At 45.6% G+C, this 126,505-nt stretch overlaps 1 protein-coding gene across 1 annotated transcript; it reads right to left on the reverse strand.

The window, feature by feature from the left end:
- Nucleotides 1–80,552: 80,552 nt before the first annotated feature.
- On the reverse strand, nucleotides 80,553–113,770 carry B3GNT2 (UDP-GlcNAc:betaGal beta-1,3-N-acetylglucosaminyltransferase 2). The gene is made up of 2 exons (XM_044289067.1): nucleotides 113,553–113,770; nucleotides 80,553–81,973 (listed from the first exon to the last, which is right to left on the reverse strand). The coding sequence occupies exon 2, from the start codon at nucleotides 81,962–81,964 to the stop codon at nucleotides 80,771–80,773; it is 1,194 nt and encodes a 397-aa protein (XP_044145002.1). The 5' UTR covers nucleotides 81,965–81,973; nucleotides 113,553–113,770; the 3' UTR covers nucleotides 80,553–80,770.
- Between the last annotated feature and the right edge of the window lie 12,735 nt (nucleotides 113,771–126,505).

Raw genomic sequence — 126,505 nt, forward strand, 5'->3', positions numbered from 1 at the left:
GGCATCTTGTGGCATGGTTGCTGTCTAGCTCAGCTTTTCAGGTTCTGACATGGTAATGGAGTCTATTAGAGAGTCCTATCTGAAATTGTCAGTGGAGAATATCAGTTTCTAACTTTTGTGATTATTTCTCATATTTTAGTGATAATATGGGAGGGATGTAACAAAGAGAGCAGAGAGGTTCAGTTGTGTAGAAGACTTCAGGGTGCCTGAGAAAGTTCAGCAAGTGCCAAAGATAATTCAGCTATGGGATTGGCTCACCAGCAGTGCAGAGCTTGCTCAGGAATGGCAGGAGGCAGGTGAGAGTTAATCTGCATGGACAGCGAGGTGAAGACTTTTGAGGGATGGCCTGGTGTCAAGAAGGGCAGCAAAGAAACCACTTCTCCTGAAACATCAAGGATAGATTGACATTCTGCAGGAAGCACAGGGATTGGAGTGTAGCAGACTTGGGTTATTTTTTCTTATGAAGAACCCTTCAGATTGTTTGGGACATCTGGCAAATGATTGTCTGCAGAAGAAAAGGTGAGCGCAACCATGAGCCCTGTGTCATGCCAACAGTAAATCATCCTGAGACCATACACGTTTGAGGTTGCACTCACACTGCCATGAATAAAGGATGGGCTTACAACATCCTCCAAGGGCAGCTTCCCCCAACCATCCACGAGCAATTTGGTGATGAACAATGCTTTTTCCAGCATTAAATGATAAATAAGTAGCCTGGTGAACAAAACATTGAAATTGAGGGTCCGTGGCCAGGAAACTTCCCAGATCTCAATCCCATTGAGAACCCGTGGCTGGTCCTCAAAAAGCGGGTGGACAAACAAAAACACAGAAATTGTGATAAACTCAAAACACTGGTTAGGCAAGAATGAGTTTCCATCAGTCAGGATTTGGCCCAGAAGCTGATATCCAGCATTCTATGGAGAATTGCCGAAGTCTTAAAAAAGAAGGGCCAACACTGGAAATATTGAGTCTTTACATAAACTTGATAAATTTGTCAATACAATTCACAAAAACATATTAAATGCTTATAATTGTAGTTCAGTTACCATAGAGACATCTGACAAAAAGATCTAAAAACACTGAAGCCCCAAACTTTGTGAAAATTCAAAACTTTTGGCCAAATTTGTCCATGGCATTATTATTAGGGTTGAGTGGATCGGGTTTGGATTGCTGTATCTGAACCCGATTCTTTTGAAAACTTTGTTAAGAATATGGGCTCCGTCCTACTCTAAAATGTGTTGCCTCTGCGGAGGTCTTTCCGAAGTTTCAGAAAGTATTGCGAGACTTACTTTGTCTCGCCTTTATGGCGTGTCACTTCGTTTGTTTATTCGCATAGATTACTGCATCAAAATATAAATATGATGCTGAACTGAGCTTCGTTAATGAGGGACAAAGCCAAGTTTTGTATTGCGACTGTATTTTGATACAGTAATTTATGCAAATAAACACGTGATAGACACGTGATAGAGGCAAGACAAAGTACGTTTTTACAATATTTGCTGAAATTTCAGAACGACCTACGCGGTGGCCATACATTTTACAGTAGGACAGTGCCGATATTCTTAATGAAGCTGGGGGGGGGCCTTGATCGGAGTAAGCCCCCCCCCCCTGCTCCTAGAGGCTAATTTGCATATTATAAAAGTAATTTTTCTCAATAACAGTGGCACGCAGTGAGATGGCACTAATATAGTTATGTTCAGCTGACATTAGTACATCACTTATGTCAGCCAGGTTAATAACCATTTAAAAAGAATTGGGTTCGCCCAACCCTAATTATTACCCATATTGCTGATGACAGACTCCCTTTAAAAAAGGACCTAGGTCCTCCTCTCCTGACATGTCTGTTTTCACAACTACTTTTATCCCTCTTGTTATAACAGTTCTGAAGCATTTATTCTTATGACTCTATGTTATGACATTCCTTTATTATTCCTGCTAGAAGTTATGAATGAATTGCTAGTGGTTTGCAATGAAGTTCCTGGTGGGTGTTACCAGTTGGGGGTGTGTCTCTGCACAGTTAGACATTATCCAATCAGTGCTGTCTGTGTCAAACTGTGCAGGGACACACCCCCAACTGGAAACATCCGTCTGGACCTTTACAGCAGACTGCTAGTAATTAATTCATAAGGTCTACCAGGAATAATAAAGAAATGGCAATCATAGAGTCTTAGGAATAGATTCTGCAGAATTGTTATTACATGGGGAATGTATGTAGTTACTAAAAGAGACATGTCAGGAGAGGGGACAGGCCCTCTTTAAGTTGAAATGCAATTATTCTGTATGACTGGAGTGTGGCCCATGGTACCTCAGTCCACTACTAACACTAATGTAATCCATTATGATTATCATAATCAGAGCGCTGTTACAGTTGAATTATTATATTAGCATAATTGGAAAGAATTTTTACTTCTCATTTAAAGTTTCGATAGGAACCGGTTGAGCAGGAATTGTACTTTATGTTAATTTAAGTATTTGTCTGAATTTGGAATCTTCACAAGAGAGATCTAATGGTTCAAGCATTTTGGGCGCACTGAACAATAAAAATGTATTTAATTAAAAAATGTGGTCCTTGTGCCAAAATCTTTAGTGTGAGAACAGCATCAGGAGTGTGTGTTTTGTTGTACGCCTTCTCTTCCAAATGGCTGCTCCATGCACAAGACCTGTCCACTGATCACTATACATGTAATCCCCTTTAAGAGGTAGTCTGAGATCATAAAAAATCTCAACTGAGCCCCCCAACTGGCTAAAATAAAAAAGTCCTGTTCTACTCCACTTTCTTCTGTGCCGTTCTCTGTGATGCTAGGCTGATCTTGTGGCACACAGAATGGCGCTGGAGAAAGAGTATAATATGATTTTTTATTTTAGTGAATTGGTGGTCTTGTTCAAGACAACCCCGTTAAGAGTGAAGTACTTAAATAAAAATAAGTATAGGTGACTTACTGGACGGTAGACATTCAGGTTACATGGCCCAAAAAGGTTGTGGTCCAGAGCAACAGAATAGCTTGGCCGTGTGGAGCAGGTTCATAAAATGTATCATCTTTAAGTATTAAAATGGTAATCTGACCACTGACACTATGGGTACATCCTCACTGAGCAAAAAAAAAAAATTCTTATTAAAGGGGTTATCCCAGGATTAATGTAAAAGATGAAAATCATATAGTTCATGACTATCTCTCTTAAAGGGAACCTGTCACCGGGATTTTGTGTATAGAGCTGAGGATATGGGTTGCAAGATGGCTGCTAGCACATCCGCAATACCCAGTCCCCATAGCTCTGTGTGCTTTTATTGTGTCAAAAAAACGATTTGATAAATATGCAAATTAACCTGAGATGAGTCCTGTATGTGAGATGAGTCAGGGACAGGACTCAGCTCAGGTTAATTTGCATATGTATCAAATCGTTTTTTTGACACAATAAAAGCACACAGAGCTATGGGGACTGGGTATTGCGGATGTGCTAGCGGCCATCTAGCAACCCATGTCCTCAGCTCTATACACAAAATCTCGTTGACAGGTTCCCTTTAAAGCTAGACTTATTTTAAGCTGGCAGCTCAGGGGTGTGGCCTTTCTCAGGGAGTGTGTCCTTTCTCAGGAGATGTGTCCTTTCTGCTCAAGATCTCTCCCTATCATAGCTCATGGCCATGTCCTTTTTCGGAGGGAGTATCCTTTCTGCTGCAGCTGTCCCCCTGTTACTGTCACAGCTTCTAACAATAGATAGCGCTGGTGAAAGTTGAAGGCTGGAACTGAGCATATGCGACCACCTCAGTGATGTTACTGAGCTGCATTGAGGAATAAGGAGAAGAACAAACAGCAGGTGGCGCTATACAGATACATTTTATTAGCTAAATCAGTGCCTACTAGTGTTGAGCGAGCATGATCGGCCGAATATTAGTTCGGCTCGAGCATCTCTATGCTCGGCGCATGGCGGTACTTGGACGAGTACTGCATGTGCTTGAACGCAATGCTCGAATCTCCTCCCCGCAGCGTGCAGGTAAGTACTGCCCTTACTGTAATGCCAGTAGCCATGTTAGCTACTGGCATTACAGTGATTGGCTGGCCGGAATGCGTCATCAGGCGCTATATAGCACCCAATGATGTGCGTTTGGCTCATTATAAGTCAGGGAGCACTGAGGATAGGAAGGGACAGCAGTGTAGGGATGTAAATTAATAAAAATTTTCTACAAAAACGTTATAGACCCAAAAGTCCTTGTAAGGACTATTGTGTGTGACAGCAGCAATATATGTTTGTAGTGCAACCTGCGCTAAATTTCTCAGTGTTAGGGAGACCTGTGCATAGGAAGGGACAGACAGTCTAGGGAGTGTAATAGGAAGATTTTTATACAAAAAACTTTTCAGAAACCCAAAAGTCCTTTTAAGGACTATTGTGTGTGACAGAGGCAATATATATTTTTAGTGCATCCTGCGCAAAATACCATGTAATAGGCTACTGCAGACAGTTCAATTATTTGCACAACATCTGCTGTTTAAAGTGTGCGCATCCCTAAAATATCAGTGACATCCAGTGCACTTTTTTTTCCGTAGATGGTGTCCACTGCGGACAATTAAATTATCCGCGCCACATCTCCTGTTTAAAGTATGCTCATCCCTAAAATATCAGTGACATCCAGTGCCCTTTTTCCATAGACGGTGTCCCCTGCATACAGTAAAATTATCTGCGCCACATCTCCTGTTTAAAGTGTGTGCATGCCTAAAATATCAGTGACATCTAGTGCACCTTTTCCATAGACACTGCAAACTGTGACATTACCTGTGGTACCTGTCCTGTATAACGTTTTCTCATCACAAATACCTTTGTAAAATATTTTGCACATACATTCCAAATCCTACGCTACTGTACGTGTGACATACTTTCAAGCATATAGGCCCTGGGCTTCCACAAAGTCCAGTCTCAGTAGCCAGGACTCTGGTCAATAGAATCCTCACCCTGATCCTCCTTCCTCCCACCATTTACAGTCTGGCCAAACAAGTGATCCCACACTTAGATATTCCGAGGACCTTCTTTTGATCGCCATTACTTGATTTGGCCCTCTTACCAAGCACGCTTGAAGAGGGACATGAGATCTCGTGCCCTGATTCCCAAACTCTTGAAAATCCACAGCCACAAGAACATGACAGGGAATGGTAATTAGTGTTTAATGAGGTGGATGATGATGAGACACAGTTGCCAATGAGTCAACCGCAATTACTGTCTCAAGAAGTTGATGAAGAGCATGAGACACAGTTGTCAATCACTAAGGTTGTGGTGAGGTCCACAAATCAGGAGGAGGATTAGAGTGAGGAAGTGGAAGAGGAGGTGGTGGACGATGAGGTCACTGATCCAACCTGGGGAGGTGGAAATCCGAGTGAAGACAGCAGTACAGAGAGGGAGGCCCGCAACTGTTCCACAGAGCAACCCCTTGCGGAAATCTCTCTTGGCAAGGGGTAGATGTTCCGCAGTATGGAGCTTATTTTAGGAAAGTGCGGACAACAAAATAATAGTAGTTTGCAACCTGTGCCATATGAAAATGAGCCGAGGCGTGAACACTAGCAACCTCACCACCACCAGCATGATTCACCACATGGCATCCAAGCACCGTAATAAGTGGGACGTACGCCTGGGTCCACAATCTGTGTCTGCAGGTCACACTATTGCCTCATCTTCCCCTGCGTTACGTGCTGGTGGCCAATACCCTGATGCATTCCGCCCTGTACCTGGACCTTCGCAAGCGCTATCAGCGACCACATCAACTTCCGTGTCCCAGCGCAGCGTACAAATACCCCAGGCATTTAAACGCAAGCGCAAATACCCAGCCACCCACCCACAGGCCATAGCACTAAATGCACAACTTTCCAAATTAATGGCCCTGGAAATGTTGCCATTTAGGCTTGTGGACACTGAGGCCTTCCGCAGCCTGATGTTGGCAGCTGTCCCTCGTTACGCAGTCCCCAGCCGCCACTAATTCTCACGGTGTGCTGTGCCCGCCTTACACCAACATGTGTCCCGTAACATCACACGGGGAAGGTCCACGTTACTGGGAAGGTCCACTTAACTACGGACACATGGACAAGTGCATAGCCAGGGATGCTACATTTCCCTGACGGCACACTGGGTGAACGTTGTGGAGGCTCAGGAGGTACCGACGTCAAGACATCCTCCCCATGCTGTTCCAGAACTATTTTGGTGGTGTTTCCATCAATTTCTGACATTTTCAATGAACCAGGCACCCTCCCCTCTTCAGAGCAGGGGGTACCTGTATTAATGTTCGGGTTCTCCCATTGACTTCCATTATACTCGGGTGCTTGGTCGAGCACCCGAACATCCCGATGTGTTCGGCCCGAGCACCAGAGCACCCCAGCACTAGTGCCTACACTTAATTTTCAATTACAGGCAATTACAGAAGTATTTATATCGACGACCCCTGTAAGAAGTTCAATAGGAGGTAAATATATATATATATCTTTAGTAATCCCAGACTAGTGGCCGCTAAAGACAGTCAGGATTTTATTATTTAACCCTTTAGTGATGAGCCTATTTTGGGTCTTAGGGAGCAAGAAATTTTCTTGTTCTATTTTTTCTTTGTCACATTTCAATAGCTGTAACTTTTTTATTTTTCTATTGATGTAAAAAAATCGGTGCTTGTTTTTTGTGGGACAAGTTGTAATGGCACCATTTTGGGGTACACATATCTTTTATTAACTCTTTCAGGAGTGGGGATGGGAAAAACAGCAATTCTGCCACTAATATTTTACATTATAAATTTTTTAGCTTTTCCCTGCATAAATAACATGTTAACTTTATTTTCTGGGTCAGCACGATTACTGGTATACCAAATACATATAGGGGGTCATTTACAAAATTATATACTCCAGTTTTCTGGCGTATATCTGTCGCAAATTGCGGCACAAATATGCAACTTTTCACACACTCATGCCAGGTCAGTGGGCATGGTGTGGGGGCCGGGAAGGGGGCAGTACAAGGGGGTTATCAAGACCGTCGTCTAAAACGCTGGTCTTAATGACCCCTATAGTTTACATTTTACTACTTTTTCAAAATATATATATTTTTTTTTAAATGTTTTTGCATGCTGCATCCCAAGACCCATAACTTTTTAAAATATTTTTTTCTACAGAGCTGTGTGATGGCTTAATATTTGCAGGATGATTTCTCGTTTTCATTGGACACTTTTGATTGCTTTATATTCTTTTTTTTTGTGGCAAAAGAGAAAATTCTGGCATTGCTGCATGTAGGTTGTTTGCAATTTTGTTTGCGAAAAAGGTGAGCGTTTGTAAATTGGAGATTTTTTTACTTAATAAAACTTAATATTTTTTTTAACCATTTACTAGTCCGACAAGCGACTTTAACAAGTGATCTTTTGATCGCTTCAAGGACTCATGTTTTGATCGCTTTAAGGGCTCATGCACAGAACTGTTGGCTGTTTTGCAGTCCACAAATTACAGATCCACAAAACAGCAAAACATAGATAGCAGCCACGTACATTCTGCATTTTGTGGATCGGAACGCCGGGCCCTAATAAAACAGTCCTATCCTTGTCTGTAATGGGGATAAGAATAGGACATTTTGTATAATTTTACGGGTGGCACAGAAGGGATGTGCGGATGTGGACAGCACAGTGTGTGCTGTCCAAATCTTTTGTGGCCCTATTGAAGTGAATGGATCAGCATTCGAAATGCATTCGTGTGAATGAGGCCTTATAATGTTTTATATTGTCAGTGCTAGACTGAAAAACACTATCAGGCTGCACCAGATGGGCATTCACTGCAAGCAAGCCTGGGGCAAAAACATCAGCGCCCCGTTATCTCATTTATGGGGCTGCTGATGCCTGACAGAGGGAGCTCCAACCACCTAAATCGCTTAGATGCTTCAGTCGCAATTGGCCAAAGCATCTAAGGCCCAGATCTATGCTTTTGCCGTTCCAGGCCATTAGACCAGGAGCTTGGCTCTCATCTGATAGCCGTGCTCCTGCTCTTTATGGAGACCTGTGCATCGTTTAGAGTAGGTGCCTATCCCAAGACTGCCATAAAGAGGCATATGGGTGGTCAATAATGGATTAAAGGGATTCACTTGGAATTTTATATTCATGGTCCACAATATCAGACCTCCCGGCACCCCACTGATCTGCTTTTCTACAGTGGCTCCAAAGCTACAAATAGACATGTGAAGGGGAACAGTTCTGCAATAACCAGCTCCATCTACTACTCAATGGATGGAGCCTTGTAGCTCTGGCTTTGACTCCCAGCGCTGGAGTTACAAGGTAACACTTGATTGGTTGGGGTCCTAGGTGTCGGACCCCCGCTGATCTGACATTGATGGCCTGTTCTGGGGATAGACCTTTTGTTATAAAAAATGGGGACAACCCCTTTAATCCCATTATGCTTCTTTTTTTTTCTAAAGCAATTTACGGACACATCTACTTACTATATCTTTGTGCAGACATGTTGTATACATTATTTAATCCACCAAGCATTGTGCTTACTCAGAGCTCTATTCATTAGAAGAGAAAGCACTGTAGGGCATGGTGAATAATCTCTACAGAATGCAGTACACGAGACATGTGGCTTAGTTTAACGGAAAAACACAATACCTGGAAGTGCTCTTATTGTTAACGGCTGGGCAGTGTGATAGCTAATTATCTAATAAAACAATTTGGGTTAGGGTTAGGGTTAAATAGGGCCACAATTCTGTGCATACCAGTTTTTAAAACAAAAAGCTTCATTTTTTTTATTCAGAGTTCAAAATCCCTTGCCTCTAGTCACCACTAGAGGGAGCTAAGGAACTTACCGTATACTGTTTATACATTAAACTCAATAATAGAATAGTATGCAACAAGCTCATGGGCTCCCTCTAGTGGTGTCTGCTACCAGAAATTTGGCATGTAGCAGGTATGCCATTATTTTTTCGGCAGAATTTTTTCCAGAATTCTGGTAAAATGTTGCTTGGTAAAGCTATTTCTATTTTTTTAAAGGGAACCTGTCATCTGGATTTTGGGTATAGAGCTATGGACATGGGTTGCTAGATGGCCACTAGCACATCCGCAATACCCAGTCCCCATAGCTCTGTGTGCTTTTATTGTGTAAAAAAAACGATTTGATACATATGCAAATTAACCTGAGATGAGTCAGAGCTTGAAAATATGACTTTTCTCTGGTCACACAAGATATGACTCTTTTATGTTAATTAGCACAAAAGGCGGGAAGTACAAAAATGCATATTACTTATTGAATTAGTCTGCAAATGAAATTAAAAGTGTAATTTATATGTTTAGGGTAACACAATGAACATTTAGATACACTCAGTGAGGGTAGCATAGTAGAGGTGACAGGTTCCCTTTAAAGGCAGAAATTCATTTTAAAAGAGTTTTTACAAGAGAGCAGAATTTGTTTAAAAAAAAGGAAGCATTATTCACCTCCCGTTTCTCCACTACTGGTCCAATCCCTGTTGCTCTCCACTTCCTGCTCCTGGCTTCAACCACAGGAAATGGCTGGAGATGCCGCCTCATATAAACAGTGGTGACGTGATTTCCTGTGCATCGAGACAGGAGCAGGAAGTGAAGAGCAGTTGGAACTAACAGCATCAGCAGGGATCGGTGAGATGAGTAAGGCTTCTTTTTAAAAAAAATAAAAAATTTGTTCTGCCACCATTTAAATTGTACTGAAACATTCATAAACAACTTTATTTAAACCTGTTTTGAAGGTGCTGAAAGTAATTTTTCAAATATGCTCTAATAGTTTTTTTCCTAGTGAAATAAGCACCTGAAATTCAGGTGCCTATTGCGCTTTAGAACCTATACTCCCATACAGTGCTGTGTGCTGGAGTATGCTGTACAATCAGGAGCTCCATAGCACATCGCCATCCTGGTTGTACTAGCGTTGCTGCGCTAAAACCTGGTGTGTTATATCAGGCTTTAGCAGAGCAAACACCAGCAGGTGAAGATGTCTTATCTGAGCTCCTGCCCTGCGCTCGTTCCTCTCTGCAAATAGCTTCTGCCGATGTGCAGACTATTACCAGAGCAAAGCGAGTGCAGGGCAGGAGCTCACATAAGACATTGCTCACCTGCTGGTGTCCTCCTTGAAGCCTGATACATCTATGCCAGGCTTTAGGGGAGCAGCTCTGGTACCAGAGGCGGACTGGGAACTTGCACCTGGAAATAATACAAAAAGTGGCCCTGTTTTGTAGTTGGGTCCAAATTGATGGAAGGCAGGGTCAGCAATACCATATAAAGCCCAAAATACATCCCTAAAAACCTCCAATGACCGGTCGTCTGGGTATCGGTCCACTAGGAAATTTCCCTGTTAGGTCTATGGCCAATCTGCCCCTGGCTGGTTCAACCAGGACGTGCTATGGAGCTCCTGATTGTACAGCACTCAGTGAGGCCGCTGGGGAGGCCATACTCCAGCACTCAGCACTGTATGGGAGTATAGGTTCTAAAGCTCATTAGGCACCTGAATTTCAGGTGCCTATTTCACTAGGGAAAAAATTACATTTAAAGCATAATGAGGTCTCGAGGCAGCGATAATGAGGGTGGGGGAGGGTATAGGGGTAGGTGAACAAATAGATTTTTTATGCTTATGTATACTATCCCTGTATATATGAAGGAATTGTGGCGTAAATTTTGCGGATAACTGTTGTATATATGTGAAACATTATGTCTTTGTTATAATTTTTATATTGTGAATATAAAAAATAATAATATTAAATTAAATAAATAAAAAAAGCATATTAGAAAAATTACTTTCAGCACATTTAGAACAAGTTTAAATAAGGCTACTTTCACACTTGTGTTCAGAGCGGATCCGTCTGGGGTCTGCCCAGACGGATCCGCTCATATAATGCAGACGATGGGATCCTGTCAAATTCAAACGAATCCGTCCCCATTGACTTACATTGTAAGTCTGGACGGATCCGTTTGCCTCCGCACGGCCAGACGGACACCCGAACGCTAGTGTGAAAGTAGCCTAAAGTCATTATGAATGTTTGGGAGCACTTAAAACATTTTTCCCCTTTAACCATTGTAACATAAAAAGTTATGTTATTTCCTATTATAATTTGTGTTTACATCCGCATTATTTTCTGCTGACAATGTGTGGTGATGATGAAGAGCTATACATTTGCAATAGAATTGTGGCAGTCTTCAGTATATCTACCGTATGTTGTCCTGCTCAAGCTCTGCAAACAAGAAAACTGCTGTACTGCGTGTCCACGGTCATGTATTTTGGCAATTTTTCATATAAAAAAAGGCAAGATTAAACAATGGTATCTTTCAGCATAATATAGAAAGACTATAAATTTATATACAGGAAGGCCAGTAATACTTTTCAATTTTTTTTTAAAATAAATCTTCTATTCAATAATGCAGCTACACAAAATTGAAAAGGATAACGTTCATGCACTATGACACATTTATCAACATTTTCAAAGCACTTACATTTTCATAATTTCCAGAAGAAAGAGGCACAGTACACTGTGCAGATGATTTAGACTTTCAACTTACATCAAATGTGTCTTTCGGCTATAATGAGAGCCCTTTTAGCATATATTTGGCTGGTTTATCTCACTATCTATTTCTTTGATTGCATAGAAAAAAAAAACATAATTGACTACGCTATACAATACAATGCTGTCTACTTTTATAAGGAGAATCAATGTGTGATGGGTGAGGAAAGCATCATACTGTAGACTTTTTCCCAGTGTAGTTCTGTATATACAACAGACAAGAGGAATATAGCTCGGGCGGTATGCTACTATTGCTAAATGTACTGTGACACAGTGAGAGGTTTTGTCTGGGAAAACAGGTATTTTCCTTCCAGCATGTGCTGCTGGGCTGATATACAGCCAGGTGAGGTCAAATACCGGACCGGATTTTAAGTGCCGGTCTGGGTTTTGACAGCACCTGGCTGTCCTTAAATAGGCAGCTGGGCTCAGTGTCTCTGTGTTGGGATCTGGGAGCCTTGTGTCTGGATGAAGGCTTGCTACCTATTTGGCGTGAAAACAGGTTGGTGCTGCTATGGTCAAGGACTCTTTGAGGCAGAATTGCCGCATGGTGTGAATTACCACCAACACCACAAGGTGACTTTTTGTTTGATTATTACCGCTTGTTTTGTCACTTTCCTAAAGTGTGAATAAAACACTGAACTGTTTGATCCAAAGAACTTGTTGTTGCCTCTATACTGCATCCGCTAATCCTGTCTACCGGAGTGAGTCCCCATAATTGGTGGAGGATGCGGGCAAGAGCAGTGAGGCTGATGTAAAGGCAATATTTCTGATTTATGCATTTTTCAGGCACGGTTGTATGTCGTACATTAAACCAGCTGTATTACAACCAGTGCTCCACGACAAAATGGAGGCTGTTGTGAAGGCCCTCATGGAGGCTAATCTGCAGCAGCGAGAGACAAAACTGCAGCAACGAGAGGCTAATAAGTAGCAGCAGGAGACTAACCAGTTGCTGCTACAACACATGATGGCTTAGCAGACAGCAAGAGCAACCCCGAGTGTCTACATTGCCCGGAAAGCAGTCCGTGCCGCAATTCCTAAGATGACCCCCGCAGACAGCATCGAAACCTACCTGGCGATGTAAGAGAAAGTGGCCATCAGGGAAAAGCTACCCCTGTGACCAGTGGGCTGAGGTCGTTGCCCGTTCCTGGCATCCGATTCCCAGTGGGTGTATTTCAACTTACTTGGACGATATTGTCATCCACAGTAGCGACTGGGAAAGTCACCTATCCAAAGTGCAGGCTGTAATGGACTCCCTTCGGAAAGCTGGCCTAACCGCTAACCCCAAAAAATTTGCGATAGGGTTAGAAGAGACTAAGTAACTGGGGTATGTCATTGGACGCGGAGTCATTAAACCCCAAGTGAACAAAATGGAGGCGATACGGAATTGGACCCGACCTGTCACCACTAGGCAAATAAAGTGATTCCTGGAAATGGTGGGCTATTACATGAGGTTTGTTCCCCACTTTGCTACTTTAGTCGCACCCTTGACAGGACTCTTGAAGGGACACAAGTCAATGATGGTTCGCTGGGATGATCGGGTGGAAGAGGCTTTCTCCACTTTAAAGTCGGCCCTGTGCGGGTCCCCGATTTTGGTGATGCCTGACTTCAAAAGGGCCTCGGTGCTGCACTGTCTCAGGAAGTCAACGGGGAGGAGCATCCCGTTGTCTTCTTCAGCCGTAAGCTTACCCCAGCTGAGACCCAGTATAGTATAGTGGAGAGAGAGTGCCTGGCTATCAAGTGTGCACTAGAATCTCTCCGCTATTATTTATTGGGGAGACAATTCTGTCTGGTGACTATATATATTTATTTCACCTTTATTTTATGAAAAAATCCCAAATTTACCAAAAAGTTCAAAAAATTAGCAATTTTCAAAATTTCTATTTCTCTGGTTTTAAAACAGAAAGTGATACCTCAAAAAATATGTATTTCTTAACAATCCCCATATGTCTACTTTATGTTGGCATCATTTTGTAAATGTCATTTTATTTTTTTAGGACGTTAAAAGGCTTAGACTTTTAGAAGCAATTCTTAAAATTTTTAAGAACATTTCCAAAACCCACTTTTTAAGGACCAGTTCAGGTCTGAAGTCACTTTGTGGGGCTTACATAGTGGAAATCCCCCATAAATGACCCCATTGAAGAAACTACACCCCTCAAGTTACTCAAAACTGATTTTTCAAACTTTGTTAACCCTTTAGGTGTTCCACAAGGATTAAAGGAAAATGGAGATGAAATTTCTAAATGGCAGATTTTACATTTTAATCCATTTTTTTCTTTAACACATCGACGGTTAACAGCCAAACAAAAATTAATATTTATTACCCTGATTCTGCAGTTTACAGAAACACCCCACATATGGTCATAAACTGATGTAAGGGCACACAGCAGGGCGCAGAAGAAAAGGAGCACCATATGGTTTTTGGAAGGCAGATTTTGCTGGACTGTTTTTTTAGAGGCCACGTCCCATTTGAAGCCCCCTGATGCACCCTTACAGTAAGAAGTCCCAAAAAGTGACCCCATTTTGGAAACTAGAGGATAGGTCCCAGTTTTATTGGTATCATTTTGGGGTACATATGATTTTTAATTGCTGTATATTATGAGGCAAGATAACCCAAAAATGGCTGTTTTGGCACTGTTTTTTTTTTTTTTACAAGATTCATCTGACAGTGTAGATCATGTGATATTTTGATAGAGCAGGTTGTTATGGATGCAATTATATCAAATATGTCTTCTTTCTTTGTTTGTTTCAGTTTTTGTGTCTCCATTTTCTGAACGCTTATTTTTTTAAGTTTTTCTGCCGATCATCTTGTGCAGGGGCTCGTTTTTTGCAGAAAGAGTTGCCATTTTTATTGGTACCATTTTTGGGTACATAGGATTTTTTGATCATTTATTATTACACTTTATTGGGCAAGGTGACCAAAAAATGTGTTGTTTTAGAACTATTTCTATTTATTTATTTATCTTTACAGCGTTCACCTGAGGGGTTAGGTCACGTGACATTTTATGGAGCAGATAGTTACAGACGTGGCAATACCTAATATGTATACTTTTTTTTATTTATTTAAGTTTTACATAATAATAGAATTTTTTAAACCCAAAAAATTATGTTTTAGTGTCTCCATAGTCTGAGAGCCATAGCTTTAGAATTTTTTGACCAATCGTCTTAGGTCGGGTCTCATTTTTTGCGGGATGAGGTGATGGTTAGATTGGTACTATTTTGAAGGGCATAGGTCTTTCTGATCGCTTGGTGTTCCATATTTATGTGATGTAAATTGCTTTTTTGGCACAGTTTTTTTTACAGTGTTCATCTGAGGGGTTAGGTCATGTGATATTTCTATAGAGCTGGTTGTTACGGACGCAGTGATACCTAATATGTATACTTTTTTAAATGTATTTCACTTTAACACAATAATAGCATATTTGAAACAAAAAAAAATATGTTTTAGTGTCTCCATGTTCTAAGAGCTATATTTTTTTTTATTTTTTTTTGCGATTTTCTTATGTAGGGGCTAATTTTTTGCGGGATGAGGTGACGGTTTTATTGGTAACATTTTTGGGACATACACCTTTCTGATCGCTTGGTGTTGCACTTTTTGTGATGTAAGGTTTTATTTTTTTTAATGGTGCTTATAGGACAGAGTAGATCATGTTATATATTTATAGAACCAGTCATTTTGGATGTGGTGATACCTAATATGTGTAGTTTATTTATTTTTTTCATTTTTTTAATCTCTTATAAATGAGCGGATATAGAAAAAGGCAATTTATTTTATTTTTAATTTACATTTTTATATTTTTTTGTACTTTTTTATTATATATATATATATTATATAGTACTATCAGTTTTACACTAATAGATGGCAACACTGGACGCCTTTGCAAGGTGTCCGTTTGCCATGGCGCTCATCGGCCCGCTGCCATTGCAGCACGGGAGCCCGATTGTTGAGAGAGGGAGCCCCCTCCCTCTGTTAACCCCTTGGATGCTGCTGACAGTGGCCTCTAAGGGGTTACAGCAGAGTGTCAGCATACAGCATACAGAGCCGCCGCCATCAGATACAGCATGACCATCGCACAAGGGGGCACAAATGAGGGCTGGGGAGGGGACACAGATGGCAGTGGACCTGGATGGGGCCAGGAAACCATGGATGGGGGCAGGCAGGCACAGTTGCCGGCACATACACAGTGCATGGCCGGCAAAGAGGCAGGGCGCACACATATTGGAGGCAGGGCGCACAGAATGGGGCACAGATCGGGGCAGGGAGCTCACATATTGGGGGCACAGATTAGGGGCACGGAGGATATGGTACCTGATTTCAGGCTCTGTGGCTGCTTTTAAAAACAATGACAGTGTCCCGATTAGTATCCTAGCTGAGCCTCATGTGCTCCCAACCTCAATACTTTTATCAGTCATTACTCCTCCACGGGATATGAGATTTATCAGCCTGTCTGCAAAAACCCTTCCTTATGTTTAGGGTTGCCAACCCGATTTTTTTTCTGGACAACTTATCCAAAAATCACGAAAATTCAAATTTTTTACAGGCACATTAAAAAACGAATGAACCACTAAAGAATATAAGTGACGGGTCTGTAGTTTAAGGGCTCTTTCACACTTGCGTTCTTTTCTTCCGGCATAGAGTTCCGTCGTCGGGGCTCTATGCCGGAAGAATCCTGATCAGTTTTATCCTAATGCATTCTGAATGGAGAGAAATCCGTTCAGGATGCATCAGGATGTCTTCAGTTCCGGACCGGAACGTTTTTTGGCCGGAGAAAATACCGCAGCATGCTGCGCTTTTTGCTCCGGCCAAAAATCCTGAAGACTTGCCGCAAGGCCAGATCCGGAATTAATGCCCATTGAAAGGCATTGATCCGGATCCGGCCTTAAGCTAAACGTCGTTTCGGCGCATTACCAGATCCGACGTTTAGCTTTTTCTGAATGGTTACCATGGCTGCCGGGACGCTAAAGTCCTGGCAGCCATGGTAAAGTGTAGTAGGGAGCGGGGGAGCAGTATACTTACCGTCCGTGCGGCTCCCGGGGCGCTCCAGAGTGACGTCAGGGCGCCCCACGCGCATGGATGACGTGATCACATGGACACTTCATCCATGCGCATGGGGCGCTCTGACGTCATTCTGGAGCGCCCCGGGAGCCGCACGGACTGTAAGTATACTGCTCCCCCGCTCCCCGCTACTACTATGGCAACCAGGACTTTAATAGCGTCCTGGCTGCCATAGTAACACTGAAAGGATTTTGAAGACGGATCCGTCTTCAAATGCTTTCAGTTCACTTGCGTTTTTCCGGATCCGGCGTGTAATTCCGGCAAGTGGAGTACACGCCGGATCCGGACAACGCAAGTGTGAAAGAGGCCTAAGACAGTGATATAAACACATTAGCAGCATTTACTGTGACCCGTAATTGATGATAATTAGAAATACAATAAGCCGTGCAACCTCCTTCAGCTTCATAAAAGAAAAATCACAGACAAGAGCTCTATTTTTATCGACTGTCCAGGAATTTGCAGGTGGTTGGCAACCCTGTAACTATTCTAAGTACACTGCAGTGGTAGAGGATTGAGGATTTTATACTGAAAAGGGCGAGTCGTGCTGCTCTCAGTCATGCAATTACTACAAGAGTAGGAGAAGTGTGTGTTTACAGACGGGCTTTCCTTCCCTCTTTCATACACAGTCTCTTCGCAACTCTGATCTGTGTAATATGATCTCTTAGTGAAAGCTTTGTTAACTTTAATTTGTAATATACGTTTTCAGTGACTGAACAGTTTTTGAGAGCATAATAGTCAGGCATAGGGAGAAAGAGGATCTGATAAGCGTAAGGCCTCTTTCCCACGGGTGTGTGTGCCCTGTGGTCGTGCTGCGGCCTGCAAAATGCGGGCCGCAATGCACAAGCACAGTCCATGAGGGCAGCCGCAGCGGATCGCGGACCCATTCACTTGAATGAGTCCGCGATCCGGGCGTTCCGCAAAAAGATAGGACATGTTCACTCTGAGGAATTTTACTTTTTTTAAAAAATTAGAGTGATATTCTTCTTTAAAATAGAATCAATAAAGGTATATGTTTTAATAAATAAAAATATAAGATAGCCAGTAGGTGATCCAAGTCACGCTTTGGTCTCCTTGACCTCTGAAACTTGCCTCACAGTATAATGACCCCACAGTGACCCTCCATTCAAAATAATGACCCCCAGTTGCCCCCACACTGGGGGTTATACTGTATGGAGTGGGCACGAGGGGTCATTATATTTAATAGGGGCTCTGGTGGTCATTATACTAAATGGAGGGTCAATGGGGATCATTATACTAAATGGGGGGCACTGGGAGTCATTATACTGTGTAAGGGGCCCTCACAGTGTGATGAATGACCCCCCAGTGGCCCCCTCACATACCTATCATTGCAGGGGAGCTGGTGGTCCTGTCCATCACTAACCGCAGCTCCCTGCGCTCCTTCTCTCAGGCGGCTGCTGCAGCAGTGAGCCAGGCCTGGAGGAGAGAAGGACATGTGCAGTGATGTAGCTAGAACTGACTGGGCCCCACAGCAAATTTTATTACGCCCCCCTCCCCCCCAATGTGTGTTCACATCACGTTTTTCCTCGGTTTGATGTATACAAATGTGCAGCGCTCCACGTTTTTGTATCCTGCAGAGTCAAGTAAAAAATGCATACGTTAACGTATATGTTTTTTCTACCATGGAACTGTATGGTGAACGGACGCCACTGTACGGCATCAGTCTGAGGCATCTGTTAATGTACGCATTTTTGGTATACATTAAATGGATGGCACAAATGGGATGTGAACCCAGCCCTAGTGTCAGAATAAGCCCCAGTACACAGCGGAGCAGCGTGGCGGAGAGGGGAGGCCGCCATGTACTGACAGAGCGCTACCTGGTCCTGGTGGTCAGGGATGAGGGCTATGCTTCCCAAGGATCATTTTCTACAGGGAAATACAGGGCACAGTATAATACACTAGAATCTATATAATATAGATATTAGCCCTACCCCCGAATAATAATACAATTAGGGGGTCATTTATTATATAGAAATACGTCTATATTAGGCGTATTTCTGACACAGATTGTGGCGCAAAGGTTCTTAACACCGCAATCTGTATCTTTTCCCGCTCATGCCAGGTCTAAAAAAAGTGGTGTGGGCATGGAAGGGGATACAGTTATGGCCGTGCAGTTATTGGATACCACCGCCATATAGTGATAACACCGCCATACAATGATAAAACCACCATACAGTGACCGGATAAAAGGGTATAAGAGGGCACAGTACAGGGAATGACTATGGGCACTGCACAGGGTGTGGTAAGAGGGCACAATGCAGGGTATAAAGGGGCACAGTACGGGGTGGGGGGCACAGTCACATGACCCTGTGACGTTAGAAGGTCCTTATGGTGAATGCTGTTCAGATGTCACCATAATGAGAGGCAGAGGAGTGAGACAGGGGCCTGGATGGACAGGAGGGGTGGACACAGCAAGTAGGTGGAAGGGGCTCTGCGGTGGATTCATACAACAAGTAGTGGCAGGAGGTCTGTGCAGGGCAGCAATAGGAGATAGGAGGGTGAAACAGGAGCTCTGGATACATGAGGGAGGAAAGGAGACAGCAGGGGCCCCATGAGGATGAGATAGGACAGGATATGTGGGGGGGGGGGCAGGTGTCATGGAGACAAACTGCTTAATGAAACAGTAAAACAACTAAATAGAATGAAGCAGCAGCAGATCGAAGAGTACCCCCCTTCTGTCCCACAGACAAGAGACAGTCACAGTGCAGACTCACTCACAGACTGTCTACACACTTCTCTGCTCCAGCTCCAGCCCTCCGGTCTCTCTCCTCAGGCAGCATGTCCTGTGTAGAGGGGGCGTGTTCTGAGTCTCTGCAGCTCAGAGGGCCCACCCGGGGGGTACTGCGTAAGTGAAATGACAGCAGTGAGAGCTTCCATCTGTATTGATGGAAGTGCTCATAGCAGCTCAGTGGGCCCCCCCAGGAGCATTGGGCCCCGGCACTTGCCCGGGGATGCCGGGTTATGACGCCGGCCCTGGGTATTGCACTCACATTTTTATTTTTTTTACTCTATATGACAGCGGTATTTGTGGCCTAAATGTGACACTCACTTATGCACGTCTTATCCCAGATGTGCAGAATATCAGAGGGTTTTTTCGCCCCAGTAACCAAAAAGCCGTATTTCTGGCCTAAATGTGACAGTCACTTATGCACGTCTAATCCCAGATGTGCAGTATATTAGAGGCTTTTTTCACCCCAGTCACCAAAAAGCCGTATTTCTGGTCTAAATGTGACAATCACTTATGCACGTGTAATCCCAGCTGTGCACTTTATTTAACAGATGCATTTTTTTAATCCCATTAAGCAAAAAGCTGTATTTCTGAACTTGCAGATATCCTGTGCTGGTGCACTATTGTTGCATAAAATGGCTGCCGATCAGGTATTGATATTGACTAACTGAAGGAAAAAAAGTTTGTTTTCAGCAGTAGTTGGCTCAGGGCAGGCTTAAAAAAATTGTGCACTGCACCCACAAAACACATTTGCTGTAGATCGCTGAGTACAAAAAAACTGTTCTTGATAAGATCGCTCCCTGATCTCTCCCTCACAGCAGCTGCAGCCTCTCCCTACACTGATCCGAGCAGAGTGACGGGCGGCGTTAAGTGACTCCAGCTTAAATAGAGGCTGGGTCACATGCTGCAGTTGGCCAATCACAGTCACGCCAATAGTAGGCATGGCTGTGATGGCCTTTTGGGGCAAGTAGTATGACGCTTGTTGATTGGCTGCTGTGCAGCCTTTCAAAAAGCGGCAAGAAAACGCCAAACGCCAAACCCCAACTTTTACGTAAATGTTCGGGTCCGGGTGCCGAAAAACCTGAAGTTTGGTACAAACCCGAACTTTACAGTTTGGGTTTGCTCAATGCTAATTATAAAGTGTAATATTTTTTCATTCACTATTGATTTAATGTGATTGATAGTAGTGCTGGGCGCAAATATTCGAATGACAAATATTAATCGCGAATATCAGCACTTCGAGAATTCGCAAAAATTTTGAATATAGTGATATATATTCGTATTTTCGAATATTCTAGATTTTTTATGATCCCTCCCTGCTTCATGCTTGTGGGCCAATGAGAAGGCTGTAAGTAATGTCTTTGTCCGAGCTTAGCAACATCCCTAGCAACCAATAGGAAAGTTGCCTACCCCTTACTATATAAGAAACCCCCCAGCAGCCATTTTCTACAGTTTTTTTTAAAGTTCTGAGAGAGAGAGAGAGCAGTGTAATTGCTGTGCTCTGTGCTTTCCACTCATTACATTAGATAGTTTTCGCAATCAAGAAAATAATAGTGAATTCTCGAATATATGACGAGTATTCTACAAAATATTAGTGAAATATTGCAAATTTGAATATTGCCCCTGCCGCTCATCACTAACTGATAGGTGCACGTTAAGGCCCCTTTCACACAGGCCAGCTTTCCGCGCGGGTGCAATGCGTGAGTTGAACGCATTGCACCCGCACTGAATCCGGACCCATTCATTTCTATGGGGCTGTGCACATGAGCGGTGATTTTCACTCATCATTTGTGCGTTGCGTGAAAATCGCAGCATGTTCTATTTTGTGCGTTTTTCACGCAATGCAGGCCCCATAGAAGCGAATGGGGCTGCGTGAAAATCGCAACCATCCGCAAGCAAGTTCGGATGCGGTACGATTTTCACGGACGGTTGCTAGGAGATGATCGGGTCATTATTATTTTCCCTTATAACATTCTGAATACAGAATGCTAAGTAAAATAGGGCTGGAGGGGTTAAAAAAAATATATATATTATTTAACTCACCTTAATCCACTTGTTCGCGCAGACGGCATCATCTGTGAGGAAAAGGACCTTTTATGACGTCACTATGCTCATCACATGGTCCATCACATGATCCATCACCTCACCGATGAACACAGAAGAGATGCCGGCTGCGCGAACAAGTTGATTAAGGTGAGTTAAATTATTTTTTATTTTATTTTAACCCCTCCAGCCCTATTTTACTTAGCATTCTGTATTCAGAATGCTATTATTTTCCCTTATAACCATGTTATAAGGGAAAATAACACAATCTACACAACCTTGAACCCAAACCTGAACTTCTGTGAAGAAGTTCGGGTCTGGGTACCACATTCAGTTTTTTATCACGCTCGTGCAAAACACATTGCACCAGCGTGATAAAAACTGAACAACGGAACCCAATCGCAGTCCAAACTGACTGCAATTGCGTACCTACTCGCACAAGTTTTTCCGCAACGCATCTGCAAGTGTGGTCAGCGGGAGCAGGCAGTTCCGAGAACAGCCACCAGGGGCCTTCATCGGCCTGTTCTTGGAACTGCCTGCTCCCGGTGACCGCATTTGTTTTCAGACCGGCTCACGGCACAGGTAAGGGCTTACTTGTGCCTCGCCAGACTTTTGAAAAAAGATGTGTGACAAAGTAATTAATCACAAATCTAATTTCTTTGTGAAATTCGGCGAAGCAGTCAAATCGAATTTTTCATAACTTTGTTCATCTCCACTCTTAGGCCTCATGCACATGACCGTGCCGTTTTTGCGGTCCGCAAACCGCGGATCCGCAAAAAAACGGAAGCCGCCATTGTAGAAATGCCTATTCTTGTCCGCAAAATGTACAAGAATAGGACATGCTATATTTTTTTTGCAGGGCCACGGAACGGAGCAACGGACAGCATGTCCGCATCTTTTGCGGCCCCATTGAAGTGAATGGGTCCGCACCCAAAAAATGCGGCTTGGATGCGGACCACAACAACGGTCGTGTGCATGAGGCCTTACTCATAGGTTTGCACAGTTTTCTGTACACGACCTGTTCATTCTGAAGTGCATCTGCTTGAATATGAGCTGTTTGAAATATATGATTGATACATCGTTATGGAAGATTGCGGGGAAATATTGCTTTTCAGGAAGGTCCTGCATGTAGGAAATTATACTTCAGACTGGTGGCACGGTAGGTATGTTTCATAAGGTTGGAAATCATTTGTACCATCCTGTGATGTTCTTTTTATAGGTAAAGAATGGGTATTTCCTTTATTCATAGTACTATTTATATCTATGATCAGTCATAATACCAAATTACAGAAAGCAAAAGGGACCTTCCCAGACGATAACGTAGCCTTCACCACTTCCTTACCTAAAAGACGACTATGACTGATTTCCCCTAGTTAGAGCGTGAAGGTGTGGTATGACTAATAAACTCTATAATCACCCTTCTGTTGCTAGATTGGGGTTTGTCAGCTAAACTGAATCTCTTTCCCAATTTGGTCAGGTAGGACATTACTCATTACTGACTTGCTCCGACTGTGGATCAAGAGACAGGAATTGGCCAAGGATGAATGCTACCACCGCTTCCTCCTCAAGAATAAGGCCCCTTACATACTGCGGTATTATAACCTGTGCGAGGTCACCCTTTATGAACCTCTGTATGCTCCAAATTCCTAAAGAGGTATATACGATTGTTTCTATTGTGTCCCATATAAATCCATTCTCCATCAGATAGACCTGATGGACTTAGGCCTCACCCAAAGGAGCATTGTCGGATGGCTCTACAGTAGGGAGCCATATGGGGTTCAGGGTGCCACCAGTGCATGAGACCTAAGTCTTTATGATTACCTTTTACCCCTTAGTCACCAGGCCTGAAAAGGCATTAAAGGGGTTCACCGGGAAACAACAAAAAAGAAAAAAAACACTGTAAATACTGGAAAAGAAAACACACCACCATAAAATGCTAAATGCATCAAATTATTTATTTTCATTTTCTCTAGGGGCAGAATTGAATTGACCAGTGTCACATTCCTAAACAAGGAACTGTCCTATACACACCGCAGGACGAGTTGCCTCAGAATACAGATTACGAGCCCCATGTATGCCCTGATCCCTCACCTGCCTGTCAGGTGTCACACAGAGAAGGTAGCCGGGCAAACATGGGTCCTGTGCTCTGTATTCTGACGGAACCCATCCTGTTGTGTGTTTGGGCGGGATTCTTTGTTAAGGAACGTGACAGCGCCCATTTTAATTTTCCCACTGATTGCTCCCTAGTAAAACAATCCATTATACACAATTAAAGGCATTTAAGACTCTATTTATATTTATGTGTTTTTCAGTATTTTCAGTGTTTTTCTTTTTTAAAGTATTAAAACATAAGAAAAACTATAAAAATGTGGTATTGCTATAATCATACTGACCTGCAGAATGAAGTTAAAGGGGTTGTGCAGGGGTTTTATATTGGTGACCTATAGTGTTGATCGAGCACCAAAGTGCTTGGGTGCTCGAGTAGAACACTTTGGGATGCTCGGGTGTTCTACAGAGCACCAGAGCACAATGGAAGTCAATGGGAGAATCAAAGCATTAAACCACGCACCCCCTGCTCTGAAGAGGGGAGGGTGTCTGTTTCACAGGAATAGGTCAGAAATTGATGGAAACACCACTGAAATGGTTCGGGAACAGCATGGGGAGGATGTCTGGATGCATCTTGGACTCCCAGGTCGCTGCTGGGAACGATGTTGTACGAGTAGTACGCCACTTTTACAGATTGACAATGATACGCACAAAACCGAAGATAAAATCGATTTTAGAGGAAAAATTGTTAGGAAACATGACCAGGTTATTGTCTATTCATTTCGGGGAGTATCACACTTACCTGAAACTCCCCCCAGACCACCACCCCTTTCCATCTTACCATCTTAGGAGTAATAACGACACAGAGACCGACCTTGGATTTAATGGCCACAGCAGCCGTTTATTCCTAAGTCTTAAATACATAACCATAAATAACGCATAAATTTTACATAGCATTAAATAACATTAAATAACAATAAATAACATTAGTTATCTTCCCCAATGACGAGGGAGGTCCTCGAAGCCCCAACTTTCTTAAACCGCACTTGCCCAGACTGGCACCACCGTCCTGCCTCCAGCCGTAAAACGCCAGCTCGGAGACCAATTCACGGACGCCTTCTCCACGAGCCAACTACACCAACCATGGGAGTCCAGCCCCCACCATTGAGGCCCTCCCCTCCTCCATAAACATCAGTGTCACCAACTTCGAGGACCTCCCCCCGCCCCGACTGCCGCGACATATAACGCAACACCTGAAGTCCTACTCCAACCATGAAGCCAACCCTCCCCCAGCATCGAAACGCTCATCAATAGCACCCCATCGACCCTCCCCGTACTCCACGCACCGTGTACTCAGAATGGGATAAGTCCTGAGTATGTAGTAACGCCAGACAAACAGTGAAAAACAGTATCCTCTACCTAAAAGGTTGTAACAATCTAGCTTCCCCCACGCCACCTACATCAAAAAAGGGCGGGTGGGCGGGAGTTCACTAAAACTGCAGGTACTGACCTACTCCTGACCTCTCCTTATATAAACTTTTCTCCCGCCTATTCCTAACTCCCCCCACTTCCTCCTCCACTGCCCTAACTTTTAAACCTTTTAACCCTACACTCACCAACCCACCCCTCTGTAGCCAAAACCCTGTCATGTCGGCCTCCCCTTAGCTGGTGGCCCAGTACGGCCTCCCTTGACCAGGTTATTGTCTATTCATTTCGGGGAGTATCACACTTACCTGAAACTCCCCCCAGACCACCACCCCTTTCCATCTTACCATCTTAGGAGTAATAACGACACAGAGACCGACCTTGGATTTAATGGCCACAGCAGCCGTTTATTCCTAAGTCTTAAATACATAACCATAAATAACGCATAAATTTTACATAGCATTAAATAACATTAAATAACAATAAATAACATTAGTTATCTTCCCCAATGACGAGGGAGGTCCTCGAAGCCCCAACTTTCTTAAACCGCACTTGCCCAGACTGGCACCACCGTCCTGCCTCCAGCCGTAAAACGCCAGCTCGGAGACCAATTCACGGACGCCTTCTCCACGAGCCAACTACACCAACCATGGGAGTCCAGCCCCCACCATTGAGGCCCTCCCCTCCTCCATAAACATCAGTGTCACCAACTTCGAGGACCTCCCCCCGCCAACGACGCGCAACCTGACCCCCACCTTAGGCTTGCGCGTCCCTCCACAATCTCAGCGCTCGCTCAACACCATCCTGCAACCCCAAAGACCACAGATCAATTCCAACGGCATTGAGATGAATGCCATCAGCCCTCCAAAAAGCTCCCTCCCCCCGCTCCAAATCAGGATGCCTAACTGCCACCGCCCCATTCCGGGCCACAAATTTACCTACCAGCCTGTTGACCTTGATCCGCGCCTTGTTAAGGCGCTCCACCGACCGCGCGCCACGCCACACCTTCCGCGGCACAATATCCGACCACACCGTGATAGTGCCAGGGAATAAGGACCATAGCCGAAGCAAATCAAACTTGATGTCCCGTATCAACTCCCGGACTGGTCTGGCTCCCAAGTCATTGCCTCCCACATGCAGAACCAACACATCCGGGGGCCTAGTCAACCTAACATACCGGTGCACCTCTCTCATCACACCACCCCACAACATGCCTCTTACCCCAAGCCACCGAACTTCAGCCACGTCCCTATGGAAACCCAGTTGTCGACCATCTGGGCGCACATCAGCCCGAAGGGCACCCCAAAAAACGTAAGAGTGGCCAAGCAACCACACTAACGCCGGATCACAACCTGCAAAACACAACCAGAAAAACAACATCAGTCAACACCAGCAATTAAATGCAACCTAACCGCACATAGGACCGGAAACGCACGGATTCCCAGCGACCTATTCTCTTAATGACTTCATCACTCAAACCTGCCCTCGCCGCCTCAGTCGCTGCCCCAATGCGAAACGAGTGACCCGTATAGTCATCAGCTGCCAAACCCAACTGGATTATGCAGCGTTTGAACACAGCCACAAACTGAAAACGTGACAAATATGATCCATCCTCATGAGTCAGCAGTGGGCCAACCTGGGCCATCTTCCCAACACTATACTCCCTCAAGCACCGGACAGGGCACATGGAACAACCAGGTACTTCAAACAACCGAACGAGACTACCCCTCCCTTCCCTATCCGTTTTTGACTTGCGAATCCCAATGACCACCCGGTCCTGGGACAAGACAACATCCTCCCACAATATTCCCCCGCCAATGACGCGCACACTCCTGCAAACAAGTTCACCCAACCGAAATGCCCCAAAAAAAGCAAGAGAAAAAGCAACCCGAAACAGCCGTACTTCCCAAGGTGAATGACAAACCAGCTCAAGTCGCCCCCCAATACGCAACAGGAGTTGAAAGGAAACCGGCCGCCGTCTGTCCGCTGCCCGCGCCCCGCGCCTCCAACCTTTCAACACCTGACGCACCAAAAAAGCCTTGGTCACATCCGGCCATTGTCGTAGCTTGAAACCAAATGCAACACCCGCCATCCATTTATTAAGACGCGCGACCGACCAGCCTGCCTCCCTAACATGCCCTAAAAACAGCAACAGCGGGACCTCTCCCTCATTCGCAGCGACACCCAAATCCGAGCACCACGACAGCCACTCCTGCCACGCCTTTCCGTACGCCACCCACGTTCCAGCACTCATAGAATCCTGCAGTAACTGACCTACGGCTCCTCCAACAACACCCACATGGATTCCGGACACCGCAAACCCTCGCGCTCCGCATCCGGCGCCAGCTGCCGAAACCGGTCCCACTGCGAACGAGAAAGGGCATCCGCAATACAGTTAGTAACTCCGGGAACATGCACTGCAACAATCCAAGCATTCAACCTCAGGCAAAGTAACACCAAGTGCTGCAACAAGCGAATCACAGGCGGAGAAGATGCTGTCATGCCATTAATGACATCCACAACCCCCAAGTTGTCGCAGTGAAAACGCAATTTTTTGTCCCGAAAAAGTTCCCCCCACAATACCACCGCAAGCACAATTGGGAATAGTTCCAAAAGCACCAGGTTCCTAACCCAACCCCGTTCCGTCCAAACAGCTGGCCACGTACCTGCGCACCACTGCCCATGACAATAGACCCCAAAACCGGATCCCCCCGCTGCGTCTGAAAAAAGGTCAAAATCAAAGTTTTCCACCACTTCACCCAGAACCAAAGACCTCCCATTAAAATGCCGTAAAAACTCCTCCCAAACCGCCAGATCCCCTCTTAGCTCCCTGCCTAAACGAATGAAATGATGCGGGGCCGTTACACCAGCCGTAGCCCCCGCCAACCGACGACAAAATATCCGTCCCATGGGTATGATTCTGCATGCAAAATTGAGTTTTCCCAACAGTGACTGTAAGTCTTTCAACCTAATTTTTGGGGACCGCCTAGCCTTGTCCACCGCCAACCGCAAATCCACTAACTTATCCTCTGGCAGACGACATTCCAACCTGTCCGTGTTAATCACTATACCCAGAAAACTCAATTCCGTGGTGGGGCCCACCGTTTTCTCTTCTGCTAGTGGCACCCCAAAAGAATGGAAAACTGCCCGTAACGTGTTCAATAACAGAGAACAAACCCTGGAGCCCGCCGGGCCCAGACAAAGGAAGTCATCCAAATAATGTATAATGGACGAACAACCTGACACATCCACAACCACCCACTCCAAAAAAGAGCTGAAGGACTCAAAATATGCACAGGACACCGAACAACCCATGGGCAAGCACCTATCCACAAAATACCCTCCCCCCCAAAAACACCCCAACAAATGTAAACTATCTGGGTGAACGGGCAAGAGGCGAAATGCTGCCTCGATGTCCGTCTTCGCCAATAACGCCCCCGCCCCTAACCGCCGAACCCAGGCCACGGCCGCGTCAAATGAAGTGTACACCACCGAACATAAGTCCGGATCAATACCATCATTGACGGACGCCCCCTTTGGGTAGGATAGGTGATGAATGAGTCGAAACGAGTTCGGCTCTTTTTTGGGAACTAGACCTAACGGTGAAACTCTCAAATTTGGAAAGGGGGGTTCCCCAAAAGGGGCCGTCCATGCGACCCAAAGCCACCTCCCTTTCCAATTTTCGAGCAACCACTTCAGGGTGTCGTAAAGCCGACCGTAAATTTTTTTGCACATAAACCGCCGGCAACGGCGCCGACGGAATACGAAAACCATCCGTAAACCCCACCCGTAAAAATTCCGCCACACTGTGATCCGGGTATCTACTTAGAAAAGGGGCCATCTTTGCTACCTGCACTGGAGTCCGGCCCTTTTCCACTGGCCTCTCCGCCCCTCTGCCTATTAGCCCTAAAACAACGGTTGAATCCGTGATTTCCGCCGCAGGATGAGCATTCATGTTTAAAACGGCATTTTGCCCCAAATTTACAGTTTCCTTCGTTAAAAAGGAAACACAATCCTTTTGCGGAAGCAACTGTAAATGCTGACTGTCCTGGCCCTCCGGCCTCACCCCGAAAGGACTGGGCCGGGCGCACCGGTGCCATCACCCGCATCCACAGACCAATATCCTTATGGTCCCACCTAATATTACTCCGCACCGCCATTCTCTGTCTGAACTGCTCATCGTAGCGCAGCCATCCCGTTCCGCTGTACACCCTAAACGCTTCCCCAATAGCATCCATGTAACAAAATAAAGCCGAACAACACTCCGGCTTCTTCTCACCAATAACGCAGGCCAGGATCGCAAACGCCTGAAGCCAGTTTGAAAAAGTACGCGGGATTAAACGGAACCGACGTTTCTCCTCATCCTCTTTTTTTTTTATCATCCTTCTTCCCCCTTTCCAAATTGAAACGCTCTAGGGGAAGTAGGGAAAAAATTTCCACATACTCCCCCTTCCAGATACGTTCACGCACGTCTTGTTTCAAATGAGCCCCTAAAGGCCCCTCAAAACAGACATATACTTCGCCACGTGCTGAATCGTCAACCTTAAGCCTATCGTCCTCACCGCCTGCCTGTACCGAGACGGACACCCCTTCACCAGACCTCCCGGCCTCCATAACTGAACCCGCGCCCACTCCACTAGCCTCACCACTAACCCCAGCCGCCGCACCAGCACCCACTGATACTGTCACAGGCAATCCGCCACTCCCCACAGACTCCCCACCAGGCAACGCACCCCCAGACACCCCACTGCTAGCAGGACCTGCCCCCCATGCTGTGACTGGTGATACCCCAGGCGCCCCAAAACCGGACACCCAACCCGCCAGGCTATAAAAAAGCTGTCCTAGATCCCTACCTAAATCCCCTTGTGAGCCCCCCACTGCCCTGGGGCCTAATCTAAAAAGGTCATGCACGCTCCCCGTGGCCTCACCTAGCTGCCGGGGGGCTGTGGACCCCGCAGCCGAAGTTCCTGGATCCAGAATGGCGCTCCTGAGTGGCGGTCTCTCTTCTTCCATCCCCTCTGGCGGCGAGGCTCCGGATCGGGCCCGCATCCCAGCCTGGTCCATGCTGGATGCGCACATGACGGCTGCGTCCCTCCTCGGCGATGTTTCCTGCGGCCCGTGCGCATCACCGACATCCATGCGCACCGCCGCAGTCAGATCGGGTCCCACTTTCGCGCCGAGCGGCCTCCCGAGGGGTGGGAGGAGCCGCCGCACCTGGTCCTGGATCCCTGAGAGCCGAGAGCAGAGGGGGAGTCCCCCTGCTCAATGGTAGGTCCCGCTGTGCACCTCGATTCCTCCCGCGCCGGGAGGGCCTGGCATTGGGCACTGCTGCAGCCCCCCGGCGCGGAGGGTCCCCGGAGGGGCTCCGCACTCTGCGCCTAGACCTGGGGGCCATGTCGGGGCTCAGGCGCGCCGGCGGCCGGACCCGCCGCGGCCGTCTAACCGGTGACGGTGAGCTGGTGTTACTCACCGCCGCCCCCTGCAAGACACCGGACAACTGCTCCTGCAGCCATTCCGGTCCACGTTCCTCAGCAGCCGAACGCAGCCGCTGGATCAGGTCCTCCACAGGCTCCATGTCGTGCGGGTCAGTTCACTAAAACTGCAGGTACTGACCTACTCCTGACCTCTCCTTATATAAACTTTTCTCCCGCCTATTCCTAACTCCCCCCACTTCCTCCTCCACTGCCCTAACTTTTAAACCTTTTAACCCTACACTCACCAACCCACCCCTCTGTAGCCAAAACCCTGTCATGTCGGCCTCCCCTTAGCTGGTGGCCCAGTACGGCCTCCCTTTCTTTCCTGTATATTTACTTGTATATAAAGTGCAGGTGCTGCCAAAAATTACAAGGAAGAGGCAACCTGTATATCACATAAAGGAGGACCTTTATGCGGTACAATTGTTCAGGTAGTGGGACTCCTACACTCATAAAGCCTATGCACTAAGTGAAAGGGCTGCCAAAAATTACAAGGAACCGGCACTACAATACACCCTTTGTTACACATAAAGGAGGGCATCATACACACCCTTAAAAAAATTATGATTGATGGCCTGCTGGTGGCCCTCAAAAACATTAGGAACAAGGGCCTGCTGGTGACCCTCTAAAACATTAGGGCGAGGGCGTGCTGCTGATCTGACCATCTAAAAAATTAGGGGTGAGGGTCTGCTGCTGAGCTGACCATCTAAAACATTAGGGCGAGGGCCTGCTGGTGACCCTCTAAAACATTTGGGCGAGGGCCTGCTGCTGATCTGACCATCTAAAAGATTAGGGGTGAGGGTCTGCTGCTGAGCTGACCCACTAAAACATTAGGAGCGAGGGCAGCCTAATAAGCCTGTTAATATGATGGAGGAGGAGGAGGAGGACGACGACGAGAAAAGGAAGATTGAACCATATACCCTTTTTTGTGGTGGAAGTGGTGCATGGGAATACAGTGTATTCCAGGGGCATCGCTAGGTCAAAGCATTCGGGGCTTGAGCCCCTGATGTTTTGTCCAGGGCCCCGAATATTACGGATGGTAGCTATACAACTGCCTCGCCTACCTAAGGACGGCAATACAGTTAAATTACTGTGGCCGCTTGCTTGTAAAACGGCGCAGGCGGTCGCCAAGCAACTGCCTGTGCCGGGTCTCAGGTGGCGTGATGATGTAATCGCTCATGCCTGCGCCAAGACACAGATGGCGCAGTGACTTCAACATACCTGTCTGGATCTAGAAGCCTGCAACTTGGACCTCCGGCGGTGGGAAGTCAGGTGAGTATTATTTTATATCTCGTCCACAGTGGGGGCTTTGTAAATGTTATGGGCACTAAATGTTGGCATTATACCTGCTGGAGCCACTGCGAGATTGGTTATAACTACAGGGGCCTTTGCAAGTACTGGGGACACTGAAGAGGTCATTTTACATTGGGGCACTATGTGGGGGCCATTATAACTGTTGGGGGGCACTATAAGTATTGCTGGAACTACAGGGGGCATTATACCTTCTGGGGCACTACAGGAGGGTATTATAACTATAGGGGAACCACAGGAGGGCCTAATAACTACTTTGGCCATATAGGAGGATATTATACCTCTTGGGTGCAGAACAGGAGAGACTTATTACTACTGGGGCACTACAGAAGGATATTATACCTATTTGGGGCACCACAGGAGGGCCTTATTACTACCGGGACACTACAGGAAAGTATTTTACCTATTGGGGGCACCACAGGAGGGCCTTATTACTACTGGTGCACTACAGAAGGATATTATACCTATTGGGGCACCACAGGAGGGCATTTTTATTACTGGGGCACTGCAGAAGAGCATTATTCCTATAGAGGCACCACAGGAGGGCCTTCTTACTGCTAGGGCAGTACAGGAGGGTATTATACCTATTGGCGGCACCACAGGAGGGCATTAAACTACTGGGGCACTACAGGGGAGCACTACAACTACAGGGGCACTAGAGGGGGCATTAGACAGTAACCACTAGGGGTCTTATAGAGCAGCGGTCTCCAACCGCCGGGCCGCAGCCCAGGACCGGGCCCTGGAAGATTGTTTGCCGGGCCGCGGAAATCAGGGCCGCCATTATGGAAGCGCTTCATTATTACTAGAGGACTAGGAAGCGGTGAAAGATCTGTACTCACCGCTTCCTGGTCCTCGGCTCGGCTGTCAGCTGTGCAGGATTGTGCACAGCGTGAGGGCGCACTGTGACCTCACACTGTGCGCCGCAATACACAGCCAGCAGCAGTATGAAGAGGAGCGGTGGCGTCCAGGAGCAGGAGAGGTAAGTGTTTTTTTTTTATTTGCGCCGGGGGCTGACATAAGGGCTGATGGCTGACATGAGGGCTGGGGGCTGACATAAGGGCTGGGGGTTGACATGGGTGGCTGATGGCCGACATGGGTGGCTGATGGTTGACATGGGTGGCTGATGGCTGACATGGTTGGCTGATGGCTGACATGGGTGGCTGATGGCTGACATGGGGGCTGATGGCTGACATGGGGGGCTGATGGCTGACATGAGGGGCTGATGGCTGATATGGTGGGCTGATGGCTGACATGATCTCCTCATATCCCTCTTCAAGCAGACTTGGCGAGAAGGTCAAATCAAGGAATGGCGAAGAAAAGAGCTCCTCGGAATATCCGAGTGTTGGATCACTTGTTTGTCAAGACTCTCCATGGTGGGAGGAAGGAGGATCAGGGTGAGGATTCTGTTGACTAGACTCTTGGCTACTGAGACTGGACTTTGTGGAAGACAGGTTGGTGCTTAACCGACTGGAAGCATTATCTACTGCAATCCAACCGACCACCTGGTCGCTCTGGTGTGACTTCGAGAGTGGTGTCCTGCGCCGCCCTGCAAACTTGGACATGAAGCTAGGTATCGTGGATGAGTGTGTTTCTTGTGCTCTGGCAGCAGGCACAGTTTCACTGCGCCCAGGGCCACAGCCTCTGCGTGCACCATCAGCAGCACGGCCACTTCTCCATTCCTTACTGCTCGCCTTGAGCATATTAAATGGTATATATGCTTGCAAGTATGTCACACTTACAAAAGCGCAGGTTTTGTAAGTGTATGCGCAAATAAATTACACTAAATGTCACAGATATTTAGGATGCGCAAACATTACACAGGAGATGTAGCACAGGTAATGTCACTGTCACCAGCGACGAAAAAATTACACTGAATGTCAAAGATATTTAGGATGCACAAATGTTATACAGGAGATGTAGCGCAGGTAATGTCACTGTCACCAGCGGCGAAAAAATTACATTGAATGTCACAGATATTTAGGATGCGCAAATGTTATACAGGAGATGTAGCGCAGGTAATGTCGCTGTCACCAGCGGCAAAAAAATTACATTGAATGTCACAGATATTTAGGATGCGCAAATGTTATACAGGAGATGTAGCGCAGGTAATGTCGCTGTCACCAGCGGCAAAAAAATTGAGCTGAATATTACAGATATTTTGGATGTGCAAACGTTACACAGGAGATGTAGCGCAGGTAATGTCGCTGTCACCGGTGGTGAAAAAATTACACTGAATGTCACAGATATTTAGGATGCACAAACGTTATACAGGAGATGTAGCACAGATAATGTCGCTGTCACCAGCGACGAAAAAATTACACTGAATGTCAAAGATATTTCGGATGCGCAAACGTTATACAGGAGATGTAGCGCAGGTTATGTCACTGTCACCAGCGGCGAAAAATTACACTGAATGTCACAGATATTTAGGATGCACAAACGTTATACAGGAGATGTAGCGCAGGTAATGTCGCTGTCACCAGCGGCGAAAAAATTACATTGAATGTCACAGATATTTAGGATGCGCAAACGTTATACAGGAGATGTAGCGCAGGTAATGTCGCTGTCACCAGCGGCAAAAAAATTTCACTGAATGTCACTGATATTTAGGATGCACAAACGTTACACAGCAGATGTAGTGCAGGTAATGTCGCTGTCACCAGCGGCAACATTTTTTTACTGAATGCGACAGATATTTAGGATACGCAAATGTTACACAGGAGATGTAGCGCAGGTAATGTCGTTGTCACCAGTGGCCAAACAATTGCGCTGAATGTCACAGGTATTTAGGATGTGCAAATGTAACACAACAGATGTAGCACAGGTTGTGTCACTGTCAGCAGCGGCCAAACAATTGCACGCAATTTATCGCAGGTTGCGCTAATAATATATATTGCAGCCAGATAAAACAATAGTTCTTAAAAGGACAAAAAAAATTTATTCCTGTCCCTACACTATCTGTCCCTTCTGCTGCAGCTCGCCCTGACTAAGACTGAGCCTAACCACGATGACGCGTTTCAGCCAGCCAATCACTGTAATGCCAGTAACCAACATGGCTACGGCATTACAGTGAGTGCCAGTACTCCCCCACACGTTTATTGGCTGCGTAGTGGTGTTCGGCCGAGCATCGCGATGCTCGAGTCAAAACGGTGTTCGGCCGAGCATGCTCACCCAACACTAGTGACCTATCATCAATATCTGATCTGCGGAGGTCTGACAACCGGAACCCCTGCCGATCAGCTGTTTGAAGAGGAGGCAGCACTCCATGCTTCCTAGTCATTACACTATTTTCGTCTCCTCTGGAGCGGTGGCATAGTGTAATTACAATTACTCACTCCATTCAAGTGAATTATCGTCATTACACTGCACTTCCAAGCACCACCTCCACTTCAAACTGCTGATCGGTGGGGGTGCCGAGCGTCAGACCTCCACCAATCAGATATTGATGACCTATCCTGAGGATAGGTCATCAATATAAATTGCTGCACAATGCTTTAACATGTTAGTTTTACTGTATACTGAACACTGTAAAAATAAAACCCATAAAACATTGATAGAACCAACTTCCCTAACATCATATGGAATATTTTATGGTGCCCTGGAGCGGACTGGCCATAGATCCTACAGGGAAAGGTCCCGGTGGGCTGATGTCCAGGGGAGTTGTGTGTGTGTTGGGGCGCCTAAGCCCTCCTTGCCACTCTCAGCTGAGTACATAACAACCTGATGCTCCTAGCATTAATTAATTCTGCAAAAGTCAGGTACAGTACTTCTGGGGAGATATTTTGTGCTTCTGGGACAGTATTTTGTGCTCTACTCTGGTATTTGGTTGGGGCACTATTGTGTGCTGCACTGCGGTATTTGATTCTGCTGGGGCATTATTGTGTGCTGCACTATTATATTGCTGACCCTGCCTACTTGAGCCGTCCCCACCTCCTGTCAATTTGGACCTGCTTACGACATGGGGCCACTTATAGTTTTTTCAGGGCTACTTTATGTTCCCAATCCGCTCCTGGTGGTACCATTAGAAAGTACAACTTGTCCCTCAAAAAAAGCCCAAATTTGGCTACGTGAACAGAAAAAAAAAAGTTATGGCTTCTGGAGGGCAGAACAAAGAAAAATAAAAAAAACTGCGTTGGGTAGGGTTTAAACAGAGATAACATACCAGCCCCGTTGGCTTCTCCCCCTCCTGGCTCAGCTGAAGTAATAGGTCCTTGACCCAAGCACTAGTACTGACCATTACAAAATTTATAACCTTTGCAAGATTACCAATACTGTATGTCCAGTTTAATACTTTACATAATTGTAGAAATAGAAATTTAAGACAGCACCGCCGGGGTAGAGGATTAAATCCCAGGTGCTTCTGTACTCGCAATCAGCAAGTTATAAAGACGTATAATGGTTTTGTCACAACCAGACAGCTGAGAAGCTCTGACAGAAGCCTTTCAGAACCTCCTCCTTGAGTTTTCTTTGTTGTGGTGTTCAGTTCCTCATCTCGTTAGCCTCTCTCAGCTGTCATGTAGTTGGACTGATTGCTTCCCTTTAAATTCCTCCCCATAATGCATTACTGGGCGGCTTATACTTCTTCCTGGAGTGTGTGTGCATGCTGATCCTATTTCCCAGTCTGCTACTAAGTTAAATGCTGTACATTTATTTGTTATTTTCTGTTTGCTGGATCCCAGGTGACCCTGACTCCCTCCGTGTCTGGTGTAGGGAGCTGGTGGTCGTGTCCCCTCACTATTGTAGGGTGTTCAGGTGTTAGATAGTCGAGGTACGTGGATATGCAACCATCCACCGTTGGGATTTTTGCATAGGCTGAGCAGCCAGGGAAAGTGCCAGGTCTTGTGCAGGGGTCTCCCTTTTGGTTCCTTAGCTTTGGATCCAGTGAGTCACATATGCATGTTGCATTGTCTTGTTTCCTGTACACCGTCCGTGACATTATATGCATGTTGCATTGTCTTGTTTCCTGTAGACCGTCCGTGACATTATAAGCCGCCAAAACCGTCTCAAGCATGGATCCGGTTTCACTTTTGGCTGAACGCTTCCAGGGTCTTTCATTGGAGGTAGCTGATCTCCGTAAGACTTTTTCTCAGCTTCAAGTGACCGGTTCAGCTTGCGTTCATGGAGTTTGTTCTGAGCCTAAGATCTCGCTCCCGGATACGTTCTCCGGGGGTAGTGAGAATTTTGTGCGTTTTAGAGAGGCTTGCAAACTCCATTTTCGCCTTCTTCCCCATTCCTCTGGTGATGAGGAGCGGAGGGTGGGGATCATTATATCGCTGCTCAGGGGTAACGCTCAGTCTTGTCCCTTTTCGCTGCCGGAGGGGGCACAGCCTCTCCGTTCAGTGGATGAATTCTTTTTAGCCCTGGGTCAGATATATGATGATTCGGATCGTATTGCTCTGGCTGAGTCTAGACTACATCTATTATGCCAGGGTAAACAATCCGCAGAGATATACTGCTCAGAATTTCGGAGATGGGCAGCTGATACTGGTTGGAATGATGCTGCACTCCGAAGTCAATTTTGCCATGGTCTTTCAGAGGGATTGAAAGATGCATTTGCCTTTCATGAGAGGCCTATTTCCTTGGACTCTGCTATGTCTCAGGCCGTTCGTATTGACAGGCGTCTTAGAGAGAGAGAGATATCTCCTTCCTGTCATACTCAGTCCCAGGACAGTGCAGCGGTCTCCTTCTGTGCGCAGGGGTCTCGGTCGCTGTCAGCCCCTTCTGAGCAGGAGCCCATGCAGCTGGGGTTGATTGCTTCTGACAATAGAAGATTCAGCTCGGGTTTGTTTTTGTTGTGGAGGTATAAATCATTTGGCAAATGTTTGTCCCTCTAGGAGATTCAGGCAGTTTTCTGGGAGTAATAAAGAAACAAACAGGAAAAAATCTTTTAAAAATGTTCCGTCTGTTACTATTGGCAGGGTTGAGGCGGAAATTGAAGGTTTTCAGTTTGCTTGTAGTTCCCGTTTTGTCCTGCTTGCTAGTGTGGCGCTAGAGAGCAAGAGCATTTTTTGTAAGATTTTTGTGGATAGTGGAGCAGCTGTCAATCTCATTGATAATCAATTTGCAATAACTCATGGTTTCCAGGTGCGCACCTTGGGAAAGGATATTCCTGTTTTTGCTATTGATTCCGCTCCACTTTCTCAGAAATCATTAAAGGGCATAGTTCACAATATCCGTTTAATTGTGAGTGATGCTCATGTTGAGGATGTGTCATGTTTCGTCCTTAGCTGTTTGCCTACTCCTCTAGTGTTGGGGCTACCCTGGCTCACTAAACATAACCCCACCATTGATTGGCAAGCGAGGCAAATAAATGGTTGGAATGACTTTTGCAGAGAGAATTGCCTCACGACATCTGTTTCTGAGGTTTCTACTAAGACTGTACTATCTGTTCTCTCAGAATTTTCGGATGTCTTCTCTGAGAGTGGAGTTCAGGATTTGCCCCCGCACAGGGAGTACGATTGCCCTATTAATCTCATCCCAGGCGCCAAGCTGCCTAAATCTCGTTTGTACAATCTTTCCCAACCTGAGAGGATTGCTATGCGTGCTTATATCTCTGAGAGTCTGAGAAAAGGACACATATGACCCTCGAAGTCACCTGTTGCCGCTGGTTTTTTCTTTGTTAAGAAAAAAGATGGTTCTTTAAGACCTTGTCTGGATTTCAGGGAGCTGAACAGTATCACTATTCGTGACCCTTATCCGCTTCCTCTGATCCCGGACCTGTTTAACCAGGTTGTTGGGGCTAAAGTCTTTTCCAAATTAGATCTAAGAGGGGCATACAACCTGGTCAGGGTCAGAGAAGGAGACGAATGGAATACGGCCTTCAATACCCCTGAGGGCCATTTTGAGAATTTGGTTATGCCTTTTGGTTTGATGAATGCCCCAGCCGTTTTTCAGCATTTCGTGAACAGCATTTTTTATCATTTGATGGGAAAATTTGTATTAGTTTTTTTCAACAATAGATTATTATTGAAAAGTATATTGTAAATGGCTCAGTTTACAAATTATGCATATCAAGCAAGAATAATTTTACATACAAAGAAATAATAAGACATACAGTATAAATAATAATGACATGGCAGACAAAATAATAATAATAATAACACAAAAATGATACAAAAGTAATAATACAAAAAAGGTACCAGTACTGTTTCCAAAATAAAGTGCTAACAGAGTATGCACCATATACCCTGGGGCAGAACCCTACATACTGCTCCCCTTACGCAATTCAGCTAGGAATCACACCCCAATTACAAGACATCCCATAAATTCACAACAGATAATGGGGAAGTGAAACCGCATGAGTGCTAGATAACCAAAGTAGCCATGAATTATGCGTTGCGATTCTAGTTTTCATAGATGAGGTGAAGGTGAATTCACACTGCATATGGTGATTAACCAACCCAATGACCTCCCCAATTGATAGGGACTTTAGACTCTTCCATTGGCGAGCAATTACCGTTCTTGCGGCTGAGAGAATCCTAGCTACTATGATCCTGCTTTCGATGGGCAAATCCCCTAGACCGATGCTGAGAATCGCCAACTCTGGGGTCAACATACCCTTAATTCCCGTGACTTCTTCTAATATTTTTGCCACTGAGGTCCAAAATTGAGTCAAGGCAGCACAACTCCACCACATATGATACGGCGTACCAATCTGTCCGCACCCCCTCCAACACAGAGGTGAGTATTCTGGGTTGGAATGAGCTATTCTATTGGGGGTGAGATACCACCTTAATTGAATTTTTCTACTCTGTTCAGCGTGATTTATGCATTTCGAGGACTTAATGGACCAAAAAAGCGCATCATTCCACATTTCTACCGTGAATTCCCTCCCCATTTCAGCCTCCCATCTAGACATGAAGGGTTTCTTATCCTCTCCCTCTGGAGACTGCATAAGCGAGTACCAAAAGGATAGGCTGGAATGGGGATGGACCTCCACACCTAGAAGCTTGATAAGAGGGTCTCGCACGCTTACCACCGAGTCTATGGTAAGTGATGAGAGAAAGTGGCGTATCTGAAGATATTGATAAAACGCGGAATTTGGTAGTTTAAAGTTATTGTGCAGGGACTCAAAGGAGTTTAGGACAGATTTTTTAAATATACACCCTAGCGTTTCTATTCCGCAATTCAGCCATCCTGTGACTTGAAGCGTGGGGATATGATATTCCACTACTGATAAGGGAAACTGCTTCTTCACAATAGGAAAGGGCGTTATATTCTTGAACATATGAGCCCAAGCAAATATGGTAGCTTGCATCGTATCCAGTGGCATGGAGAAAATAAAAGGCTTTAATAAGTATGCCGCCAACAGAGATTTCAAAGATCGCCTTTTAACATAAACCTCTTCTATTAATAGCCATTTATGTGACGAGGAAGGGGACCACCATTCCATAGACTGGTCCAGTAGATTGGCCATATAATACTTATGGAGGTCAGGAACCCCCAAGCCCCCCTTGCGAAGAGCTGGGTATAGCGATTGTTTACCAATTCTAGGGTGGGCACCCCCCCAAATGAACCCCAGCATGTCGTCCTGCAATTTCTTAATGTGAACTCTAGGGATTTTTAATGGTATACATCGGAATACGTATAAGATCTTAGGGAGTATCATCATCTTTACTATATTTATTCTAGCTATCCACGAAAGTAACACTTTGCTATATTTAGCGTAATCCTTTTGTAATTCCGCTCTAAGTAATTTATGATTAAGCGAGATCATGTCCGCTGTTGAGCTGGTTAGCTCCACTCCCAAATATCTTATCGATTCAGATGACCAATTAAAGGGGTACTTATCACTTAGGACCTGTTGCAAGCTGGCAGGTACATTGATGGGAAGCACATTGGTTTTACTAACATTTAATTTATAGTATGAGATGCAGGAGTACTGATCCAGGATTTCCAACGCAGCCGATAATGAGGTCATAGGGTTAGTCAACGTCAAAATGACATCGTCAGCATACAGTCCTATGCAGTGCGAATGTTCCCCCGCTGTGATCCCCGATATCCGCGCGCAATTGCCAATCTTCTCCGCCATGGGCTCCATCACCAGTGCGAATATCAGGGGTGACAGCGGGCACCCTTGCCTAGTCCCGTTGGTAATCGTGAAGGGGGCAGATAAGAAACCTGACGCCAGAACATTTGCGCTAGGTGCTGTGTAAAGCCCTAAGACAGCTTGCAAAAAGTGACCTTCAAACCCAAATTTCCTAAGGGTTTGGTCCAGGAACCCCCAATGCACCCTATCAAACGCTTTTTCAGCGTCCAGGGATACAAAGATCGCAGGGCTCCTGGACCAACCAGCAATCTGAATCAGGTCGATCATCTTTCTTGTACCGTCCCTACACTGTCTTCCCGTCACAAAGCCGACCTGATCCTGATTAATTAGGGCTGGTAACACCTCGTTCAGACGAGTGGCAAGTAACTTCGCAAACAATTTAAGGTCGGCGTTCAATAAAGAAATTGGCCTGAAGTTTTCAGGCGCATCCGGGGATTTCCCTGGCTTGGGCAGCGTGACTACAGTGGCCTTAAGCATTTCCGGCTGAATATTTCCCGTCTGCAGAAATGAGTTATACAATTTAGTTAAGTAGGGAAGTAAGGTTAACTGAAACGTTTTGTAATATTCCACCGGAAAGCCGTCGGGACCAGGGGCCTTGTTAGACGGGGTGGACTTAATGGCTTTCAGAATCTCTGCCGGGGTGAAGGGCTTGTTAAGACCTTGTATGTCAGTTGCCGAAACTTTAGGTAACCTAAGGGAATCCAGGAATGATGTTATCGCCTCCGCAGTTGGTTGCACTGTGTTAACGTCTGCACGCAGATTATATAACGAAGAGTAATACGATGCGAACGCATCCGTTATATCCTGAGGGTGCGTGTATATTTTATCCTTGTACTTTAGGCTTGTTATCCTAGCCGCGGCTTTATTACATTTCAATCTGCGCGCTAACAGCGCTCCCGCTCTGTCTCCAGTATGATAAAAATTTGAATTTAACCGTTTCATCCCTAGTTCCTGTTTATAGAGAAGAAGGGTTCTAAGGGCAGACCTACACCCCTGCAGAGATTCCAAAGAGCTGGGACTATTACTAGCTTTATGACATTGCTCCGCAATTTTTAGGCGGGTAAGAGCGTCTTGTATTGCCTGATTTCTGCGCCTATTCACTCTCGCCGCCATTTGTAATAACACCCCTCTCATAAATGCCTTATGTGTAAGCCAAAGGGTATCTACATTAGTGTCATGAAGATCATTAAATAATAGGAATTCCTGCATGGTATCTACAAGCCCCTTCACCCTGTCCGGACATTTAAGCAAGTAAGAATTCATCCGCCATTGCGGTCTGGGCAGATCCGGAACACCAACATCTATGACAATGCTAACTGGGGCATGATCTGACCATGTCGCACCCCTAATGTCGGACCCGGTAACCCTATGCAGGAGGCCTCTGGAGACTAGAATATAATCAATGCGGGACTGAGACAGATGCGCGGTAGAGATATACGTATAATCACGTTCGTTACTGTGCTGGTAACGCCATACATCATGAAACGCAGATTCATAAAGTGTGGGTTGAAGCTCCTCCCTTCGGCACCCTTGAGCTGATTTAAAATCCAGTGTTGCATTAACCGGTATATTAAAGTCCCCTCCCAATATTACCTCACCCTCCGCCATTTTCTCCACCTTATTGAACAACCTCCTGCAGAAGGCCACCTGCCCGACATTGGGGGCATATACAGACACCAAAGTGTACGGCTTACTGTCAAGCATGCATATTACAATTATATACCTCCCAGCCGAGTCCGTTATACATTTTTTAAGGGAAAAGTTAACTGTAGCCTTCACCCCAATAAGAACCCCCGCTGCCTTCTTTTTCCTAGTATGCGAGTGGAATATAACTGGGAAGTTTTTATGCTTGCATCTAAATGCATCCGTAACCAGAAAGTGCGTTTCTTGTAACAGGATGACATCACTCTTAGTTTTGAATACATCTGCCCACAGTTGTGAGCGTCTAAACGGGGAATTCAGGCCGCGCACATTGTAGGATAATACCTTCAGCCCCATTGCTGACATATTTGAACTCTAATTGACTCATATCTCCCCCCAATCGTGCGAGGTCCCCTCGCGTTAAGTGCAAACTCAGCACAAAGTACATACAACATATACAGCAGTACCGGTACAGAAACAAAATAAGACAAAGACAAATGAGCAAAAAAATTAAGGATAAACGTTAACAGTAAAGTGGTCATTAAGGCCTAATTAGCCTGACCAGATTAATGTAGGTCAATAGACCCAAATAACAAGTCCAAAAGGGGCAAAAATGAAGACGAGCTTCAGCTCCTTACTGCGGACTAACATTGGTTTGCATGAACAGTCAAACAACTACCCCTGTACAGGGAAAACTCACTCATCAGGCAACGTCCCAGTCCGGAGGGATCTTGTCTGGACGCGAGGCGGTCTCCTTCTCAGTACGCCTGACATCGCACTGGATACCCCACTCTCTCAGCAGCTTAATCGCCCCTTGCGGTGTATTAAAGATCTGCAAGCCGCCATTGTAAGTGACTAGTAGCTTTACCGGAAAGCCCCATCGGTACTTTATTTGCTGATCCCGCAAAATTGCTGTTATCTGGGCGAACTCCCTTCTTTTCGCTAGGGTAGCTGCAGAGAGGTCTGCATAGACCGCAATACCTTTAAATTCCTCCGAAGGTGTCGCATTCTACCTCAGGATTCTCAGGAACGCGTCTTTGACGGTATAGAAGTGGATCCTGGCAATGGTGTCACGCGGGAGTGAAGGATCAAGGCCTTTAGGCTTGGGCACCCTATGGATGCGATCAATAATCAGATCTCTCTCAGTAGATTCCGGCAGCGCCGCTTTAATAAGTTGCTGCAAAAAGTGCTCTAATTCATTCGCTTCCACAGATTCCGGGATCCCTCGGATTCTGACGTTGTTCCGTCTGTTTCTATCTTCCAAATCTTGAAGCTTTGCCGATAGTTTGGCTATATCTTCCTCCATGGCCTCATGGGCATCAATCAGAGAGTTGTGGGATGTGGCGAATTCAGCCATCTTTGCCTCCATGTGGGAAGTGCGCTCCCCTACACTCTGTATGTCCGCTTTGAGGTCCTGTAGCAGCCCCAGCATGTCCTCCCTCATAGAAGCACGCAGGCTCTCCAACATAGAGCGCATAATATCTGCTGTGAGTAGCGGAGGGTCTAGGGCTTCCCTTTCAGGCCCGCGCTTATCTGCGGAGTAGCACACAGGTGGTATCGGCGTTCCCGCCCGAGAGGCCGGAGTACAGGCCGGAGATGGCGTCCCTCTCTGCCCAGTCTCTGCCGCCGCCGCTTTTCCGAAGAATTCCGTCAGTTTAGCAGGGGCAGGGCGCCTCTTAACTTTTCCCATGGCAGGAGCAGTAGCGTGTGCTTCTGGAAGATGCGAAATAGCACAGGAGTAGTAGCTTTGAGCCGCTTTGTAAATGTTAGGTCCGGAGCAGACGCGCTATGCGACCGGCGCCATCAGCATGCAGGCCACGCCCCCGGAAAATTTGTATTAGTGTATTTGGATGATATTTTGATTTTTTTCTCCTGATTTCAAGACTCATAAGGAACATTTACGTCAGGTCTTGCTCATCCTGCGGGAGAATAAATTATATGCGAAACTGGAAAAATGTGTGTTTGCGGTTCCAGAAATTCAATTTCTGGGGTTTCTTCTCTCCGCTTCTGGTTTTCGCATGGACCCCGAGAAGGTCCGCGCTGTGCTTGAGTGGGAGCTTCCTGAGAATCAGAAGGCGCTGATGCGTTTTTTGGGCTTTGCCAATTATTACAGGAAGTTTATTTTGAATTATTCCTCTATTGTTAAACCACTCACTGATATGACCAGAAAGGGGGTAGATTTTTCTTCTTGGTCAGTAGAGGCGCGTAAGGCTTTTTCTAATATCAAGGAGAGTTTTGCTTCCGCTCCCATCTTGGTGCAACCTGATATTTCTTTACCCTTTATAGTTGAGGTTGATGCTTCTGAGGTGGGTGTGGGGGCGGTCTTGTCTCAGGGTTCCTCTCCTGCCAAATGGCGACCGTGTGCCTTTTTCTCGAAAAAACTCTCCTCCGCAGAGAGAAATTACGATGTGGGAGATAGGGAATTGTTGGCCATCAAGTTGGCTTTTGATGAATGGCGCCATTGGCTAGAGGGAGCCAGACACCCTATTACCATATTTACTGACCATAAAAATCTGGCCTACTTGAAGTCAGCCAAGCGTCTGAACCCGAGACAGGCCAGATGGTCTTTGTTCTTTTCTAGGTTTAATTTTGTTGTCACGTTCCGCCCTAGAGTTAAGAATGTGAAGGCAGATGCCCTGTCACGTTGTTTTCCGGGAGGCGGGAATTTTGAAGACCCGGGTCCCATTTTGGCTGAAGGTGTGGTGGTCTCTGCTCTTTTTTCTGAATTGGAGGCAGAGGTGCAGGCAGCCCAGTCAGAGGCTCCTGATCTTTGTCCTCCTGGGAGGTTGTTTGTGCCTCTCGCTTTAAGACACAAGATTTTTAAGGAACACCACGATACGGTCCTTGCTGGGCACCCGGGGGCAAGAGCCACACTGGATCTCATTGCTCGGAGATTCTGGTGGCCTGCGCTTCGTAAGTCGGTTGAGGGTTATGTGGCAGCCTGCGAGACTTGCGCTCGTGCCAAAGTCCCTCATTCACGGCCATCAGGTCCTCTCCTTCCCTTACCCATTCCTTCCCGTCCTTGGACACATCTGTCCATGGACTTCATTACGGACCTGCCTCGTTCCTCGGGGAAGACTGTGATTCTGGTGGTGGTGGACCGTTTTAGCAAAATGGTGCATTTCATCCCTTTTCCTGGTTTGCCCAATGCTAAGACGCTGGTGCAGGCATTTATTGATCACATTGTCAAATTGCACGGTATTCCTTCAGACATAGTCTCTGATAGGGGCACGCAGTTTGTTTCCAGATTCTGGAAGGCTTTCTGTTCTCGCTTGGGAGTTCGGTTGTCATTCTCTTCTGCTTTCCACCCGCAGTCGAATGGCCAGACAGAGCGCGTCAATCAAAATCTGGAGACATATCTGCGCTGTTTTGTGGCGGAGAATCAAGAGGATTGGTGTTCTTTTTTGTCCCTTGCTGAGTTTGCTTTAAATAACCATCGTCAGGAGTCCTCTGATAAGTCACCATTTTTTGGTGCATATGGGTTTCATCCGCAGTTTGGGACTTTCTCGGGAGAGGGGTCTTCTGGTTTACCTGATGAGGACAGATTCTCCTCATCTTTGTCATCTATTTGGCAAAAGATTCAGGATAATCTAAAGAGCATGAGTGAGAGATATAAGCGTGTGGCAGATAAGAGACGTGTGCTTGGTCCGGACCTGAATGTTGGTGATCTGGTGTGGTTGTCTACCAAGAATATCAAATTGAAGGTTCCCTCCTGGAAGTTGGGTCCTAGGTTTATTGGGCCTTACAAAATCCTGTCTGTCATCAATCCTGTTGCCTACCGTCTTGATCTTCCTCAGACTTGGAAGATCCATAATGTTTTTCATAAGTCCTTATTGAAACCTTATGTTCAACCCATTGTACCCTCGCCTTTGCCTCCTCCTCCGATTATGGTTGATGGGAATCTTGAATTTCAGGTCTCTAGGATTGTGGATTCTCGTCTTGTCCGCGGTTCTCTTCAGTACCTTCTTCATTGGGAGGGTTATGGTCCTGAGGAGAGGATGTGGGTCCCAGTGACGGACATTAAGGCCTCTCGTCTCATCAGGGCTTTCCATAGGTCCCATCCTGAGAAGGTGGGCTCTGAGTGTCCGGAGTCCACTCGTAGAGGGAGGGGTACTGTCACAACCAGACAGCTGAGAAGCTCTGACAGAAGCCTTTCAGAACCTCCTCCTTGAGTTTTCTTTGTTGTGGTGTTCAGTTCCTCATCTCGTTAGCCTCTCTCAGCTGTCATGTAGTTGGACTGATTGCTTCCCTTTAAATTCCTCCCCATAATGCACTTACTGGGCGGCTTATACTTCTTCCTGGAGTGTGTGTGCATGCTGATCCTATTTCCCAGTCTGCTACTAAGTTAAGTGCTGTACATTTATCTGTTATTTTCTGTTTGCTGGATCCCAGGTGACCCTGTCTGGTGTAGGGAGCCGGTGGTCGTGTCCCCTCACTATTGTAGGGTGTTCAGGTGTTAGATAGTCGAGGTACGTGGATTTGCAACCATCCACCTTTGGGATTTTTGCATAGGCTGAGCAGCCAGGGAAAGTGCCAGGTCTTGTGCAGGGGTCTCCCTTTTGGTTCCTTAGCTTTGGATCCAGTGAGTCACATATGCATGTTGCATTGTCTTGTTTCCTGTACACCGTCCGTGACATTATATGCATGTTGCATTGTCTTGTTTCCTGTACACCGTCCATGACAGCTTTATGGCCACCTAGACAACTGGAGTCCCAGAACACTCTAGATGGCAAACAGGAAACCTGTACGGCCTCAAGGAATGTAAACTTCTTAATGAATGGACACAAACATTCTGTCTTTGGGACTTTAGATAGTTTTTATAACATCAATTTTGAGATCTTACAATCTGCAGAGACTGTAAATCTCCTCTCGAGTCTTCTTCTCAATAAACTAGGGCTGCAATAATCTTCTGAGGCTATAGTAGCTCAAATATACCCCTTACTGAGGGGCACAATGTCTTAGTAGTATGGCGTTCGTTAGAGATGAGCAAAGCTTTTCAAAATTTGATTTGGCCAATTCAGTGAGCCCGCTCCATATGTGGCGGGTGTCGGCTGTATTATACAGCAGGCACCCGGCCGCAATGACCGAGAATGGCGATCCTGCTGAACACCGTCATTTAACCACTCAGATGCCGCAATGAACACCGATTGCAGCATCTGTGAGGTAAGGCAGAAGAATCAGAGCCCCTGCAGTGAAATTGTGGGGCTCGGATTGTTTACCATGGCAGCCTGCGCGCATTTTCCCATGGCTGTAATGGTAACCTCCCTGCTCAGCAAGGAGTGTGTCACAATCCTATTCACCCTAATAGATCTTTGTTAGGGTGAATAGAACAAGGGATTAATAAAATCTAAATTTTGTCCCACAAAATACAAGCCCTTTGTAGACAGAAATATAAAAAAGTTATCGCTGTCAGAAAATTGTGATCCAAAGAAAATGTAATTTTTTAAAAAGGTTTAGATTTTTTTAAAAGTAGTAAAACAGAAAAAATATATATACAAGTTTAGTATCGCCGTATTCATATTGAGCCACAGAATAAGAACATTATGTCATTATTAGCGCACAGTGAATGCCATGATTTTTTTTCTACACATTTTCCAATAACAGACGGGGTAAATTGAATGGTACTCTTAAATAGTACAACTTATTCCCCCCCAAAATAAGCCCTCAATGGCTATATGAATGGACAATTTAAAAAGTTATGGCTATTGGAACATTGGGAGGAAAAAATGAAAATGCTAAACCAAAAATGGGCCCCGTACTATATGCTCTGAAATGAACTCTGTAAATGGCTCTGTTCTGTCAAATTGAAAACTATTGAAAGAACAGAAATTAATGTTTTAACACTATAGACATGAATCCCTTAAAAAAAAGAATGATTTCCATATTCCAAGAAGGGCGTTGCTAGGTTAAAACATTCGGGGCCTGGGGCCCTGATGTTTTGTCCCAGGCACCAAATGTACTGCCTGTCTGCTAGATACAACTGTATTGCCATCCTCAGAACGGCAAAACATTTAACTCTAATGCCCAGCAAGAGCTAAAGGACCTGTGATGACATCACAGGTCATGTGATCAGTGCTAAATGCAGTAGCTGAAAAGGACCTGTGATGATGCCACCGTCATGTGACCAGTGCAGGAAAGGATGGCAGTGAAGAGAGGTCCTGGGAAGAAGCTCTGGTGAGGTCTGGTACATGAGGAGAGGTAAGTGAAGGGGTAGATTACTCAGTGTGTGAGGCAGAGCAATGTTGGGAGTTGTAGTTATTTAACTGGGACTGTATGTTAGGGCTGAAGGGAGGGAAGTTATTTACATGGGACAGTGGGGTGGAGTGATGTTATTTACATGGAACTGAAAGTTGAGGGAGTGATGTTATTTACATGGGAATGCATGTTGGAGGTGGGTGGGGCAGGGTGATGTTATTTATATAGGACTAGTGATGAGGGGTAATGTGATTTACATGGGACTGCATGTTGGAGGTAGCTGGGGAAGGGGTGATTTTATTTACATGGGACTGTATGTTGAAAGTGACTGGGGGAGGAAGTGATGTTATTTACATGGGACTGAATATTGAGGGGATGATGTTATTTACATGGGACTGTATGTTGAAGGCGGCTGGGGGGGTAATGTTATTTACGTGGGACTGTATATTAAGAGGGGCAGGAAAGATGGTGTGATGATATTTACATGGGGCTGTATTTTAGAGGGGGCTGTAGATAGAAAGGGATGTTATTTACATGGGACTGTATATTGGAGGGGGCTGGAGAGATGGTGTGATAGTATTTAACTATGTAACTATCCCCCAGCCGTTGCTAACCCAAGCAACAGCAGATAGTTTATTACAGGAGACATATACATATTAACTATCTCTACCGTAGTCTGATAGTTTTATATTATATTCCCTTATAGAATTTGTGTTTCACCATTTTAGCTAATAACTAATAAAGATATATTTTAAATATCAGTTAGAGACCCCTAAAGGGATTTTGTTTTGGTCTGATGACCGTTTGTCACGTTTATGACTATATCCCGAGGGTCCCTAAATAGGGCGTGTGGTTGTTTCATAGTATTTATATGGCACTCTATGGCGGAGAAGGGGAATAATGTTATTTACATGGGACTTTATGGTGGAGGGGCTGAGGAATTATAATTTTTGAGGACAGTAAACGGAGGAATATAACTACAGGGGGCACTGCAGGGGGCATTATAAATACTGGGAGGGCTTCAGGGCGAGCATTATAACAGTAGGGGGCATTATAAATACAGGGGGCACTGTGGGGGGATTTTAAATCCAGGAGACACTAGGCGTTCTTTTTACTACTGGGAGCTCTATAGGAGGGACTTATAGATCACTGTAGGGGTCTTATTACTACTGATGGGTCAGTAGATAGCTTTATTACCACTAGGGGAACAATAGGGGGGCCTTATTTCTACTAGGGGCTCTGTAAGGGCATTATTAACTGGAGGGCTCTTCAACTAAGGGCACTTTTGGGGAGCATTATCACAGTTGGGGGCACTGTAGGGGGCAGTATAACTAATGAGGGCATTCTAGAAGGGAATTACTATTGGTGGGACTGTGAGGAGCACTATTACTATGGGGGAACTCATTTTTCTTCAGAATAGTATTTGGAGTACAGAAAAATGAGGAGGCTAAGATGTCTGTGCGTCACACTCTATAGAGACGAGGCGCAGCTGAGAGAAGTTGTCCGGACGGAATGGAGAACATAATGACAGAGAAGATCTACATCAGAGGACACAGTCCCTTTAAATGCGGAGCTCTCGCATATATAAAAGATAACAAAATGAAAAAAAATAATGCTGTTTCCTTATAATTTCTTTGTTTTGGGCGTGTGGTTAGTAGTGTCAGTTTGTATTTAGTTTTGTTAGCTGGATTGCTAAATACTCCTAATGAATGGTAAACTTGTAACACGTCCTCGTGGTCTGCCTCAATGTGTCCATATCCTTAGATGAGTTATTGCGCCGGTTTACGGTTACTTCATATTTCATGCACACATATTCTGTTAGTGAGATGTTTACTCTGTCCTCAATTGATTTCACCACCGTTTGGTATATTATATTACTCACGATCGCGATCCACCTGCGCTGCTTTTCCTCCAACTAGCCTTTCATTTCATCACTTTTTGCACCACTGAGGAAGGAACTACCGGTTCTGAAACGCGTCTGGTGGCGGTTCCTAAACGGACGGTGTGAATAAAGATTTATTAGTGTCACGGCAAAGCAGGACTTCGGTTAGCTGTTGGCGTTCTAGCGGGTCTAGCACGCATGCGTCAGGAGACGCAAAACAAGAAGCTGCACAACCGAGACGTCACGATAGGAGGCTAGTTGGAGGAAAAGCAGCGCAGGTTGATCACAATCATGAGTAATATAATATACCAAATGGTGGTGAAATCAATTGAGGACGGAGTAAACATCTCACTAACACAATATGTGTGCATGAAATATGAAGTAACCGTAAACCGGCGCAATAACTCATCTAAGGATATGGACACATTGAGGCAGACCACGAGGACCTGTTACAAGTTTACCATTCATTAGGAGTATTGAGCAATCCAGCTAACAAAACTAAATACAAACTGACACTACTAACCACACGCCCAAAACAAAGAAATTATAAGAAAACAGCATTTTTTGCATTTTTTATCTTTTATATATGCATAGCTAAAGTCTATGAAATAGATTGTATAAACTTTGTTTTTTAGTTATTTATGTATATGTAAAGGCTGTTTTTCATGCATTGGATTTTATATTATGTATAAGATTTAGTAAAAGTACATGCAAATTACTGTGAGCCAGCCATTTTTTCATTGTTATTTAGATCTCTGAATTAGATAGATTGATATATATTTTTATATAGTAAATAGATTTCCCATAAAGAGGGGTTTTCAACTATTCAAGGGGTTCTTTCTGGGAGTAGAACCAGAATGTCTTTCCAGGAGTAGAATAATGATGACATATCTTCAGAATAAGTCACCAATATCTGAATGGTGGGGGCCCAACTCCAGGCTTCACTGCCAATCAGCTGTCCCAAGAGGCCACCGCACTCAGATGAGCACTTACATCGTACTAAGCACAGCGCCGTACATTGTGTAGTGGCTGTACTTGGTTTGCATCCCAGGCACATTATCTGGGACTAAGGTGCACGTAGAGAATAGGTTATCAAATATTTTACTCCCGGAAAATGAATTTAAAGAAAATATATTGACAGCTACATGTGTGTTACTTTTTAAACCATCCTCTGATTACATTGTAACAGGGCTGACATGCCATACCGGCACATGAACACAGTGACCTTTGATTGTATTGAGCACTGAGGCGGGGGCTAGAAGACCATCAGTGCTGGAGTCAGGGCTGTTTTAATATATTAACACATAAACAGCAGCCACTATCTTATTTTAACAGCCGGACAACCTGGCATCTCTTTCCATATGTTCCTATATCGGTTAAACTAGACTCTCATCATGGGCATCCAGTACCACTTTGATGGAGGCCATAAATCTATTCGCCTTGGCAGCAGCTACCTGGCATTGGCTACTCATGTTAAGTTTACTGTGCATCAATATCCCCATGATCTCTTTCCGATGCCAGGTCTACCAAGTATTTCAGCATTTAGCAAACTATTGTAAAATTGGTCTTCTTGACCCAAGTTCATAATCTTGTTCTATTTTCCCCATTGACCACATTGTTTCTAATCTCAGAAAACCCCTTAAATGTATTGGAAAATAAGATTTGCCATTCCTCTGAAGAACATTTTTCAAATGGTACTGGCGCACTGTATCTGGGACTTTGTCTGTCTTTGTTTTTTTTTGCCACTGCCCTCCATCCAGAGTTCGCTATAGTTTGGCTGTTGGGGTGCCAGAGGAATGTATGAGAAACCTTGTCTTGGGGTCCTCTAGGCCCACAATATCATGACGATGTCATCTCTGAGTGGTAGTAGATAAGGAGCCTTTGACAAGATTGCTATCTCACTTCTTCCAAACTATATGTAATCCTGGTTTCCAGAACGGTTTCCCGTCTCAGACTCTGGAGGTTGGTCTTTCCTGCCCATTAATACCGTACCCTATGGACAAACCCACGAAGTGGGCAAATTTAACCACGTTTTTTTTTTTGGTATTTTTTTATTTACTGTGTTTAACCCTTTAGCTTTATGCAGAAGGTTTTTGTTGCTCAATGTTGGGCTGATTTATTGCTATATCTCAGTAGAGATTGTGATGGCAAACACGCTAAGCCTGTGTTTTGTCATAAACACTGGATCTGGTGCAAAGGTCACGGAAGGAACAGAAACAGCTTTGCAGTTACAAGCAGCTAATCATGGCTTTCTGAAAAAATAAATCACATAACAAAAATGTCTGCATTACTAGTGGAAATTACCAAGGAACTAGCGGAATTACAAAGGCCAAATAAAAACATTTAAGGGTACGGCCACATGGTCAGGTTTTCTGATGCAGTTTTAGATGCCAAATCCCAAGGTAGCTCATAAGGCCACCTGCACATGATTCCCGTGTGGAAATAAATCTGCACCAATAACCGCAATTAGACATTGAGGATTTTGGTGCAGATATGCTGCAGAAATGCACATAAATCCACACAGAAATTCTTGCGGATCTTATGTGCATTCACCCTCACTCATGTCTAGGTGGCCTAAAAGGAGAGAAAGTATAAACGACAGATATGGCTTCTCCTGTTTTTTTGAATTCCCTCCTGGTTCTGGCTTCCAAAACTGCATGCAGAAACCTGAACGTGTGGCCATGTCCTTAAAGGGGGTTTCCATTTTTGTAATAGAAATTTTTAAAATCTACCAAGATATTTGTTTATACGGATTTCCATGAAATCTCTTCAGTCTTCATGTTAGTTATTAGCTGGTATACATATATATATAAATTTGGGGCGACAAATAAGATTTACTGTGTGAACGTTGAAATCATTTTGCGCACTGTATTCAATAATTTATTATGCTATACTGCTTGGGTCCAGTTCACACATCAGTTATTTGGTCAGTTATTTCCATCAGTTTTTGTGAGCCAAAATCAGGAGTAGAGGCTACTCAGAGATAAGGTATAATGAAAAGATATTCACCTGTTCTGTGTTTTTGACCTGCACCTGGTTTTGGCTCCCAATAACTGATGGAAATAACTGATCAAATAACTGAAGTGTAAACAAGGCCTTACTCAACGAGCAGAAGCTGTAATTCTGTGCAAAGTTCTGATCCCAGCCGATAAAAAGAAAAACTGCAGGGATAAGACACTCAAAACTCCAAGTAGGCCCCCATGCCCAGGCCAGAATGCTGCTATTATATACCATCCAGCCAGTTTGAATAGAGCTCTTGATGACGTATACACCTGGCCATTAAGTGATGGTGTAATACCCCTTCCCCCCACAAATCTAGGAGTGACAGGAGAGATATACAAAGCTCCGGCTGTATGTCTTATTTTACTATCCTGCCTCATATAGGCATCCATCAGTATAAACCAATAACACCTCTACTAATAAATATATGGCTCTGCTCATACTGTCCTAATCTACATAACAAAGCTAATAAGTGAGCTTCAGAAAACTGGAAACATCAGCCTATTGTGACTGTTCTAGTGGCCAGGGTAAAAACTAGAAAAAAAATAAAAATGCACAACCTTATATATAAAAAAACTGTTGAAGAAATGTCATTTTCCAATGCTAAATGTATACCAGAACCCGTGTATTTTGCTCACCAGTATAAATTAGCTGCATCTGCAATGTCCCTGCTATAGAAACTGAAACATTTAGCAGCAAGCAGCTGACGTACATTTCAGTTATAATTTACTCCAATTTTCTGGTATAAATTACAGTGACTGGGCTGTGGTGGCCCCGTCCTTCCACTAAGCTCCACCAACTAGTGATGTTAAAAAAAAGGTGGCAAGAGCTGCAAAAAAGGCAAAAAGTTGCACATTTTGGCCTTAAATACTGTTTGTGCCAAAGTTTGCGACTTTCGTATGCCAGAAAACTATACAGGCTTTGTAAATGACCCCCAGTGAGTACATTATGGAAGTCAGGTTGTAATTTGTATGGTACAGTGTGTTAGACTGTGACTGTGTGATGACAATCTCTGTACAGCGCTATGGACCCGACTTCGCACGGGTATATTTAATCTATTTCATTTAATGTTTGTGTGTGTCTTTAAAAGATATAGACAGTATCCACTATAAGTGACATCTACAGTATCCTGCCCCTTTAACAGTGACCTCCACAGTGCTCTCCCCTTTAACAGTGACCTCCTAAGCGGATCGTCCCCTGAACTGTGACCTCAACCTTTCTCTGACCCCTTTAACAGAGACTTCCACAGCCCTGCCCCTTTAACAGTGACCTCCACAGCATCCCACCCACTTAACAGTGACCTCCAAAGCAGTCCACCCCTTTAACAGTGACCTCCACAGCGGCCACCCCTTTATTAGTGGCCTCAACAGTACCCCATCTCCTTAACATTGTTTTCCACAACACCCCATCCCCTTAACAGTGATTTCCACAACACCCTGTCCCTAGGGTGGCCAGAGGTCCGGTTTTAGGTCGGACAGTCCTGCTTTCAGACTCCCTGCCCTCCGTCCAGTGCAGGGCCTGGACGGACACAGGTATGTCCTTTGGAACAGCTCACTCTCAGACAGCAGCACTGTTCTGTCTGAGTGTGAGCTGCAGGGAGAAAGTCAGCCTTCCACCCATGCAACTGACAGAAATTGATTTTTACCTTCATTTTTTCACTCCTCATCGGCTGCGGAGTGGTAGGGGGTGTGGCTTAGTGGGACCTGGGGAGGGATTTTCAAGTCCGTCTTTTGAGGGTGGCCTGAATGGCTACCCTACCTGCCCCTGAACTGTGACCTCCTCAGCACTCCGCTACCTTAGAAGTGTCATCCACAGCGCCCTGCCCCTTTAAAGCTCACCTACAGCAGTAAAGAAAAAGGGCTGGGTTATTATGGAAACCTTGTGTAAAACTGTGTGTAAGTGGAAACTAAGGGCCTGCGAGCTTCTACTGGCTGATAAGGGTCATGTGACCAGGCTTCTATTGGCTGATGCATTTTTGGGAAATATCTCACACAGGGATTTCTTTTTGAACAGCTCACTCTCAGACAGCAGCACTGCGCTGTCTGAGCGTAAGCTGCAGGGAGAAAGTCACCCTCTCTCACACCCCTGCAGCTGACAGAAGTTGATTTTTACCTTAGTTTTTTCGATCCCCGTGCTGCTGAGTGGGAGGAGGCGTGGTCTAACTTGGTCGGGGGCATGGCTTAGTGGGACCTGGGGGCTGGGTTTTTAAGTCCGTCTTTTGAAGGTGGCCTGAATGGCTACCCTACCTGTCCCTGAACTGTGACCTCCTCAGCACTCCGCTACCTTAAAAGTGTCATCCACAGCGCCCTGCCCCTTTAAAGCTCACCTACAGCAGTAAAGAAAAAGGGCTGGGTTATTATGGAAACCTGGTGTAAAACTGTGTGTAAGTGGAAACTAAGGGCCTGCGAGCTTCTACTGGCTGATAAGGGTCATGTGACCAGGCTTCTATTGGCTAATGCATTTTTGGGGAATATCTCACACAGGGATTTCCTTTTGAACAGCTCACTCTCAGACAGCAGCACTGTGCTGTCTGAGCGTAAGCTGCAGGGAGAAAGTCACCCTCTCTCACACCCCTGCAGCTGACAGAAGTTGATTTTTACCTTTGTTTTTTTAATCCCTGTGCTGGGAGGGAGGAGGCGTAGTCTAATTGGGTCGGGGGCATGGCTTAGTGGGACCTGCGGACTGGGGTTTTAAGTCCATCTTTTGAGGGTGGCCTGAATGGCCACACTACCTGCCCCCTGAACTGTGACCTCCTCAGCACTCGCTCCCTTAACAGTGTCATCCACAGCGCATTGCCCCTTTAAAGCTCACCTGCAGCAGTGAAGAAAAATAGCTGGGTTGTTATGGAAACCTGGTATAAAACTGTGTGTATGTGGAGACTAAGGACCTGTGAGCTTCTATTGGCTGATAAGGGACATGTGACTGTGTGTATGGCAGTTGGGATATGAAGAGAAAGACCTGCAGGCTTCTATTGGCTGATGTACGGTAGGTCATGTGATGTGCCATATTATCATTTTTGGGGAATATTTCAGGAACGATACATCCTAGAGAGCTGAGACCTGGTCTAAAACCTTCCCAGACACCTGATGTACCTGTGTGCCAAATTTCGTGATTGTAAATTCGACGGTGCGGATTCCTTTAGAGGACATACATACACACATATACACAGACACACATACAAACACTCAGCTTTTTATATTAGATATATCTAATATATAAAGCTGAGTGTATGTGTGTATATCCGCTAAAGGAATCCGCACCGTTGCATTTGCAATCACGAAATTTGGCACACAGGTACATCAGGTGTCCGGGAAGGTTTTAGACCGGGTATCAGCTCTCTAGGTCCTACAGGGTTCTAGAGCCTCCTTATATTGTACAGTTTTCCTCAATAAACTTCTTCTTTCTCTATAATATTGTAATCCCTCACATCACCATTACATTCACACATAGAAAGTTTCATTCAATTCCAACAATTCCTTCTTGGTGCATGTTTTTATTTTTTTTCAGTGACTACTTTAGCATCAATAGAATAATAGCTACATAAAAGAATGTGGAAGTTGTGGTATAATAACTGGATGGTTAGTAGAATAAAAAAAGGAAATAAATTCTGAAACAAACAGTTTCATGGTGCCATATGAGCATAGGCGTGCACACGGGGTGTGCCGGGTGTGCCTGGCACACCCTAATCAAGCCTCAAAATTGAGGCTCTGTCACATCCAGCAGCTGCCTCTTGAGACGCGCTGGCCAGCGAATACTAATGAAGCGCTTCCATTTTGAAAGCGCTCATTAGTACCGGAGGACCAGGAAGTGGTGAACGCTCTGTACTTACTATCAGGGGGAGAAAACCAGAACTGGATCGCCCATCCACAATGCTATGCTTTGATCTTCTCAGCTCCATATTAAAGTGTACAGCCCCCCATACTGCATGCTGTACAAGAGGCATTAGTGAACATTTTGATCAAAAGGCAAAGGCCGACTCACCACGCCAAGGTCGCCTCTTTGAGTGGGACCTACTCTGACAAAAAGGCGCAGCACAATGCGGTGACAAAGCGGCACTGCCCTGGTAGGCAGCGGGACCCAGGAGTCAAACAGCAACCCTAATTTCGCAGAAGTCTGCATAGAAGTGGTCATTGACCTGTAGCTCCTGATAGTAATGGACATGTGTTAGACAACTGTTCACATGGTGCAGTACTGCGTGGTGGCCTTTGTTTTTGTGGCGCTGTGCTGGTGTGTTGGTGGGACCGAGTGTCAGGGGTGGTATTGTCGGACAGCAGGGTTGCTGTTTGACTCCTGGGTTCTGCCACCTACTAGGGCAGTGCCACTTTGTACTTACTGCTTCCTGGTCCTCGGCTGTCGGCTATGCAGGGCTGCGGACAGGGTGAGGCGCTTTGTGATGTTCAGAGCGCACAGCCGAGAGCCGACATCAGGAGGAAGAAAATCCTGGGCAGCGAGGAGCAGCGCGTCCAGGAGAAGAGAGGTAAGTGATTTTATTTTATAAGAAATGGGGGCTAATGAGAGGCATTATGGGGGCTAATGAGGCATAAGGGCTGATAATGGGGGCTAATGGCATAAAGGCTATATATATACACACACACACGCGCGCGGTGTGTGTTTGTGCTTTAGGGTGAACACCCTAATGCAATAGGCTGGGCACGCCTATGCATATGAGCAATAAAACAACTTAACTTATAAAGAAATAATGACAATCACTGAAATATGGTGCAAAATGGCCGTAGTCCTTTATTAAGGGTTACATAAAATATTAATCATAAAATCATCAATAAATAATCATTTAATAAATAACTAATAAACCATCAGTAAGTCCACAATTGGGTGACTAACCCCCCTCTAATTCTGGACCGCGACTTGTAAAGGGAGGGCGGGCGGGGAGACGTCTTGTTTCTTCCAGGTTCAGCGACGGACAAGGACCCAGACCCGCCGGTCACCTCCTTAAATAGTTGAATTTCCCACCACAGATGTTAGAGCAGCCAATCAGAAAGGTGCAGAAAACAGGTACCCCAGTAACAGGTAGGCATCGATGCAGATCTCTTTGGAGGTTACAGTAAGGTGACTTCAGTATTGGCATATAAATACAAAATAAGAGATTTATGACTGGATGCAGAAATTAAATAGGACGCAATACTATTCTCAGTTCTAAGCCACAGTGGAAAGCTTTATAAGTAGATGCAATGCTGCTGAACATTGACAGAGCAAGTAAAAAACTTTTAACCTCTTCTTGCCATAGAATGGACATGATACACCATTTGTATACTTCAAGTACGTCCATTAAAGTGGTTGTCCTATTACAGCAATGTAGCTATATGGCTTATGAAGAAAACTGGAGCACCTGAAGGAAACCTCACATAAACTATCACGTCCGAGATGGCAGGTAACAGACGTGCGGCGCAGAGGGGAGGGAAGGGGAGTACCCTACCACTAGGGAGAGGGAGGATTGGTGACCCCTAACTCACCTAGCACTGGCACCTGGCTGCCCTGAGGTCCCTAGACGGGCTGCTAACCCGTACGCCGATCATGTGCCTCATCCCTGGCTTACCCTGAAATAAGCCCTAGGTGGTGAGTAGAGCGGTCGGAGCACTAGTCCTCACCACTGACACCAGGGTAACAACAGGTAAAGGACAAACACCATAAACAATCCCCGAAGAGAGACAACAACAGGAGAGAACCGGAGATCCGACAGCACCAGTTCCAACTAGGGTGGCCACTGGCTTCACCCTAGAAAGCCAGACCTCACCGACCACGCCCCAAACCATGCCCACAATGCCCCAAACCATGCCTATAAGCCACATGAAGCCACACCCCACATAGGTGAAGCCACGCCCCCCGCCACTAGCCCTAAAAACACGGGGGAGGAGAGGGAAGAACTTTGTGAATTGAAGGTGAGCTGGGGCAGCCCGGGGCGCTTCTCTCCCCCTCAGTCAGGCACAGGGAGCCATGTCTGCGGCTCTAGTGACTGACTGGGGGGTCAGAGAAGCCTCAGTCCGTTGCTGCAGCTCACGCTCAGACCGCGCAGTGCTGCTGTCTGAGCGTGAGCTACTGAAAAAGAGGACATCCCTGTGTCCGTTCAGGCCCTGCGCTGGACGGAGGACAGGGAGCCCTAAAACCGGACTGTCCGGCCTAAAACCGGACGTCTGGCCACCCTCGTTCCAACAGCTCCACAGTAACTCCAACTCCACCAGAGGTCAGACTAGAAGATCTGGAAAGAAGGTCTACATCTGGCAACAAGGGAAACAGAAAGGGAAAATATATAGTAGCTGGGAGTGGCTGACAGAGAACAGCTGAAAGGAAAAGCTACAGATTCCTAAATGGGACAAAAAGGATTGCAAAACTAAGCAGGAAAACCTGGACCGAAATCCATTCCCACCACTAGGTCATGGAGCGATCTCTTAAAACCGAGCATGTAGCCACCCGCTGTGAACTTCTAACCCCAGGCACAACAGGGTGAGCGATAGGTCGTGACACCCTCGTGACATAAACATCTACAAAAGATACAAACTCCATGCAGATGTTCAACTTGGTCAGATTCAATCCCAGGACCCCAGAGCTGCAAGGCAACAGTGCTAACCACTGAGCCACCGTGCTGCCAATCTATGATAAAGGGGCTCCAACCATTGATGATCACCCTCATCAATAAGCACTTGCAGGCTGCTACTGAAAATGGGGGGATAAAAAGAGTAGCCTCCCTGCCTAAATAATACATCAATATTACAATATAGAGCCCACAAGATGCTGCCATATTTTTCCACGATACTACCATCCTGGTGGTCTAGGTCAGTAAAGGAGTCACTTTTTGCTCACCTCTCCAGGCTCCGGTAATCTCCTGCTGTAAAAGGAGACTGAATTAATCTCAATAAATTCCCCCTGATCATACAGATTATTACAGAGTAGGTTCTCGCTATGAGAGTTAGGGCTCATGCACACGGACATATTTTTTATCCGCATCTGATCCACAGTTTTTGCGGGTCAGATGTGGACCCATTCACTTCAATCCGTATGTCCGTTCTATGGCCCGACAAAAAAATAGATCATGTCCTTTTCTTGTCCATATTACGGACAGTAATAGTTGTTTTAGGGTGGGATGGATGTTCCGTTCTGCAAAATGCAGAACGCACAAGGCCGGTATCCATGCTTTGGGGATCTGCAGTTTGCAGACTGCAAAAACGTCTATGGCCGTGTGCATGAGCCTTTAATCAGAGCACTGAGCTCCTAAGGCCCCTTTCACACGAGCGAGTATTCCGCAGGGGTGCAATGTGTGATGCGAACGCATTGCGCCTGCACTGAATCCGGACCCATTTATTTCAATGGGTCAGTGTACATGATTGTTTTTTTTCACACATCGCTTGTGTGTTGTGTGAAAATCGCAGCATGTTCTATATTCTGCGTTTTTTCACGCAACGCAGGCCCCATAGAAGTGAATGGGGCTGTGTGCGGATGCAATGCATTTTTCACTGATGGTTGCTAGGAGATGTTGTTTGTAAACCAGTTTTTTATCACGCGCGTGAAAAGCGCATCAATGCAAATTGCACCCGCGCAATAAAAACTGGACAACTGAACGCAATCGCAGGCAAAACTGAATAAACTTGCTTGCGAAATCACTCATTTTTAACTGAACGCATCCGGACATAATCCGTATCACTCGCCTGCAAGGGGCCTAAGGGTTACATCGGCATGAACTTTGTATGTTCTCTGTGGGTTTCCTTCCACATTGCAAAGACGTACTGAGAGGGAATTTAGATTGTGTCCCTCAGACTATGATGGTGCCGTTTAAGAGAGAGAAATAAATGAGAGCTCTGCCTGACTCCTGATACTGACATCGGAGTGAAATATTTTTCTTCTCCGGTTGCTCCTTGGGGATTTGTCCTCATGAACATGCTCAGAACCCGGGTCCCACGGCAATTGCCTGGTTTGTCCTGTACACATACATCAGTCAGCCATAACATAAACCACCTACCTAATAGTGTGTAGGTCCACAAAAATACCTCTAACTCATCATGACATAGACTGCCGAAGATCTCTGAAGGTATCAACATGACAATAGGAACAGATCTGTTAAAGGCCATCTGTCAGCAGATTTGTACCTATGACGCTGGCCAACCTGGGAAAAGTGAAGTCTTAATAAATGCAAATGAGTCTCTAGGAGCAACGGGGGCGTTACCATTACACCTACAGGCTCCACTCAATTTTGACTGACAGGGACAGGCAGTGAAAACATTATCACACCTGGCCTGTCAATCAAAGTGCAGAGGGTACAGTTGCAGAGAGAGCAGAGCCTCTAGGTGTAATGGCAACGCCCCCGTTGCTCCTGCAGTCTCATTTGCATATATTACAACTTCATTTTTCTCAGCAATGCTGCGGCCACATATGAACATGGGACCAACACAGATGCCTTCAGCTGCCAAGCGCACATGTAACAGGTCAGCCGGTGTCACAGGAACAAATCTGCTGACAGATGCCCTTTAAGTTCTGTAAATTGCAGGGTTAGACCTCAAGGGAATGGACTTGATTTTCCAACACATACTAAAGGATCAGCAACCTCCGGCACTCCAGCTGTTCAGAAACTACTACTCCTAGCATGCTTCATTCACTTCCATGGGAGTTAGAAGAGCATCTGAACATGTTTGCATGCTGGGGGTTGTAGTTTCACAGCAGCTGGAGTGCCGAAGGTTGCTGATCCCTGCTATAGCGCAGCTTTAGCATGTGTTTGAAAATCAAGTCCATTCCCTGGAGGTCTCACCCTGCAATTTGCTGTGCTATCAGATTAAATAGAAACTTTTCCTTTCTTTCTGCTGAACTTAGCTTTCTGTAGTCTGACTCGGTCTTTATCTCTGTCTTGGTATCTTCAGCTTTATCCTTCTCTTTGTCTCTGTATCTTTATTCCTGTCTTTATTTAGGGAAACTTTACACTTGACTCTAGAGGCATTCAGCTTAGGCCTCAGGGCCCAGCAGAGCAGACAGTGCTCTGCTGGCTGGAACACAACCTTCCCCTTGAAGGGGGGTAAGCTAGACTAACTTACACTCACTAAACTCCTCCCTCTCTGGAGAGGGCCAGAATGAAAAGCAGGTTCCATTTTAGGCAAACTAGCTCTGCCATTCACCGGCTAGTGAACCAGGTATATTACACTTGAACATAGCATTTACCTAGAATTGCAATACACATTGTGCAAGATCTGGAATAAATACACATGATCAGGGTCGTCTTTATTATTGATTGGACCCTGGGCAAGAATTTACTTGAGCCCCCTGGATCCCGCCTTCCCACACCTTAGCAGGCAATCACGCCCTCCACCACAACACACACACAAAAATCCACACACCTGGTAGAGTACAGTGAATAAATGTAAATTATTCCAGTTCTGAAGACTCCCGCGGCTCAGGATCAGTGCTCTGGGCAGCTGGGCTCAGGGCTGGAAGTGGGCACCGCTCTGCAGGAAGGAAGGAAGGAGACCGGGGCTCGGCTCACCCGTTACAGTGCACCCCAGCACCCCACAATATACAGTATAGCACCCTATAGTATACAGCACCCCACAGTATGCAGTATAGCACCCTATAGTATACAGCACCCCACAGTATGCAGTACAGCACCCTATAGTATACAGCACCCCACAGTATGCAGTATAGCACCCTATAGTATACAGCACCCCACAGTATGCAGTATAGCACCCTATAGTATACAGCACCCCACAGTATGCAGCAGAGCAGTATAGCACTTCACAGTATACAGCACCCCATAGTATACAGTAGAGCAGTATAGCACCCCACAGCATACAGCACCCTATGGTATACAGTAGAGCAGTATAGCACCCCACAATATACAGCACCCCACAGTATACAGTAGAGCAGTATAGCACCCCACAATATACAGCACCCCATGGTATACAGTAAAGCAGTATAGCACCCCACAATATACAGCACCCCACAGTATACAGTAGAGCAGTATAGCACCCCACAATATACAGCACCCCACAGTATACAGTAGAGCAGTATAGCACCCCACAATATACAGCACCCCACAGTGTACAGTAGCTTACAGTATATTAGTATAACAGCCCCTGTCACCTTTTCATGATCTAATCTTCACAAAAAAAGCTCCACAGTTAAGGCAAAACTTCTCCTGCAGAAACACTCCTGGTAGAAAGGACCTTTGATTACCTCATAGCCATGTGACCAGTAATATTGCTAGGTTACTAGTCACATGGTGATGATGTCATCTAAGGTCCTTTCTCCTAAGAGAATCACAGCTCTCACTCTCTCACAGTTCGCTGCCTTAACCCTAAGTTCAGACCTGAGCGTTTTACAGCGCGTTCCTACGCGCTGTAAAACGCTCAACACGGAGAAACCAATGATTCCCTATGGGAATGGTTCTCACCTGGGCGTTTTACAGCGCGTACGATCGCGCTGTAAAATGCCCGACGCTCAAACAAGTACAGGAGCTTTTTTTGGCGCATTTGACGCGCGTTTGGGCCATAGACTCTTTGGACAACACTGCTGTCAATCACCCAAACGCGCGTCAAACGCGCGTTCAATATTAAAAAAAAACTTGCATAAAAATGCGTGACAAAAACGCGCATAGAAACGCGCGTTTGAGAAACGCCTAGGTGTGAAACCAGGGTAAGTGTCCGCACGCAGGCAGGCATGGCAGTACCCCCCTGTGTAGCTGACAGCCTGACCCACAAGGCAGTGACCAGCAGGGCTCAAGATGGAGCTGCCTTGGGCCCCCCAGGAGCAACTGGGCCCGGGGCAGCTTCCCCTTTTGCCCCTTGTTAAAGACTGTCCTGCAAATGATGGCATTAGATCAAACATAAGAGATAGTGATGGGGCAAAAAGAGTGGTAATGCCCCCTAGCGGGTTGTTACAGGTTACTCTTCAATGTCATGCCTTTACTGGCGTAAGATTGCGAAAATGTTTGTAACCTTCTAAAAAGTTGATAAATGTGGCTTAACCCCTTAAGGACACAGGGCGTACAGGTACGCCCTTGTGCCCTGTTACTTAAGGACACAGGGCGTACATGTACGCCCTGTGTATTTTCGATCACTGCCGTGCGGCTGGCAGTGATCGGAACCAGGTGCCTGCTCAAATCATTGAGCAGGCACCTAGGCTAAATGCGCGGTGGGGTCCCGTGACCCCCCCCCATGTTGGCGATCGCGGCAAACCGCAGGTCAATTCAGACCTGCGGTTTGCTGCGATTTCTGCAGTTTCTGATCGGACCGCGGGGATCAGAAACTTTAGGATTCAAAAAATGTTCCTGTATCCCTCCCCCCTGCACCCCTGTTATTTGAGCCCGGTGCGGGAGGCGGGCGGTGCGGCAGGCGGGATCGCGATCCCCCGCCCGCCTCCCATTGAATAATCGTTGGCGTCTAGTGGGTATACCAGGGTGCCAGCACATTGCTGGCACCCTGGTATAAACGGCTGACATCGGTGATGCGATGTCAGCCGTTTAACCCTTTCCATACAGCGGTCCGTACGGACCGCTGTACGGAAAAGGTTAACAGCGCAGGGAGCTCCCTCCCTCTCCCATCGGGGGGCTGCTGTGCCTTTGCAGCCCCCCGAATGGAGAGGGAGAGAGCTCCCAGGCAGCCCCCCGAAGCCCCGTAATTACCCTTCCCCGTCTGCGCAGTTCTGGCCACTACTGAGCAGACGGGGAAGGTTCCCATGGCAACAGGACGCCTTCTCAGGCGTCCTGCTGTCCATGGTTCTGAACAGATCTGTGCTGAAGGCATAGATCTGTTCAGACAAAGTGTAAGTAAAATACTCTACAGTACAATATATATTGTACTGTACTGTATTATGCAGACATCAGACCCACTGGATCTTCAAGAACCAAGTGGGTCTGGGTCAAAAAAAAGTTTGAAAATAAAGTAGAAATCAAAAAACACATTTATCACTGATTAAAAATGAAAAAAATAAAATTCCCTACACATGTTTGGTATCGCCGCGTCCGTAACGACCTGATCTATAAAACGGTCATGTTACTTTACCCGAACGGTAAACGCCATACAAATAAAAAATAAAAAACTATGATGAAATAGAAATTTTGCCCACCTTACTTCCCAAAAAAGGTATTAAAAGTGATCAAAAAAGTCACATGTACGCCAAAATTGTAACAATCAAACCTTTATCTCATCTCGCAAAAATCATACCCTACCCAAGATAATCGCCCAAAAACTGAAAAAACTATGGCTCTTAGACTATGGAAACACTAAAACATGATTTTTTTTGTTTCAAAAATGAAATCATTGTGTAAAACTTACATAAATAAAGAAAAGTTTACATATTAGGTATCGCCGCATCCGTATTGACCAGCTCTATAATGACCACCGTAAAAAAATAAAAATAAAAACGGTGTAAAAAAAGCCATTTTTTGTCATCTTACGTCACAAAAAGTGTAATAGCAAGCAATCAAAAAGTCATGTGCACCCCAAAATAGTGCCAATCAAACCGTCATCTCATCCCACAGAAAATGAGACCCTACTTAAGATAATCGCCCAAAAATTTAAAAAACTATGGCTCTTAGACTATGGAGACACTAAAACATTTTTTTTGTTTTAAAAATGAAATCATTGTGTAAAACTTGCATAAATAAAAAAAATATGTATACATATTGGGTATCGCCGTGTCCGTGACAACCTGCTCTATAAAATTACCACATGATCTAACCTGTCAGATGAATGGTGTAAATAACAAAAAAAGGTGCCAAAAAAGCAATTTCTTGTTACCTTGCCGCACAAAAAGTGTAATATAGAGCAACCAAAAATCATATGTACCCTAAACTAGTACCAACAAAACTGCCACCCTATCCCGTAGTTTCTAAAATGGGGTCACTTTTTTGGAGTTTCTACTCTAGGGGTGCATCAGGGGGGCTTCAAATGGGACATGGTGTCAAAAAAACCAGTCCAGCAAAATCTGCCTTCCAAAAACAGTATGGCATTCCGTTCCTTCTGCGCCTTGCCGTGTGCCTGTACAGCGGTTTACGACCATATATGGGGTGTTTCTGTAAACTACAGAATCGGGGCCATAAATAATGAGTTTTGTTTGGCTGTTAACCCTTGCTTTGTAACTGGAAAAAAATATTAAAATGGAAAATCTGCCAAAAAGTGAAATTTTGAAATTGTATCTCTATTTTCCATTAAATCTTGTGCAACACCTAAAGGGTTAACAAAGTTTGTAAAATCAGTTTTGTATACCTTGAGGGGTGTAGTTTCTTAGATGGGGTCACTTTTATGGAGTTTCTACTCTAGGGGTGCATCAGGGGGGCTTCAAATGGGACATGGTGTCAAAAAACCAGTCCAGCAAAACCTGCCTTCCAAAAACCAAACGGCGCACCTTTCATTCTACGCCCCGCTGTGTGGTCGTACAGTAGTTTACGGACACATATGGGGTGTTTCTGTAAACGGCAGAGTCAGGGCAATACAGATACAGTCTTGTTTGGCTGTTAACCCTTGCTTTGTTAGTGGAAAAATGGGTTAAAATGGAAAATTAGGCAAAAAAATGAAATTCTCAAATTTCATCCCCATTTGCCAATAACTTATGTGCAACACCTAAAGGGTTAACAAAGTTTGTAAAATCAGTTTTTAATACCTTGAGGGGTGTAGTTTATATAATGGGGTCATTTTTGGGTGGTTTCTATAATGTAAGCCTCGCAAAGTGACTTCAGAGCTGTAGTGGTCCCTAAAAATTGCGTTTTTGTAAATTTCTGAGAAATTTCAAGATTTGCTTCTAAACTTCTAAGCCTTGTAACATCCCCAAAAAATAAAATATCATTCCCAAAATAATTCAAACATGAAGTAGACATATGGGGAATGCAAAGTCATCACAATTTTTGGGGGTATTACTATGTATTACAGAAGTAGAGAAACTGAAACTTTTAAATTTGCAAATTTTTCCCAATTTTTGGTAAATTTGGCATTTTTTATGCAAAAAAAAATATTTTATTTTACTTTATTTTACCAGTGTCATGAAGTACAATATGTGACGAAAAAACAATCTCAGAATGGCCTGGATAAGTCAAAGCGTTTTAAAGTTATCACCACTTAAAGTGACACTGGTCAGATTTGCAAAAAATGGCCTGGTCCTAAGGTGTAATAAGGCTGTGTCCTTAAGGGGTTAAATCAACTTGACAGGTGAACCAGGCTCACTTTCCCATCCACTTTTCATAACTGGAGTGAGTGGTTTCCGCTTCAGTTCATTTTTTCTATGGGAGTGCTCAGGAAGTCAGCTTTTATATTTAAGCTTCCTTTTAAATAGACTGATGAAAGGGATCTTATATTTTCTTCTGCCCAGGAAAAAAAAAATTCTGTTATTTGGCTCAGACATTGGCTCCTTGTTCCACCTTGATGATTTAAATATGCCACCACTGTTGTGTTGTCTGATCTTATTTGAACATCTTTTCCTCTTATGAATGGACTCGCCACTTTTATTGTCTTCCAAACTGCCATTAATTCCTTTTGGTTTGAGGACAACGTTTTTTGGTGGTCTGCCCAGGCCCCCTGGAAATAGTGATGAGAGCAATGCGCTCCCCACTCCCAAGGACTTGCGTCTGTTGTGCCAAACACCTGTTTCTCCGGATTCCATGGAATTCCCTGACCTAGGTGATCTACCTGTTTCCACCACAGAAGAGACTGGTTTACCGCTAAGGGAATCAGAACTGTTTGTTCTAGAGAACTCTGGTTTCTGTCCCAGCAGGACAACACCCAATGTTGCAGGGTTCGAGAGTGGAACTGAGCCCACTTTACTGCAGGGATGCAAGAGGTTAAAGTCCCTAGTAGTTTCATGGCCTCTCGTATTGTACAAGACGGATGATTTAGAAACTTTGAGACTTTTTCTACCACTCCAGACACTTTCTGCTCTGTAAGAGACGTCCTCTACCGAGTGGTGTCTAGGGAGAGGCCCAAGAAAATTATTTCCTGGGAAAGGAATGGCTTTGATTTTCCCCAATTTATTATCCATCCCGCTAGATACAGCATCTGGCAGGTCACTAAGAGATTGTTCTCTAGGGACTGTGTTGTCTCGCCTACTATCAGTAGGTCGTCTAGATAAGGGACAATCAGGATGTTTCTCCTTCTCAAGTGTGCCACCAGTTCCAGCATCACCTTTGTGAAGACCCTGGGGGCTGAGGTTATTCCAAAGGGTAATACCTGGAATTGAAAATGGAGAAGATCTTTCCCCAAATAGACCGCTAGCCGTAGGAATTTTTGAGACTGTTTGCATATCGGAATATGGTAGTATGCGTCTCTTAAGTCTATGGAGGCCAAGAAGTCTCCCTTTTTTTCCCATTTTGAATTTGTTGTATTCTATGAATTTGTTCAAGTTTTTGGGGTTTATTATTAACCGAAATTTCCCGTCTGGCTTTTACTAGAAATACGGTTGAATAATATCCCTGACCTTTTTGAGACTGGGGAACCGGAATTATGGCTTTTTGAGTCAGTAGCTTCCAAATTCCTTCTTCCAATTTAGTTTGAAGAACGGTTGTTTTTTTAATTGGAGTTACCCGGAAAATATTTGAGGGAGGAGGAAGACGGAACACAAGTTTGTAGCCTTCTGATATTATATTTAAGACCCAAGGGTTTGTCGTGATCGTTTCCCAATAGTTTAGAAAAAAGCTTAATCTCCCTCCTGAGATCTGGCGTCATTGCTTTGATGGCTCCGTATTCTTTGTAGAGAACAAGTACCCTCTACTCTTCTGGGTTTTTCCCCTTGACCAGCCTGAATCTCTATTAGTTTTCTTCGTTTGAAAGGGATTTCCTTTTTTAACTCTCCGAAAGGGACATTTCCTTTTCCTGGAGTCCCTGGGAAAGGTTTTCTTTGAGTCTGAAGCCTTTTCTAGGATAGATTCTAAATCCTCACCAAATAATAAATTACCATGAAAAAAAAAAAAAAAAAAAAAAAATTCATTATTGAACTGACCTCACCCGTCCAGGACTTTAACCAGAGGGATCTCCTTGCTACAACTGCCAACCCAGTAGCCTTTGCAGCTATCCTGACTGATTCCGCAGTGGAATCTGATAGAAAATCCACAGCTTTAATTAAGAGCGGAAAGGAATCTCTTAGACTATCATATGTATTACTGTTTTTTAGTAAGGATTCTAATTGCGTGAGCCATTTCTTTAGTGACCTGGATACTGATGTAGGGAAGCATCTATCTTAGCACAAGTCGTTAACAGGTCCTCATCTTCCTTAGAAAAAGGGAGTCGTCTTATTTTCTTAGGAATGAACAATTTTCTATCCGGGGAACTCCATCCCCTTTTAACTAGATCGTGCATATTTTTATGCACCGGAAAACCTCGGTTAGACCTCTGTTCAAATCCACTAAACATTTCATCGTGGACTTTTTCTTCAAAAAGATCCATAGTGGCCCTAACCGCTTTAATTAAGTCTCTGGTATCCTCTAATGAAAAAAGATAATTTTTAAATTCTGAATCTGATCCAGAAGAATCTTCGGACCCTAGTTCTCCTGATTCTGAATCTACCTCTAGGTCTGAATTAGACGTTTTTGTCGCTGTTCCCTGCACCTGTTGGGAGCAGGAAGGAATTACCGAGGGATCGGACATAGCATTCCTGTTTTCTTCTCCGATTGTATTTTTAAGTTCTTCTTTCAAAGACGAAACTAATTCCTTAGAAATATTGTCAGTACATTTTTTTACAGACTTTCCTAGTAGAGGACTCTGAAAGTTTAACTGAACAAATACTGCAATTTTTTTGCCCTCTGACTAGTTTTAGCTTTCTGAGCAACCTCTTTCTCACTCTGCACACATACAGAAAGAAAGGGAAACACAAAAGGGTTAATAACAGAACATACTGTTTTAACCCCTTAAGGACACGGCCCTATTTCACCTTAAGGACCAGGCCATTTTTTGCAAATCTGACCAGTGTCACTTTAAGTGCTGATAACTTTAAAACACTTTGACTTATCCTGGCCATTCTGAGATTGTTTTTTCGTCACATATTGTACTTCATGACACTGGTAAAATAAAGTCAAAAAAATTAATTTTTTTGCATAATAAAATACCTAATTTACCAAAAATTTTGAAAAATCAGCAAATTTCAAAGTTTCAGTTTCTCTACTTCTGTAATACATAGTAATACCCCCAAAAATTGTGATGACTTAACATTCCCCATATGTCTACTTCATGTTTGAATTATTTTGGGAATGATATTTTATTTTTTGGGGATGTTACAAGGCTTAGAAGTTTAGAAGCAAATCTTGACATTTTTCAGAAATTTACAAAAACCCAATTTTTAGGGACCACTTCAGCTCTGAAGTCACTTTGCAAGGCTTACATAATAGAAACCGCCCAAAAATGACCCCATTCTATAAACTACACATAATTTTCCATTTTAACCCATTTTTTCCACTAACAAAGCAAGGGTTAACAGCCAAACAAGACTATCTTTATTGCCCTGACTCTGCCGTTTACAGAAACACCCCATTATGTGGCCGTAAACTACTGTACGACCACACAGCGGGGCGTAGAGTGAAAGGTGCGCCGTATGGTTTTTGGAAGCCAGATTTTGCTGGACAGTTTTTTGGACACCATGTCCCATTTGAAGCCCCCTGATGCACCCCTAGAGTAGAAACTCCATAAAAGTGACCCCATCTAAGAAACTACACCCCTCAAGGTATTCAAAACTGATTTTACAAACTTTGTTAACCCTTTAGGTGTTGCACAAGATTTAATGGAAAATAGAGATACAATTTCAAAATTTCACTTTTTTGGCAGATTTTCTATTTTAATATTTTTTTTTCCAGTTACAAAGCAAGGGTTAACAGCCAAACAAAACTCATTATTTATGGCCCTGATTCTGTAGTTTACATAAACACCCCATATGTGGTTGTAAACTGCTGTACGGGCACACGGCAGGGCGCAGAAGGAAAGGAATGCCATACTGTTTTTGGAAGGCAGATTTTGCTGGACTGTTTTTTTGACACCATGTCCCATTTGAAGCCCCCCCTGATGCACACCTAGAGTAGAAACTCCAAAAAAGTGACCCCATTTTAGAAAGTATGGAATAGGGTGGCAGTATTGTTGGTACTAGTTTAGGGTACATATGATTTTTGGTTGCTCTATATTACACTTTTTGTGCGGCAAGGTAACAAGAAATAGCTTTTTTGGCACTTTTTTTTGTTATTTACAACATTCATTTGACAGGTTAGATCATGTGCTAATTTTATAGAGCAGGTTGTCACGGACGCGGCGATACCTAATATGTATACAATTTTATTTAAGTTTTATACAATAACTTCATTTTTAAAACCAAAAAATTGTTTAGTGTCTCCATAGTCTAAGAGCCATAGTTTTTTCAGTTTTTGGGCGATTATCTTGAGTAGGGTCTAATTTTTTGCGGGATGAGATGATGGTTTGATTGGCACTATTTTGGGGTGCATATGACTTTGATTGCTTGCTATTACAATTTTTATGACGCAAGATGGCAAAAAATTGCTTTTTTTAAATTTTTTTTTTTTTACGGTGGTCACCTGAGGGGTTAGGTCATGTGATATTTTTATAGAGCCGGTCGATACGGACGCAGCAATACCTAATATGTATACTTTATTTTTATTTATGTAAGTTTTACACAATGATTTTATTTTTGAAACAAAAAAATAAATCATGTTTTAGTGTTTCTATAGTCTAAGAGCCATAGTTTTTTCAGTTTTTGGGCGAGTATCTTGTGTAGGGTCTCATTTTTTGTGGGATAAGATGACGGTTTGATTGGTACTATTTTGGCGTACATGCGACTTTTTTGATTACTTTTACTACCTTTTTTGGGAAGTAAGGTGGGCAAAATTTCAATTTTCTCATAGTTTTTATTTTTTTATTTTTATGGCGTTCACCGTGCGGGGAAAGTAACATGACCGTTTTATAGATCAGGTCGTTACGGACACGGCGATACCGAATATGTGTAGTGTATTTTATTTTTTTAATTTTTATTCAGTGATAAAACAAAAAATGTATCAACTTTTTTTTTACATTTTTTTGACCCAGACCCACTTGGTTCTTGAAGATCCAGTGGGGCTGATGTCTGTAAAATACAGTACAGAACCCTATATGGTTCTGTACTGTATTTTACTTACACTGAACAGATCTATGCTTTTAGCATAGATCTGTTCAGCACCATGGACAGCAGGACGCCTGAGCAGGCGTCCTGTTGCCATGGGAATCTTCCCCGTCTGCCACAACTTCGCAGACGGGGAAGGGTGAGGACGGGGCTTTGGGGGGGGGGGGGGGCTCTCTCCCTCTCCATCAGGGGGCTGCAAAGGCACAGCAGCCCCCCGATCGGAGAGGGAGGGAGCTCCTTGCGCTGTTAACCTTTTCCATACAGCGGTCCGTAGGAAAGGGTTAAACGGCTGACATCGCATCAACGATGTCAGCCGTTTATACCAGGGTGCCAGCAATGTGCCGACACCCTGGTATAACCCACTAGACGCCAACGATTATTCAAGGGGAGGCGGGCGGGGGATAGCGATCCCGCTTGCCGCACCGCCCGCCTCCCGCAACGCCTCCACAGCCTGGGTCCTTAAGGACTCGGGAAATAGGGCGTACCGGTACGTCCTATGTCCTTAAGGGGTTAACCCTGGTCCTGGTAACATTACTCACAGGTGCAGATCCCCAAGTGGCCTCCATAGCTCCACTTGGATCCAGCATGTTTAGGGTAAAAAGGTACTTTCTTTCCCCTTTAAATAGTTTTTACCATAAGACCTCAGATCAGAGGACAACCTCTGTCATAATCTTGCACGATTTTGAATCTCCTGCCGCCGCCGGCATGCGATCCACCGCCGGAAGCGGAAGTATGCCATGGAACGCATCCACTTCCGGTGACGACACTGAGCGCCGGCCATGCCGGATCGCAGTGTGGAGCTTAGGTGACTGACCGTAGGGACTCCATGAGTGTCCGGCCCCACGTGGACCTGTCTGCCCGTGGCCAGCAGCATGTAAGAGACATGACTCCAGGGCCCGTTTCCCCAACTAGGGTTCGGACTCTGCTGCCTCCTCACATGGCAATCCTTCATGGTCAGCAACCATAAGAGAAAACCTATCTCCTACCTGGAGGGACAGGAAGACACTGAGGAGGAGCCAGAGGAGAGTCAAATTTATACTTCCTGTCCCAACCTGGTTGGAGGCGGGTCATCTCTTATGGTATGCCGTCATGGAGGATGAAAGGGAAAATGTATATTAACATAGTGCTTTGTGAGGCGTAACAATAAGTGTCCTAATAGGGCATCTGGTGGAGTTGCTTTAAAGGGGTTGTCCGAGTTCTGAAAAAAAATAATATAGCATTGAAAATCTGATATATAACTGAGCTAAGCAAGTTTTATGCAAAAAAAAAAAACTAATATATATATATTTTTCCTAATTTCCCTGGTTCTTTTCTGGCTCTTTGTTTACATGCAATAACAACAATCTCTGCCCCTCCCCCTGCACTGCTAAGGGAGTGAATACAAGAGCTGCCCTGAGTGACATGTCTGCCTGCTGGGAGACTCTGCAGCATGTTGTATGTGTAGGACTACAAGTCCCAGCTGTATAATGACACTGCTAAGGGAGTGAATACAAGAGCTGCCCTGAGTGACATGTCTGCCTGCTGGGAGACTCTGCAGCATGTTGCATGTGTAGGACTACAAGTCCCAGCTGTATAATGACACTGCTAAGGGAGTGAATACAAGTGCTGCCCTGAGTGACATGTCTGCCTGCTGGGAGACTCTGCAGCATGCTGTAATGTTGTATGTGTAGGGCTACATGTCCCGCCTGTATAATGACACTGCTAATACACACAGGATCTTCCCCCTACCTTCTTGTGCAATGCTCTCTCTAGTATGTCAGCTCCAGTGCCCAGCATTGTCTCCTCACTGCCTGCAGAGCTGTGCAGCTGAAGGGGTTAAGAATCCTAGCAGAGAGTAGACGGCAGTGAAGGGGGGCGTGGCCAGCACAGTGACGTCTCGTTTACAGGCTTGTAAACTACCTTTATCAGAGCAGGGAGAGAAGCTGACATCACAGGTCATGTGACCCTCAGTGAAATCTGAGAAACCAGCCACTGGAGATAAAGTAAGTGAATTGGAGAGCTGTTACATTTGCTTAGTTAGGAACATAGAAAGAATAAAAAAATAACTCGGATAACCCCTTTAATGGAAAACCTCTATAAACACATTAAAAGGGGTGGTCTCCTGAAGACAACCCAGTTTTTCAAATCAGTTGAATCAGGTCTACTGGAGCTATACTTGTGTCCAAGCAAGAATATTCTAACAAAAACAGGTGCACTCTGTGGTCTTACTAAGCCCTCAAACTGGTGTTAAAATTGAGAGATTAGCCAATATGTCCTACTGCAGGCATCCTCCATTGTATGCATTTTTGCTGGGGATTGCCATGAGCAGCGGACCACAAGTGCAGGATCTGCGACTCTCTCTCCTTATATTAGTATGGTAATAAATCCTGAACACACACTCCCGCTTTAGCGATCAGTCATTCCTTATGCCCAACAAAGGCTAAAAACAAAGATTTGTCTCAGGGGGAAATAAAAGTAACCGTTTTATTAAGTAGATCCCAACTCCGTTTCCAGCCCATAGAAAATCCATGCTTTGTTATATATTAAAACTTTGTGTACAAATCGGACGCAATACAGACAAAAATCTAATATGAAAAAGAAACAGTTTTTAATAAATAAAAACAGGCGCAAGAAAGACAACAGGAGTCAACACAAACTTTCTCTTTTAATAATTCTGGGGGGGGGGGGGGCTAGAAGATGTGGAACAAAACCCAAAACTTTCAAGTTTCAGAACTGCATTCTTCATTATAAAACATCTAAGAATGTGCAAAGAAAAAAAAATATGTAAAAATAAAAAAGGACACATTAAATAGCAAAAATACAATTATAAATCTCTATGAAAAGAATGCCATGGAAACAAATATATACTCTGATTATCAGCTCAGTAGTTCTACCATAATAAAAATGAGGCACACAATAAAAAAGATGGGTGTGAACGAAGAAAGAAGGCAGCTACGTACAAAGGATGCAATCTGATCTTTTTTGGGGCAAATGGATAAAAAGTAGCAAAAAAAAATTATTTTTACATATATAGCTTATATACTAAAAACATCAAAACACATGATTATATGAAAAACTGCTTTGGAAGAATCTGAAATATTTGCAATTTCTGTTGATTAAAAGTTAAAACAACAAAAAATGGTTAAAAATGTATTCTGCTGTTGATTTGGGCAATCATCTGCCTGTGTAAGGTTACAGTTATCTGTTTAGGTTTCTTGATACAATTTTGGAAGCAAAGATCAGGAGCGGATCACAAAAAGAGAGAAAGTATAAAAGACAAATACAACTTCCCCTCTTTTTTTTGGGGGGGGGGGGGGGGGGTAATTCGCTCCTGGTGTAGGCTCTTAAAACTATCAGGAAACCTGACCATGTCCTAAAAAGGGGTTATCCAATTTCTCAAAACCCCATCACATATGCCGGGCCACTCACTGGTAATATACTTCTCCCTGCCCACGGATGAAAACATCCGATGTCGCGGAAGGATCCAGCCAATGGCAGGCGGAGACCGGGAAGAGCGTCCCTAGCGTCACCTGCGATGCTAGGGAGGCTCGTCCCCGTCTGCCATTGGCTGCCTACCCTGACACCGGATGTTTTCATCTGTGTGCAGGGAAAAGCAGCAGCGGCGGTGCGGGGACTAGGAGCGGTGCAAGTGTATAACCAGTGAAGGGCCCGGAACATATGGGGGGTGTTGAGAAATTGCATAACCCCTTTAAACAAGCAGAGCGACATGCTGTGCTCACTACAGGCAAAAGGAACCCAAATATCGTCTGAAATGGGTGTTGGTACTATCGTCTGCCAAATATTCCATCTGTCCGGTTGATTTCATCATCAGCTGTCGGCTTAAAATGCAAGTATATGGTGTGACTTGCCAAACGTGGATGATTCACGGGTTTGTGCGAGTCCACTTGGTTTTACAGTACCTCTTTGATCAGCCAGTTTAGCCTGTCCATGTTGATGGTCCAACTGTTTCAATGCTCGCCCACATTTTGGCTGATATTTATCTAAGGCCTCCCTCACGCACATGACTACATGTATTCTGCAATTCGCAAAATACCAGCCGTGTGCTTCCTGCCCCTTCCTTGGTCCCCATTATAGAAATCCCTACTCTTGTCTGCAAAAGGGACAGGAATAGGATATTTTCCATAATTCGTGGAACAGCCGCACGGATGCGGACAGCATACAGATGACATTTGTGTGCCGTCTGCAATTTTCTGCAGCCCCATAGAAATTAATGGGTCTGTGTCCAAACTGCAAAAATATGGTTGTGTGCATGAAGCCTTCTGTGTATGGCCGACTTGAAGGGATGGTTTATCTACTTCCTTTTTCTGCGATCTGTTTCAATGTCTAGTAAGAATTGTATGGATGGAACAAGGCCACAAATATGACCGCGTGAAGTGCTCGATCCTTCAGGATCGTCAGTGCCCTATGACTCTAAATGACTGAACTGCATGTGAAAGCACACAAAAAACGTGGAGTCTTTTGGAATGGTGACGCGTCTACTCCGTAAATCTGCCAGCTCTTTGGCAGATTTACAAGAGATGGCCCATTGCCTAGTTAGGTCATCACTGGTTGACTGGTGGGGATCTGGCTGCTGGGATACCCATCAACCTTTATAACCAGTTTTATTACTTCAATTTATCTATATGTTTTTTGCAAATAGTGATGGATTAAAATGCCCTTCTAGTTCGTGCATAGAGGCCCCCTGACAAACCCTTTCTGATCTTGCACTTGTGTAATCACCATCGTCCCGCTCCGTTACCGTCTGATGGTTCGTGGACGAAATTAATGTTCACCATCAGGGTCAGACTACACAAGGTTGCTTTGTAGTCTGTAACCATGAAAGCCCATAGATCTGCATAGGTGCTGCAGACACAAAATGGCAGCATATTTTTTAATCAAGTCTATTTGCAGAGTCACCTGATATTTTTAAAGGGCTAGCCTAATCGATATCTGATCGGCGGGGTCAGGCTTCCCACAGTACTGCCGATCAGCGCTCCGTTCTGCAGAACTACCCAGCTCTGTCCATTGGAGCTTTGCGTTTCCAACACCGGAGCTACTGCAGAACAGCTGATGGGTGAAGGTACGGTGTGTGGGACCTATGCCGATCAGATATTGGCGGCGTGTAATGAGGATAACCAATCAATTTACTAGTACTGGGCGACTCCTTTACTTGATTATGTGCATTGAAAATTTGAAAAAAAATAAGTTATTATGTACCATGGGAACACTACGCTATGTAACCACCCATAACCGGTCTCATAAGGAGTACTGTAAATCTGCTGCATGTTCCATGTCAGAGCGGACCCCCAGATCTCGGCTGCAAGGAAATGCTTGTGTAGGTGCTTACATAGGCACGTTCAAACATCTAATCTAAAAAAGATGCACTAAGTGCATAGACCTCATAACTGGTCCATAGAGTGTGCTACGTAGGGCGGAAGCGTTATGTGCAAACAGACAAGTACCTCAGTACAGCAGGGACCCCGCAACATGGGAGAGCCCCTATATAAAGCTATTTCCATGTCACCATGATACCGGGATGCAGCTGGGTGAGCGTTGCTATCATCTTCGCATAGTAATAACTCTTCATAAAGAGTTATAAAAAATATTTTGAGCCCCCTAAAAGGATGTAATATAATACCAAGCGGACCCCATTACCATGCTACACTTGAAAGGGTGTTTGCTTCCATAAGTGTTATGACTATGTAAAGGACTGTATCTACAACTTTTCAGGACTAGCAAGTAGATGACAAGGACACAACATCACACAGTCATTTGGCTATAAAAAAAAAAAGCAAGGTGCGCCTGCCCGCTAGCTTATACTCAGCAGGTAGGTGTGCAGGTCGCTATATGGATATGTGGTAACACTTCCCACTGAGCATTATAACAAGGATATTTATAAAGGCCACTAGTGAAAATGATTGACATGATCATGCTCGTGCGGTAAAAAACCTATCTCCTACATTTTTTAAGATAATGTGCAATTCACATAACCCTCACCCGTCAATATCACAGAGCTTGCAAATGCAGGTTTGAACCAATTTAAAAAGTGTCACTAAACTCTCAAACAACCTTTAATATGTCATAGCAATGGTTTAGATCGGTGGGAATCCCAATGCCGAGACCCCCAGGAATTTCTAGAACGAGGAGAGAAGTGCTCACATAACGTGCGCCCTCTCCTCGCTGCAGGAGATGGCTTCAACGGAAAGTCTATGGGCTCGATTCAGTCTCCTGCAACAGGGAGAGAGCGCAGGACATGAGCGATTCGTGTCTACTGGTCAGCGCTCAGACCCCCACCTATCAAAATGTTTGATGTGTCGCTACGATAGATCAAAGATAGCTGACACTTATGACCCTATTATTTGCCTCCCCAAAGTAGCAGCATATATCTTAGCTTCAGCAACCTCCACGTAGGGCTTGGCGATTTTTTTTTTTACACATATATATTTTTATTTTATTTAAGCTTTATAGACTATTATCGATTATAATCTTGATTTGTTTGTTTTTTTTGTTTGCTAAATAAAATGTCCAACTAGCCTGGCTATAGATCAGAGGACATTATAGGGAGGAGATATAAGAGGAGAGAACTACAACTCCCAGCATTTCCCTGGCTCTCACACTGAGTCCATTGCTTCTCCAATACACTCTCTCTCCCCCCCCCCCCCCCCCCTCATCTAACATGATGCCATCACAGGTCCTTCCTTTCCCACTGATTAGCTCCGCCCCTCCTGCACTGATCACATAACAGTGACATCATGACAGGTCCTTCAGATCTTGTGCAGCACTATACCAGCGCAGCCTGATCTCTCCAGTCTCTGCCACATGTGCCAGGATTAATGAGATTATGAGATTAAAGAAATTAAATACCATGATTTAAAAATAAATAATAAATATTACACAGCTTGCAGGATAACAGGCTGAACTGGATGGACAGATGTCTTTTTTCAGCCTTATAAACTATGTTAGACACTAGAAGGGCTAATTAATTGAATTGAATTGAATTGAATTGAATAAGCCAAGCCCTACCTCCAAGTATGTTTTTGGGGAAGGGATTGGGGTAGAGAATTGCACCGAAATAACCCCCATAAAACTTAATAAAGCATTAGAAAATAGACAAAAAAAAGCATTTTTCACAGCATAGGAGGTCAAATGGGGAAGAAAGGGGTTTCTGAATGGCTATTAGCTTTGACACAGTCAGCATTATCACACATTTTAAAAAGACCAAGGTTTACATACGTGGGGGACTTTTAATAAAGATATAGATAACATGTACGACACAAAAGACTTCCATACTTGTCATATGGTCAAATCCTTCACAGCCGTCAGCTCAAGCATGGATGTGACAATTTTGTGACCACATAAAAAAAAAAAAAAAACGTGCGTGGTTAAACTTCAAGAAAATCTGCTCAAACAATTGGTTTTCAAGACACATTTTAAAAAAGGGCATCTGTCAGCAGTTTTGTACCCATGACACTGGCTGACCGGTTACATGTGCGCTTGGCAGCTGAAGACATCTGTGTTGGTCCCATGTTCATATGTGTCCACATTGCTGAGAAAAATTAAAGTTTTAATATATGCAAATGAGCGTCTAGGACCAATGGGGGCGTTACCGTTACACCTAGAGGCTCTGCTCTCTCTGCAACTGCCGCGCCCTCTGCACTTTGATTGACAGGACCAGGCAGGAAAAACATCATGACGCGTGGTCCTGTCAAAGTACAGAGGGCACGGAAGTTGCAGAGAGAGCTGACCTTTAGGTGTAACAGCAACGCCCGCATTGCTCCTAGAGGCTCAGTTGCATATATTAAAACATCATTTTTCTCAGTAATGCGGGCACATATGAACATGGGACCAACACAGATGCCTTCAGCTGCCAAGCGCACATGTAACAGGTCAGCCAGTTTCAACGATACGAATCTGCCGACAGAACAACTACGTTAGGGTACTTTCATACTAGCGTTATTCTTTTCCGGCATGCTCAGACCACAAAAAATCTGAAAAAAATAAATGCCGGATCCGTTTTTCCGGATGACACCGGAAAGATGGATCAGGCATTTCAATGCATTTGTCAGACGGATCAGGATCCTGATCCGTCTGACAAATGCCATCAGTTTGCATACGTTTTGCCGGAATCCTCTGCCACAAGTGTGAAAGTACCCTAAAACAAAAACAAACAAAAATAAAAAGGAAGGAAGGAAACATGAGAAATATATAGATTTACAGCCTTCTGGTTCAGCAACGTCTTTGGAAACATTCAGTGTGATAAAGACATGTACTCGTAGCACAGGTCCTCATGATATAAGCAGTGCAAATGAGAAATCCTTCCGCAAGGCGTAGACCATGCACTCCCATCTTAACAATTCAAACTAGAGTCTTGCAGCTTGGACCAAATCTTAATTACTTCTTGGGGTTTTCTAGGATGGACCAAAATTAAATTGGAATACGAACAAATGTTATTTTTTTGTTTCTCCTCTATATCAAAAGTCTTGAACCCCTTGTGTTTCTCTGGAGCGAGCCCTAGCTTCTCAAGGCACATTCCAGTATATACGTCGTCAATCGGATAAAGGAGAACCCTAGATGTTGCATTGTAGAGTCTTAAAGCAAGATGGCCTGAATAAAGGAAGCCCCCGCCCCCGGCATACACAGGGTAGGAACCTGCGTACAGACTCTCGGGAATATAGTACTTCACCTTTTTGTCTCTGTGAGGTCCGGCATCCTTAATCACATCTCCTACAAATAAATCTTTGGCCTTTTCTGTGGAGATGGTCTTCAAGTAATCCAGGATCTGATGGGTATTTACAAAAACATCATCGTCTCCTTTAAAGATAAACTGGACGTCGGGACAGGAATGGCTTACCCACTTCAGAAAGAGAACTTCTTTAAGAGTTAAATTGAAGAAAGTGTCTCGGTAATTCCAGAGAAGGATGTCTTTATACCGGTCACTTTCATATTTTATCAAGCCAGAAAGATCGGGATGATGATCCTCCTGTGGAGTATCTCCAAGGAGAAACACTCTGACCACAGTCATGTTGTTCACTTTCAGTTCCTTGCCCCAGGACTCTCGTATGGCTTGTCGTCTATCAAACTGTGGTGTAAGGGACTTGATGGCCAGCAGCAAGAAAGGCTTATCCTTACATTTATGTGGCTGATCCAACACCAGAGAATAGTTCTTGCATCTTATATAATAAAGGAAGTCTTTAAATCTGTCTGGCAGGCTGTCAAAATCCTTGATTTCGGACCGTATATTTAGATCCATTTCGCATGAATTTAAAAGACTTGCGTTGGAAGCCACCATCTCTTCCACGGTAGCGTTATTGAGCAGATTTAGGATGGGATTGTACAATCGGTCGAGTTTCTGTTGCTCTCTATTCCAATAAGCACCGCTTGCTGCACGTTTCCTCCAGAACTGACCGGTAGGTAATAGAACCTGGCTTTTCCCATTTTTGTCTTGGCTGTCGCTCTTCGATACTTCAACGATGACATAGATGAAGAAGTTTACCATCATTAAGATCCCCACCAGCTTGAATCTTCTCCTTCCAACACTCATTTCTCATACCTAAAAAGGAGAGAAACAGAAAAATCAGGTCATGTCCACAAAATCATCTCACTTTAATGAGCAGTCAGATCTCGTCAAGCCCTGTCTAAACTGCAGCCATCATCAGAGCAAGATGGATTTTTTCAGTTACGGCGTTCACCGTACGGGATAAATATGTTTATATATTAATAGTTGTGGCATTTTGGGATGCAGCAATCCTAATGATGTTTATTTTTTTTATAGTTTCTTTTCATTAAAGGGGAAAAGGGGGGGGGGGGGGGAATCAGAATTTTTGTATTTTTTTTAAAATATTTTTAAAAAGATACTTTTTAAGATACGCATTTTTCTCCCAAAAGTGCATCTTATGAAGTGAATACCATTGAACCCTTCCATTATGGAGGACCGGTGACTGTATCACTGCAAGCACTTGCTGGACTCACTGCTCCCTGGTCATCTTGGTGTCATGCTCCATTGTCCTGTCTGTGCATAGAGTCAGGATGTACTGTGCAAACTATGACCTGACGTTCTACGCAGTCAGGTCACTGTGCAGCGTGGACCCAGAGAAGACCAGGGAGCGGTGGCTGCAGCAGACACAATCGGACCTGCAAAGAAGCGGAGGAGCAGAAGGTAATTTATTTTATGTCTGATGGGGGTCTTTATCAGAGGTCTATTGAAGATTAGGCGTCTGATAAAAAATGTTTTTTTCTTATTTACTGCCTCTAAAACCTAGGTGCGTCTTATCAGGTGCTTCTTGTAAAGCGAAAAACATAGTACCGTATATTACATCCCCTTGGGGGACTGGAACATGCAATCATTAGATCACTTGTCCTATAGCCTGACAAAAAAGATCCAAAAACCAAAATGTGTCAGTCTCAATGCTTTTACCCACGACTGTGTGTGGACATTGATGTATTTGGATAATGAAATCCAGGTCTACATGACGACACTGCCCTTGTCACGTGGTGTGGTTTGAGGATTTAGGCCTAGAAAACATTTTTTTTTTTTTAACAACCTTTTTTTTTCTTCTTTCATTTCAGTCAGGCCTCTTTGATTAGCGAGTGGGGGGGGGGGGGGGGGAGGAGAGAAAAAAAAAGGGGTTCAGGTCCAACAGTCACATAAAAGGCAGGAACAAATAAAACTGCTCATACCAGAGGCTGTAATCTGCTCTCAAGAATGAAGGGAGAGAACGGGCCAAGAAGTGTCAAACATGCGAGGAATTTATTATATCAGTGCATTCGCTGCTGGTACTAATCCACCAGACTGCAGGCAATATGTTCATTACGGGTGTTCTCAGTCGCCCTGAATGTCACCTTCAGCCAAAATAGCTCAAGCCCACATCCGGCCTGACACAGCTCAATCTGATCATGCCAGGGCTGGACAGAATGACCAATCAGATTACAGCTTTCATTCATAAACCTCCTCTGAAAAAGTTAAATCTAGAGCCTGATTGGCTGCTATGGGCAACACTGACAAAGATTAGGGCCTACGTGCCATGATGCTGCCTGCATCCCTGGTCTGAACTGTAGCAAGAGGTTGTTTGGGATTAAAAAGCAGCCATGTTTTCTAATCCTAGCCAACCCCTTTAGGAGCTCATTCAGATGCATGTAACATGGCTGCAGTTTAGCGCGCGTTAATCCGCAAGTCTAGACCTGATCATGGGGTCCAATGATCTGAACTAACGGCAACATAGACCTCTGCATCCGTAGTTTGGGCCATTTTGCCAGTGGTCAGATGGGACTAGCAGCCGTAATACAGGCCCCAACTACAGGAGCCTTAAAGGGCATCTGTCAGCAGATTTGTACCTATGACACTGGCTGACCTGTTACATGTGCACTTGGCAGCTGAAGGCATCTGTGTTGGTCCCATGTTCATAAGTGCCCGCATTACTGAGAATTTTTTTTTAAATATATGCAATGATCCTCTAGGAGCAACGGCGGTGTTGCTGTTACACCTAGAGGCTCTGCTCTCTCTGCAACTGCCAGCACCCTCTGCACTTTACTTGATAGAGCCAGGCAGTGAAAACATAGTCTTATCTGGTCCTGTCAATCAAAGTGCAGAGAGCGAGGTAGTTGTAGAGAGAGCTAAGCCTCTAGGAGTAACAGCAACGCCCCTGTTGCTCCTACAGGTTAATTAGCATATATTAAAACTATTTATTTGTCTCAGCAATGCGAGCACATATGAACATGGACCAACACAGATGCCTTCAGCTGCCAAGCGCACATGTAACAGGTCAGCCAGTGTCATAGGTACAAATCTGCCGACAGGTGGCCTTTAAAGGGAGTCTGTCACCAGCATTTCAGTTTAACCCTTCCCACAGCTCCCTAGCACGCTTACAGTTAATAAAAACGTTACCTCTGGCATCAATCCTGGACTTCTAGAACCATCAAAAACGATCTTTATAAGATATGCAAATGAGGTTTCGCAAGTGCCCAGGGATGGCGTTACTCTCTTAGGTGCCCTGCTTGCTCAGCCTTTTCATTGCGTCCCCCTGCCCCTTCCTACCCTCCGCCCACCCATCTACTAACTTGTTATTCTGCGGATATCCTGCGCACTCATTCCTTTGGCCGGCGCATGCGCACTGAGATGCCCATTCCCTTGTATGGCTTCACAGTAACTATTGCGCATGCGCCAGCTAACGACGCGAAAGGAGGCGGTCCATTGGCGCATGCGCAATAGTTACTGTGATGCCGTAGAAGGGAATGGGCATCGCAGTGCGCATGCGCCAGCCAAAGGAATGAGTGCGCAGGCGCGGGATATCGGCAGAATAACAAGTTAGTAGAAAGGCGGTGAGAGGGAAAGGATGGGCGGGCGGAGGGTAGGAAGTGGCGGGGGGACGCAATGAAAAGGCTGAGCAAGCAGGGCACCTAAGAGTAACGCCGCCCCTGGGCACTTGCGAGCCCTCATTTGCATATCTTATAAAGATCGTTTTTGATGGCTCTATAAGTCCAGGATTGATGCCAGAGGTAACGTTTTTATTAACTGTAAGCGTGCTAGGGAGCTGTGGGAAGGGTTAAAAAAGTGAAATGCTGATGACAGACTCCCTTTAAAGAGGCCTAACAGAGTATATTACAGAGGACTCCTCTCCTAACTGCACAATGACCATTCTGGAGCATCTTTTCTTACACGAAACGGTTTATGTGAAACAGTCGGACAATATCCAATCACTGCTGCCAGTGTCAGAGGGCGATTCATCCATAAACATCTAGTAGGAATAATAGAGGAATGGCAACACAGTCATAGGGGAATGTAAGTAGGCACTAAGGCTACATCACACGGCCATTTTCAGAACCATTGCAGTCTATGGGGCTATTCACATGGCCAGTGATTAGCGCCGTCAAAAAATAGGACATGTACTATTTTGGCCGTTTTTCACGGCCAGATGGACCCCATTGAAATCAATGGGAATGTTTTTAACGGCCGCTTAGACATGAGTGCACCCCTCTAACAACCATTAAAGGGAACCTGTCACCTGGATTTTGGGTATAGAGCTGAGGCCATTGGTTGCTAGATGGCCACTAGCACATCCGCAATACCCAGTCCCCATAGCTCTGTGTGCTTTTATTGTGTAAAAAAAACGATTTGATACATATGCAAATTAACATAAAAGAGTCATATCTTACTTGTGTGACCAGAGAAGAGTCATATTTTCAAGCTCTGACTCATCTCAGGGTAATTTGCATATGTATCAAATCGGTTTTTATACACAATAAAAGCACACAGAGCTATGGGGACTGGGTATTGTGGATGTGCTAGCGGCCATCTAGCAATCCATGTCCTCAGCTCTATACACAAAATCCAGGTGACAGGTTCCCTTTAAAAACGGGTACACTAGTGAAATATAGCATTTTAGGGGTTAAAGAAAATGACTCGCCTCATCCACGTGCAGAGAGGCAGTCGTTCCTCTCTTGATCCTAAAGGAGCTGCCGAAGGATTTGCACTCAGTGTGATGGCGTTACCACGCGATCATGCTGGGAGCGCAAAGTGACCTCATCAGACGAGTGCAGGTCCTTCAGAAGAGAGGAGCAACGCAAGTGGATGAGGAGAGTGACATGGGGCCCACTATGGGGGACATTAGGTATACTGCAAGGATTTTTTTTTTTTTTTTTTTTTAAAAACCATCTGAAAAACGGACAGCATATCCACGTGGCCTAAAACAGACATGTCAGAAGAGGCGACGGGATCCCATTAATTTGCAAGCCCAATCTTAGGTGCCTGAAGGCACTAGGGTGTAATTATATATATATATATATATATATATATATATATATATATATATATATATATATATATATATATATATATATATATATATATATACATACATACACACACACACACACACACATCCACTTCTGCATGTGTGCTGTCTATACAGCGAGAGCCGCCGGCTCTTACTCCATCCTGATCAGCTCGGCTTGCAGCGTATCAGACCAGTTTTGTATAACTGGGGGCCGCAATTCCATCTCCAGTTCACATGGTGGAAAAAACAGTGTCAAGATAGAGAACCCCCCCTCCGCAGTAGTACAACACCCTAAAACCTTAATAAAACCCACAAAATCACAGAGTAAACAAACCATTAGCACCCGAGTCACCAAGGGGTTAAGCCACCCCTGAAATGGTTGCTGCAAGCACAGACCACAACCTTCCATTAAATCGTGCAATGCAAAATAGTGGAAAGGAAAAGCAGGCTTAAAAAAACTAAAAAAATCCCAGTTGTCTGTCAGGCGGGCGGCATGCAAATCTCCAGATATGAGCCGGGCCACCCCCTGTCTGCAGAGAAAGTGAGATTTAGGTGGCTTCGAGCACACAGAAAATTTTTGGTGTGTTTTTTTTTTTGTTGCACTTGCTAGCATTATTTACAAATATTAAATGCAAGAATAACAGGCTTTTTTTGTTGTGTTTTTTAACCCCTGCGTTTCATGGGTCAATAGCACTTTTTTTTTTAAAGGGATTATTCCAGTTATGTCACGTTACTCCCTAGTGGATAACTATTAGATGGGTGGGGGGGTCTTACCGCTGTGGCCCCACTGATCACGAGAACAGGGACTTTGTACCCCATAGGACCCCCCCAGCATGAATGGAGCAGCTGGTCGGGCATGTGTGCAGCAGCGCCATTCATTTCTATGGGAATGCCGGAGATAGCCGAGCGCTGCACTCCACCATCTCTGAAACTGCCTTAGCAATGAAGAGAGTTAGTTTCAGGGGACTCCACTGGGTACAGGGTTCCCGTTCTTATGATCAGCAGGGCCCTTCAAACCTTTAAACCAAAGCACGCTGTGGTGTCGTCATCCCCCATTGCCTGGCGTTTTTTGCCCACAGAATAAAAATTGTGGGTTGGGGAAGACCATGCTGTGTTTTGTTTACTATGGTAACAAAAATGCCTAAAAAAGCTTGATCAAGTCAGGCTTTTTTTTTTTTAACCCCCCCCCCCCCCCTCCAAAAATGCAACGACAAACTGTGTGTGAAGGGACGTTTACGAGTTTTGTTTTTTTTCTTCACTGAATTGATTTAGTATTTCCCAAGGCTTGGAAATGACCGCAGAGGAGCCATGACCTATGTGCGTGTAGGAAATAATCGGAACTTTTTGGCAGGAAATATGGAAACGACCCACGAGATGAGAGCAAAGAACATCTAAAATGTAGTTTTCATGTAACAAAGACTCTACTAGGGCCAGACGCAGCCACAGACATGTAAACTGAATGACTAATAGTTCACGAGAAGAGCACATAATATATACACAGTAAACACAAGCGGGAAAGTTCTCCTCCTGCTCCAGAGGGAAAAGTCACGTTACTCCCCATCCACATGATGGGTGGGGGCCTCACGCACCAGGGCAGCTACGGCATCCATCAAACAATTACAGTCATCTTAAAGGGGTTAAAAGGGGACTACTCGCCGCTCCCTTCTCAACACAAGAAAATAACTGCCTCGCCTGCGGTCAGAGATTCGCCGAGTGGGCATTTCCTAGCACTTTGTGTATGTAAATCAGCAGTTAAGTGCACTGAGGGTGGGCCCAAGTCACTATGTGCACCCTTGCTCCTCCTGCTTGCTCTGCCAGCCCATTTGTCCCCTTCTTGATCGACTGGGTGAGGTCTCTCCTTAGTCATCTTGCCTGACCCAGTCAATCAAGGAAGGGAAGGGGCTGGCAGAGGAAACAGGAAGAGCAAGGGTGCACAGAGAGGCTTGGGTCCACCTCTGGTGCACTTAACTGCTCATCTACCCAAGTGATTTTTCTCCAGAATGAAGCGGATCACTAAGTAAAAAGGTATCATTACATTCAGCCAAGGCTAAACTCACACTAGCGTTAAAATCTTCTGGCAGATGAACAGCCTGCCGGAGTTGCTGCCTGCACCGCCAAGGCGCCCCCGAGGATTTCCGGCATTAGTGTTGGGAGTCAGCAGGACAAAAAATGCTGCACGCATCTGTTTTGTTCCTGCCAAATCCCAGCACTAATTGCTGGAAATAGGTTTGATTCCCACCAGGTCCCATTATATTCAATGGGCTCTGGCGGTGCTCCAGCCCTGTCTGGCTATGCCGCTAGTGTGAAACTAGCCTTAGCTAGCCCTTCAAGATATTGCAGTTCCTGACTCCTTTCAATATCAAATAAACCTGGAGGGGGGGGGGGGGGTTGAAAGGGTACATTTTCAGCTGGCCCTTCATACCGATATGGCCTCATGCACACGACCGTGTGCCAGCCTAACCTGTGCTGCGGACCGTAAATGAAGTGAATAGGTCCGCATCTGTGATACAGTGCACAAAGCTGCCGTTGCCTGTGTATTGCGGACCTGCTGTTTGTGGGCCGCAATACGGGCACCGGCCATGTGAATGAGGCCTAAATTGGATGATTTTGGAGGGGTCTGCTGAAGATCTAATGTGTTAGTGGCATTAAAGTGTACCCATAGGCGAGGGAGGGGCTAGCCACAGAAAGGAGTAGAGTTTGGGTGCAACAACAGCAATGGTGATGTCCTCATTGCACCAAAGGTAAATTTATATATTTCAAGAAAAAGGATAACTCTGGAAAAGAGACTCGGATCAACTAAACAAAAACAGGCGTTTTAATCTGGTGAATTTAAGTCTGTGCAAACCGCTGGATAGGGAGGTCGCTGGCGACAATTTCCTTTGACCCAAACAGGAGTTGTAAACGTGACGTCTTTCAAGTTAAAACTTGTTTTATCTCATGGAAAATGTCTCATCTACCCGAAACAGTCTGAGTCAGAGAATGGGTGTGGTGGGGAGGCGATATGCCCAAAAGTCTCTACTGCGAGATACAAGACAGAACAGGTTTGTTCAGCAGGAGACAAATTAAGATTTACGTTTGGTAAATGAAAAGATGCAAAATAACCTTTTTTGGGGCGGAAAACTAGCACCTCATGTACAGAACCGACCCACCATGTAATTTCATAACCAATGCAATTAGCTTGGTAGCCACAGACAACCATAATACTATTAGTGAATAGGGTGCATCCGCTTCAGACAACCGCCGCCGTATCTAACTAGCTGGTTGTCGGTTCTCATTATTAGTGCTCATGCACACGACCGTAGCGGAACGGAACAACTGACCCCTAGTAGAACAGTCCTGTTCTTGTCCGTAATGCGGACAATAATAGGAAATATTCTATTCTTTTGCGGAACGGACATACGGAAACTAAATGCACACGGAGTAACTTCCGTTTTTTGGGCAGATCCATTGAAATGAATGGTTACGCCTACAGTCTGAATAAATAAAAAAAAAAAAAAAAAAAAAAAAAAAAAAAAAAAAAAACACAGAACGGAAAGAAAATATGTTAATGTGCATGAGCCCTTAAAGGGGTTGTCTCACTTCAGTAAGTGGTATTTATCATGTACAGAAAGTTACTACAAGCCACTTACTAATGTATTGTTATTATCCATATTCATTCCTTTGCTGGATGGATTCATTTTTCCATCACACGATACACCGCTCATTTCCATGGTTACAGCAACCCTGAAATCCATCAGTGGTGGCCGTGCTTACACACTATAGGAAAAGGCACCGGCCTTTCACATAGGCACACATGCGCAGCTGCTCCTGTCTCGACCACCTCGTATCTGTGCTGCAGCGGTGGCTGTAACCCCCGTGTACCAGCAGTGTGTAAAGTGATAGAAAAATGAATCCAGCCAGCAAAAGAGGCAATATGGACAATCACAATACATTAGTAAGTGGCTTGTATTAACTTTCTCTACATGATAAATGCCACTTGCTGACGTGACACAGCCCCTTTAACTGCAGATGCCTGGTACGTCCAAATGACATGGAGAAAACATTCCCTGGCGTCATTACAGTTCATGTGATGACGGGAGAAAGAAGGCGCCTTTTGCAATACACCCATAGAAGGGACCATAAAGTGAAGTGCCACAGATTCCCTGACAGATTTCTATTTAATACTTTGTTTCATGGGCCTGTAAAAAGGCTTTGCCAACAAATGAACAGACAAGAGGCTGCTATTTTGCACTGTGCCAACACAGGACATACCCCGCAGCGGAACGTTTGCAGATTCCTCGCCAGGCATTTGTAGCTAAGGGTTCAGCTACACAGCGATCTTTGATTGCGCCGGGCAGTAGTGAAATGAACGGGGTGGCAGTGTCACAAAACTACATTATAGCTCACTCCACATAAACACCAGGTACGTTAACACAACGCACTGATAAGGCATAGAGGTGGCTCACCCCCTATCTGAGCCACAGCATGCCCAAGAGGTCCACAGGAAAACTCTAGAACTACTGCAGCCGCTCAGGAAACAGAAGAAAAAAAAGAATACAGAAGCAGAAGTTGTTCGCTAAAAACTTTCCCTTTAAATTATCATAAGACACGCAACTGGTCAAGTGTCAACTTTTCAATTTTTTAAAGGGCATCTGTCAGCAGTTTTGTACTTATTAATCTGGCTGACCTGTTACATGTGCGCTTGGCAGCTGAAGACATCTGTGTTGGTCCCATGTTCATGTGTGCCCGCATTGCTGAGAAAAATGATGTTTTAATAAAGCTACGGGGGCGTTGCCTTTACACCTTGAGGCTCTGCTCTCTCTGCAACTGTCCTCTGCACTTTAATTGACAGGACCAAGCAGGGGAAAACAATCATCACACCTGGCCCTGTCAATCAAAGTGGAGAAGGTGCTGCAGAATTTCTAGGAGTAACGGCAACGCCCCCATTGCTCCTACGGGCTCATTTTCTTCTATATAAAACACTTATACATATGAACATGGGACCAACACAGATGTCTTCAGCATCAGGCATTACATTCCACGTAGGCAATAGTGGCATAACTGCCTTCGGAGGTACATAAGAGGGAAAGATCAAAGAAATGGCCTATGGGCTGCGTGTAAAAGAGGAGCTAGATGTGCGCAAGTAACAATGAAATAAGAGAGCAGAACATCGGCGGGTAGTGTGAGAAAGCACGATCCGGAAGGAGGATCTGGGCTCTGACAGCAGATCTAATCAATCAGAAAAAAAAATACCACCCTTGGGCTTTCAAACTGGTTCATCAGGTCCGGGAAGGAGAATGGCGATTTGTGACTAAGTAGATCTCAGACGGCGTACATTCATTTTAATGGGGCCCTTAAAAGATGCAGACAGCACTCCGTGTAGCACCGTTTTGCGGAAAAGAATAGGCATTTGTATAATGGGCCACAAATTGCGGAATGCACACAGGTGGATCCGCAATTTGCGGATCGCAAAACATGGTGAGGTCGTCCGAATGAACCCTTATGCAGGGGAAGGAGTGGCTTTGAAATCGAGGTGGGTTGTTCCAAGACTGGCCACAGGGCGTATAAGTATGAATAACGTCCAAGAAAAATGCAAAAAAAAAAAAAAAGAACAAACTAGAAAGGATTTCCACAGCGAGAACGGGGAGCCCGATTAAGATCCACTTACAAATCCTGACCCGAGTCGCAGCCGTACTAGGCCACCGACCTGCGGTCTGCAGCCAGGTCCGTGAGGACAGTTATAAGAGGCCTCAGAGGGTTCAGTGACCGCTGGAACAAGAAGACTTTGCAGGTGGCTCCCACGCTGTGCTCTTATCAGAGGCGAACGGCAGTTTGCTTATCTGCACGCATATGCTCCACCAAGAAACTGGTGGGGACAAGAACCTCCGAGCTTCAGAGCACTCCAAAGTTTCCTTGAAGAATACATTGACCCTTACTGAATAGGTCACAGTCGCACCGGCATATCACCGTAACAAAGTACACCTAAACGGAGTCTGACAGCACCATCTATAATGTAGCCGAAGGCGAGAGCAAGGAGAACGTACTTACTGTGGGATAGTAATCTAAGTTCATTGCCCCGAGCGTTTCCCAGTCCCCCCTTTTATTGACTTCTCTAGCTGGCTCCTGATTGGATGCCTGAGCTGTCACTCAGAACACGGGGGGGGGGGATTGGTAACGATTCAGTGCAGTGTCCAGGAAGTGGCCCACTGGACATTTGAGGTTGTGGCACCAGGGACAAATAAAACTTCATGCAACCTGCACAGCCATCACACTATAAAAGTTGTCAGCAGTTTTGTGGGGTCAAAACTGCTGATAGACACTCTTTAGCCGTTTTTTTGGTTTTATGTACATAAAACTTAAAGAGGTTCCCTCATCTGCGGGGTCCCTTCCCAGAGCCATAATTAGAATAGTCTGTTCATTCGCACAGGGGCCACACCCGCTGGATAGTCAATGTCTGCCTAGGGGAAAAAGAAACGCTACAAGCAGCCTTGTCTCATTTGCTGAAAACCTAACTGCTAAGGCCAGTGATTGGCTGCAGTGGTAAACAGGACGTCACTGCTGCAGCCCAATGTAAACAGCAAGGCAATTGTGCTGGATCGGAGTGGGCTCCAAAAGGTAGGTTTTTTTCGTTGTTTTAAACGGCATCTGGGTAGGGTATAGATCTATAATATAAAAACACATAAAACCCCTTTAAAGGGGTATTCCGGTTACTATAAATACAACTTATGTTTTAGACTAAATGCATCATCAATAATTACATAATATAATGTGAATTTCACATTCACCGTTCAGTAGTTTTCTTCCTCTGCTACCCACCATGGCCTCGACCTGCAGTTCTGAGCCTTTGTCAGGTCGAGCATGCTCAGTGTGCTGCCATCAGTGCTCTAGCTAAATGTCTCCTGAAACAATGGGGAGCGTGCACGATCAAGTAATGAGATGCAACAGGCCGTCTTATTGGTTTCTGTGTAGTAGCCTGTGATTGGTCCAGTTCTCCCCCTCCTCCTGACAGGGAGCTCATCACTGTATACACTGCTGCTGTGCGCTCCAGGGTACAGGCAGCGAGTGAGCTGAAGCATAGAACTGGACTGCGCCTAAACACTGAGGGGGCACACATCTGAGCAGAACTACTGTGAGGGGCACACATCTGAGCAGAACTACTGTGAGGGGCACACATCTGAGCAGAACTACTGTGAGGGGCACACATCTGAGCAGAACTACTGTGAGGGGCACACATCTGAGCAGAACTACTGTGAGGGGCACACATCTGAGCAGAACTACTGTGAGGGGCACACATCTGAGCAGAACTACTGTGAGGGGCACACATCTGAGCAGAACTACTGTGAGGGGCACACATCTGAGCAGAACTACTGTGAGGGGCACACATCTGAGCAGAACTGTCAGGGGGCACACATCTGGGCCTAAGCAATATGACTTACCACACATGTGGCGATGACTACATTTAGGGGGCACACATCTGTAAGGGTACTTTTACATTTGCGTTTTTCTTTTCCGGCATAGAGTTCCGTCACAGGGGCTCTATACCGGAAAAGAACTGATCAGGCATATCCCCATGCATTCTGAATAGAGAGTAAGGCTACTTTCACACTTGCGTTCAGAGCGGATCCGCCCAGACGGATCCGCTCATATAATGCAGACGATGGGATCCGTTCAGAACGGATCCGTCTGCATTATACTGTAGAAAAAATTCTAAGTGTGAAAGTAGCTTCAGACGGATCCGTCCAGACTTTACATTGAAAGTCAATGGGGGACGGATCAGTTTGAAAATTGAGCCATATTGTGTCAAATTCAAACGGATCCGTCCCCATTGACTTACATTGTAAGTCTGGACGGATCCGTTTGCCTCCACACGGCCAGGCGGACATCCGAACGCTGCAAGCTGCGTTCGGGTGTCCGCCTGCTGAGCGGAGCGGAGGACAGACGGTGCCAGACTGATGCATTCTGAGCGGATCCGCATCCACTCAGAATGCATTAGGGCCGGACGGATGCGTTCGGGGCCGCTTGTGAGAGCCTTTAAACGGAACTCACAAGCGGAGCCCCGAACGCAAGTGTGAAAGTAGCCTAATCCGTTCAGGATGCATCAGGATGTCTTCAGCTCAGTCATTTTGACTGATCAGACAAAAAGAGAAAACCGCAGCATGCTACAATTTTATCTCCGGCGAAAAAAACTGAAGACTTGCCTGAACGCCGGATCCGGCATTTTTTTCCATAGGAATGTATTAGTGCCGGATCCGGCATTCAAAATACCAGAATGCCGGATCCGTCCTTCCGGCCTGCGCAGATGGTAAAAATGTGAAAAAAGATGCAAGATCCGTCTGTCCGCATGACAAGTGGAGAGACAGATCCGTCCTTGCAATGAATTTGTGAGACTGATCCGCATCCGGAACTGCCAACCGGATCACACTGCTGCAAGTGCATCCGCACTGAATACTCGCCCATGTTAAAGGGGCCGTATTAGGTATAGGTACGGGTTCTGGTTGGGTCACAGTTTGCAGCCTTAATGCAGTTTTTCAAAAACTAAAAGTTACTTTACCGGAATGCTCCTTTAAAAACACAGAAAAGACCAGGGATGCGTAACATGTCCCCACTACGGTACAATATAGGATGGCGCATGAGGTGAACAGCACTCTGGCGGCCATATTCCAGGCTACAGTTGATAGCTGAAGGCACCACACCTTGTGATCAACTTATTTGTAAGGAAGCCTTCTTACCAAAAAGATAATGCCCAGTGTGGGTAATCCCTTTAAAAAGGGTAAAGGTGCGGTGTACTCTGCTTACATCGACACCAGTTCACTCACCAGTTCGGAGACACTTTTGCTTATATCATTTTTCTACAAGGTTACGAGCTCACGGTTGGTTTCGATAAGAGCGTAATTATAGGAGTAGCAGGCACGCCTGCCCCTTAAGAGTACTCCGGTGTTATAATATCACTGAAGCCAACTACCTAAAACATAACCTACATAAAGTTTATGACATTCGGGATTTCATCAATTGTCGCAGTAAGGGGGTGGTGTACCTGGCCTAGTGCACGTGTCCAAAGGACTATGTGGGCAAAACGTTCAGGGAATTCTGGAGGCGAATCCTCGAACACATCAATGATATAAAGAACAAAAAGGGCACGCCCCTAGCTAATCATATGTGGGAAGTCCACAATGGGGACCCTCGACTCATCAAGTTTTCTGCACTGGAACTGATCAGACCCTCCCCGAGGAGGGGCGACTGGGACCGTAGGATCCTCCAGAAAGAAACTGAGTGGATCTTCCGGTTCCGGTCGCAATCACCGGGAGGCCTGAATGAACAGCTCACGTTCTCATGCTTCCTGTAAAATATCCGGCCTCTTGTCTACGGGGGTCACCCTGAATCTAAACTTCTTCCTCGTGTGACAGAACTCGGTATCGACACGCAAAGTGTCAGTATTTTTATTTTAGGACCTTTCTCAATCAGCAAGGCCCACCCATGATATAGTGTGTATCAATCTCAGACAGCATTACTTACTGATACCCCCAACCCTAGCATATATAAAAGGTACTAATAGCCCTAGCCTGTAAGGTACTAATACACAGCTGGACAGTACAGGGGCTACGACAATGACATATCCCAGGTGACATATTCACCTGTATTATTGTCGTCAGTATTAACTCTGGCGGTCATCCGTATACCCATTCACCTGAACTTACCGGTATATAGATTCTCCTGTACCATTAATATGGAGTATCTCTGGTACACTGACGCACCAATATGGAATATCCCTGGTATACTGGTACACTGACGCACCAATATGGAATATCCCTGGTATACTGGTACACTAACGCACCAATCTGGAAAATCCCTGGTATACTGGTACACTGACGCACCAATCTGGAAAATCCCTGGTATACTGGTACACTGACGCACCAATCTGGAAAATCCCTGGTATACTGGTGCACCAATAACAATAAATGTCATTATTGTCCAGCCCTGTCTCTATGTGATTTCTGCACAACTGTGCAGAAATAGTGATTCGTCCAATATTCCTTGGCTGGAGGGTCAATATATGCAGAGATAGTGATTTATTTATCTAATATGCAGAAATAGTGATTTATTTACTTAATAGACCTTAGCTGGAGTGTGTGTCCGCTATTCATCACTAATTGCGGACAACTACCCCACCTGTAGATCAAGGATACCCCCCTATCACCCCACATAAGATGAAAGTCACAAGGTTTCCTAGTTCCTTATTGGGACGTCACCACCTCCTCAATGCCTGCTACCGTAGGTGAGAGGGCTGGATTTACATTAAATGACTAGTGGAACGCATAACCACGCCCACAGGATGCCGCGCTGGAACGCAAGCGCACATGCTATCCAGCTGCCGCATCCTAGTGATGACGCTGACGGCCTGGATTGGCTTCTCCGCGGTGGAACGCACGGCCATCTTTAGGTCTCGGCGTGCGTTCCACCTACGACTTGTGGTGAATTACTCATGCCAGGCTAAGCGTACGCTTCCCGGCATGTTTGACGGACACCAATACACCTGCCACTGGTGCCCCACAGGTATATGGAGCAATTTTAAGTATACCTCTCACATTTTTCTTTAATTGCCGGGGACTACTAGGTCACATGACCCATTACAGTACTGTGATTGGAGGAAAATAGCTAGGGACCGCCTTGTCTAGGGTTTAAATAGCTCTGGGATCAGTGCACAAATTGGAGCCTCATTTTAGTGCCCCTGGAGCACCCCAAGCTGCAGACTGCTGTTCAGAGCGGATGTGTTTCAACAGATGAGTATAAATGTATCTTCTATAATCTGCGTCTGCTTTATCGGTGTAATCTCTATTTCTGACAGCTGAGTACCGCCTTGAGGGTGCTCCAGTGTTTTGGTTTGGTTTGACTTTGATTTTGTTAAATCGTTGTTGTGTGGTCGCTGTGCATTGGCAGCGACTTACTGGATTGTCCAATTTTTTATTTTTTTTTGTCTCCTGACGAACCTTGCCATTTAAGCGGAAACGCGTCAAGACTAGGACTGTAATTGAAATAACCAACATTAATTTATTGTATTACATTGAATGACCCAGGCATCCATATGGGTCATTTTTTTTGTTTTAAGGGCACTTTAAGGACAGGTAGTCTAGGCACAGGGACAGAGTGCTCCTACCATCTGGGTGCATCTCTGGGCAGAGACTAGGCCAGGGATACCCTAGGGATACACTAGGGACCCATATGGTATTGCCCTCGGTCCACCACTGGTAACATCTATCCTTCTACCTGGTCCTTATCTGGTTTCTTACTGTCTGTTTGTAGGTATACCAGTCCCCATATGAGGGACCCTCACGATTTTTTTATTATATTGATATTAAAAGGTTATGTTTTAGGTAGTTGGCTTCAGTGATAGTGTCCTTTATACAACCACCAATTAAGTATTTTGCCGGTTGATAAAAATTGTACCCCTGTGTTATATATGGCAAGTGGTAGGCGGGGGCCTGGTTATAGACAATGCACTGAGGCTCAGGAACACCTTGAAGTTGAAAAACCCCTTTAATGTGTTTTTTAATGACCCCCCACCTAGCAGGACCTGCTAAGGGACACATATGTAACTGCTCCTCGATGCTTTGTTTCCCCTCCATCATTGTTTTACCTGCGCTTCGGGCCCCGCCTGTAAACTTTTAGTACGGCCAAGGGTCACTTGTGCCGTCACAGCCATGATCCCGCTGGGTGGGGGTAATTTAAAAAAACAATGAAGGTGAAAAAGCCCTTTAATAGTGTCCCCTCCGAGGCCATACCATGCTCAAGTACCGCACCAGCAAGATTTCATACAGTTAACTGTCAGTATCCGAGTCGAAAGGGAACCACGGTCGGCTTTCCACGAAGACATTTCATTATCTGTGACTCACACACAGTCACATTTTCACTACAGAACAGAAACATTTTAGAGCGACTTCTTCAAAATAACTTCCAGATTCGTTTACGCTATACGTAGCTCTGCCAAAAGTGATGAGATGGTGAGAGGAGAGGTAGACGGCCAGTTTCACCATGTGCCAGTCACACTAAGGGTACTTTCACACTTGCGGCAGGAGGGATCCGACAGGCTGTTCACCATGTCAGATCCGTCCTGCGGCTATTTCGCCGTGCCGCCGGACCGCCGCTCCGTCACCATTGACTATAATGGGGACGGGGGCAGAGCTCCGGCGCAACACGGCGGAAGCCGCCGGACTAAAAAGCCTGACATGCAGTAATTTTAGTCCGGTGGCCTTTCGCTGTGCACCGCCGGAGTGGCGGTCCGGCGGCACAGCGAAATAGCCGCAGGACGGATCCGACATGGTGAACAGCCTGTCGGATCCGTCCTGCCGCAATTGTGAAAGTAGCCTAACCTACTGAACTGCACCGCATACACACGTTAATTGGGCTCATAACGGGGACTAAATATTGTACGCATGTGCCTTTAACCCAGCACTGGCCACCAATAAATATAATACTGCGGAGGGAGGGAGGGGGCCGCACTGGCCACCAATGAATATAATACTGGGGAGGGAGGGAGGGGGGGTCTGGCCCCTGCTGCCTGAAAGCACCCGATCTCTTACAGGGGGCTATGATATGCACAATTAACCCCTCAGGTGCGGCACCTGAGGAGTTAATTGTGCGGATCACAGCCCCCTGTAAGAGATCAGGTGCTGCCGGGCAGCAGGGGGCAGTTATTACACAGTTCTCAGTATATTCTAACTTGAAGCGTCCCCATCACTATGGGAACGCCTCTGTGTTAGAATATACTGTCGGATCTGAGTTTCACGATCTAACTCAAATTCAATGGTATATTCCAGGGGTGGCTAACCTTACATACACAAAGAGCCCCCCCAAAAAAAAAAAAAAAAAAATAAAAGTATGACTACCAGGAGCCACAACTATACATTTACACACAGTCACCGTATTTTTTGCCCTACAAGATGCAACTAGGTTTTAACAAAGAAAAATAAGATTAAAAACATATTTTTCATTGATCTGAGGTCTGCTAAAAATATATATTTTTCTTATTGTTCATTACCAGAGAAAAAAAAAAAAAAATATTATATATATATATATATATATATATATATATATATATATATATATATATATATATATATATATATATATATATATATATATATACACCTCAGATCAGACTCCTAAATCAGATCCCCAATCCTCATCTGTCCTACAATAAGATCCCCAAACCTCATCAGACCCCGAAAAAAGATCCCCCAATGCTTGGATCAGACAACACAAATCAGACTCCCAGTGTCAGACCCTCAGTGCTCAGATCTTCCCCCCATGCTCAAACAAGACCCCCATTGCTCAGATCTGAACCCCCATTGCTCAGATCTGCAGGCTGCGCTGTGCAGCATCGCGGCCGGCGATGTATCAGTGCAAAGTAAAAGAGGCATTTGCCCCAAAAGACGCACTATTTTATATACACACACAATTAGGTCCATATATATTTGGACAGACATTTTTCGAATTTTGTTCTGTACATTACCACAATGGATGTTGAACAAAACAATTCACACGAGCGAGTCCCTTTCACGCGGGTGCAATGCGTGACGTGAACGCATAGCACCAGCACTGAATCCTGACCCATTCATTTCAATAACTCTGTGTACATGAGCATTGTTTTTCATGCATCAGTTCTGCGTTGCGTGAAAATCGCAGCATGTTCTATATTCTGCGTTTTTCACGCAGCCCTGGCCCAATAGAAGTGAATGGGGCTGCGTGAAAAACGCATTGCATCCGCAAGCAAGTGCGGATGCGATGCATTTTTCACTGATGGTTGCTAAGAGATGTTGTTTGTAAACATTCAGTTTTTTTATCACGCGCGTGAAAAAACGCATTGCACCCGCGCGGAAAAAACTGAACAACTAAACGCAATCGCAGACAAAACTGACTGAACTTGCTTGCAATATAGTGCGAGTTTCCCTGAACGCATCCGGCCCCAATCTGCAACGCCCGTGTGAAAGGGGCCTAAATTCAAACAAAATGATTGCTAAAAAATGCTTTAGTTCCTCACATTTTTTACAACTCAATCCCTTCATTTTAGAGGCTCAAAAGTAATTGGACAAATTAAATAATTGTGAATAGAATGTTCATTTTTAAATACTTGGTTGAAAAAACTTTGTTGGCAATGACTGCCTGAAGTCTTGAGCTCATGGACATCACCAGACGCTGCGTTCCCTCCTTTTTAATGCTCTACCAGGCCTTTACTGCCGCGGTTTTCAGTTGCTGTTTGTGGCCTCTCTGTCTGAAGTTTAGTCTTTAACAAGTGAAATGCTCTGTTGGGTTCAGATCCGGTGACTCGGCCATTCAAGAATATTCCACTTCTTTGCTTTAATAAACTCCTGGGTTGCTTTCGATTTATGTTTTGGGTCATTGTCCATCTGTATTAGGAAACGCCGACCAATCAGTTTGTCTGGATTTGAACACACAGTATGTCTCTGAAAATCCCAGAATTCATCCGGCTGCTTCTGTCCTGTGTCCCATCATCAATAAACACTAGGGCCCCAGGGCCACTAGCAGCCATGTATGCCCAAGCCACCACACTGCCTCCGCCGTACACAGATGATGCAGTATGCTTTGGATCATTCTGGTAGAGGTTGATCTTGGTTTCATCTGTCCAAGGAATGTTCTTCTAGAAGTGTGCTGTTTTTTTTTTTTAGCAAACTCCAATCTAGCCTTCTTATTCTTGAGGCTTATGAGTGCTTGCACCGTGCAGTGAACCCTCTATTTACTGTCATGCAGTCTTCTCTTTATGGTAGGTTTGGATATTCATACGCCTATATCCTGGAGAGTGTTGGTCACTTGGTCGGCTGTTGTGAAGGGGTTTCTTATCACCATGGTAATTATTCTGCGATCATCCACCACTGTTGGTGGATGTGCTAGCGAAGGTCCAGGTGCATGGTGGGAGGCATCCGGGCCTGCGTCTTGGACAGAGGATTGGCCGGCACGTAACAGGGGAAGAGGAGGCAGTGGTGTGACCTGCAGACACAGATTGTGGACACAGGCGTTCGGCCCACCTATTACGGTGCTTTGATGCCATGTGGCGGATCATGCTGGTGGTGGTGAGGTTGCTAGTGTTCACGCCCCTGCTCATTTTGGTACGGCACAGGTTGCAAATCACAATTCTTTTATCGTCCGCACTTTCCTCAAAAAAGCGCCGGACTGCGGAACACCTACCCCTTGGCAAGGGAGATTTCCGCAAGGGGGTGCTCCGGGGAACAGTTGCAGGCCTGTTTGGTGTGGCCCGCCTTCTCCCTTGTGCCACCCCACTGCCCCTTCCAGCCTGTTGCGGTGCTGCGGATCCTGGATTTTTGCATTGCTGAGGTCACCGGTGCTTTCTTTCTCAGGATGTACAAACTGTAGCTTTTGCCACTGCTAATAGTGTAGCAATTTCTCGGATGTTTTCGCAGATGAAATATGGCTTACTTCACCTGCGTGGAGAGCTCCTTCTCAGCAAAATCTTCAAAGTGCAAGCACCTCACCTGAAATCAACTCCAGGCTTTTTATACGCTTAATTGAGAATGAAATAAAGGAATTGCCCACCCCTGCCCATGCAACAGCCTTTGAGCCTTGAAAAGCAGGGTGGCACATGTAAAGGAGCCGAAACTCCTAAACCCTTCATCCAATTTTAATGAAAGCTAAAAGTCTGGACTTTAAGGCTCCATTCACACGTCCGTAACGTGTTTAGCGAATCCGCAAAACACAGACACCGGCAATGCGCGCTCCGTATTTTGCGGACCGCACGTCGTCGGCAATTGCGGACAAGAACAGGACATGTTCTATTTTTTTCGGGAACGAAATTGCAGACCCGAAAGTGCGGGTGCGCAATTCCGTATCCGGGCAGCACGTCGTGCTGTCCCATAAAAAAAAAAAAATGAATGGGTCCGCAATTCCGTTCGAAAATTGCGGACGTGTGAATGGGGCCTAAAGCTACTTTCACACTTGCATTCAGAGCGGATCCGTCTGAGACGGATCCGTCTGCATTATATTGTAAAAAAAAATCTAAGTGTGAAAGTAGCCTGAACGGATCCGTCCAGACTTTTACATTGAAAGTCAATGGGGGACGGATCCGTTTGAAGATTGAGCCATAGTGTGTCATCTTCAAACGGATCTGTCCCCATTGACTTACATTGTAAGTCTGGACAGATCCGCACGCCTCCGCACGGCCAGGCAGACACCCGAACGCGTTCAGGTGTCCGCCTGCTGAGCGGGAGCGTGCGGATCTGTCCAGACTGATGCATTCTGAGCGGATCCGCGTCCACTCAGACTGCATTAGTGCTGGACGGAAGCGTTCGGGGCCACTTGTGAGCCCCTTCAAACGGAGCTCACAAGCAGAGCCCCGAACGCAAGTGTGAAAGTAGCCTTACTTGAATATGTTTTAGTAAACAGGCAATAAAAACAACCTTGTGTCAGTGTCAAAATATATATGGACCCAACTAAATATTATATATAATATATATATATATATATATTATACATACACACACACACGTGGAATTATATACATAACATAAAAGTGTGAAACTGAAAATATGTCATATTCTAGGTTCTTCAACGTAGCGACCTTTTGCTTTGATTACTGCTTTGCACACTCTTGGCATTCTCTTGATGAGCTTCAAGAGGTAGTCACCTGAAATGGTTTTCACTTCACATGTGTGCCCTGTCAGGTTTAATAAGTGGGATTTCTTGCCTTATAAATGGGGTTGGGACCATCAGTTGCGTTGTGGAGAAGTCAGGTGGATGCACAGCTGATAGTCCTACTGAATAGACGGTTAGAATTTGTATTATGGCAAGAAAAAAATAAAAATAAAAAATCAGCTGAGTAAAGAAAAACGAGTGGCCATCATTACTTTAAAGGGAACCTGTCACCACGATTTGGGGTATAGAGCTGAGGACATGGGTTGCTAGATGGCCGCTAGCACATCCGCAATATCCAGTCCCCATAGCTCTGTGTGCTTTTATTGTGTAAAAAAACAGATTTGATACATATGTAAATTAACCTGAGATGAGTCCTGTCCCTGACTCATCTCATGTACAGGACTCATCTCAGGTTAATTTACATATGTATCAAATCGTTTTTTTTACACAATAAAATAGGGATCGACCGATATTGATTTTTTAGGGCCGATACCGATAATTTGTGAACTTTCAGGCCGATAGCCGATAATTTATACCGATATTCTGGGAATTTTCATTTTTGAAAAAAAAATTAAAATTCCCACAAATCTGCTGAAAATTAATGTTTATTGTTAATGTGTATTTTTTATTTTTTTTGTAAATCTTTCTTTTTCATTTATATTTAATATTTTGGTGTTTTTATTTTTATTACTTTTTTTTTTAACTAACTTTTAGCCCCCTTAGGGACTAGAACCCTTGTCCTATTCACCCTGATAGAGCGCTATCAGGGTGAATAGGAGCTCACACTGTCCCTGCTGCTGTGTGCTTTGTGCACACAGCAGCATGGAGCTTACCATGACAGCCAGGGCTTCAATAGCGTCCTGGCTGCCATGGTAACCGATCGGAGCCCCAGCATTACACTGCTGGGGCTCCGATCGGAGGAGCAGGGGAGAGGGAATCCTGTGGGGGGCGCACTGCGACTGGGGTGGGGGGGAGGGGGGGCGCACCACTGTTTAATACTGGGGGGGAGGGGGGGCGCACTGCGCCACCAATGCTTAATACTGGGGGGGCTTGGGGGGGAGGCGCACTGCGCCACCAATGCCTAATATTGGGGGGGGGGGGGGGAGGCGCACTGCGCCACCAATGTCTGATACTGGGGGGCTTGGGGGGGCGCACTGCGCCACCAATGAAGCTTAATCTCACATTTATTCATATACAGGAGGCGGGAGCTGGCTGCAGGATCACATAGCCGGCTCCCGACCTCTATGAGCTGTAGCTGCGATCCGCGGCACCTGAGGAGTTAACTACCGCAGATCGCAGCTACCGCTCATAGAGGCCGGGAGCCGGCTATGTGATTCTGCAGCTCCCGCCTCCTGTATATGAATTAATGTAAGATTAAGCTTCATTGGTGGCGCAGTGGCCATAGCTCCTCCCCTCCTCTTGTCCCCTGTCCTCCCATTGGCTGGAGCGGCAGCAGCAGCACAGGGGGAGGAGACACTGCTCCTTCTCCCCTGTGCTGCTGCTGAGGGAACACGGAGAGCGCTGTCAGCAGCGCGATCTGTGTTCCCAGGACGTTATCGGAATATCGGCAAAATAAATGCCGATACCGATAACGTTCAAAATCCTGAATATCGGCCGATAATATCGGTAAATCCGATAATCGGTCGATCCCTACAATAAAAGCACACAGAGATATGGGGACTGGATATTGCGGATGTGCTAGCGGCCATCTAGCAACCTATGTCCTCAGCTCTATACACAAAATCCGAAAAATTGGGAAAACTTTGAAAGTGTCCCCAAGTGCAGTCACAAAAACCATCAAGCGCTACTAAGAAACTGGCTCACATGCGGACCGCCCCAGGAAAGGAAGACCAAGAGTCACCTCTGCTGCGGAGGATAAGTTCATCCGAGTCACCAGCCTCAGAAATCGCAGGTTAACAGCAGCTCAGATTAGAGACCAGGTCAATGCCACACAGAGTTCTAGCAGCAGACACATCTCTAGAACAACTGTTAAGAGGAGACTGTGTGAATCAGGCCTTCATGGTAGAATATCTGCTAGGAAACCACTGCTAAGGACAGGCAACAAGCAGAAGAGACTTGTTTGGGCTAAAGAACACAAGGAATGGACATTAGACCAGTGGAAATCTGTGCTTTGGTCTGATGAGTCCAAATTTGAGATCTTTGGTTCCAACCACCGTGTCTTTGGGCGACGCAGAAAAGGGTGAACGGATGGACTCTACATGCCTGGTTCCCACCGTGAAGCATGGAGGAGGAGGTGTGATGGTGTGGGGGTGCTTTGCTGGTGACACTGTTGGGGATTTATTCAAAATTGAAGGCATACTGAACCAGCATGGCTACCACAGCATCTTGCAGCGGCATGCTATTCCATCCGGTTTGCATTTAGTTGGACCATTATTTTTCAACAGGACAATGACCCCAAACACACCTTCAGGCTGTGTAAGGGCTATTTGACCATGAAGGAGAGTGATGGGGTGCTGCGCCAGATGACCTGGCCTCCACAGTCCACGGTGAGCTGGACCGCAGAGTGAAGGCAAAAGGGCCAACAAGTGCTAAGCATCTCTGGGAACTCCTTCAAGACTGTTGGAAGACCATTTCAGGTGACTACCTATTGAAGCTCATCAAGAGAATGCCAAGAGTGTGCAAAGCAGTAATCAAAGCAAAAGGTGGCTATTTGAAGAACCTAGAATATGACATATTTTCAGTTGTTTCACACTTTTTTGTTATGTATATAATTCCATATGTGTTAATTCATAGTTTTGATGCCTTCAGTGTGAATCTACAATTTTCATAGTCATGAAAATAAAGAAAACTATTTGAATGAGAAGGTGTGTCCAAACTTTTGGTCTGTACTGTATATCACACATTATATATATATATATATATATATATATATATATATATACATACATATATATACACACACACATACATAACTCTATAGGTTTCAATCACAAAGGGGTCATTAACAGAAAAAAAAAAAAAAAATCTAAAGACCCGTCTCATTACTGTCACAGGCCATACACGTGCAACACTGGAAACACCACCAGCCATGTTTTACGCCATGAAATCAGAATCTCCTGACAGCAACTCCCATCGTCTGACTTCTCTATAAGCCTTGTCACATTTTTCTCCGGGAGCTCATATGATTGCTGATAAACATGAAGTTAATTATTGACCAAGGAACTGGAGGTTAAGTGGAAGCAGGAGGCACGGGAATGCCAGAAGCTGGGGCGACACACAAACAAAACCGCCTCCACAACAGGGTGCAGATATTGGGGGATACATATCGGTGCACACTTTGTGTATTACATGCGGAAAAAAACGCAATAGTACATGAAAAGCCAATGAGATGCGACAACTCCCATGTACACTTTGTGTATTTTCGCCTGTGCCGATTCTGAAACCTCCAACATGTCAACGGTGTCTGCGGATTTCACCCTTTGCAATACAAAAAGTGAGATCAGGCAAAGCTGAGACATGACCCGCCGGAAATGCATCTGGAGTTTGGTGCAGAGACGTACAAAATCCGCCTTTGGGTTCATACTCCTTGCCACAACACGTTGTATGGCTCCATACTGCACGCCACCATATGTGGTTATAACGTGGGGGCTGAGCCTGATAGCAGGGGTGTTGTGGGGCTGATGGTGATGGTCACCATGTGGTACTGCACCAAAATAGAGTAGGGACCCACTCATGAGCCCTATGTTTACAAGGCGACAGTGAGGCCAACACGTGATCAGTGGCCGGCCCAGGCGCGGCAGGCCCAGGGTTGGCCAAACCCTTATCTCTTCTAAGTGCTTGGCTGGGCATGCATGGGTTCCAGCTTGAGAAAAAGTCGCTAGGAGACATCTCAGGCAACATCTATCCCCAAGAAACAGGTCGGCCAGCTTTACTGCAGACGATCTAGGAGTTTTCCCAGGATATTGTGGTGATCACACATAACCTAAAGCATCACAACGACACGCTGCGTCATTATTTCCTATGGGGATGACCTGTTGCTGTGACAGCCAAAAACTCAGTGACTCCAGACAACAGTTGCCTAGAATAGTGTGAATAATGCCCAAGAAATAAAAAAAAAAAAAAAAAAAAAAACAACAACAGCAAATGTAGCTTGGGGCTTTTTTTACAGCTGTCAGTTTAGGGAGAACACAAGGGCCACAATTACTTAACACTATGAAATTAAGGCAGGTAAATAACAGCGCATCCGCCCAACAAATGCAACCCTATTGTGATAGCAACATGCTATAAACATTCACTCCCACCTGTGACAAGAGGCACCTGCACAGCCCCCAGAGAGGAAGCCCAAGGAGACCTCATCCATAATTATCCAACCCTCCGCTAATGAAACCTTAGTCACAACCATAAGTGGAGACTGAAGCTTTCTATAGTATTTCTGACACCGATATGGCAATTATCACAAGGTGACATTTGTGTGAATACCGCATAGTGCATGCATTAATACCGTCCATAGGTTTCCATGAAATACTTTGCGATAGAAAATGAAGCACGTTAAAGGGAGTCTGTTACCACCATCGTGGACTTACATCTGCAGTAATACACCAGTAGTAGTGCAGATGAAGAGTCCAGATCTCTGCTTCTTATTTTCCTACCGCGCCAAGGATTAAAGGGGTATTGCGGGATTATTTAACTGATGACCTATCCTGTGGCGGTGCTACGGCAAGCGCCGGTGCCTTCTCAAACAGATGATTGGCGAGGGTCCCGGTTGTCAGACCCCCACCTATCAGATATTGACGAACCCCTTAAAAAGGGTTGTGCGGCGCTGGTATATATTGATGACCCGTCCTCAGCTGAGGACTGGGGGGAGGTGTCTCGATGTACGGAGACCGATCCGTTATTGATGACCTATCTGCCATCAATATACTAGCGCAGCACAACCCCTTAAAAGGAGGTCGTGTCACCTCAGACATGGGTGGCATATCCTAGTGATATGCCACCAATGTCAGACAGGTGGGGGACCCACTTCCGGGACTCGCTCCTGTCTCTAGAACAGGACCCCCGCATGGGCGGCCGCCCTCCGTTCGCGTCCACTGGAGTTCTGAAAATTTCCGGCAGTCCTACAGAGGCAAATAAAAAATGGCGACCTGGACCATTAGGTACAGCACTACAGGTATTACTGCAGAGAATAGTGGTGGGGGTCGCGAGCAGCCTGACACAATATTAATGAAGAAAAGAACTGAATGGTGGGTAATAAATCAAGCCATCGCCCCACGCAGTCCTGCTTTTCTGCAAGTAACCCTATGCCACAGGAAAGGGCAGGGCAGAGACTGATTGGGTCTTGCCACATCGAGCTCAATGAACTTTACCCTCTCTGCCAGAGCCTGGCATTTAGCACTTTCCCATCAGATGAGAGGTTGGCACAGCTCCGGTTTCTTGGTTCACTTCCAGAGAACACACACATTGGCCTGGACGCGCTGGGTAATGAGCAGGAACAAGTATTAGCATGGCCGGCCGTGCCCGCTTCCCTCTGCCAAGCTCTGCTAAGCTCTTGCACACAGATTTCTCAGACTCACCAGCTGTTCACACCTCCCAGAACACAGAACTGGAGGGACACGCTCAGCACGCCACATATGGGAAGCAAAGCAACGCACCCTGGGTACAACGATACAGCAGAGACGAGTCTGCTGTTTAGTAATGCATCACAAAGCATCACCAGCTGCACATCACCACTAAGCAGAGGTGGCCCTCTTGGCTGCTGGGCCCCACCGCCGCTACGCCCCCGTAGGCAGACCCATGCTCCAGGAATCACTAAGTGCCAAAATGATAAATGACAAATTAAGCTCTGCTACATCTGTATATAAATATGATAAAATAAATAGGATATGTTCCAACAACCACAGAAGGTGAGCTGGGTCTCTCACTACAGCCGGTACAGGCTATTCTCCCACTACAGCCGGTACAGGCTATTCTCCCACTACAGCCGGTACAGGCTATTCTCCCACTACAGCCGGTACAGGCTATTCTCCCACTACAGCCGGTACAGGCTATTCTCCCACTACAGCCGGTACAGGCTATTCTCCCACTACAGCCGGTACAGGCTATTCTCCCACTACAGCCGGTACAGGCTATTCTCACATGTCATAGTTATATTCCGGCCGCCTCCTCGCATGTTCGCTGTGCTGCGGCCGGACCGCCGCTATTATAGTGAATGGACTCGCAGTAGTACGGATCCTGCAGGCTGTTCCCCCGCCGGAACAGCCTGCCGCTAGTGTGTGGCTGAATATACTTCAGTATACAGAGAATCAACTGCACCACTGAGGCTGGATGTACACGACTGCCATATACAATATCAACTGCACCACTGAGGCTGGATGTACACGACTGCCATATACAGTATGAACTGCACCACTGAGGCTGGATGTACACGACTGCCATATACAGTATGAACTGCACCTCTGAGGCTGGACGTATACGACAGCAATATACAGTATCAACTGCACCACGGAGGCTGGACGTATACGACAGCAATATACAGTATCAACTGCACCACTGAGGCTGGACATATACGACAGCAATATACAGTATCAACTGCACCACTGAGGCTGGATGTATAGGACTGCAATATACAGTATCAACTGCACCACTGAGGTTGGATGTATAGGACTGCAATATACAGTATCAACTGCACCACTGAGGTTGGATGTATATGACAGCAATATACAGTATCAACTGCACCACTGAGGCTGGATGTATAGGACTGCAATATACAGTATCAACTGCACCACTGAGGCTGGATGTATATAATGGCAGAGCTGAAGGTGGCCACGCAGGCCCTGTACCAAGCATGGCAACAAAACAAAAAATAAAAATCCATAGGTATTAAAGTGTAACTGTCACTTTTTTCATTTTTATAATGTACAGGGGCAGCGATACTGACCATTTTTGTAATCTACTTTAATTACTAAAATCATATATTTCTTTTAGAAAAACAGCTGTAAAGTGGCCCATTTTGAGCCTTAGCGACGTCCTCTGTTTACATAACAGCGGAGACTCGCTAACTGACTGCTATGTAAACAGAGGACGTCGCTAAGGCCCAAAATAGGCCACTTTACAGCTGTTTTTCTAATAGAAATGTGCGATTTTGGTAAAGTACATTACAATAATGGGCAGCATCACTGCCTCTACACAATAGAAAGACAAAATAAATAAGAGGAGGAGAGTTCAGGGAACGGCGAGTGGGACACTTCTTCTGGAGTCCGTGTCCTGGATCTACAAGGACCATTACAACATTCACTGATCTAATGGGAAGGGCGTTTCCACTAGGGTCCCATGAGAACCCCTCCATCAGTAGGTATTCCATGGGGGAGGGGGTCATGTTAGGGGCCAGTTAGGCAGGAAAAAAGTCACGGACCTCATCAGAAGACCCTGTAACCCCCTACACACACACACACACGGGTCAATCATAGATTTCTATGTGCAGTGGAAATCAATGGGCACTCATGCAATGCAAGGAAGCCAGAGGATGGGGGTGGTTGTTCCAACTGGGGGGGGGCCGTCCTCTATAAGTTCCACAACACACAAGACGCCCGCAGCACGTACCCAATCCCGCGTTATCATGTATGGCCGCTTTAAAGTCCATTCCCCACATTATAACAGTTCTGGAGAATCTTCTCTTAGGTCTTTGTGTTGTGCCATTCCTCTATTATTCCTCTGGGAAATGTATAAACTACCTGACAACTGGGTGTTACCATTTGGGGGGGAACTCCGCTGTCCAATCAGTGCTGATAATGGCAGACTGTGTAGGGACCCACCTGTTGCAAAGATGGAATGGTAACCCCCAGTTGTCAATTTCCTTCTAAATTTCTAGGAGGAATAACAGAGAGAGTTATGGTCCGTGATAGCGGAATCCATAACGCAATTCTTAGATAACCTGAACCTTGGACTCCGAACTTAAAAACACTAGTCCTAAGGCGTAAAATCCACTGAACCCCATAACAGCAGTAGTTTATTTTTTCTTCCTCTTTAACGCCCGTTTTCTGGCGCAATCAGTCAATTTGGCAAAGCTGAAGTCCCTACCACTCCCAAGTGGCGAGGAGGTCGTAAAAACGCCCGTGCAAGAAAATATTGTCACACGGGCGTTTAAAAAGTCACAAGAGGAGTTTAGGGCATTTTTATTTTTATTTTTTTACACCAAAAACTGTTTGTAAATGACCCCCTGGTGCATTCCGCCGTATGAACGTGGCCTATTCCCATTCAGAACACACGCATGCTCAGCCACGTGTTTACCAGACTATCGGGGGTGTAGGAAGTGAGTGACCGTTATGCAGAACACATGCATGCTCGGCCACGTGTTTCCGAGAATATCGGGGGTATAGGAAGTGAGTGACCGTTATGCAGAACACACGCATGCTCGGCCACGTGTTTCCGAGAATATCGGGGTGTAGGAAGTGAGTGACCGTTATGCAGAACACACGCATGCTCGGCCACGTGTTTACCAGACTATCGGGGGTGTAGGAAGTGAGTGACCGTTATGCAGAACACACGCATGCTCGGCCACGTGTTTCCGAGAATATCGGGGGTATAGGAAGTGAGTGACCGTTATGCAGAACACACGCATGCTCGGCCACGTGTTTACCAGACTATCGGGGGTGTAGGAAGTGAGTGACAGTTATGCAGAACACACGCATGCTCGGCCACGTGTTTACCAGACTATCGGGGGTGTAGGAAGTGAGTGACCGTTATGCAGAACACACGCATGCTCGGCCACGTGTTTCCGAGAATATCGGGGTGTAGGAAGTGAGTGACCGTTATGCAGAACACACGCATGCTCGGCCACGTGTTTACCAGACTATCGGGGGTGTAGGAAGTGAGTGACCGTTATGCAGAACACACGCATGCTCGGCCACGTGTTTACCAGACTATCGGGGGTGTAGGAAGTGAGTGACCGTTATGCAGAACACACGCATGCTCGGCCACGTGTTTCCGAGAATATCGGGGTGTAGGAAGTGAGTGACCGTTATGCAGAACACACGCATGCTCGGCCACGTGTTTACCAGACTATCGGGGGTGTAGGAAGTGAGTGACCGTTATGCAGAACACACGCATGCTCAGCCACGTGTTTCCGAGAATATCGGGGTGTAGGAAGTGAGTGACCGTTATGCAGAACACATGCATGCTCGGCCACGTGTTTCTGAGAATATCGGGGTGTAGGAAGTGAGTGACCGTTATGCAGAACACACGCATGCTCAGCCACGTGTTTCCGAGAATATCGGGGGTGTAGGAAGTGAGTGACCGTTATGCAGAACACACGCATGCTCGGCCACGTGTTTCCGAGAATATCGGGGTGTAGGAAGTGAGTGACCGTTATGCAGAACACACGCATGCTCGGCCACGTGTTTCCGAGAATATCGGGGTGTAGGAAGTGAGTGACCGTTATGCAGAACACACGCATGCTCGGCCACGTGTTTATGGGTATAGCAAGTGAGTGCACATGGCCTATTCCCATTCAGAACACACGCATGCTCGGTCACGTGTTTATGGGTATAGCTTGGGGTCAACAAATCCTTGGCCGACACTGACCGCCGTTTACCGCATGATATTCTGAACCGGACAGGCTTGAGCGAATCGACCTTTGGATCACAGTTTCCGTACAGCATTAAAATGTATTGGCCCCGTGTAGGCAAACTTCGCCTCGCAAGACTTCGGTATTCCTATCCTCGTATTTAAAAATAGGAATCCGAGGTTGGGTTTGGTACCGGCTGGTTCCTCGCTACCAAACCCGACTTCGGATTCCTATTTCAAAACGTTCTTAAACACGCGGACAGAAATACCGCAGTCCTTCCCCGAAGCCTTGCACAATTTTGGGCGATACGGAGGCAAAACAGTTTAAGGGCTCATGCACACGACCGTATGGCTTTTTTCAGTGTGTTTTGCGGGCAGTTTTTAACGGATCCGTTTTTTGTTTTTTTTTAGTAGTGTTTCCGGTTCCGTTATTCCATACGGCATATACAGTAATTACATAGAAAAAAATTGGGCTCGGCATAAAAGTTCCAATAGATGGTTACGCAAAAACGGAACGGATACGGAAGACAGAGTACATACCGTATGTGTTCCATTATTATTTTTTTGCGGACCCATTGACTTGAATGGAGCCACGGAACGTGATTTGCGGGCAATAATAGGACATGTTCTATCTTTGAACGGAATGGAAAAACGGAAACGCACACGGAGACACTTCAGTGTTTTTTTTGCTGACCCATTGAAATGAATGGCTCAGTAGAAGTAACGCATACTGAACGCAAAAAACGTTCGTGTGTACGAGCCCTCTGTGCAGAAACAGCGTTAAAAACGAGGTTTTTGAACGAATCGGCTCCGGATTGCGGCTCGATCCGCTGTCATCACGGACAGGACGGGGGGCGGCTGTACTCCGATGCGCGCCCACCCGCACCTTCTCACCTGAGGGTCGGCAGCCACAGTGTAAACAGGGTCCTGCACAGTCCTCCTGCCAAATACCGCAGAGTCCAGAGGCGGCCAAGCTCAGGCCCCCACCCCAGCCAGCAATGAAAGGGTTACACGGCAGAGCATGCGATCCAAGCACAGGGACATCCAGGGAAGGATCATGTGCAAACCCTTAGCAAAACATCCGGCTTCTCCCCCCCAAGTCCTTGCGTGAACTAAAAGTCTGCTCCCACTGCACACTACAGAAAGTAAACAAACACTGCCGCACCGGTACCGCACCGCTGGAACATTCTACGCGTAGGTTACCTTGGGCGGGACGGTTCCTGTGGAGTGAGTCTTGCCAGGGTCTGATCATCCTCTCCGCTGCCTCATCGCCACGCAGCTGTAGTGCTTCCTCCTGAAGGGGCTCCCCCCGGTCCAGTGCCCCTACCCGGCCGGCAGTCCGCAGCGTCCAGTCACTCCCAGCCGACACTCCGCTGCCTGACTGACTGTTCTCCACTGATTGTACCTCGCAGCAGCGCTGCGTGTCACTCGCAGTCGAGGAGGGGCGGGGCTCCCGCCTGTGGTTAATCGCCATTGGACGGCTCCGACGAAAAGGGGCGGGGCTTGTCGCAGACGACTGATCTTGGAAGAACCATCATTTGTCCCACCCCCACCTCTCACTCACGCGCTGCTCGGGTGCGCAAAAAATGAAAGCTGGATTCTGATTGGTGGCTGGGTGGCTGGCTGGCTGTTTTTTTTATTTTATTTTTTTAAATGGTGACCACGATGTTGGCATGGAACATGTGGAAAGTGAGATACAGACAGAAGTCCAGAATTTGGCGGGGTTCACCATTGTCAAAATGGACTCTGTAGTGGAAATTGGTGCCCTCCCCATTATGGCTAGGTCTACACAACGACATTTGTCGCGCGACATTTTTTATAATGGCAGTCTATGGTGTCGCACTGCAACATGCAACATGCTACGACTGCAACGCAACAGTCGCAGAAAATCCATTCGAGATGGATTTTTCTTAGACTGTTTGCGCCGCAGTATGTCACAAGTTGCAGTGCGACACCATAGACTGCCATTATAAAAAATGTTGCGCGACAAATGTCGTCATGTAGACCTAGCCTTAATCCGCAAAATTGAAAAGGAAGTTTTATAATTCTGTCCGATTGTCCGTGCTGTAATTAGCGCACATTCACTATTTCACTGTGTGTTCACTTTAGATCCAATAGTTTTTTATTAGGTTTTTACACATGAATACAGCAAAAGTAGCTGGCACAGCCGCTTTCATTGCAAAATCAACAGGAACACCAGTATCGCATATGTAGACTGCACATATCAAAGCAAGGCATACTATTCACAATATAGCTAGAATCCAGGGCATCCCTTAGGATGCAAACAACCTGGCATTCTCCCATACAAGTGTTTGCGGCCACTGATGTGTGACCTAGGTAACACTCTGTTGTGTGTTCACTTTACACGTTGTCTGTCACTAGAATCTTTGGGTTGAGTCGCCCTTATGGGTTACTCCTTCCTGTGGTCGGGGTGGGGGGGAGGTGTGGCCATATTAGTTCCTCTAGGGTGGCCGCTCAGGCCACCCTCAAATGACGGACTTTAAAACTCTGCTAAGACACGCCCCATCTGGGTAGGCTACGCCCCTCCCACGCCGCAGCCCATAGGGATTTAAATAATGAAGTTAAAATCAACCGTAGATCAGCTGTAGAGATGAGCAAATTTCATATTTTGAAATTTGTTCACGCTTCGTTTACTGGTAAAAGGTGAATTGCGTTATGGATTCCGTTACCACGGACCATAAAGCAATTCTATGACGGAATGTATTTAGAGGCATTCCGTTATTCATTCCGGCATATTAGTAGTCTATGGGCTGCATAACGGATCCGTCCCATTTCCGTTATGCAGGGGAGTCCTCTGCTTTGGATGGTTACAAGAGAGTTAGGGTCCATTCACACGTCCGCAATTTCATTCTGTGCTGCCCAGATACGGAATTGCGGACCCGCATTTCCGGGTCCACAATGCCGTTCCAGATATAAATAGAACATGTCCTACTCTTGTCCGCAATTGCGGACAGAATAGGCATATTCTATTAGTGCTGGCAATGTGGGGTCCACAAAATGCAGAACGCACATTGCCGCTGTCCGTGTTTTGCGGATCCGTGGATCCGCAAAACACACACGAATGTGTGAATGGACCCTTATACAGCATGGAGATCAGCTTGCGGGGGAGGCCGTCTTGGGTGAGTAGTTTTTCAAACCAGGTATGATCCCCTACACCCTCCCTCCTCTGTGCCAGCACCTTACAGGAGTAGGGTGGCCACTGGCTTCACCCCAGAAAGCCGGACCTCACCGGCCACACCCCCTGCTGTGTGAAGCCACGCCCACCATCACCGGCTGTAAAAAGACGAATGGAAGAAGAGGGAAGAACTTTCTGAGGGGAAGGTGAGCTGGGGCCAGGGGCTTTGCTAGGGTCTGAAAACATCCGGGCACAAGCCCACTGTGTTGAAATTGAACATTAAAGGGATTCTGTCACCAGGTTTGGGGCTATAGAGATGCGGACATGCGCGAACTAGATCGCCGCTAGCATGTCCGCAATATATCCGATAGATTGCCGTAATCTCGCGATGCCGGTATAGTGTTCCTTCCCTGTGCTGGCATCAGCCTCAGGGAAAGAACTGCGCATCGCGAGATTACGGCGATCTATCGTTGATGAAAGGAGGAGATTTGGAGGACATAGGCGGTGCTGGGCTCCTTCACAGGCGGGCGTGGCTGGGCACGGCTGGGCACAAGGAAGGTTAGTACAGCCCCTTGGACACATTCAAGACTCATTTACATATCTATAAAAATCCTTTCTTAATGAAATTAAAACCACACAGCCCTATAGGACACATATATTGCGGACATGCTAGCGGCGATCTAGCCGTGCATGTCCGTATCTCTATAGCCCAAAACCTGGTGACAGAATCCCTTTAAAGGCATGCTTAAAGGGGTGTTCTGGTTTACGAAAATAAAGTGCAGTACTGCAGGCTGCGGTCATTATATAATACAACATTCGGTAACTTTCCAATATCTGTTATGTTTCATTTCCTCACCACTGCAGAAATCTTTGCTTGGGCCCTGCACAGGCATGAGTTCCCCCCTTGTACTTGAAGGCTGCACAGGCATGAGTTCAGTCACTTCGGTGCGCAATCCCTTCCTGCGGCGCATGATCCCGCGAGACCCATGACCTCCGGATTGCGGGATCACGCGCAGCAGGACGGGATTGCGCACCGAAGTGACTGAACTCATGACCGCGCAGCCCGTAAGTAGCAGATCAGCAGAACAAGTACAATGGGGTTGGGGGGATGATCTGTGGTGGGTTGCCCAGGTCCAATCAATATTAAAAGGCCCTGGAATAGTTAAATAAATAAAAAATATGCTACCAGGCCAACATAACATTTGGTGCACTGGACAAAACATCCGGGGCTCAAGCCCTGAATGTTTTGACCTAACGACGCCCCTGGCTTGGGCCCTTCTCTCCCCCTCAGTCAGCCACAGGGAGCCATGTCTGCGGTTATAGTGACTGGGGGTGAGAGACGCCTCAGTCCGTTGCTGCAGCTCACGCTCAGACCGCGCAGTGCTGCTGTCTGAGCGTGAGCTACTGAAGGGGTGGACAACCCTGTGTCCGTCCAGGGGACAGAGAGCCAGAAAACCGGACGTCTGGCCACCCTATACAGGAGGATAATATTTCTGCTGTATCCAGGAAGTTGGTGACGTAGGAAGTCAATGCTCTGGGTTGAGGTACACCACCAGGTTCCACCATGTCAGCTTGAAAGGATGCTAATGTCTGGCCTTTGACTAGTGCACGGTGTAGAAAGCACGTACCTTGGCCTTTCATTACAAACAACTACCGTATGTACTGCGCTGTGCTTGGTAAGCTGCGAGAAGGCCGTGAAACTCACAGGTGCACCGGTACCTTCTCAAACAGCTGATCTGCGGGGGGCCCAGGTGTCGGACCATCACTGATCACATAGGATAGGTCATCAGCATCAAAATCGTGGAGTTTTCCAGGCGTTTCTTACTGATGACCTATCCTCTGGATACCGACTATCTCCAATAGTTGGTATATATTCAGATATAAGTGTCTACGCCAGCCCCACATAAATCTGGAGCAGGTCTAGATAGTCTGTCTAGGTTTCTACCATCTATAGGATTAGTCATTCATAACGTCAGTGTTCCCTTTATAGGAAAAGAGTGTCAGCCACCTTATGTCTGTTGCAAAAAATTTCTCTTCCTGCTGGCTCAACGTTCTGGGCCCGCACTTAGGTAATAGGAAGGTTTCACCATATTCATTAGGGATCCTGAAGGATTCACAGTGAGCAATGACAATGGGAAACACCGGGTGTTCTACCACTTCCTCATTAAAAGAGGAAGCTAGGGTTCAACATGCAAAACACCTGTAAGATATCGCCGTGATCTCCCTGTGCATATTCTAATTCCCTCATAAAATGTTGCCCCAGTGGAGGCACAGGCTACAAATCTAAAGAAAGAATTTGTCACCAAGTGCCCCTAAGTAAAGCCATCAGCTGGACAGTAAATTCTAAGGCTCTTTTTCCCATCTTGACACAAGCCCCCACTTCGGAGAAAAAAAGCCTTTACAATTTCTGCAATTTAGCCCCTTGGTGCAGCGAGGGCGTTTACGTTGCTCTCGAGGCTCCTCTCTTTTTCTTTCCACGCTGAGCCCCCACCACTTTGACAGGTGGCGGCAGTGTAAACGTACTCACACCTGTCTTGAAGACTCGCAGCAGCGCATTCGGTGCATGCGCACCGTGGCTGGAGATGGCACAATGCCCCTCCCTGTCCTTCTTGATTCAGAGGGCTAGGCAAGATGACTGGCACAGGGCGGAGGCATCAAAGTAACCGTTAGACAGATAGATCATGGCTGGGCATTAAGGATAGATTAGTAAGGGGGAGGCCAATTAGTAATAAGTTACAGTAATCAAGACGGGAATTGATCAGGGCAACAATGAGAGTTTATGTTGTTTCCCCAATAAGAAAGGGGAAAAGTCTTGAGATGTTTTTGAGGAACAGTAATTGGCTATGGGGGGAGAGTCTATCTGTCAAGGAGGAGCAAGGGTGCACAGAGTGGCTTGGGCCCGCCCTCGCGGCACTTAATTGCTCATTTGCATATTGATTAAAAGTTATTTTTCTCCCGAATGAAGCATTAGATTACTAAGCGTATAAGGTATCATTGCATTCAGCTGAGCTAGCCCTACAAGGCACTGTGCCAGGTGATACCACCAATGAGCACACATCGCCTCTGCTGCAAATAGGCCGTGATCAAGGTCCCGGGCGGACCGAAACGTTGGCCCTTTTTCCATGACATGAAAATACCAAGTTGGTGTTGTTCAAACAAATAAATCTTACTGAATTATATGCAATATATGAGTGTGCCGTGGATATATATAGTGTTGTTTAGTGGCTTGACAAGCCCCTTCACAGAGCACCTCTTTTTGGGATCGTTAATCCCTTTGTGTGACGGTGTGCCTTTCAAATTTATAATAGTTTCCTGGTGACAGACTCCCTTTAATAGTTATGATTAGGGTTCGGAGCTGGAAGCAAGAGCTGTCGACAGCTATATAATGTGTACGCTGAAATTCTGCTACAGTAAAACTTTTTAAGAGCAATTAGTCCATCACTCTTCCCTTGTAGTATTGACATCTGCCTCTCCAGCACCATTAACAGACATATAAACCTAAAGAAAACCTAACATTTTATGGCCGGCGGCCAGTACATTTTACAACATACCTTGAATTTCTTCTTACACCTAGAATACCACAGGAAACGCTGCAGTGTTGCCTTAGTTGCTTTATCAACTCAGTGGTGATATTTCAGCGTTGCTTTTTAATATAGCTTTTGGTTATGTTCTAGACTAGTTTCAGTAGCGAACAGCTTGCCAAACGGTACTTGAATGCCCGCCAGCTCCATTAACTATAACGGGGTCCAGCGGAGATCTGGCTGCAGCCCGGCAAATATGCTGAGAGTCGACTGGACAGAAAACGCCGCTCTCTGCTAAAACAGCCTGCCGGATCTCTTACCGCTAGTGTGAGGTAAAACGGTAAAGGATATTGCAGGCATAAGGCATTTATCATCCCCTCCTGGTGTCTCCCAGCAGTTGTCCCACATCAGTTTGGATCCATCCTTACAGCAATAGGGGCGGTCAGGCTCTTTTGGTGCCAATGGCAAGATTTTGTGAGTGTCGCCCCACCACAACCTCTTATGTTTCCCATGAAAGCTGCTAGATGGATTATCATTAATTACCTCCTGACCTCCCACTTCTGGAGAATCCATGACATGATCTACAGTTGCAAGAAAAAGTATGTGAACCCTTTGGAATGATATGGATTTCTGCACAAATTGGTCATAAAATGTGATCTGATCTTCATCTAAGTCACAGCAATAGACAATCACAGTCTGCTTAAAGGGAACCTGTCACCGGGATTTTGTGTATAGAGCTGAGGACATGAGTCAGAGACAGGACTCATCTCAGGTTAATTTGCATATGTATCAAATTATATTTTTTACACAATAAAAGCACACAGAGCTATGGGGACTGGGTATTGCGGATGTGCTAGCGGCCATCTAGCAACCCATGTCCTCAGCTCTATACACAAAATCCCGGTGACAGGTTCCCTTTAAACTAATAACACACAAATAATTAACTGTTACCTTGTTTTTATTGAACACACCATGTAAACATTCAGTGGAAAAAGTATGTGAACCCTTGGATTTAATAACTGGTTGAACCTCCTTTGGCAGCAATAACTTCAACCAAACATTTCCTGTGGTTGCAGATCAGACGTGCACAACGGTCAGGAGTAATTCTTGACCATTCCTCTGTCATGGTGGGGAGTGGGGGAAACCCCCCACTGTGCGGTATCAAAGGGTAAAGGGGATCAGCCTGGCCAAAAAGGAGTAATAAGGGAGCAGGTCGCCTCCTACAGCTTCCCTAATCCTGTCCCTGACTCCTCACCGTATGAGCGGACCCCGATGGTAAAACGACTCATACTCAGGATACCTAGAGACCCTAAGTCGCCCTGGTAATCCCTCACCAAGGAGCAGGGAAGAGACGACCTGTTCATTCCAGTAATGGAGGAACAGGAGTCTCTATCTGAGGCCAGGCTGCAAGGAGAGGGGAACATTTACAGCATAAGGAGATGGCAGGTAAGCAAAACCAATAACGCACTTACCTGCCACAGACACACTGACTGGAACCCGTGCACAAGTGCTGCTGTCCACACCAACATTAAAGGACACAACACAGACCACAAACCACACAGGAACCCAGGATACCCATAGCTGCAATAACATGAGACAGGGAAATGTCTAGTAAACATGCTGGACACCAAACCCCACCAGACATATAACACCAAACTAGACATACAAACACCCTGAACATAACCCACTCCATACAAATAAGGACAGGAAGGGAAGGAGACACCGGGATAACATTGATGACCAGAACGGTGGCCCTCACTGGACAGATGTACCACCCTGGACTGGAGCAGAGCTCCAGCACCAACCACAGCTGAAGTACAACTGACTCCAGCCAGGGAGTTAACCCTTACAGCACAGCAGAGGGAGGCTACAACTAAAATGGGAAATGCACACACAAGCATACAAAACCATACGTTACCACCGTCAACAGCATGCGTGGCAACCATGTCACGGCAATCACCCAGAAGGCCGAGACACTGCCACCACATGCTCTCACAGCAACACGTTGCCGCTGGCAACCGCAAGTGTGGCAACAGTGTCAAAGCGTACACCATAGGCCGTGACACTCCAACCCCTCAAAGCCTCCCCAACAAAAACAAACAGGGGGGAACTAAACAGAAAACCCAAAAAAACAACAGGGCGGGGGGGGGAGTAACAGGATCAGCGACAGTGCAAGAAAGTCTCTAAAAGACTGCTGCAAGCCCCCGGCACCACCTTGAAACCAGGCAGCCAGCCACCATGCAGCTCAGAGAGACCACACTGAACACTGTGTCCACCTCAGACACAGTTCACACAAGGTCGCTGCCAGCAAGCATTCCCAACCAGCACAAAGCCATTACACAACAGGAATGCAGCCAGCACACAACACAAGTGACAAAACCACTGAGACATGGACAAGGGGAAGTAAGAAGATTCAGCGTCAAAGCAAGGATCTCTCTCTAAGACTGCCGCCAGCCCCTGGAGCAACACACAGGAACCAGCCACCAAACAGCCCAGAGAAACAGCACAGAATGCTGCGTCCACCTCAGACACAGTTCACACCAGGTCGCTGCCAGCATGCATCCCCAACCAGCACACCACAGGAATGCATCCAGCACACAACACAAGCACCTGAACCACTGAGAAATGGACGAGGAGAAACGCAAACACAAGTGACGGTTCACACCGACTGCAACCAACAGTCACAGGGAACCACACTGTTAACAGCGTCTCACCTTTCACCCTCCCTCCGGAGGATAAGCATGTGCGCCCGAAAAACGGCAGGCGACACATGCTGGGCCCTCTTCCGAAGGCACCAAGCAAGGAGCCGTTGTGGTCATACTGTCACGGTGGGGAGTTGGGGAAACCCCCCACCATGCAGTATCAAAGGGTAAAAGGGATCAGCCTGGCCAAAAAGGCGTAATAAGGGAGCAGGTCACCTCCTACAACATCCCTAATCCTGTCCCTGACTCCTCACCGTATGAGCGGACCCCGATGGTAGGACGACTCATACTCAGGATACCTAGAGACCCCAAGTCGCCCTGGTAATCCCTCACCATGGAGCAGGGATGAGACGACCTGTTCATCCCAGTAATGGAGGAACAGGAGTCTCTATCTGAGGCCAGGCTGCAAGGAAAGGGGAACACATAGAGCATAAGGTAGGCAGGTAAGCAAAACCAATAACGCACTTACCTGCCACAGACACACCAACTAGAACTCATGCACAAGTGCTGCTGTCAACAACAACATTAAAGGACACAGCACATACCACAAACCACACAGGAACCCAGGATACCCATAGCTGCAATAACATGGGACAAGGAAATGTCTAGTAAACATGCTGGACACCAAACACCACCAGACATGTAACACCAAACTGGACATACAAACACCCTGAACATAACCCACTCCATACAAATAAGGACAGGAAGGGAAGGAGACACCGGGATAACATTGATGACCAGAAGGGTGGCCCTCACTGGACAGATGTACCACCCTGGACTGGAGCAGAGCTCCAGCACCAACCACAGCTGAAGTACAACTGACTCCAGCCAGGAAACCACAGGAGATATAAGCCAAGAGACCACACCCGGCCGTGTAACCACGGCCGGGCGCAAGTGCAGAAGATTAGACGTGAACGATGCCAGGAGGATTCAATTGCCCATGCGCAGGATCGTGACTGGGGAGAGTTGTAGCCGCCGCCCAGCGAAGTGAATATTGATGAGCTGGGCGGGGCTTCAGAACGGCAGTTGGGAGCGGCTGGCTGGGCACATTTTGAGATGAAACGCCGCCCCTTGGGCAGATTGGTTAGGAGACAGGCAGGTTATAAAACTTTATTTTTCGGTATTTATAAGGTGGACAGGGGGGATACGTAGATGCTTTTAATAGACTGTATAAGACCTGTAATGTCAGATATATAACTAAATATGCTGAATTTGACTGTCAGTGTCCCTTTAAGCCATTCTGTTGTTGATTTACTTCTATGCTTTGGGTCGTTGTCCTGTTGCAACACTCATCTTCTGTTGAGCTTCAGCTGGTGGACAGATGGCCTTAAGTTCTCCTGCAAAATGTCTTGATAAACTTGGGAATTCATTTTTCCTTCGATGATAGCAATATGTCCAGGCCCTGACGCAGCAAAACAGCCCCAAACCATGATGCCCCCACCATCATACTTCACAGTTGGGATGAGGTTTTGATGTTGGTGTGCTGTGCCTTTTTTTCTCCACACATAGTGCTGTGTGTTTCTTCCAAACAACTCAACTTTGGTTTTATCTGTCCACAGAATATTTTGCCAGTACTGCTGTGGAACATCCAGGTGCTCTTGTGCAAACTGTAAATGTGCAGCAATGTTTTTTTTGGACAGCAGTGGCTTCCTCTGTGGTATCCTCCCATGAAATCCATTCTTGTTTAGTGTTTTAGGTATCGTAGATTCGCTAACAGGGATGTTAGCATATGCCAGAGACTTTTGTAAGTCTTTAGCTGACACTCTAGGATTCTTTATCTCATTGAGCAGTCTGCGCTGTGCTCTTGTAGTCATCTTTACAGGACAGCCACTCCTAGGGAGAGTAGCAGCAGGGCTGAACTTTCTCCATTTATAGACAATTTGTCTTACCGTGGACTGATGAACAGCAAGGCTTTTGGAGATACTTTTATAACCCTTTCCAGCTTTATGCGAAAGCTCTTTTGTGCGAGGCATCATTCATATCAGGCAATGCTTCCTGTGAAAAGCAAACCCAGAACTGGTGTGTGTTTTTTATAGGGCAGGGCTGCTATAACCAACACCTCCAATCTCATCTAATTAATTGGACTCCAGTTGGCTGACACCTCACTCCAATTAGCTCTTGGAGATGTCGTTAGTCTAGGGCAGTGGCGGCGAACCTATGGCACTGGTGCCAGAGGCGCCACTCAGAGCCCTGTCTGTGGGCACCCGCACCCTGGAAAAAGTCTAAGGCATACCAATATGCCTTAGACTTTACCCGCCATTCATCAGCGCAGGGTGCACTATGTACAGCACAAGCAGCGCACTAAATGTAGGCAGGGTATTATAGCCAAATGATAAAGTACATAGAAGATGTACTATAGGGGACTGTAGTATTCAGGGTAAATTGCCGTGTTGGCACTTTGCGATAAATAAGTGGGTTTTTGGTTGAAGTTTGGCACTCGGTCTCTAAAAGGTTCACCATCACTGGTCTAGGGGTTCACATACTTTTTCCACCTGCACTGTGAATGTTTACATGGTGTTCAATAAAAACATGGTAACATTTAATTCTTTGTGTGTTATTAGTTTAAGCAGACTGTGATTGTCTATTGTTGTGACTTAGATGAAGATCAGATCACATTTTATGACCGATTTGTGCAGAAATCCATATAATTCCAAAGTGTTTATATATTTTTTCTTGCAACTGTATATGCAGATTTCACAGATTAGGCCATGCAGGCTGCTCACACTAGCACGAGCAACATGCTGCCTGGATAAATGGTTGTGCCACTGGCTCCACAACCAAATCAATGTAATGCTGAGCAGTTATTGTACCTGAAATGAAGACTGGAGGGATCCGGCTACACTACATTATATAATTCGACGCCATAATCCTGGGAGTAGGACTGGTGTGATGTTCCCTTGTGGCATTGCCCACATGATTTCAAGACCAGTCTCTGTCTATCATTGCATCCAAGACCAAAGTGGGACTGATGGCTGAAAAGGATAGACCTCCATTTAAGCCTCCATTGTCATTTTGCTGTGCACCATGATAGCCTTTGAGAGCAGCGGTGTGAGGTCAGTGGACGTCTGACTTTTAAGCCAGTGTCTTGCAAACACCTTCTGATGGTTTGTGTGGACACTGTTTGCTGCCCTAGGCTTAGGAAGTGACGTCCAGTTTAATTTGCAGTACAGAACGGACTGGACGCTCCATTCTTCTAATTAGAAGACTCGTCCATGCAGAGGTTCCCCTCTGTGCACCTCATGCTGTCATTCCAGTTCGTCATTGTTCTCCCAACCATCGGGGCACACAGCGTTGAACAGTGGTGGCATCTCGGCCTAGGGGCATAGCGATCTGCTGGAGTGATAAACCAAGGTCTCAGTTCAAGGATTCTGTCCCCTCTCAGTTCATGACAAGTGGCAATAACTGGCACATCGACAAACACAAGGAATCACACAACTTAATCCGATTTTTAAGGTGGTCGTGTGGCTAAAAAACTTTGTTTTCAATATGGCTTTTATGCCCTTCTCGCATGCCACAGAGTGGAGCTAGGTGCTTGAAAATTTGATAAGGCCTCATTAACACGGCCGGTGCCCATATATTACAGAATCTCTGTTTGCAGTCCGCAATACAGGCACTTACGGCTTACGGTTGTGTGAATAAGCCCTAATTTGAAGATCTTAGTGACAAGGGCTGCTTCCTTGATTTGCAACGTCATTGTTAGTGTTGCAGTTCAATATTGAGTTGTGTAATTTCCCCTTCTTTTATGATCCACTCCTGGCATTGGCTTCAAAAACCGTTCAAAAGACTGCATCAAAATGGCACGTGAGAAAACTCCCTGAGGATCCAGGAAAGTTTCTATTTCAACCTCACCTACGATGAATAATAGGCTTCGTCTCATCATCATGTGTCATTACTACCCAAATTACTACCAATTTAATTACTTTCACTTGGAACCTGTTCTCCATGTGGGTTAGATTCCTTTCCATAATTATGTATCCAAATCTTAATTTAGGACTACATATGTTGTGATTCATAACACAAAGACACCAAACTATATCTTGTAACTTGTACACGATTGGAGCGGAGAAACTTTATTTCCTCTTTGGCATCATGTACATGACTGTGTTAAAAGGGGTTGTCCGATGAAAAATATACATTTTTCAAACCAACCCCTGGATCTGAATACTTTTGTAATTGCATGTAATAAAAAAATTTGTATAGCCGGTGAGCTTTTCAATAAAAGATATTGTCACGCCCTTTGGTGTGCGCTGTGACACTTATTCCACGCTTGCTGTTGCCCGTGTAAACATGTTGCTGTATTAGCATGTGGGGGCAGTGTCACGGCCTTTGTGGTGTGTGCCGTGACATGGTTGCCTTGCATGTTGTTGCCTGCGGCAACGTGTAGCTTTTTATGCTGGTGTGTACACTTCCCCTTTCAGTTGTTTCCTCCTCTGTCCGGTGCTGGAGGGGTTAACCACCTTGTTGGGCGTGGTCACTAGGTGTTTCTTCTTACCTGTGGCTGGAGGCCAGGAGTCAGTGGTACTCCAGCCATGGTGTGTGTTGGAGTTATGCTCCTGGTCTTCATGTTCCATCTCCCAGAGTGAGGGCCTCCTAGTGGGACATCGAGGTCTCCAGCAATGTCTTCCCTCCCTTACATGTGTTGTGTGTTTGGTGTGGAGTTATGATTTGGTGTGTTGTTATTGAACCACAAGCCTGTATGCAGTGCCGCCTGGGGCTACCATGCACCTTGCGGCATGGGGGTCCTAGCGGAGTCTGGTGTGCTGGATACCTGTGAGAGTTGCTGGTATGGTGTCCTGT

This window comes from Bufo gargarizans, chromosome 4, assembly GCF_014858855.1.
Source record: "Bufo gargarizans isolate SCDJY-AF-19 chromosome 4, ASM1485885v1, whole genome shotgun sequence".
NCBI lineage: Eukaryota > Metazoa > Chordata > Amphibia > Anura > Bufonidae > Bufo > Bufo gargarizans.

Bases quoted from the DNA above. Each gene is read 5' to 3' on its own strand.
- B3GNT2 (XM_044289067.1), bottom strand. From the start codon at position 81,964: ATGAGTGTTGGAAGGAGAAGATTCAAGCTGGTGGGGATCTTAATGATG.